The following is a 119,393-nucleotide window of genomic DNA, read 5'->3' as shown; positions in this document are numbered from 1 at the left end:
AAGTATATAAAAGTAGAAGGGCAGGATTTTAACACTACTGTGATGGATCATTGCATTTACTCAGGTTAACCAGTAACACCTTCTGTCCTGCCTCCACTGTTGCTCTTATCTTCTGTTCACTACACACACAGATATGAGGATATTGACCTTCAGCAGTGTGGTGCTGGTGTGTAGCTCTGTCAGTGCTGGGTCTATCCAGTTTCAGGGAGAATGTTACAGATAGATCTGTCTCTGGTGTTTATCAACAGAGTCAAAGTTCAGAAGAATAGCCTCCAATCTTACGGTTCATCATAGGATTTCATCAGCAGTCTTTATGTGATCTGAAGTAATGCAGATCCTCCAGCAAAGAGATATGGTGTCTTCGTTTCTACAAGTGTGTATGGATGCATATTTTCTGTGTAGGGCTATAAGCAGAAATAGCCCTGATGTTTCAAATGTCACTGAAGTGCTGATTCAGACCATAACTCCACCATAAAGGAGACCGAATACCACGTGCATGCTGAACCACAATCCTGTTCTGCACCAAAGTGAATGTAGCTCACCATGTCCACTGCCCACTTTACACCACGGTGACTGTTGAGTAGTCAAGGAACCATAGAAATACAGCCTTTGCTAATTTAGATGTTTATCATCTTTTTCCTTCTAGACAGCTTATTTTTCAGATTTTGTCTCTGTCTTCCTTTGTCCCTCTCAGATGCCACGCAGAGGCCAGATCAAAAGTTACTACCTGGTAACTAATCCAACCACTTGAGAATACACACATAAGGCACGTCTGAAATGTGTTTACTTGGTGTATATTTACAATATCACATTTCCCCTGAGTTATTCCAGCTATTCCATTTGAGATCAACCAGAGGCTCTGTTGACTGATATTTTCTCTTTGCAGCCATAACTAGTTTTCACAGGCCACGGCTGGAACTGAATGCGTCACTGTGGTCACAATGGACTAACAGTGAGGACTAAAGTGCGAAGGGTTGAACATACGTATAGAAGTCTCTTCACAGTGGGCTGGAGCTTTAACAGTTGAATAGTTGAGGACTGGGGGTGAAGCGAGCTGGGAAAAAGGCCAGATTTGAAACTGACAGGAGAAAGAGGGTTCAGAGACTTGCACCTCTACCTGTGGGGACACACATTTATGATGTGAATGACCTGGAGTGACACTGATAAAGCTGTGGTTAACTATTTACTCCCAACAAACTGATGAAATAATAGCTTTACTTACTTAACTTGTTTGATAGACATTAGCAGAAGTTAACAAGAGAAATGTTTGAGTGATGATTGCACTGCAAACATTGCAAGTTATTCTAATAGACTTTTCATAATTTGATGTTACTACATCTATTTGTAAATGTTACAACAAATCTCAAAAAGCTCTGCACATGCTTCCAGAGGTGATGAAGTTCCCTGTATATCAAAGGACCCATTAGAAAGAGAGCCATAAAATATAAACCACATGTATGAGAGCTGCAAAACCTTTGCTTCTTCAAAACCTTTTCTGTTGTCTTTATTGCTTCACTACTACACCCCCTACTACACCCCCCCCCCCCCCACCCCCATTCTCTCGTTGGGGCTCTAAAACCACCCCCTGTTTACCTCCACCCCTTCCTCTGGCCCAATCACAGCTCAAGCTGAAGACGACATTCTGCTGAAGCTGTCCATTCTTTGTGGATTTGTAGGCCACACAGCTAGATAGAGAGGGAGTAAGTGTGTGTATCTTACACAGAGCATGCTCTTTGACCTAATAAATCAGCCACAGTCTTTGTACAGTTGGTCTTACTTCTGTTTTATTAAATTATATTAAGAGAGTCAGTGGAAAAAGGTACATCACATGGTTATCTATTCCCCATGACCTCACTTTTTAGAGCGTTTGGAAATTAAAGAGACGATTTAATGTATTATCTATTTCAGCCAGTGGAGAGCATCATAGTACATCTTCTGTTGGTTTGGAGCATTATTTTAAAATTAAAAGTCAGTTGCACTTTTTTATGTATTCTGTCAGACTATTCAAAGTGAATATTGTCAATACTCCTTACTGGTAACTTTAACTCGCATGTAACAGTGTGAATAAAGTAACATGAGCCCCGAATTAAATCTTAATGCACATGTATGTATGTATATGAGATGTAAATTTATGTACATGTAGACATAATTGAAGTGTGATCTCTGATGTTTATGTAGACCTTTTATTGCAACAAGTTCAAGTTAAATTTTTGTTTCATGTTTGATTAATGTGGATTTTTTTTTCACAGTGTGAAATGGATTGGAGGAGCTGGTATATAAATACTACTACTACTACTACTACTACTACTACTACTACTACTACTACTACTACTACTACTAATAATAATAATAATAATAATTTGCAACACACATATTATAATCCATTATATCTCTCTCCTATGTGTCCTGTGTTAACAGAAAGATGACAGTATGTTCATATCCTACTATAGTACAGATATACTTTTCCACTTTGTATTTTACTAATGCCTTTTACATCTCAGAGGAAATAATACAGATTTCAAAAACAAATCCAAGAAATCTAATAATTCACCACCTATCAACCTTGTTAACCTTCAATTAAATACATAATCATTATATTTTGTATTCTAAAAATGTTTTGCTGATCCACATGGTTCTTCTCTACACAATGCATCCTACAATAAATATACTAATGATTGAGATGTACATGTCCAACCATCACAGTCACCAAAAGTCAAATTCCCTGAACACGTTTAAGAATTTCTAATGGTAGTAATTGGTGAAAAATGACATTTAGGCTTCGGAGTGCCGAGGCTGTACAGGTAACTTTGAGTGTGTTAATACCTTACCTGTACTGATTTAATCATTAATGTTTCAGGAGTGCTGGTATTCACCTGAACATGAAAACAGTCTGTCAGGGTGTTGGGTTTGTACAGTGCACAGAAGCAAAAACTACTGTCATGCTCAAATTGTGGATAAGCTTAGTACTCATTTAGTCATGAACTTGTGCACTGCTGATTCCTACTTTAACACATATGAACTGTTGTATGCTAAATAATTGTCATTAAACTCTTTTTATAAGTGGGTGGGGGCTACTAAGGTGACAAGCCCAATTTATGCTCTTGACGTGTAAATAAAACTGCAATGTTTCACATAGCCACTAGAGGGCCTCGTGAGATGAAGCTACAGGCATTTGGGACTGTTCACCAAGCATTAAAACTCAGGGAGGTGTGTTTCCTTCCCATTCATTACATACCAATATTTGTCAAAGACCATATGATTCGGGATTTTCACTTTTTAACAATCATATTATCAAAGTCTTTTTTAGAGGTGTCCAGATGTGTCCTCAAGATGAACTTGAAAACTGTACCCATGATTTTATATCACACAAATCTGTTTCCATTTATGGATTAAACTAATAATTAAATGAAATGCTGGCTTTGCTTAGACTACATATGACACTATCAGACTGGCCTTTTGGTTGTGATTAATCTATGAACATCAAATATTTCAGCTTTTATAGTGCAGTGTTTAAAATTGACCACAAGATGGGGATCTTTCCTAAAGAACAACATGTATATATGTAGACTAACATCACTTGTCATAGTAGTGATGTCTCCTCTGACTTGTCGCACTTTACCGGTTCATTATTTTCTTATCAGTTAATGTTTGTGAGTTGTCAGTGAATGATAACAAGTTAGGATCCTAAAAAACAACCACTGTGCAGCTGCTGTCAATAAAAATCCTACCACTTACTGTCTCACTATTTTTAAACACTGGGTTAACCAACATGCTTATAGAGCTCACGTAATGTTACTAAATATGAAATGTAATGAATGAATGAATAAATAATTGAATAAATGCATGGATGAAAAAAAAAAATAAACAAACAAACAAATGAAAAGTATTGCAATCAAAAATAAGAAGGTAAAGGATAATAGAAGTCATCATGTATCTTGTTTTATCTCATATAAACAGCTAGAGCAGATTTATGGAGATTAGAATTACCATTGAAAATGTCTGAAATTATCCAGAGGATACATATGAAATATTTTAAAATTATGTAGTATTCTTTAAAAGTATTTTTACAGTCTGAGGTAGACTGATGATACTTGATGAGACTTCCTGTTTTTAGAAATATCTGGCCACTATCTTGAAATCAAAGTCGGCCTTAAAAGCCAAATATGAGTCAACCTTAAAAAAACCAAAGCTGAGGGGGCTCGGTCACGTTTTTCAAGTGACGTTCTCACCGCGGATTGGCTACATTTTCGAGGTATGCAAATGAGGGGGTGGGCTCGTGTAAACGAGTACGTGACGTCAGTTCCCCCATTCGCAGTGAGCGAAACAAACATGGCGATAGACTCGAGTGGACGAGGGTTTACTCTAACTTTATTCGTATTTTCTTGTGTTTTAGCGGGCAGCCAGACTGAAGCGGTGGGTCCAGAGTCGAGGGGCGCCACTCGGATACTTGGCATGAGGCTGGAGAAGAGCGACACGCCGGCAGCCACTACCGAGAAAGGAGTTATTCAGGTGACCGAGGGCAGCGACATCCTCTTCAGGTTCTACGGGATCCACTTGCTACCGAACAGTTCGGGTCTGGTCCGGTTTATGGAACTGTACTCCAGTGATAAAGAGGATGATAACCTGGGCGCAGTCGAGGTCCACAACAGGACTTGTCCAGAACACACTAAGGATATAGTAGTTAAGGGAGACATGACCGTCAGTAACCAAAACACCACCGGGGTGGTCCAGCTCCTGATCAAACAGCTCCGTAAGAACGAGATGGTGAAGGTGTTCGGGTTGTGTGTCCGCGAGAGCCTCGAGGAGGAGAAGTGGCACCTGCTGGACGAGAAGGACGGCAAACTGCGGGTAGTGGAGGAGAAGAAGTCCCTGCTGCCCATCTGGCTGCAGGTGATCCTCATCTCCTTCCTGTTGGTGCTGTCCGGTATGTTCAGTGGGCTGAACCTGGGGCTGATGGCGCTGGATCCCATGGAGCTCCGCATCGTGCAGAGCTGCGGAACCGAGAAGGAGAAGAAATACGCGCGGAAGATTGAGCCCATCCGCAGGAAGGGTAACTATCTCCTCTGCTCCTTACTCCTCGGCAACGTCCTGGTCAACACCACCCTCACCATCCTCCTGGATGACCTCATAGGCTCAGGTCTGGGTGCTGTGGTCGCCTCCACCATCGGCATCGTCATCTTCGGTGAGATCGTCCCGCAGGCGTTGTGCTCTCGCCACGGTCTGGCAGTCGGAGCCAACACCATCCTGCTCACTAAGTTGTTTATGCTTTTAACTTTCCCTCTGTCCTGGCCCATCAGCAAGATCCTGGACTGCGTTCTGGGCCAGGAGATCGGCACAGTGTACAACCGGGAGAAGCTGGTGGAGATGCTGAAAGTTACTGAACCGTACAACGACTTAGTGAAAGAGGAGCTCAACATGATCCAAGGCGCGCTGGAGCTCAGGACCAAAACAGTAGAGGATGTCATGACACCAATCAGCAACTGCTTTATGATCCACAGCGATGCCGTGCTGGACTTTAACACCATGTCCGAGATCATGGAGAGCGGATACACCAGAATACCGGTCTACGAGGACGAGCGGTCCAACATAGTGGACATCCTGTTTGTCAAGGACCTGGCTTTTGTCGACCCGGATGACAACACCACCCTGAAGACCATCACCAAGTTCTATAACCATCCGGTCCACTTCGTCTTCCATGACACTAAGCTGGACTCCATGCTGGAGGAGTTCAAGAAAGGTTTGTGGAAATACATGTAAATAAGGCTTTGTCATGCATGAGTCAGGTGTGTTTCCTCAGGGATGCCTTGTGAGTTTAGTCATGTAGTGTCAAACTGGGGGTTACTGTTAATGGAAACTAGCAAAGCCTTTAATTTAACCACACAGATGAGGATTTTGTTTGTTGTGGCACACATCTCCCTTGTTTAACCTTTGTCACTACCCGTATTTAGACTGATCCGATTACATTACATCTGTCTGTAGTGATGATTGTGGCTGATGCTCAGGCAAATCTGGCAGTGAGTTAAGTTAAATGAAAAGCAGCCAGTCAGTTGTACTGCTGACTTTGGATTAGTGATCAGTCTATGCTTTGTTTAAAGGAGGAGGCAAGAGGTTGACCTTTGACCAATTAATGGAACAGACCAATCAATAAAACCTATATGTCATTGAAGTATGGATGTCTGTGCAATCAGATTTTCACCAGCAGGCTTTAAAAGGTCAGCCAGTTAATTAAATTCTGTTTTATTTTACTTTGCACTGAAATGCATTCGATGTGGTCTGAAAAGAACCTAACTTCATGAAGTTGCTTTTTGGTCTTGATGTTTTGTCAGGTCATGGGTTATATGGTGTTGAGTGAAATGCACATGAAGCTGCTGTAGATTTATAGATTATATATTTGATAATAATGAGACCTCACACTTCCGTTGTCAGGTTTAAGCCTGAGTTTGTCAGCTGTTGTTTCTCTGTGCAGGAAGATGTAGTTGTTCTGTATTCAGCCTGTAATACTTTTGTGTGACTCTTCAAGAGAAAGTACACAACAACGTAATAGGTAAGGAAGTAGAGCATAAAATCTATAGCTGTGTCTAAGAATGAAGTGACTTTGCTGAGAGCTGGTGCTCCTTTGTTAGAAATCCAACGTAACCTCAGTCAGGTTTGTGATATCAGAACACTTCCCCATTGAACTTCTCTCTGCTGCTTTGCTACTTTCCCTCACACAAATACACACTGTGTCTCTCAGGAGGACACACGCACACTGACGCCATCCCCCGCAGGGATATATTTTTCCTTTCTCAGGCATCTCATCTCAAGGTCACAGACAGTGGAGACACAAACACACACACCCTTTTGCTGTGTCTGTTTCCCAGTGCAGAAGGGGAAGGAGGCATTGGCTTTCTGTCTGAGTAGTAGCAACATTATCTAACTGTAAGCCTTAGCACTGACGGTAAGATGTTATGATTGAGTTTCCAGAGTAACTTCCTCAGATACACATCTCTTTCTCTGGTTGTCCTCTGAGCCGCTGTAGAGATCCGCCAGTTTCTGTGATGCTCAGCACAGTGTGACATTTGGCCAAGAAACAGCTCTGCAGCTCATCTTCATAGTGTTTGCTGGCAGGTCAGGAGGTTTTGGCAACAAACCACAGTGCTTTTGGACACACATACACACATCTACACTTGTGCATTTCCATCACTTTAGGGGAGATTACATCGTCTTGCATTAGTTTGATGGAAACTTGTCTTAACCTGTACTTTAAAACAAGTCTTAAACCTAAAAAACTGATGATGTACATTATAGGGACCTGCATTTTGTGCCTTAAAGGGTTGCATTTTTTCATAAAGTGGCTGTAAACAAGTATTTGTATCCCCATAACACAAATAGCACTTAGCTGCACACACACTGTAAGCCTAACAATGTACGCTGGCTCAAACATTGTCAGTGATTTAAGCAGTTATATTAAGTGATCTTGCTTGGTCTTGAATTTGAGTGATGTTGCTCTGCTTATACTTATGCTCAAAGTTTTAATCTGAAAATGGACCCAGCAAAAACTTTAATGAACCTTTTAAAGGCTTGCACAATGTGAGGGATATATGGGATGTACAGTGACATTGTTCAATCCTGCAATGACCACATTAATTATTATAGGTAAATATTTTAGCATGAGTGTGCGGTTGTTTAACAAGTACTGTTAACATAGACTCCATTGAATGAAGAGATGCATTAAATTATTTCACAAATACTTTTTTTTTTCAAAGACAACACAATTAAACTGAACACTCATTTAACAAAGAACTCATAACTGTCAGAAGTTAAATTTTAATTTTCCTGACACCTTGCTGCCTTACATGTTGTCTTTCCTGAATCTAAACTGTATTCTGAACCATAGAAGATAAGATATACCTTTATTAGTCCCACAAGGGGAAGTGTAGAAGTACCTTTCTTTTTACCCACATTTACCCAACTTTCTGTATCCTCAAAATTGCCACTAATTTGAATGTTACAGAATGTTACTAATTTAAATGTTACAGAAGCTTCAGAAGATGAATAATGTTACAGAAGCTAAAATTTTACTTGATTCACCAAGTGGTATGAATGCATCAGGTATATATCCAGAGTTGACAGGTATACTGAGTGTGAATTCATGGTACGTGTCAATGAAATGACTTCTCTTGCTCAGCGTATCTCAGGCTTTTACAATATGTTCATGGCACGTGGTCATATCGTGATGGTGGTGGAAGTATGGTAGATCAGGCAACAGTAGCTTAAATTAATTTTCCAAACCGAGAGAATTCAGTCCAATCATAGGGAGACCTGAGGACACCCAGACTAGGTCAGTAAGGGTTTGTGCTCCAATAAAATATGATTCTTCAAATGTAAAACCTTAAAATCTGTAAGTCAATATGTAAATAATACATGAAGAGAATACTTTTCCCAATTTAATGCACCTCATATTTGGGCAAAGCAGAGTTTAAGAAGTATCAGGTGGGGTATCTTTTGACTCTGCTGTCTATGAGTATGATGAGGAGAAAAGAGGATATGACATGACAGCAGATTTGACAGGTCACTGTAACTGGAAAGACAAAAAGCATTAGAGAACATCGACTGTGGGGTCTCAGTTGTTTTGTCACACTCTGACTGTTTGAGTGACAGGTTGACTGGCAGGCATTGCACAAGCAGAACAGTGACTACTTTCCCAAAGTTGCTAAATATTTTTTGCTACGTCAGCCTCCACGCTGTGATTCTGGTAGCTGTGGACCCAGTTGGCATGGTAACGTACAGGCTTGACTGCTTGCCGACCCCCTGCTTCCCCTCTGACCGGACTCCCCGCTTCCATCTCAAGTTCCACTCACTTGCTGCTCGGCATCCGTTTCCGTGGTGATGGCATCCAACAGCGGCAGTTTGTGTACACAGTATTGTTTAAGTTGAGCTTTGTAGCTTGAGACGCTGAAGAACAGTTGACACATTTAATGCACAAGGGACGTATAAATACAGTCGTCACATCAATATGCTGACATTTCTCCTTCCTGTGTGTGTTTTCACCATCAGCCCTGTCAGTCAACAGGATGTGACCTTTTAGGTGAATGATGAAGATAGCTTATTAGATGACATCAAATTTTAATGACACGTAGGGCTGCAAATATTAACACACAGAAAAAAGTGAACATAGGAGTAAATGATGTGACTTCTAATGGTCCTGATGTCTGTAAGTAGTTTTAGTGGATGACAATGCAGGTAGTGCCTGTTTTGTCTCTGTTATAGTCTTGATTCAGGGGAAGAAGGCTCAGTGGACACGAGGCATAATTTGAAAAACACACAAACACAAGTGAAGCATGAAGTCACTGCAGGCAGATTTCACTCTGTCAACAGACTGTCACATGTTTTACCCTCAGGTAGTCAGACCAGCCTACATAATGCTTCTCAGGACTCAGCTTCTCTGTAGAATACCAGCAGATAATGGAAAAAGGTCACTCTGACTCTTCTTTTACACTTAAAATTTTGAGGTAAACAAAATAAAAAATGCAAAACAAGCACAATGATAAAATGATTTTTAAGGAGATTATTATAATATTTTTTTAATATCTCATCTTACCCCAAAACCCTGTACAGTTTGTTAAATAACACTGATTTGAACTTAAAGCCAAAATCAAAGATAAATTTAGTTCTCAGTACACCTTTTGGAAAGTAAGCAAACATCACATGGGCACATCAGTAGGTTATTTAATCAGATTGTAGTTATTTCACCTGCAATTATGTAGTTTTAGAATATCTTTTGCTAGTATTTCAGGAACTTCAACATACTTCTGCTGTTCATGTTGCATATACAGGATAAAATATTACTTGTGAATACGAGGGCCGTTCAATAAGTTCATGGCCTCACCCAGAACAGAACAACACAGACTGATAATTTATATTTTATTTTTCAACATAATCTTCATTTACAGCAATGCACTTGGTCCATCGATGTTCAAGCATCACTATCCCATCACGAAAGAATGTAACATCCTGTATTATAACAACCAGTATTTCTGGGTGAGGCCATGAACTTATTGAACAGCCCTCGTACATGTGCCTCTGTGGGTGGGACTTAAAACGACTCTTTGTGATTCTCCAGTTGTGTTATGTTTGTGGTTGTCAGGTCTGTCTTCATTGTCTGCCATTTATCAGTGTCTCAGTTTTTATCTGAACACCCCACCCTGACGCTAAGATACTGTTAACTGTGCTGCAGCTTAATAACCGTCTGTTAGCTTGCAGCATATCTCAAAGAACCTCACAATAGATTTTAATTTACTTTAGTGCAGAATAAGGAAGCTGTTAAAAGGATTTCACAATCTCCCATCCAGAGGCCAGAACTGTAAATTAATCCATTTAACTTGGAACTCTTTATATACATAATATTAATGATATATAGTGTAGGATTTACAGTATTTTAATAGTATTGCGTTTCATGGGTAGAGGTCACAGAAATAAAACTGGAAACTTTTTTTGTATCGATCATTAAAATGTTCATTTCAGCAAAGCACCATCTCTTACACTGTTGATGTGTGTTTATGATATGTCCTTGTCAGGGATGTAGGAGGTTTCGTTAATGTTTACTAGAAATCGAAACACAAGGATGTTTTACAGCTATCTGTATCAGCAGAATTTGTATTCAGTAGCATTTTATGAGGCTTTTTAAGTGGAATGGACTTTGTTGGAAAAAACAATTGCTCAGAAATGTAAATCACACCTTGAATCTCCCAGATATTTGTAGTTTGATGTTCAGTTAAAGATTTATTGCTGAATTTATTGATGCTCAGTCAGAAACATTTATCGAGTGATTGATTGCTTCATTCATTAAGATCAGGATTTTCTAGTTTGTAATGACATCAAAATTAGTAACAATAAAAATAACAGTGTTGAATCTTGTCAGGGCAACAGTGATATCAGCCAATCCATCTGCATTTTGTTAAGTACTATATTGTCCCTTAGCAATCCACAGTCCACTGTCAGTCTACTGTCTAGTGGTCAAGTACAGTGCAGACCAATGCATCCTGGCTGTATAGACTTGTATTTAGTTCTGTTCACTTGCGACCCCATCGCCCAGGATGCATTTTAAAAAACAAATGTAAACAATCATGAAATACATGAATGAATCTGTAAATAGTCATCCATACATTACATAACACTTACATTAGCAAACGTATAGAACCAGTTGAATCATCCATCTGTTGTAAACTCACTTGAAGAATGCTTTCCATCATGTTTACCGTGCACACAACCAAGCGAAAAACAAGTCCCAAAGTCATTACGGTCTCTGTTGAACCACCTTTAGCTTTGGTTACAGGAACATGTGCTGTGGCTTCGTTTTCCTAGGGTTATGCGGTGTCACAACATGTATTTCTGTCATTTTATGGACACACAATGAAACGCTGAACCTAAACGTGACCAACCGAAGTAATCCCATATCATAACACCCACCACAGGCTTGTACTGGAGGCACTAGGCATGATGGGTAATAGATTCATCCACCTCTTTTCTCACCCTGATGCCCCATGAACTATTTGTTAAATGAAATCAAGATGGCGTCTGTTTTTGGCCAGGCTGCATAGTTTGAAAGTCTTAGCAATTTATTGATTATGCCCAATGTATCACAACTTGTTCTACATGAGATATAGTAAATTACTATCATTAATATCAAGTCGTGTTAAGTACATTTTTTAAGCCCATGGTATGAGACTTCCTTTTTCCTGTTCACATTAATTTGAAATGGACCAACACTTTCTGTGTAATACTGCACTTTACAGAGAGCGTTCCATCAGGGGATGTTTGCTGCTACAACAGTCAATCTGTCAGCACTAAAGGCCTAGTCCACACATTACAGAAGTTTGTTTAATGTTGTCTCACTGACACTGTAAAGTCAGATTTTTGGCACATCTTGTATCTAAATTAATATACAATCATAAATCCAAATCAGAATACTTCATTAATCCCAGAGGGAAATTATTGTGTGGTACAGTTGCTCCATTCAAGTATACTAAAAAGTAGAAGGAAAGAAGAAAAAAAAACGTATATAGAGAGTCTTGAGAGAGTGTATTAATATACATACCAAAACACTCTATCAAGACACAATTAGAACAACAATTTGTACAACATGTACTAGACAGTATATTATTACTGTGATTTTTAAAGAAATATACAGAAATAAGTGTACAAAAATATTTTTGTGTTATTAAAAATGATGTGGTTATAATGAGGAATTCTATAGTCTGACAGCCACAGGCAGGAATGATTTCCTGTGTTGTTCAGTGGTACATTTGGTTGGTATCAGTCTGTCACTGAATAAACAACATATATAGAGTGTATTTCTAAAATTATGTGATTGTGTTACCACCCAGCTGCAGTAGAACATACTGTACTATGGTATATATACTAAGTAGGTAGACCTGCAAGGTGACAGAGTATTTGTCTGGTTTTACTGCACTCTCCTCCCTTGTTTCTTCATTGAATACAATCATACCAGTTCACTCCATCACTTGCTCTGACAGAATGACCCATGTAACACTAAAACACACCTCAGAGTGGGTGACACTCCCCGTATACAGACACACACATAAAGTACACACTATAGAGGACCCTAATCTCATTTCTCATTTTAACCTTTAACCCATTATTGACTGTGAACAATACATGCTGTATCTGTGTATATTGTAAACTGTTAGAGGGACAGATCTTTATAACTGTGTGTAGAGAATTACTCAATCCCATGTCGATAAGGACTGTCACAGGACAGACCTGAATCTCCACTCCTCTTTATGTGTTGAGTGGGTGTGTCTCTCTCGGACTGTCCACCATTTATATTCCCCATGTGTTTCACTCCCTGTCTGTTTGTTCTGTTTTTGTTTGATTGATTGTTTGGTTTGACACATTTACAGCTGCATTTGCAAAATTATTAATAGTCTTCATCAATACATACACAGTATTTTATAAATAGTATACACCAGGTTGTGTAACAGTGACTGGAGCTGGGAGTGAGCCAGTTAAATGAAGAAGTGGGAGGACAGGCAAAACGAGAAGTTTGCTCATTGAAAATAGTGGAAACAGACACATCTCTCCTGCATTATTCAGTAAAAGCTGTTCATGAAAGTGAGAAATAGGCCATGCAGATGCAGCATTTGTTTTTATGGCTAAAAATACACACTATATTTTAGTAGCTGTTTATGGCTTTTTATGTAATGACCCAAACAACTTTGCATAGTTTGAAGTGAAGAATAAAACGCTTCTCATACTTTTTCCCTTTTGATCTAAAAATCATCAGTTTTGACATGAAAATCATTTTGAACTCTCATACTGACATTCTGCCATGCTGGGTGGGGAGGAAGTGTGTTACAGATGAAAATGTGTAGAAGTATGGCTAGTTTCTGTTAATAATTATGCATATTATTCACTTCTCAGCGCCTTCCTGCAACACTACAAATAATGAAATCTTCATTTGTATTTCATTATTTCTTTGCACATTCAGCCACTATAAATGATATTTATAGTATTCCTGCATATACCCAGGTTATTTATTAATCATCTTGAGGAAGGAGAGGTGACAACATAAAAGCTTATTTTAGGCTAAATGGAAAATAAACATAATTATTTAAAGAATGGATTTAAAAATTCACCTGTTTTAGGGTGTAGGGATAATGAACCTTACTATGCATCTTTTGGAAGATAAATAAAATTCAGTGCCATCATACAGAAAAGCAGCATGGAGTTTAATGACCCTGTAGTCTCTCAGGTCTGTGCCTTTTTAACAACTGGGCAGAAAGTATAAAAGCCTTTTTTTGCCATTGTCATCAGCTCATTTGGGTTGTGTGTCTGTCAACAGATGTTTTCACTTTTATTTTTAATACAGTCTCTCAGGTGATCTGCTGAGTCACAGCCGCTAAACACTTGGCATCATTCGTTCACACTGTTAGTGGCTGATGTCTCTGTCAGCAGCACTCAGACTTGTGGAAAATAAAGCTGGTGCGATTGATTTAGATCTGTGGGCTGCATTTATTTATTTGTGTTATGAAGACTCTAAAAATAAATCCTTAAAACTAAATACCTCAGACTGGCACTTTTTTTTTTTTTTTTTGCAAAAGAATGATTGGGAATAAGCTTCGTAAATCTATTTTTATGAAGCACATTTTTGTTTTCTTATATATTTGAATTTTTGTTTTCCATATAATGATGATTGTGTTTTGGTCATGCTGACTGTTTCAAGTGAGTCGCAAGTAATAAACATGCCATCATATAGGCAGCTCACTGATTGGACCGCTTGAATGACATCATATGGTCTGATGGTAATTAGTAAAAACGCTTTATTGAGGATTATTAGGAACTGTAGATGTAGTAAATAGTGACAGATGGACATAAAAAGCACAGAATGGCATGCTTGTTTTACATATTGCACAGTGATAGTACATGATAGTTATTTTGTCATCACTATGTTCTTGCTGAATTTGAACGACTGTCTTTTTTTGTTATGGAACTTCCAAAACAACACAGTGAAGGACATAACATCTCTAATATGTCATGAGGGAAAATCCTAAACATTTTTACAAAATGAACTTGTAAACTGTGTATCACTTATACTTAAAGGCTGTTCACAATCAGCAGAATGATGATGGGTATTTCTGGTATTTGTAGTGTAAAATTGTGTATGTGTTGTTATGTGTTTCAGTGATTGGTCTACACCAGGGGTGTCAAACTCAAATACACAGTGGCCAATATTTTAAAAATTAAAAAATGAAACTGTATTAAAAATTGAAAATGCATTAAACCTCAGTTTGCTGCTCTGTGATGCTCACTAGTCTGCGCCATATACTTGGTGTCTCATCTTGGATACAAGTTCATCAATGTTTGGGGTCAGGCTCTGTGCTGAGGAAATCCTCAGAATTGAGTGAAGGTGTTCATGAGCAAGACAACTCCTGTTTGACATTTAGTTTATTTTCATCAGAGAGAACAGTTGTTCACACAGGTATGTCGTACCAAACATAGAGAGTGTTTGCAGCATCTGCATGTCCCATGGGCACAGCTTGGTTTTAAAAGCCCTCCCTGTAGCATGCATGTCAATGGTGACAGCCCCACCCCTGAAGCTGCAGGTTGAGTGCATTAAGGTGGCTCATCATGTCTCACAAAAACACCACTTCACACAGCAGCTGTTTTTTTTTTTGTCTCGGAGCTCTGTTGTGTCTTTCCCATTTCCTTTTGTCTGGGCACATGGTGTTGCAAACTTTTATCATGCTGTTTTTGACAAATTCTCCCTCGGTAAAGGGCTGGGTTGATTTTGCAGCCTCTGCTGCCACAATACAACTGGCCTTAATAGCAGCCTCACTTTGTGATTTGGCTTTTGTAAACAAAGCCTGCTGTGACACCAGACTTTTTATAAATTCTTCTGCCTTCTGGAGCCTTTGTTTTGTGTTCAGATGCTTGTATCTGTTGTAGTGCTTTGTTTTATAGTGTCTTCTTACATTGTACTCTTTCATTAGATCCACACTGTCTCCGCACAGAAGACACACAGCTTTGCCTTTTACATCTGCGAACTCCCACCTGCCTTGAAAACCCCTGTTTTCAAAATCCAGTTTTTGTTTAGCCATTTTTTTGGGAGAGTGGTAGTTGAAAGTTGACAGGTGAGTAGCTCTGTAAGTCTGCTGATGAGGGAGTGAGGTGCAGAATCTTGCTTGTTGGGCCATGAGGGATGTGTCAACGCACTGGCAGTGCATTGTGGGACTTGTAGTATTATGGTAGTGCATACAATTTACTGGCGTTTCAGCTGTAATAGCAATGAGATATTATCATGCGGGCCAGAGATAATTAATTCATGGCCTGGAGTTTGACACGTGTGGTCTACACTTATCAGCCATAACATGACCACTGACAGGCAAAGTGGTATTAGTTCTGATTATCTCATTCCAATGGGGCCTGTCAGTGGGTGGCATATATTAGGCAGCAAGTGAACATGTAGCCCTAGAAGTTAATTTGTTGGAAATGGCAAAATTGGAAAGAGTAGGGACCTTAGTAACTTTGACAGGGGAGAAACTGTGATGGTCAGATCTCTGGGTCAGAGCATCTCCAGATGTAGTTACTCATTCCCAGTGTAAAGTAGTTTCATACCTACCAAAAGTATTTAAAGAACAACTGGATCTGAACCAACTGAGCATCTATAGGAGTGGAACATTATTACCAGCTTTCTAGTGTTGTGTAGGTTCCCCTTTTTCCACAAATAATCTCTGACCCGAGGCCTTGGTTCCTCCAGACCTCTGAAGGTGAGCTGGTATCGGAACCAAAACATTAGCAACAGATCCCTGAAGTCCTGGAAGTAGAGAGGTGGGATCTTCATGGATCAGATTTATTTGTCCAGAACCTCCCACAGATGTTTAATGGTCCTGAGCTTGGGATGTCCTTCCTTGGTGCATTTTTGGTCGATACTAGCCACTGCAGACCAGGAATACCAATTGTGGAGATGCTCTGACCCAGTCATCACCGTTACAATATCGACCTGGTCAAAGTCACTCACTTCCTTCCATTACTCAGTTTGTTGCTTCCAATACATTAGCTTCAAGGACTAAATGTTCACTTTGTGCCTAATAGTTCCAACCCAGTGAAAGGTTATAATGAAATAATGGATATTATTTCCACGTCTCCTGTGAGTGGTCAGAATGTTATGGCTGGTTGGTATATTTTACTTGAAACCAAACAACCACACAGAGGAGGTTTGTCTTGCTTCAGTCCCAAATGAAATACAGAGCAGGTAACCCCAATACCGCCCAGTTTGGAGGGTGCTAGCGAGCCGGTAAGGGAACAGGAAATAGGAAAGTGTGCTCTGCAGAAATTTGTTTTAAAACCATGCTTTTGGGCACCAGTAACTGCTAAAACATTCTCAGTGAGATGCTCTTCTACTTGATAAAAGTTGTTTTAATGTGTTTTGCAAATGGCAAGTAAACTATATAAATATAAATATAAATATACTGGGAAGACAATCACTAAAGAACCAAGTTCCTCCTTGGAAAATAGCGCTTACTCCCAGACTGACCAATATTACCCAGTTTATCCAGACAAGCAATACTTTACAGACAGGGATGGGTATGGAAGAAATATGTAGCTGCTTACAAGCCAGTTTGAGAAGAAGACAGTATGGGCAGGCATGTAGGACCTTATATGCTGTTGTTTATTTTCTTCATCCTGACCCAAAAACTTGTAACCAATGCTGTTTGATTCATTATATAAAAAAAATCAGAGCTCAGCAGTCTGCTGACCAATCTACAGATTCTGACTACATCAAACAAACTATAAAGTTACATAACTTCACTTAATATCAACAATGTTTCTCCTCTTGGAAAGAATGTTGAGCATATTTGTCCTGAAATTATAAGACATTAATTCACAAGCCTGAAATCTGTCCCAGTCATTTTTCTCTCTTTGTTCTTATCAGTCGCCTACTGCTTTTCGCTCTTTTCCTGTTCTGTCGACGTCACTTGAAGTGCTGACAGTGCGGCAATAGCCCTCTTTATTCCAACTTGGCATATGTTTTGTGTGTTTGTGCGTGTGTACCTACGTGTCACATCAGCACTTCCAAACTCCATGCCATAATGATATCAGTCAGCATGAAGAAAAGGCAGCTCAGCAGAAATGACTTGATGTCCCAAACACAGACGCACAGCTGTCGTTACTATTTCATTGAAGCTAAACATCACATTACATAATACACTGCCTGATATAAACACAGTAGTGAGATTTATGTCATGACAAAAACTCTTTGGCTCAGGCTGGAAGAAATTTAGTTTCTGCAACAGATGACTATGGATTTATTTATTGATACTAGGGCTGAGGATCAAAAATATGTGATTGTTTTTTTAATGAATCAGTATTGTAAAAACAAAAAAACCAACACATTATTGAATATAAAATTTAGCACAAGGATTATTTAGATTAGATACACTATCAACCTTGACAGGAAATTATTCTGTTACAGGAACCGTGTTCACATTCTGAGAAATAAGCATGAAACTAGAATAAATAATGAAAATGCAACAGTGAAATACAAATGGCAATAAGTGTAAAAGGTAAAATATAATGGAAATATATCATAGACAATCTGAGATTCAACAGTGCATTCCAAAATTAATCGGCAGACTAATTTGACAATTAATTAATTCTAATATAAGAAAAATATGTATAATGAAAGCGGTAAAATAGTCCAAAACCAACAAATAAATGCATCTGTGCAACTAATGAACTGAGACCTGCAGAGTTTTACCTTGTTTGCCTTGAAGAAATGCTGACATGATTAATCAATCATTGGATTTTTTTTCTGTGTAACACTTGGTATTAGACACAAACTCTCCTATATATCATATAGGATCTTAGCCTAAATGAATAATTAGAAACCTTAAATGATTTGAGTCAGACAGTATCAGATAGTCAGAGAATCAGACCCACCATTAGTGCTAATTCCCAGATCAATAATAAAGGAGTATTTCAGCCTTTTTACCTCCACTATATCTTTGTGCATACAGAAGTTCACCCTGATTTCATTATTTTTTTTTTTGTTGCTGCACAATTGTATAAAATAGAACAAAAGACAAGAACATACCTAGGTAAGGCTGTGCTAATTCTGCCTTGTAGCTTCCAAGCATTGTATGCATGTCATATATTATCATTGACCTTCAACGGCTCATCCATGGCAGTGCAGCCTCTTGAGTGCTTGTTGACACAGTCCTACAGTAAGAATAAAAACAGCCTAAAATGCCACAGGCAGTAATGTATTTTTGTTTTCCAGAACAGTAATGACCTTAAAACAACGAACAGCTTAAAATCTCAGCCTCAATGCATTTAGCCAGTATGGGGCTCCATTTTTAGGTGGACAAACAGCTTTAAAAACTTGAGCCATCCCATGTAACATGGCTTTGTGCGTGTGTGTGCATGGGCGTATTTGCAGCCGTGCATCTTTGTCTGGTCTCTTCACAGTGTGCATGTTTTGCATTTGGCGGCTGTGGTCAGTGCTGCTGATATGTGGGCGTCCGGTTGTGTTTGTGCGTGGGCGGTATGCGCGTGGCATTCCTTTCCCATACAGACTCATCACCCACCCCTTCGTCCTTTTGTCACCAATGTTTCATGTCAACAGTCAGGCCGCTGATGGGAGAGCCAGAGGGCAGAGAAATACCCCACCTGCTGTGGGCAACAACCCTCTGCATTATTGCAATAACAGTACAATATTTATTCAATATTTATTCAAACACAAATGCACTATTTTTATAGATTTGTCTATAGATATGCTGTTAATATTGTCTATTTATATTTTGTCTGTTTTTATTTTATTCTACTTTTACTTCCATTCTTATTTTGCTTTTTGTAACATTGCATATTCTATTTCCTTATTTTACTTTTTATTTTTTTGTAATTCTATATCCACTCTATTGTTATTTTTATTCATTGTTGCACTGACTGTAGTAGCACTCCTAATTTCATTGCACACACAATGACAATAAAGGCTATTCTGATTCTGATATATGAAACAAACTTAATACTGTCAAACAAATAAAACAGATAGAGCTGAACAATACATTTAATTAATTTGATTAATTGAGTTTTTGCAGTATGAACTGGTGACATGTCCAGGGTGTACCCCACCTTCACCCATTGGTAGCTGGGATAGGCTCCAACATCCCTGTGACCCTCTCAAGGCAAATAAATGGATGAATTAGTTTTTGCACCATGACAAAACAAGACAAAGACAACATTGATGGCATTGCTGAAATGTTAAATTACCCCTGGTGGTTGTATGCTGTTGTTATCTTTTCGGTTTGTGTGCATATGTGTGTGGGAGGATGCATCTGTGTGTGTGTGTGTGTGTGTGTGTGTGTGTGCAATTTTGTGTACATACGTGTCTGTATAATAGTTATTGCTTTCTGAAAATCATGAAAATTATTAATATATTCCCTGAAGAGGTATTTCTTCCTCAACAAAAATGCAAAATGTGATTTGCTTGTTACTCTGCACTCTTTGTGAGTATGTTTCTCCAGTTATATATGGCTTAGAGTAGTAAAAAAGATGTTATTGAATCATCTTTTGTCACAGAATAAAATTAATTAAAACTGAATCATCCAAGGCACTGAAACAATGAAGATTTAATATTTTGGTCATATCTCTATAGCTCTATATGGAATATACTGCCCAATGTGGAAACCACTACCTCGTGTGAAACTGACAGCAGAGATGTTTTATTGTTCCTACGTTTGTTAATGTCATATGCGTGTTCGTTTAAAGAAGCAGAAGCCACAGATCAGCAGAGTCTGGTGTTTGTGACAAAGGTCAGTGCGACTCTCTGTTCCTGTTTTGGAAAACCATTCTTCTGCGTTCTCATGTAGTTTTCTGAGGCTTTTCTTTCTTATATAACTTTTATGACTAATCAGAGCTGAGTCATCTTCTTATTACTGGGAATGTTAAGTTTCAACCTAAATATTTTGACAAACTCTCAGACTCATACTGGTTCACTCTGGTAAACAGTTAAATTCATTATTTTATTAACCACTTGTTTGTGTTGTATTGATGATAATAGAACAATATGTAACTTAAAAAAATCAAACTGGGTGAAATGCAGTAAAAATCATTTATTTTTTATCGTTTTTGGAGTTTGTATGAGTCAGAAGTGCCTGCAATTGATCATGTTTGGATTTTGATGTTCACTTGAACGTGCAGACATTGTGAAATACTTTATTGCTGAGGGAGAAAACCACTTATTGCACAGTCCATTTTTCAAGTGATTAGGGTGAGTAAATGTATTGGTCTAAATTCTTTTTGGTCTCAAAGACAAGCTTGGATCATGTTCTTTTTATTGTGTGGAAAACTCAAACAACTCTGGGATTTTATTTGGAATTGGAAATGTTTTTTCACCTTCACAGAATTTGTTCACAAGTTCAAAAAAAAAAAAACAGAACAAGAACCAAATGAATGATGAAAATACTTGAGCCCAAAATTCTACTCTTTAAGGCGAGTCGTCATAAATGACATCAGAGGTGACCAGTCTGGCTTTCTCCAAAGTCAAGCAGTGCCGAGGGCATCACTGTCACCTCAGCTCACAGCTTGTTTAAGTGAAGGCAGAGGATTTCACCAAAAAACACTCCAGTGTCATGTCACATTGGGAGTTCAAGAAGTGACAGCTGTGTATTTGTGCCTCGGGTGGTCGTGCTGCACTGATGTGGCCACATATGTCTAGTGTTTTTTGTCTGGCCTGAAAATCAGCAGCTTCACACGCACAGACAGGAGCAGGATGACTTTGTGTTGTTTTAATTGTAGTTTCAGCTGACACAGGTCAGACACTGGAAGCACCAAGCAGCCGGTACTTGGCTGAACTTCACTGAACACTGTCTGTGTGTGTGTGTGTTTTTTGTGCTTGAAATAGGAGTCAATAGACTTTCAAGTGACTCTCCAGTAACTGGGGGTAAGTATGTCCCATGGGCTTGAACTTCCTCTGAAATATTGACTCAGCACCACAGGGGGAGGTCACACACACGCACACACACACACACACACACACACACACAGAGTGCCTTTTCCATGACATGATGTCTTTATTTCCGTTGCTACAGTGATCTGGTGTGGAATGAACAGTAAGCGGCTAATAAATGTACTCAGGGGCGTTCTTACCGTGGGACCCTGTTGACTAATATCCTCCATCACACTTCAAATGGCTCATGAAAATTGGTAATCTTCTTTAATATTACATTATTACTCACCCAGCAGGACTGTGGGAGGTAGTAATGTGGTGGGCGGTTTCATTTGTGTCATGTATTGAAATCCAATGATCGCCAATGATAAGCCATAACATAATGACCACTGACCGATGAAGTGGTAATAAGGTTGATTATCTCATTACAATGTCACCTTTCATTGTCTGGGATCTATCAGATGGCAGCTTAACATTTATTCCTTAGAAGTGATGTGTTGGAAGCAGAAAAATGGACAACATAACGATCCTCAAAGGCCAATTTGTAATTTCTAAGTGACTGGGCTAGAGCATTTCTAAAACTACAGGTCTTGTTGGAAGTTCCTGGTCTAGTGGTTGGTACCTGTCTGAAGGACAATCAGATCTCAAACAACTGAGCAACTGTGAGAACATAACTTTATTACCACCTGTCTAATATTGTGTCTGTCCTTTATTTGTTGCCAAAACAGCCCTGACTTGAGGCCTAGACTCTACAGACCTCTGAAAGTGTGTTGTGGTATGTTCAAAATACGATACTTTAACTGCTGCAAGTTGCAATATGGGGCCTCCATAGATCTGATTTGTTTGCCAGTGACATCCCATAGATGTTCAATTGGACTGAGATTGGGTTGTTCTTCATTAGACCACTTTTGGTCAGTATAAACCACCACAGACCGAGAAGACCCAATAAGACTCCAAATAAGACAGTTTTGGAGATGCTCAGACCCGATTGTCTGTTTCCTACCAGCAAGATTTGATTTTGATCAGCGCCTTTCTTCATTGAGTTTGCATGGTCTTCCATGTTGCCCATATTGTCATAGTAGTATTAGGACTACCTCGCAGAAAGTCACTTAAGTTCAATCATCAAAGACCCTTCAGTTAACAGAGATTCTTCAAGTCATGCATTTGTTTTTTTTGAGTTGTTGTGCATTGCAATTACATTATGATCTAGAACGTTACAAAAATACACAGGAATTAGAGAATGAATTAAATTTTTATATCTGGGATAGTAAAAAACATGCAACGTGCAACATGATCACATGATGTATGAAGTTTAAGTGCTTTTGCCTCAGGGAAAGTAGCAGGAGTGGAGTTTGTCCTAGGTACTACACCTGTCAAACAGTAACATGAGCATCTTAAGGTGAGCTCCAAGAGAACTGAAAACTCCCACAGACCTGAAGACCTCTTAGGTGCAGCAGTACCATTAGAAGAGCATTTTATTATATGTCTATATGCATCATATATAACAGTATTTTATTCTTTTTTTGATGTCCTTAAACACAGTATGTTCACATGACTGTTACATGCAACGCTGATGGAGTGTTTTATTGCCACATAGTCTACATGGAACTATTTAAAAAGGAATGAATAGTAAAATTTCTGTATTTAACAGCCACTTCAAGTTCAGCAAAATCCCAAGTTGTTTCTAAAAAGCATACAATAAAATGTGTAAGAATCACTTTAAATAAACAAAGAGTGTCCAGTCGTTCTTGTGTCTCTCCAGACTCCTGCTCCCAGTCTAAATATCCAGTACGTCGTCCACCTGTCCTGTGTTGGTGTCATTGTACCAGCAGCAGCCACTTTGCGTGGGCCCACAGGCACACATCAAGGACACACACACAATAACAAAACCCTTCTAGGCTTCGGTCTTCATTTAATTGCTGGTCATTTGATCTCTTTGTAAATCCCATTGATCTGCTGCTCTCTTTTTGGAAACAAAGGCAGCCTGTTTATTGGTTGTCCTCGGTCCGCCTCCTCTCTCTCTCATTTCATCCTTCATTGTAACACGTTGGCTGGTGATTCGAGGAGATGTAAATGTGTCTTCGTAGTACCACAGTTGTTTTTTCAGATTCTTTTCTGCCTGACAGTGAAGACATTTTTCTCTATATTTAGGAATCAAATCATCTTACTCATCCTCGCCTGTTCTACTCAAATTCAATCTGTTAATGGTTATTTGTGTGTGAGAGAAAGAGCAGTTGGGCTCACTTGTCTGTGATCATTTAGACCAGTAGTGTATGTGTCTCCCCTCCTGTGCAGATTGTTTGTTTGACGGGGGGGGGGTTTCTCGCTGAGTGCTTCATTTTGGCAGCATCATTAATAATTCAGAGCATCACCAGAGCCAAGGCGCCACTCGCCACTGCAGCCGGCCAGTGTCCATCTGCACTTTGAAGCATGTGCCATGTGAAGAGCTTGGCCGCCTGTGTTTTTGTGTAGTACAGTTACAAAGTGGCCAAAGTCCAGACCCGGCCCTGACTGTAACAACCTGTACACATTAACAGGCTGTTTGTGGTGCGAGCAAAGGGAGTGGCCAGATGAGTTAATGTTCGGACAGGGCTGTTATCGGATATGAGTGTGGATTGTACGTTGATGTGTCCATGTCCTTTGACATGTGGTTTTGACCAAAGAACAGGGTGATTATGACAATTCAACAATCAGTACACAAACTACTATGAATCAATATATTGTGATACTGTAAGCAACTAATAAGGAGCAAGTTTTTTGTCCAGTTTTTGGAAAACTAGTGTGATTCTTCAGTTGATGTTATGAAGAGAAGCACAAAACCACTTTCTACCTCAAATCTTTGCATGCAAAATATTAATTAAATAACCAGTCCAGTGTGTTTGAGAATCAAAAGTGAATGTGTCTTGATATTGTCCATTTTCCTATATCTGTTTCAACAACATCAAATACTCATGACTAGTAACCACCAATCAGTGTTAGAGGAGTTAATCCACACTGGCCTCACAGGTCAATTTAGTTATGATTCACCATGGTGATCTTTAACATATCTCAATGAATTGTATCCTCATCTTTAAGTTATGTTACAGCACAACTACTTTTTCATCAAAAAATACAAGGAATCAGACTTTTTTAGAACATGCTTTAAAATCAGGCTACAACTATATATAATCCTTACATTTACTAGATAGGCTAACATTTCCAATACCTGTATCTGTGTGAGCCTTCACACTACATAAATATTAGGCTTGTAGTGCTTTACAAGTAATGATATAAACAGACATTAGCCTGCTGTGCATCTTTGAAATTCAAAATTTCCACTCCTCTTCAAGGTATTATTTATTAGTCGTTAAGTTTTGGAAAACATTTGCTAATGCCCCTCAGTGCTGTGTCTGTGTGGTTACCAACATTTTCATAATTGATTTAACAGTTAATATACGCTATTTGAAACATGCTCTGTTTAACTTTCCCACCTGTATCTGCTGCATGCCCTGACTTGCAGTTATCGTTTAACTTGACATTATTTCACCAAGTTTCATGCATCACATAAACCTTGTGCTCAGTGCATTCATGCACACTGCAAAGTGTTGAAACTTTGGTAGTTGTAATTTGCAGGTCCCCATAGTGTAGAACGATCAGAGCTGATTGAAAGATACCAAGGAGAAAACTGACTGATCCACTAAAATGTTGCTAATGTTGTGTTTTTGTTTCACTCAGGCAAATCCCATCTGGCCATTGTCCAGAAGGTGAACAATGAAGGGGAGGGCGACCCCTTCTACGAAGTGTTGGGTTTAGTCACCCTTGAAGACGTGATTGAAGAGATAATCAAATCAGAGATTCTGGATGAATCAGACCTTTACAGTGAGTTAAATCATGTTTTTATCCTTATCGTGTTGTTTGATGTCATTGCAGATTTCACTGTTTGCCTCATTACGTGTTATGAGTATTTTCAGGTTGACTCTGGTACATATCTAAAGATTGAGCCCTAAAAATTCTGCTGTAAATCACTGTGCACCATGCTTTCATTACAGTGACCAACTTTTTTTTACTATTTAAGTGCGCAGTTTATAATGAATACCATTGCTTTGTGTTTATTTTCAGCTGATAATCGCACCAGGAAAAAAGTGGCACCCAATAAGAATAAGAGAGACTTCTCTGCATTCAAACATGAGAGTGAATCTAAAGTCAAGATCTCTCCTCAGCTTCTTCTGGCTGCTCATCGCTTCCTGGCAACAGGTGGGAACAAATCACTCATTGCAGTATTAATAAGACTACATTACCAAAAAACTGCGTTCACCTACTAACTGAAAAACTAATGATGGCACTTTACCTAAGCATGGAAATAATTGGTTACTCAGTATTTCACTTTGGTTGCTTAGCTGAGCTTCATCTGAATCTTGCACATCTACAGGTCGCACACTGTAATACACTCAAACGTCAACCAAATGACTAAATGAGAAGTGGTTTAATGCACAATCAATCAGTTTCGGAAGAATGTTAAATGCTGATTTACTACTGGGGTAACATCAGTAGGTCAGATAAAAAGACACAGGTAGATGCTGTTTTTTAAAGTGATATCATTCCTTCCATAAACAGGGTGCTTGGACAGGTCATGAAAGTCTTAAAAGTATGGAATTTTGGAACGCTGTTTTCCAGACCTTGAAAAGTCTAGCATTTTGAGTGAAAGTCTTAAAAAGTATGGAAAACAGTTTCTCCCATTGTTGAATTTGGAGTATGGTAAAAGGCATATAATTTTACAAGATAAGAAATACACGAGGAAAGCATATAAAATATAGCAGTTTTGAAAAAGTCTGGAATTTTTTATTTGGATAAAGAGCAAGCACCCTGATAAACACTAAAACATTGCGTCACTGGTCATGAAAATACATCTGATATTACTCACATAGACATCTTTTTTACAAATGAGGTAATGTACTAAAGATGTGTTCATATTACATTTAGTGACATATATTTGAGATGTGTCACTTCCTTCCAGTGAAATAGCCTCAAATACTATTAGTAAAGATGGATATCACACCACTATCAGGTGACTACATGAAATGAGCTGTTTCACAGAGTAAACTTACATATTTCAATGATATGTGTAATGTAGCAAAGACTAGTGACTGTAATGTCCATCACTGAGAACTGTAAACACTCTCCTAATGACTGACATACTTTACAGTCAGAAGACCGTTTTATCCAGTAAACAAACTGTGCATGTGAACATATACATGGCCACAGATGAAGGGAGAAACCTGATGGAAGTAGTTTCTTCCAGAATTACAATGGGCCCCATTCATAGAGCACTAAATAGTTTGATGAAAATGATGTGAATCATATGTTATGACCTCACAGTCACTAGATCTCAACCCGACTGGATTCCTTTGGGAGATTTTCAACCAGTGTGTTAAACAGCCTCCTTCATGCAACCCCATGAGGGAATATCTTTTGGTAGAATGGTGTTCATCTCTCCACAAAGTCAAATTCAGGGAGCTGTCCAGGTGTGTGTCACATGATGATCTGACGTCTTAATGTTGTTTTTCCCTTTACTTTATCGCCCATCTGTATGTCTACATTATGCAAGCACATGATCCTCTGGGTGTGATGTCTGTCTGTCATCCCGACAGCAGAGGCAGGTTCTAGCATGCAGGCAGGATAACTTTAGTTTATATACTTAGAGAACCTATTTCAGACATAAGCAGCATATGTGCCCGTGCTTACAGACACAAGAAGACCCTGGACTATGGCCAGCTGGATGTGATACCTCAACACTGCTGCAAACGAGAACGTGTTGCAATCTGCCTGCTTAGCAAGCTGATACACCCTGCCAGAGGCAGTTAGCGAGCTGTTAGCCACTGTTAGCATGACGTAGCACTTCTGTGAATCATAGACATGCTGGAGAAGTGCATGTTTCCTGCACCACTGTAGAGGCATGTCTCTCTGCTGGTTCTGTTTTGTTTTTCAGCGATGTTTCTTTTGTTTTTCTCAGTAGATTAGATTCATCACTCAGGAGTTGTATTTCCTCTCAGATTTTAGTAAACATGCATTACAGTACAGGAGGGAACTGTTTTCCTAATGTTCAATACAGCTGATCATGGATATTTTTCAGACATTGTATATCAATAATTTACATAAAACCATAAGGGCATCATAGAGGCTTTAGCAATCACATGCATTGCAACAGCATCAGTTTTTTCTGAGCAAAAAAAAAACAGGAAGAAAAAAATGTATTCGAGTTATAAAAAGTCATTGATCATAATTTTCTCTTTTTTACATGAACCTGGTGAACTCTGCTGACATAAACTGTATAAACCACAGTGAAAAGAAATTTGTTTGACATTCAGCCCTGGTCATATATGCCTCACCTCTCACTGTGCAGTTCATAGGGGTTTGTTTGCAGTGTGGACTGTTTCTTTGTTCTCTGTTATGGGTGGGGACGAAGGCACTTAGGCTGAGCTGTGATTGCAGCAACCTGCCCCACAACAGTTGGGAAATACATGCAAACAAAGTGCATCTCAGAAGTGACATTAATGAATGATAAAACTCTTTCATTCAGCCACATCATATTCACACACATATTAATTACAGCGGTCAAACAAAAAACAGTACACAAAAAAGCCTAAGTAAGACTGCAAATATGAGTAAAATAAATACGATCCTGCAGGTTATCAAACTTCAGAGTTGAGATTTGTCTCTTTGTGTTGAGAAGCAGATACTGATGTTATATTTAGAGTGACTTTAATTCCAAGTATTGCATCTTTTCCAATTTCATGAGGAGCCATATTAAAATGTGAAGCAGTTTGTAGTTCTTGCACACTGGGGAAATAAATATTTTCAAAGCAATGTATTTGTCAGGATTAAGACTGTTTATTGTCCAGAAGGAAGGAGATTAACATTTCATAAGGTTTTGAAAAGGCTATCTGTCTAATACGTAAATAATCTGTGTGCCCCATGTTATCATTACAAATAATCATTACTGCATTAATTTTTATTTAATTATTCAGGCCTCAAGTTAGGAAAGAAGTCCAGTATTTAGTTGATTGTGATTCTAGCTTTCAGTGTTCTCTAATCCAGATCCATCCAAATAAGATGTCGAGTCTAAAAAGGTTTTCTTTTGGTATTTACAGAGTAACTAGAGATGCATAGAGGATGTTTAATACACGTGACACATTGCAGAAACAGCTGTGGCCTTTTTCACAACAGTTGACAGCTGATCAGTTCAAGATTCAGATTATGAGACACATGGAGGCTTAACTAGAAAAAGGATCATTCAGTTGAACTATAAAAACAGACAGTCCACGATCACAGAGAGGTACCTTCTTTACCTCACAGATCATGTTTAAAGTACAGGCAGCGGTGAGCACAGTGACCAGACATCAGCCAAAGCTAACTAAAAAAAACTAAAAACTGCTGATCTCATGGTGACATTTTTTAGTTTAACTCATTAAAGTGACACTTAAATGACAAGCTGATGTCCAAAGGCTTTCTTTGTTGTTCTTTGCTGGTAAAACAGAGTAATAAAAGATTTGAGGACAGATCTGTTAAACAGGTTTTTCTTAAAAGGAACCAGACCCAAAATAGAGTCATCTATCAAAACCATTCCTCCTGAGGACATAAGGTGCTTTATGTAACTGTCATTACAGCTCATGTACCAATGAACATCTGTACCTGGCACACCCAGCACGTAAATGTTTAATTTGTGTCCATAATAGCAGTACAGAAGCTGAAGTAACCCTAACCCTTTAACTCAGTGTTTTTGTCTTCATGGCTATAAAAGAATCGTACATAAACGTCTGTTTGAACTAAAATAATTGGTTCTTCTGTGTCTTCCTGCAGAAGTGAGTTTGTTCCATCCATCGCAGATCTCAGATAAGGTGCTACTCCGAATTCTGCGTCATCCCGACGTGATCCAGGAGATCAAGTTCAACGAGAGCGACAAGCGCTCGCATCACCATTACGTCTACCAGCGGGGCAAGCCTGTCGACTATTTTGTACTCATCCTGCAGGTACGCACTGATTAGTGATGGGAGGGGTAGATGGGGGGAAGGAAGACACAAGTCGTGTTTGTGCAGGTTGCTCTTGAAGATGTTTTATTGGTAAAATCTGCTTCCTCTGCTTTCTGACCTACAGAAGTGGATATAGAACAGTCTAGACTTGTATTTGTCTTCACATATAGAACATCCTCACAGATATACATCCTCCCAGCAAACAAGCAACACTTGTGCAAACAAACAAAATATCTAATTTTATCTCAAACCAGCTCTCATATATCCCCAGCATAAAGCTTTATGATTCATCTGTCCTTATTTTCCCCTCTTTTTTGTCTCCAGTGTCTGAATATTATATTATAAATAATCTCTAAACTATATCTATCTATAATCTACCATAAAATGAATTTTTAATAGACGTTCACAATAAATAATCAATAATTATTCTAAGTATTAGTCATTCTAGTCATATTCCAAGTGTGAAATGAGGCTGAGAGCCACTAATGACCTGCAGATTTTTGGATATTCTGAAAAAGAACTGCATATCGTTGGGTTTTAAACAATAACCAAACTCTTAGTTTCTGTCAGCTCAGGGAATTTTAAGGACACTTTTTCCATTTTGCTGTCAAATCTATTTATTTTATTTTATTTTATTTTATTAAATTTGAAAATGATAGACATATTCTATAATGAAATGAATCAATATTTATTGGTTTTAAGAGAACACTTTGGGGTTTTCTTTGGTCTGTACTGGCTTTAGTGTAGAGACTCATTTTTAACCACTTTTTCTCATGTCTTGCAGTAAAGATGAAGATATGAATCGGACTTAATTTTAGTTAAAGCTTTAGTATTTTAGCTCAAAAGCTAATTGTGTTTCCAGTGTGACTGACAAAAAACTGAGAAGGACTATTACTGCTACTACTATTGAATGATTAATCTCTGAAGTAACTGTCAGAAAATGAGATAACAAATAGTTTAATAATTGTTTTGTCCTTTTTAAAAGTGAGTTACGAAAATGAAATGCCTTTTTTTTTTTTTTTAGGTTTAAGCCTCTTAAGTGCAATATTTTTTTAATACCTTTATCTTTTATAGTACTGTTAGTAGTTTTCAGGTTAATAAATGAATTAAGATAATGAAATTCAAGAGATGTAGGATTTATGAAAAAGTTATGAAAAAGAGCTTTAGTGTCTGCCAGTGGTGACCTCTTTGACCTCTGTAACATTTGGTTTTATATTGAGTCACTTTAAAAAGCAGGAACATAAATAAAGCAGTGCTCTTAGTCTGTGTAATGAACACATCCCACCCCAGACTCCCTCTAAATGTCACATTCACACTGGTTCAGCCTGGATGAAATGCTGTGCAGCTTGGATTATAAGTCTGCTTTGACCTTCTACACACTCTCTACCTCTGACCCTCATCTCCATCTCCTCCTTTTTTTTCTCCACCTGTCAGGTCATTCCCAGTACATCTGGGGCTTAGAGCTGCTCAGAGGATCTGTCTTATAGATGAACGATCCTCTAAGCTGCGGTGTTTGACAGATGGCGGTAGGCATTGTACAGGAGCGCCGACCTCATGGGGATCCCAAAACTGTTTATGTTTTAATTAACGGAATTTAATCATAAGTCGAGTTGCAAAAACCACAAAACAATCAGTTTAACTTGAATTCCTTGAAGTGTCCCTAGTGTTCAAAGCTACATAGGTGATTGTGATTAACATAAAAGAAAGATTTGCTATTCTTAATGACAAACATGTCTCTTTGGGAAATGGCCCTGTTTAGATATTAATCTTTTGCATATTTTCTGCATCACATCACCGCTGTCATGTCACGGCTGTTTACAGACATTTCAGTAATGACTTTATTGTTCTAGCACTGGTGTGTAACATTTCATAGAAGAACACAGTCAAGCGTGTATATAATGACATTTACATTTGAAATTAGTTCAATAACAATAACATTGCTTTGTAACTGGATTCACTTACAAGACTCAGTAAGTATGAACACAGAAGCTGTAAAAGTTTAAAACTGGGAAACTTACGATGAATTTACTGCAATCAAGCATGAGCAAACTATCTTTCTGTACTATTAAAAGAAAATTAGTCAAACAGCAACTGGATTTAAGTCTAATTGCAAGTAAGTGAGATTTTTTTTTATTTTATCTCTTTACCATAAGGTTGGAAATTAACACTTTTTATCAATTTCATACTCATTGCAAAAGCCAAAAACTGCTTGTTATTAAGCATTTAGTGTTGGTTTTGACAAGCAAAAATAGCAAAGTAAAATCAATATCTGAAGTGAAGTCGGGCAGTCATTTCATTATGAAAGCAGCAGACATCTCGACCATTAGTAAGCACTTCCCATTGCTTAGGTGGTTTTTCATGGTGTTTAGTAACATGTCTGAATCAATTTGCTGGTGTGAACGCACACACACAGAGGATTGGTATCATCTTTAACATGTGGTTTTACAAGTGGTATCCTAGTTGCTTCTGCTTTTTGGCCAACCATTGTCAATGTCATTTTCAAGCCAGAGATTTATCATTCATTGATAGAAAGCATAGTTGGTTTAGGTTGTTAGATCCATAAGTTTAATCCAAATCATGTACCATTAAAATGACTTGCCAGGTAATAAGTATGGGCAGTACGACCAAAATGTAATACCACAGTATACCTAATTTTATCTTGAACAATTGCACAATAGTGTAATTGTTCTGTAAATTCAACTCAAGAATTATTTAAAGTAATCATACGATATGCACATTGTATATTTTAAGTGTCTTACTCAAAACTTACATAAATACAAATAAGAAACATAAAATTAACACCCTTTCAAAGTTGATGTTTTATCAATCCAGTGTGTAAACTGCAGAAATAGAACATGATAGTGTTTAAGAATTGTGGTGTTTTGGTTTGCTTTGAATGAACTAACTGTTTATATCTACAAATGGAGCTGTATAATTTTTCTGTATCTACTCAAAACGGTCTCTGAGTGGGGCAGCACTGTGTTTTCCACTGGACACAGCTCTAAAGTAGAAGAATGAAGTTTGATGCTGAAACTGCAGGATTTTCTTTACACAGTTGAAGTTGATTATGACAGTTATGAGAGTAGATTATATTATGCTATTATATTTGCTGCTGCTTGTTGATCTGTGGTTCAGACTAAATTGTGACAATTCTGTCCATCTTGTCCACGATTGCAAATAACAGGAAACAGAGGTGATTTGTGGTTTCACCATGACCGTGTTTTCAGTCTGGAAACAGAGCTAAGCTAACAGGGCTATGATGCAAACCTGCGACTGATGTAGAATATGAAGATTTTGTTACAGTGTTATTTTGACGAACTGAAATGACAGTTTAGAAATGTTAATCAAGTTCAGCTTCAATACAAATAAGACCAATATTTGCATGCGTACTAGTTTATGTGTGGTAAACGGTCCTGCTGTCCAACTCACTTTACCTTGAGTGGCAGCTGGATTAGATCATGAAACACACAAGCTAAAGTTGTGAAAATCTTTGCATTTTTGTTTAAAGCTATGCTGAACAGGCCCAGAGGATCCGGTGATTGCTAATTCTTTAACTCACCAATCAGTCATTGCAGAACCAATTTTATAATACTTGATTTCACCACTTTTTTTTTTTTTTTGAACTTCTTTTTATTTAGATTTCACATGTGTAGCCATACAGTGCATTGTAACAAATCATTATATAACAGAAATATATGTACATATATACACACATACATACATATATATATTCACATACATACATATATATATACACATACATATATATATATATATATATACACACACACACACATATCTCTCTCTCTCTCTATATATATATATATATATGTATATATATATATATATATATATATATATATATATATATATATATATATATATATATATATCAGTCTTAATGGGGGTAGTAGTCCATGGTTGTTTCAAGTCCTAGGCCACAGGGACCAGAATATTCAGGAGAGATCAACATCAGCCATTAAAATACAACATGGTAGAACCTTGACATTCTTTCAGAATCTGAGATAGAACAAAATAGAAATCCACAACAGCAACAGCAATAAAAAGCAACAACACTTACATCAAATTAAAATGTGACTTAATGTGGGTCCAATTGTTCATAAATATTTCTCTTTTCTTTTGTAACACTGCAGTGGTATATTCCATGTTGTACACATCCTGAATTCTATCCCTCCATTGGACTATTGTGGGGGGTTGTGGCTTTAACCAGGAGGTTGTTATTACTTTGTTTGCAATTAATAAAAGTATTCTAAGCAGTTTTGTTTGACTGTTTTCCTGAAGATTCTCAGGTATTATGCCCAGTATAAAATGTGATGGTTTCATTGGTAGGTCTATGGACAAACATCCTTTTATTTCTCTTTGAATATTTTTCCAATATTCTGATAATTTTGGACAATCCCAAAATATATGTGTATGGTCTCCTACCAAGCCACAGCCCCTCCAACACAAAGATGAGGTATTGCTCCATCTCGATGTTATACAAGGCGTTCTGAAGTGATTTCACTACTTTTAATCTGTATTTACTTTTTTGTCACTGTTTTCTAGTTCTGATGAACTTATAAGGAGGAATTCAAAAGAAGGAAAGCAAAAATATCAGATATGTGATCATGGACATAAAGATGGAGTTTTGAGGAACATAGTTCTGCAGGTCACTAAAGATACTCATCCGTATTGATCCTCATTATATAACACATTGATTATCTGTCAGACAGTTATCAATACACTAATCCTAAACATACACACTTCCATTGCAACTTGAAAATCACTAGTTGTGTTCTGTGTTCACACACTTTAAACATACAAACATCACTAAGTGTATCCACTCTGTGTACATGTACACGTACACTCACATCCAGAGGATGGGAAATTATGCCTCATTGTCATAATCTCACTCTTTCACACACATTTATTTCCCACACATCAGTTATGTCATCACCCTCAAACAGTCATTAGCCTGGTCCTGTAATCCGGGGATCATTTTGACTTTTCTCCTGGCTGCTCGTTACGGTGAGATCTTCCCCCTGGGAGGCCGGATATCGAGAATGTTTTTGAAGACCCCACATGTGGAATAATCTGCTGAGACCTTTTTGGAGGGGGTGGCATTTAGTGTCAGCATGCCAGGGCGGGAATTTTCCACCGGTGCTTTGTGTGGAGGTGCACAGTGCTGCTGAACTTAGTTGTGAATATTTCTGGGTAGTGAGTGTGACTGTGTGGAAAGTCTTCTGGGTTTTAGGGAGTTTTAAAAGTAGCAGGTGAAGTCATATTTCTGTCTTCTAACGTGGGCTGTTGTTTACATTTCCTTTCCTGAAATAATATTTAATTTAGGAAAGGTTTTTTTTTATACCTAGCACAGACACTGACCTTTGAAGGGATTTTTACTTTAGATATTCATGCATATTTTATCACAGTAATTACAGATACTCTGCAGACTAATCAAATATTAATGTCCAGTGTCTGTGAAGAGTCATACATCAGTCTTTGTTTGCTACTCTTTTTCAGTCTTTTGATGAAATGATCAATTGCTGTTGAAGTTGAGTTTACACTTTCTTTTTCAGTCTTTACAGAACTATTTCTGACATTTTGCTTGTGAACAGTCTCGTAGATGGTTGGTATTCATACACTGTTTTCCTTATAATTAAAACATGATCATCCTGAATCCTGACCAAACATGCTCTGATATAAAACCGCCTACAGACACTGGAGATTTAGGGAGGATAAAGGTGAACCATTCCTGTAGCAGTAGGGGTGGGTGGGTGGTACCAAAATCTATTATTTAAGATTACAGGATCACAAACATTGATACCAACACTAATAATGACATTTTTACTCATTAGAAAGGACTTTTATTTTCTGGGGGAGTTTCATATTTTCATTTATCAAACATGAAAATATAAACAGTGTTTGGTCTGAAATAGACTTTCTCTGGGCACCTAGTAGAAAGGCTGGGCTTACTAGTAAAGTGCATGCCATGAATGCTGATGATGTTTTTTGCAGATGCTTAGGTAAATTATTAGACAAAGGTTTTTGAGAACTTAATTCAAATTGTCAATGAGGTCATTCCCTCTGATCCATCAGCGTGATATGCCTCCGGCCTTATCAAATAGTTTCATTGTTTCTAGAATGTGTCACAGTTGTACATTGTAAAGCAATGACATCAAGTCCACAAATCTGCCTTGTTAGAAACTTGCAACAAGGAGTCATGTCAGAGGGGAAGAAATGGTTCAATGTGTGGCGTAATTTCTTGTGAAAACATGACAACAGTGTCACAAACAAAAATGACCATTTCAAGTAGCTGTAGCAAAACCAACAATATGCTATGTGTCAGCTTGATTAACATGATCTTGAATTCCAGGGATACTATGTATTTGGTGTTTGAGTGCCACTGCTTCCCTGTCGAGCAGCACGTCCAGTATCAAGGGCAGATGTCCTTTCTGTAATCACAGTCGCACCACACACTCAGCAGATGCTTTTTGTTTTGCATAGAAAAGCCTCTATAAGCTTCTAAGATTCTGAAAACCTACGTAGACCTTCTTTTTCTACACAGAAAACTGATCAGGAATCAACATGGGTATTAATAAAAAAAAAAAAAAAAGAAAAAAAAAAGGAAATTGATGATGACACTGGCTCCATTTGGTGCCAAGAATAATTATCATCTAGTCATCTCACATTCATCACAAGAAGAAATATACCAGAATCACTACAGCATAATGCTAGTAAATAAGACAGCAGATTCAGGTCAGCAGGAGCCACAAGTTATTGTAACTAAAACACAGTATATCCACAACAGCACGTTTATCTTTATTTTTGGCATTCTGGGTGTATTTAATATGTGTGATGTGTGGGAGATGGGTCCACACATGAGAACCAAAAACGTCACACACAGATCATTCAGCATCCTCGTTCCACTCCTTTTACAGTGCGAGTGTTTATGTGTGTGTTTTCCTGGTAATCTACACTGTCAGCAGGCAGGCAGCTTGTTTATGACCGGAGTGATTCATGCGTCTATAAAGATGCTCTGTGATTTTCACAGGACAGAGTTGGTCTGTAGACTCTGAGCCACGGAGTCTAAAGGTCACTGAAGTATTCACAGGCTTCCAGAGAAATGTAATGGAAAAAAACAGACATACTTTTCTCAGTTACAAATATCTGGACATGTCTGATTTAACAGAGGAAATGATGTTCAACTCACAACTATGTTGTTTATTTAATGTTAACATTGAGATCGGACAGAGGACTATTTTTACTGTCCTCATAAATGTCATCTTGTTGTGTGTGTTATTCTTCTATGTACAACTTATATGTGAGCATTATTATAGACATTCAACCTTGGACCTCTGTCTTATTCCTGGTCAGGGTAGGTTGTCCTAGAATGGCCCTACCACATGTCACATAGAAGTAAATTCCCAGAATCCTTTGTGAACCAAGAGAGTGTTTACAAGAAATATAAAAAAAAGTGCTCATATTTTAGAAACTGGTTTAAATACTGAAACACTTTTTTATGTATTGATCAGTTTTGTCACTGACTGAGGTGTCCAGGTGAAAGTCCAACTTCTCCCTCAGATATTTGATAATACTGCCAGTCTGAAGAATATCCTGATCATGACTGACGCCTGAAGAAAGAAGGCTAATTGAATGACTTAAAGATAATAAAAAAAGATAATAAAAAGAATTTTCATGGTCTAAGTGTGGTGGCAGATGGATACTGTGTTGAATAAAACTTGCTCTTCTCTGACAGGCAGCTCTGCTGCAGTTATGTTTAGAGACAAGATCACTGGAGGAATCATCCATGAAGTTTACTGGTACTTAATTACAGTAACTGGTCTAACTTAGCAGCATTAGCTGATATTAGCATTAACTTGTATTTAATTATGTGGTCTGTCAGCTAGCCTGCTAATTAGCTCAGGTAGCCGTTGCTAGTGTGTTTATACATTTCCTGACTTTGGCTTTACTGTTATCAAACATCTGTTTGTGTTAACATTTGTTTAATTGAAAGTACTTGATGGTGATTATTATTATGCTGTTAGTTGATGTAGTCAGTGTTTTCATTAAGTTCCTGTTTCATCCTTTGCTCTTCTTTATTTCCACTCACTTGCTTCCATAAAACAAACATGGCTTTGTAACTGTAGTTCACTAACCTATGGATGACTGAACAGAGGGTCCCTACACAATAATATAATATTCTAAGTTCAAAACAATCAAGATTTCAGAGTTTACGAGGTGCAGTGATGCCAGAACTCTACCTGTGCCCTGCTTCGTGGATGTCATTTACTTCTTCTGTATAATAGATTGTAATAGGCTAATACTTGTCACATCATTGCCTCTCTGCTACTTTTCCTTTACATCATTTGCTAAATGAACAAAATTAATATTTTGATTACTTACAAGTACTTTCTTTCATTATTCTCAGGGGCTTGTTTCTGTCTTTTATCATTTAATCCATCCGTTACTGTAAGAAGATCCATATTCTGAGGCATCTGTGACCCTTTTTTCTGTATGTTATAGTAGGTAATAACCTTGCACGCTTGAGCATAAACGTTTTCCAGTTTTATATATATGTTTTTAAACTGGAGACAAAATTAATTGTATTGCGTCAACGTCTCTGTGTTCTCTCCATCATTATGATCAGTAATAATAACACTGTTCTCAGTGGGTTATCTTTGCTGATGCTTGGGAACATACTGACATTATTAAAAAAAATTAATTTTTTGTAATTATCTGATCGTTTGGTCATGTAAACATCAGTGTTGTAGTCACATTCCAGGGTAATTACGTCAGGACATATTTGTGTGCAGCTCTTCCTGTTGTGTATGAGAGCTGGAAATGTGGAACCATATGAGAATAAGAGATATTCCACGACTTAAAAGGAGGTGTCTGTGGACTTTTATGGACCAGATTTGGTTGTAAACTATTACAGAGGGGACATTTTATGCATTGTCAGGATGTTTTAGCTGACTGTCACTACTGTTTGAGGGTTAACTCTTTGGCTTAAAATTGGATTTAATATTTGTTCTATGTGATTTAATTGTAAAGGTCAAGTTACGGTGCTGGGAAATATATTACTGTAGATCAGCGAGAGTCACGCACAAAAATAGAAACTCAGATTTGTGTGTTTGTGACACAGCATGTACTCGGACCTTTAGCTCAGTGTATGATCACACTGACTCACTGTGTTACATCCAGCTGAAGAATTTTGTGTTGAACGTGTATGTGTCATTGCTCAAGTGACTCAGTGACTTTGCAGAAACTGTTGGAGGAACTGGAGGAAACAGTTCAGTCTGACATCAACCATTAACTGAAGTCAGCTATTCATTTTTACACCAAACACAGGGTCACAAACCACTAAACACTGAGGCCAGTACAACGTAATGCACACACAATCATACAACCACAAGCAAGACGCACACAGGGTCGTGGTCATGTTGTGTGAGTGTATGTGTGTGGTTTCAGCCCATTGGTTTTGTTAACAGACCTGTGACAGTCATTTATCAGTCGTTGGCAGGAGCTCATCACAGCCTCACACACACACACACACACACACACACACACACACACACACACACACGAAGCAGACAGTTTCCTCATGTTACCTCTGAACTGGATTTTCCATCCAGCTACAACACATAGCCAGTTAAGCTTTATCTGCACTCTGGTGTAGTGAAGTGCAGTTAGTGCCACAACTAATGTCTTTTCTTAATTCATTGATTGTTTAAAAATGGAAGAAATATGCAAAAGTATCATTATTATCGTTTGCCGATGCCCAATGTTCTATTCAAATATATAGGGAGGATCTAGTAGCAGAAATTAAATCCAATTTTCATAATCATCTTTTTATTATTGTCTGGTCATGCAAAATAAGAATTACAGTCTACTGTAGCTCTGAACAGACCACATCTTCTTTTTCTGTTTTCTACCCTGTAACATCTAGTTAAATTATTCTGACATACAATATTTGATTTGAGAATTTAAAAAAAACAAAACAAAACAGAATGGACTCCCATCTAATTGATGATTTTATTTTGATTAAAATACTTAAGTCTACCTTGCTTGTTTAGTGTATTTGAGGTACAATTACAGTGATTTTTTTTTCCTCAGGTGATGCTAATGACTTTAAGATCTTCAATGCACTACTGAACTGAACTGAATGATACAGAAGATTCTTCATTCTCACTGATAGAAGAGAAACTAAACTAAAAATAGACTGAATATTCAGTAAATAATTCACTGATAACTTATTGTAATTTTTAGTTTGCTGATTTTTCTTTTCTTGAACTGATGGATGTGGAATTTTCCTCTGGGCATCAACTAAGTGTATCTGTGTCTTTAAAACTTGTCTTAACTGTCCTCAACTAGCTGATGTCTCTCACCTCAGTGTCTTCCCTCAGCGCTCTGATATAAAATCTTCACTAACTCCTACATATTCTCTGTCCTGCTCTAGTGGCTCTACATTTCTGCCATTATTGCATCACTTTCATTTGATCACTGACATAAAAAAAGTCTCCACCAGCAATGGCACATTTTTATCAACAACGTTGGGGTACAAATACTCACTTGAGGCGACTCAGAGGCTCTGGTTGAAAGCAATGTGGACTGATGTACTTTAAAACCTTACCTTGATGTATGACAGTTTGAAAGACTTCGACAGGGACACAGAGTGCTCTGTCATGTTGTTGATGAGTTATAACCACTTGAACTTTGGCAAACACCCACCCACCTTTCTGTCGAACCTTAAGCTGAAACTCAATGTTCTTCTCTTGTGCGTCTCCATTGATTATTATCATGGACATTGAATTTTGTGAGAATAAACCTGAAAGTTGTATAATTTTTCTGTGTGTTGAGAGCGCGTTTCTGTGTATATTGTTTTTTTTTTGTGTTGATTATTCTCACCCTCTTACAGTAGGTTTGAGCTTTTCGTTTACAGGGAAAGTAAAGAAAAATACAGGTAGAAAGTGAATACATTAAAATATATTCAGAGAAAGATTGTTCAATCTGCTGCAGTTAATTTCTTTTTGTTTTTTAAAGTTACACTGCTGAAGTTCTTGACCATTAACCATTTCTTTGATATAATACGACAATATGCTACTGTTCCAACATTGGTATCAACTTGGCTCACTTCAACTTGGCATGGCTCAGCTCAGTTTGAACAGCAGCACAAAGCATTTCCACTGGAAGTACTGTATAGTGGTTGTCATAGAAACCTGGTGTAAACTAGTGTGACAGAGTAACTACAGGTACAAGTGAGACAACAGTGGAGGAGGATGAAACTTAAAAGCTTAATTTAAAATTTCAGTAACTAAACATTATATAAGATTTTGTCATTCGAGAATATAGTTGTTTGTGCTTTTGTGGTCAGTTTATCTTGTAATTTAGTCTTTGTTAATTTGATCTGTTTTCTGAAATTTCCTGCTAGTATGTCCTTGTATCCCACATCTTGACATGTTGATGATGACGATGATGATGATGATCTGTGATCTACAGTACATGGTTACAGTATCACCCTAACTGATGGTGCATATATATTTGCTGGTATCTGGTGGTCCCTGCTTTCATGCAGCAGAAACACCAAAAAGCCATGCTCAGTTGAGGTGAGTCTAGCTTTTACCATCACTGGGATCATATCTTTCAGCCAGAGATAGCGTTTTTCATTAACACTACAGACCCCAAACATGTTCAGCTTACTGCCAGACATGACAAGAATAAGCATCACTTGACAAATAACTTGATAATGATCTGGAACTAATCTAATCAAACTCAGGGGTTGATGCAGAGTATTGGTTTATTGGCAGGCGGTACTGTCAGTGCAGATCTTGGAAAACAGGTCTGACCAGAGAACGGGCGAGCTTTACACCTCTCACTCCGCCTCCCTTTGTTTCTATTCTTTCTCCTTCCTCCCCCATGCCTTCTTTTACAAGAAACACCAATCATGTAACAGAGGATATGGCCTCATGTCACCTGGACTCAGCCCTCTGCATGCCTGTGAGTCCTCCTCTGAGTGTGCATGTGTTACAGGCGAAGTGTGTGACCCCAGCTAATGCACACATACAGAGTTGACCATATGTTGAAAGGTGATTAGCATCTTTCCAAATCTGATGATTTGCTTTAAATGGAGGAAAGCTGGTGACAGAGCCAAGGAGGTTTAACCTTTTCATGAAGGGTCAAATAACAAGTCACACCGGCTTAAACTATGCATACTTTGGGGTTTTATGGTTGGAGAAAGGTCAGATTATCCAAGAAATTTTGGTAACCAAATCTAACTGCTGGCAAAATTTCAGTGGTTCATTTTATGTCGGGGTTGCGTCTTAATTAAGGATGAAAGGTTTTCAAAGAATGTCCTCTCCTCTTTCAGCAGTATGTGTCCTTGAGCAAGGCATGCAACCTCTGATTGCTCAGCAGCCAAAGGTAGAAGCCTCTGGTTGTACTGAGCAGGTGTGAATGTGTGTAACTGGATGAGTTTGGACCAGAGCTGCAGCAGAGTCATACACGCTCCGTCAGTTTAACCTCTCAATGACAAAAAGTATTTCAACTCACAGGGAGTGAAGCAGTGAGGTTATTTTCATTAAAGGTACAATGTGTAACTTTTCTGCATTCAAATATCTACAGATATCTGAGCCTTCGGGTTTTACTGTATCTTGCTGATGAGTGTATATAGTTGTATCAAATGTTTCCAAGAAAAGTGTATGCAATTTTTTTTTTTTTTTTTTTTCAGTTGAACAGCCGGTTTCATTTGTTTGCCTTTCAGTGGAATCTGGTTAAAATGTTACAGACATGAATGTAAATCATAGAATGTCCCAGAATTACACTCAATGATAGTAATACAGCAGTATAATGATAACAGAGCATTTTAAAAGTGACATTTGGTTTTAGTTTGCTTTGTAAAAGAAGAAAGCCGAGTGGAGGCCAGTCAATCTAGTGTATGTTTAGCAATAAGAACATGAATAGAAATGCTAATTTTGGTAACAACGTGGTTGAAAGTATGAATTAATGCAGTAATGACCGATCACAGGTCTGTTATGTTGAGTCTGTTGGCTTCTAATGGACCCAGAATAGATGAGGATAAGTAGAAAACTTTACATTTATATCAGTGTCTTTGGGTTTATATTGTCAGCGGGACACAATGAATAAACTGAAAAGATATCCCAGGCTTTGGGGAAATTTGATTGGAAATTTATCATAGTTTCCACACATATAAAATAAACCAAATACAAGTATGTCAAAATGAGTATCAGGGAAACTCAATCAGTAAAACACTTAGTGCTACATAGTGCAACAGGAATCACCAGGTCAGCAGCATTTAGCAACAGTTACAGTTGGGAAATGGCTATGAGTGGCATGTGACGGTGTCTTCAGGGAAACATTAGATTGACAATAGCCTTGCATAACAAGCAAGAAGTGACTATGTAGGTTCTCATTTGCCTAGGTCATCATTCTTTTACTGGTTTAGCTCTAAACCAGTTCAGCTGAACCGAGAAGAACTACCAAGAAGAAGTAAGAAGGGACTTTTCTCATTGTTGTGCTGACCTGAATCATAGGTAGAAACAGATTGTTGATTACTTACTTACAGGAACACACATGGATAATTGCAAACATCACAGAGTCCCATGGGATGGCTCACAGTGATTGGCTGAACATCGTGGACAGCAATGGATGATAGAATCAACCCAATCAGCAGTTTATGTGTTAGAAAGACATGTTTTAAGGGATTTTTAATGCCATCCATGAGCTGTTGCAATGATGATATGAAACAGAATCACTAACACTGACTTCAGACAGTATTTATGCAGCAACTAAATCACGATGCATGTTCAGAGCAGTCACAGGAAGATGGGTTTTGGTCTTATCAGTGTTGACATTGGCTGTGAAGCGTTCAGTGCTGAATTTGAGTCGTTGGGTGTTGGAGCCTAATCCAACTCAGCGTTTGCAATGGGAGCGGCTTAGTATCTTCAGTCTTAGATCCAGTTGCACATCCTTCTATAAGAGAGTCTGTCATATCAATCCCACATGCATCAGTATGAATTATTAATCACAATCTGATTTGAAGGAGTTGGTACTACAGTTGAAGGTACATTTGAGGACCTTAGGATCTTAATAATCTGTATCTCTGAATGTTGATCTATGAACCAAAACAAAATGTGACGATTAAAAGTTATCTAGACTTGATTTACAGTCTCTGATTCATGTTTCACTTTGAGGATGCAGAAACAAGCTGATGATCTTATGATCACGCATACAGGTGTATTTTGTCTCTGTTTGTTGATGTACTTTTAAAGAGGATTTTATTAATGGTCTGTTTTACAGGAAACAGTTTGCAGATATTCAGCTATTAATTACTCCCAAAATAATTTTCAATCCAATGCAATATTTATATTCACAGAATAAATCCTGATTGTCTTGTCAAAGTCATGAGAAAATCAAAAAGGCAAAAAAAATACTATTAGGATTTCAAAGGATATTTATGTTTGACCATTTATTACTTACTAAACACATAATGTTGTATCCCATACACTTGTGTGTTTCTGTTGTGTGTACTTGAGTGGTTTGTTTGGGATGCTTTTGCTGGGAAAGGGTCATTGTTGACATTCACTAACTTCATTTCTTCTATCGATGGTAACAACTACAGGTTGGAGTTTCTGTGTGTATCCTAACACTTGGTCTGTTTTGGAGCTTGCCATTTTAAGTGTGTAGTTGCCCAGAAATGTATGTATTTGTTTTCTGGAGGGGATGGCTAGGGAGATTTTGAAATGTGCATCACAGATACTCAAAGAAGAACCAATGGGAGGTTGACTGATACAGACGCTATGAAAGTCAACATGTCGTGGGTTTTATAACATTTTGTGCATCATTTTGAAGCCTGGTTTATAAGGTCAGGTTGGTGGTTTTAAACTGCATTGATGTGGGTTGTACATGACCCATCAGTAGCTCTGGGAGAGTACAGTATATACTCTACAACATTTCCCAGGGAAGAGCTATATTCAGCAAAATGTCACTTGGATTTGATACTTAATTGTTGCTGTGGGACGCAACAAGCTCTCTACACTGTCTTATTTGTCCTCTCTTCATCTGCCTTTATTTTACCACCTGTTCTGTTTTCATCAGCCCACTCCCTGGGGGGTGGGGGCTAGGGTAGGGGGGGTAGGGTAGGGGTAGGAGGATGGCAGGATGGGGGGGGGGGGGGGGTGATGGTGTGGATTAACTGTGCTGTGTTGTTGCTGCAGTTCACACATTCCAGTGGGCCGATTCAGGCCAACTCTCTGAACCAACACAGAGGCCTCCTCAACCCCCTTCTGTCCTCTCACCTCCCCACCTCCCGCTACAGTACATCTCAGTTTCCTCCATCCCCCTGATACTGTACTCACTTTCAGTTTTTGATTAAACAGCCTATGCTTTGTCTCCCTCCTTCCACTTTTCATCTACAGCACATCCTGCTCCTGCGGTCATATTTTAGGAGTCTAATAGTGTCCCGCATACTCACAAATGCAGCAGACTGTGTGGAGGATAAATATTGTATCTCACCATGTTCATAACCTGTGATTACACTGCCCCTCAGAGGCCAATTATGTAAATACATTATCTCCATATTTGCTGTATCAGTCCTTAAAGTTCTTTGTTACCCATTAGTAGGCTGGTTCTGAAGTACTTTCATAGATTAAAGCAGTCAGTGCAGGTTTGGTCTAGAAAAACACGTCTAGCCTGGTCTTAAAGGACCTCTAACCTGCAGAAAAATGTTACTCATATGACTTCAAGTGGAAAGTTTTTGTGTCACATGTTGTTTCAGCAGCCTTTCATCTTCAGCAAAGTAGCAGTTAATGGGAGAAGCAACATTCTCAGTGATTCCTCGAGTATTTTATACATTAATATGACTTTGAAGAAAACATAAGTAAACATTGGCTGCATTATTATGTCAAACAGTAATCTCAACTTGTGATAAATGGCATTATACTGTACTGAAACCTGCAGTCAGTTTAGTAGCAGTTGAAAATGAATGAATGTTGCAGGTGCATTATGTTGTACTTACGGATAAATAGTTTAAATGTAAATGAATACTTTCATTCATTCATTCATGCATTTCCCACAAATACTCGATCCTTTGCTGTGGGCTAGAGCTGATCTCAGCTGATATCAAGCAAAGGCATGTACTCCCCAGACACACCATCAGGAAAATGCTTGCTATAGCTCAAATATTTGTCCCTCTCATCATGATAAAAATAAATACTTGTTTTACTTGTCATTTTATTTTGCCTTTGTCTTCATGTCAAGGAGGTCACATGAGTATGTGATGTTAACACTTTTACAGATGCAACCGATGTTACAAAGTTTCTGTTGTTGATTTCAGGGGCGAGTGGAGGTTGAGGCCGGAAATGAAAACATGAAGTTTGAGACTGGACCTTTCTCTTATTATGGCGTCATGGCTCTGAGTGCTCCTACGCTGGGTGAGTCCTCTCTTCTATTCTTCTCTTGTTAGCCTCATTTGTCCCCTTATCCTCTCTCATCTGCTCTCCTCCTTGCACCTCTACTCTCCTGGAGGTAAAGAGCTCCATCTACTGGACAGTTTAAATCATTGCTCTGAATGATGTCTCAAGCCAATGCCCATTAGTAGTTAAATCACTGTATATTATCAGATATTTCTTATGTTGTTCAAATTCAGAGAAATCTGTAGTTATATTCAGTATAACAGCCCATTTTATTTTGTCGCCGTCAGTGGCATTATGATCCCATGCTACTTCACAGTGTCATCTCATCTTCTTCTACTGTTTTGATCATGGGACCTCCTGGCAGCAGAAGTGTTTACATAATGGCTCAGGATTCATATAGCTTTTCATGATCAAAGCAGGCCTCTTATTTAGTTACATGTTTACATAGCTTTAGTCTTAGAAGCAGAGACCTGACATTTGAGAAAACCTATGTAGCAGACCAGGATGTGTTTGTGGTGTGTTTTCACATGATAAACCAGTTCTAAACTCAGTCGCCTCCTTCATATAATGTGTTTTTTTTTTTCTCTCTCTTTTTTGTAGTTTATCAGGATTCTGTCTGCGTATTTATTTCGCTTATTGAGATTATGTTCATAGAGAATAGCTTGTTTTTAGCAATTTTGGCTTAGCCAGAGGGGATGTACAAACATCACAATGAAATACAACCACAGGAAGGAACACTAAATTACAGTATGTAATGAAGACATATTATTCTACAATATTCCCACCAGGGGAATGTGTTTTTACTATATGAAATTATAGCCAGCGCTTCTCAGTTCTATTTAGGAACAGAAAACATGTAGTTTTACGCTGAGTTATGTGAGCAAGAGTTCACCGAGTGCATTGGGAGGCTTCATGTGTCGGATGGATGAGAGAAGTGGAATGCGGTAATGGTTTCTGAAATCTCCTCCTCTGATGACCTTTGAACTCCTCCCCTCCCTCCCTCCCTCCCTCCCTCCCTCCCTCCCTCATGCTCTTTTACTCCCTCAAATACAACAGTCCGTGCTTCATATCTCTGTCTGCCAGATTAAATAAGTTTTGTGTTGTTTCTTTTCGGCTGTACATTTGTGTCAGTTTGATCTTTCGTTCATGTGTGTTTTATATTTATTCTTCGGTCTTTATGTCTTTTCTTTCACAGCTCTGTCTGGATTATCTGTCAGTAATTTAATCCATTAAGACCTACGTTAAGGTACTCTCTAAAAACATTCTGGGATTGTTTGAAAACAGTGACCTAAAATGTTAGAGTTTTCTTGAAAAGTTAGGTGGAATTAGTGACATTCACAAGTCAACAGTCTGTTAAATTGTAAAAACACACAAACTTCATACCACGTCATAAAGTTGGAAATCAATGCTGAAAATAAAACCATGCAATGGATGATCTGTGTCCTGGTCTGAATGGGTTAATGGATCATCAGCTCTAAAGTGATGGCGACCTCTGGTGACAAACCACGTAGTCTAATTATTTCTGTTTTGTCTTTACTTCCTAAGACTCAGGTGAGTCTCTCTCTCTTTCAGGTACTACAGATACCAGATTTAAAACCCATCTTTTTTTTTTTTTTTTTTTTTTTTAATTTCCAGACCCTCCTCAGCTCTCACCAATGTCAAACTAATTCGGTCGTTTCATCACAGTCAAATGTTCAGTAACAGCAATGGCAGTCATACCTGAAAACTTCACCTCACCTTCCAACATCACAAGGAAGTTCCCTGGAGCTGCATATTGTCATGATTTTTTGCATGTTTGTTTTCATCTGGAAGCAGATCTGTCTGTTTGTCTCTCACTGATTGTCCCCTCCTTCATCTCCCTCCTCCTCCACCCTCTGTCCCATTGATCACCTCCTCCTCTGCCCCTACATCATTCTCTCCTCTCAGCAGCTGCTCCCCGTCATCGCCACCTCTCCTTTAAGAGGTTTTCTCTGTTCTCTCGGTTGCCAGGTAACCTCCGGCATGTCTGGGTCCTTTAACATTAAGGATGGACGGGTGGGGCTGAATTAGCGGGCCTCCCTATTGATCTGCCAGGTGTTACCTAGAAGAATTACACAGAAATCAGTTACATGTTAAATGAAAATCTGATCCCCGAGGGTGCAGAATCGTACTTCTTTTTGTCCCCTTGTTAGTCTCAATTTACCTTTTAAAGATGGTGTCAGGTGACAACAGATGCTTTTTGGCAAGTACACTGTTTGTTCAACTAGCCTCGTTTGCACAGTATTTTATTGAGTTAACAATTTACTTGCATGAACGTTGCAAAGACAGTGCTGTAGGAGGCAGTGAGGAGGTGTTGGGTTCATCTGTTTTCAGGAAAAGCGGAGGTGGAGGTCAGCTAATGTCAGTTTCAGTACAGCAGCATTCATTTGATTTTCGGTTAGAAATGCAGTGCAGGAGTTTTTGTAAATTTTGTGAAGTTGCTCTCTGCTGTTTAAAAAAAAAAAACAACTATATTCAACCCTCTCACTAAGCCCCTTCCCTGGAGCTCAGAAATAAAAATGTATATACTATGTATTTAGGCACTTAATGTGTTGGCAATGATTCATGTCTGCTATTTAGCTACTACAAACATTACACCACCATCTTTATCACAATATGAAGTCATTAATAGAATGGTAGCTACTCTTAATTACGCTAACGGTAACAAGCAATCTAGAATTGACTCTCTTAGCACACAGTTGTTACCAAACATTGAAAAATGTATATGAAACAAGTCTTAATGGTGGTTATTTTATGTCATGTATAGTATTTATTGAACCTCAAAGGATTCACAGCAACCTAACATAAATTTACAGTGAATAACCTACAAAGAATGGTTAAACACCTTTGTTTACCAAAAACTGCTAATTACACAGCATTAGTATCTTTAATATGTTGTTGATCAAATTAACTCTAAATTAATTTTGTTTTATGAACCTCTCATTGATATGAAAATTTTAATGATTTCCTTTAAAATATCTCTTCCATAATGCTGATAAAGCCATAGCATGACATGCTGAGTGCCAAGGTTTGACAGGTGTAGCAACAGTAACTAAGGGGGAGGGGCTTAATGAAGGATGACATTATGACATTTTATTTTTCTATTTTGTCACCAATTCATACATCCACCAGATATAAAGATCCTTCTGTAATGTAATCTGTATGGCGTACATTGACCTTCACTTGGAACTGAATGTGTCCCTAATGTAGATAAAGTATCTGATCACATTCTGGAACAGGTTTGGATGGAAGTATTGCTGCTAGATGAGAAAAAGAAAAATGCGTTTGTGTCATGTTATAACATGGAAGGGTTATCATTATAACATGACCTATGTGTCATTATAACAAAATATTTTCATGTAAGATTAAGGTATTTTCACATACAGTAGATACTAACAGTTTCATTTTACAGCAAGAACCTCTCACATTATAACAGCAAAAGTTATAAAATAACATGTTTTACATCAGTAAATTAGAGGAAAAAATATAAGATTTACCAGCTAACTGATTTAATTGTTTAAACTTTATGTTATTTGATAAAAATTCATTTCATGGGTTAAAAAAAAAAGGTAACATTTACTTATGAACTTAATACTAGTGAGCGGAAGGATTTTTGTGCAGTGCTTTCATAAATCAGTTTTTGATACAGATCAGATGTTGAACATTTTTAATGCCATATATAATGCTTTGTAAATGTAAATTGTATATTGTTATAATAACAAAACCTTCTGTTGTAATGTGATATGTTTGTATGAGTGATCTCGTTACAACATGGGAATCAATATGTTATCAACAAAGTGTTGATGTTGTAACAGGATACTCTATTTGGGTTGGATGTAGTTCACCTCTGTGCCTTTATTATCCTATGGTCTCATTCAAGGATTCAGCCAGGGCTCTATGTGCAGAATAATTTAAGAGTAGAGAGACAAACTAATCATGTATGAATTTAAGGAGAGAGAAGAGAAAGAAATAACATGGTAATAAGATTTTGTGGTGAGAAGTTGGTGTAATTTGACTGTGACGGAATAAAGTCTAGGCATAAAAACAGCAGAACTGTAACAGACAGGAACTGCAGAGGTGAAAAGAACCTACTGTGTTTTTGTAGAAAATTCAGTTTGATGAGAGTGTACTTGCCAAAGTCTTTTCACAACCACCTGAACTGGCAGGAGATGTAGAGACAGAAGGTATCACATGACTTGTTGGATGGAAAAGGATGCCATCATGTGATGCTCCTCGAGGGGATCAGCTGTCTTCACTTTGCAGCATCAGTCTGAGTGCACCTTAATAGTTTCAGATGGTTTCTTCCTCGTTCAGTCAAACTGACATGTCCCCTCAGATGCTAAAATGACAGGAATGAAGCCCACTGTGAGCTACTGAGATGCAGCTGCGGATTCTTACAATTTAGATCATAATTGACAAACTTGTTGTCCTATCTGTCACTTTTTTAGAGCTGTAAAACATACTTTAGGTTATTAACAGCTTGTTAAAAACAGCAAATATTAAAAAATAAACCTGCAGCCTGTATCATTCTACCATTTAATCCAAATGCCCCACTTCCAAAGTTAATCCCAGAACCTGGTCAGTCCAGAGCCTGAAGTAGTTTTACCTGTTGTGTGTGTTGTACATGAGCAGGCCTGTCTGTTAGTCAGGTAAATACAAGGTGTCAGACAGGTGAGGCTTTTATTTTGAAATGGGTTGATACATTTAACATCATCTCAGAAATACTAACACACTCTGTAGCATCAAGTCACTGCTAGAGGTGGGTTACATAAAGCCATTAGCTCATATTTTTACAAAGGATCCAGTAGGTCAGTTTTCTATAACTTTCACCACACGTCGAATCATAATTCAGGAGGAAAAAGTTAAAAACCATGAATGTTTGTTAAGTGCACGGATGGTTTTGGTCATCCATACAGAATACTGTATATTGAGAATACTGTATATTCTTGAACATTTGGTCACATATCAGAAAGTGAACTGAAATTATTTATTTAAATTAATACAGGACATTTTGCTCAGCCTGTCATGTTTAAGAAATGCCATTGTAAGGTCAGTAAATGACTAAAGATAGCTCAGAGAAGTTTAGAAAAGCTGTGTCTTATTTATTTCTAGAGCTTCTATGGCATTAACAGGATGCTAATGCGTTGTTACATTTATGCCATAAAGATCTGTTATGGCTGGGAAAACAAAACACCATTAAGTCATGTGCTTCATCTGTATTTGTTTTAGTGTGAACTTGAAGATAACAGAAAATTTCCCTACTGGATCTTAATAGTTTTTGTCTTTTATTTTAACATAATAAATAATGGTTTTCATGACTAAGTCCAGTTTTAGACTAACCACTAACTTAAACTAGACTAGCGCTAGATGACCAGGAGTAACTAGCTCCATTAATACTTGGAAAGCTAATGCAGTTGACATGTCCAGGTAAAACAGTTTCCTATGACTCACTGAGGCCCCCGGCTGGAAGACTCACACCTACTGGTAATAATACACAGCTGGTAATGAGCTTGCGTGTGGAGTGTGTGTGACACGGCCAACGGTACGATTTTGTTTTGATGAACTCCGCATGCCACAATAGAAACTTCAGTCACCAGGATGACACATATGAGGGTTAGTCACTGTGGTTTCAGAATGTACAAGCAGAGGTGGAAAATAACTACACCGTCTTTGTCTGTGAACCAAATTAGCACATTTGTTTTCCTTGAATCCCTGTTAACAGTAATTACTATGGGTGCACAGGATGACAAAGACTGAAGCCAACCTTTTGGTTTCACTAAAATATTTTAGTCCAGTGTTGTGCAATAAAAAGTGGTAAAAAGTACATGTTGATATTTTTTCTGCACTGTGATAAATATTTAGTTTTAAGACAAAATCATATTAGATGTTGTAAAACAATGACTTTACAGTGTCAGCTTTACATGTTACATAAACCCATGAAAGTTAGGACTGGATTAAGCACTGAGTCCTGTCCAACTTTTTTTTTTTGACACATTTATTCATTTATCATTTTGTCATGCATAACATAACAAACAACAATCAGCAACAGATAATAGTCACAATATAATCGGAATGATAATTTAGGTTACAGTTATGAAATGGCAATCAAGTTACACAATTAATTTAGTTTTTAGAGCAGCAGTTTATATTGCATTTCATGACTATGAGACAAACCACCCATTAACTGTATTTACAGAAACTAATCTTTTTGCCCCACCTTATGTAAAGTTCATCTTGCAGCCTCAGCATAAATGTTAATCTCTCCATTTTGTGAATTTCATCAACAATTTTTGAGTCCTGTCCAACTTTAAAGACTCAGGACAATTTAAGGGTGCACTGATTCACCTTTTCAGGTCCGATACAGATACCAATTCCATGGCAAATACCAGGTACTGATCCGATACCAGTGTTTAATTCATAAGATACACGTGTAACTGTACAGAAGAGACTAAGATTATTCTGTTATGTGTAAAACATCACTTCCTACTTTTGTGAAACAGAATGTAAATAATTATACATAAACTGGGACTTTAGTAAAGAGTTTTAATACATCATGTACCAGCAGCTTGGTAAAAACTGTTGTTACAGTGTGAAATACTCCCAAAGTTCACAACTTGGTGACATTTATTTTTCAAAAGATTTATTTTGTTCAATGTTTACATAAGTCAGTGAATTAAAAGTTGTAATTATTGACCCTTATGATTCATAAGTTGGGATATTAGTTTTTTCTATGTGTTAAATGTTTGATTACAGGGTGGGGAAGCAAAATTTACAATATTTTGAGGCAGGGATTGAAAGACAGTGTATGACCAATTAGTTTATTGAAAGTCATGAGAATTTATTTGCCACAAGAAAATTTACATAATAGAAAATGTTTTTATTCTATGTGTCCTCCTCCTTTCTCAATAACTGCCTTCACACGTTTCCTGAAACTTGCGCAAGTGTTCCTCAAATATTCGGGTGACAACTTCTCCCATTCTTCTTTAATAGTATCTTCCAGACTTTCTCGTAATAGTTTTGCTCATAGTCATTCTCTTCTTTACATTATAAACAGTCTTTATGGACACTCCAACTATTTTTAAAATCTCCTTTGGTGTGACGAGTGCATTCAGCAAATCACACACTCTTTGAGGTTTGTTTTCATGATTACTCATATGGGCAAAAGTTTCTGAAAAGTTATGGATAATAGTGTTAGGTATGATTATGACATCAATATATGTTTGGTTTCAAAACAATTGACGTAGTGCCTGCTGAGAAAAAACAACTAAATGTTCATTGTAAATTTTGCTTCCCCACCCTGTAGTATTAAACTGGCAGTGACACAGTATGAACATGTGTAATAACACAGAATTGAACTGAACAGATCAGTGGATGGATCTGAGCCACTGTCACAGAGCCCAGTATTGGATCAATACTGGTACCGGATCAGTGGATTTCTCCTACAAACTGACTTAAATACACTGATTAGCCTAGCAACATTAATGCTACATATTACTAATGATGTGATAAACTTATGTCTATGAGAGAGAGCGAGTAAAGTTTCTTTGACAGTTTGTACTGATTATTTGCGACACGATAATTTCTGACAGATTGAATCAAGATACATTAAATATACTCAATATATTCCCAGCCTGGTTTTAACCTGTACAAAGTCTTAAGTTTACCAGGACTCTGCATATATATATATATATATATGTATATATATATATATATATATATATATATATATTAAAGGTAATAATGTATTATAGAAAAGGGAATTAACCCTGAAATTCTGACTGTAATCCTGTTTATCGTACCTCGATTAAAAGGGTAGAATCTGTCAACTAGCAGACTATATGTTTCATAATAGCCCTAGTTGTGTAAAAGATTCTGATTGTACACTGTTTAAGCTCTTATTTCTACATTATGTGGCTGACATTGTAATAAGTCTTCCATTGATCTAAATACACAATCATGAGTGACATTTCTTTCCACCTCTGTTAAAGCTGTATGTCTTGTAGCTTGCACTTGCATCATCCAAAAAAATAGTTTCAGTCAATCTGAAAGTGTGGTGTGTAATGCAAACTTATGTGCAATTGTTTGGGAAATGTTGTGTGTCACTGCCTTGTGGCGGTAAAGAGCTGCCAGATTCTGCTGTGATACTGAAATCAAGGGTATGTACAGTAAAGCTGGTCATGAGTTTGTGCACTGAGTGGATAAAATAACTTTAACCCCTCTTCTAGACCTCTGTCTTTCTTGCTCTCACTGATTTTTAATGTCTTTGGTTTTTCTTTTACGTTACTGTTAGTGTTACGTGCATTCATTACATCAACTGTGTCACTAATTGCGCTTTTTATCGTGTTATTATTAACTGACATTTGACCCTACACTGCATCTTGTCTTCCATTAATGTTCTGCACCAGTAAGGGCCACCTTCATGAATGGCTTTCTGACCGTAGTTAAACCCCATGCTGCAGCTTTGACTTTAGATGCCCTTTTTTTTTTAGCTCATTCAGTCTTGTAATGGCTAATAGGAGCTCTAAATGATATCTTATTACATTTGTGTTTGCAGAGTTTCGTTCACCGTCCCACCTCAGTGGGTTGAACCGTACAGCCTCCTTAAGTGGAGCCGATAGGACCGAGTCTCTGTCCGTCAGCGGCAGCAACAGCCAGCTCAACAACAGCATCCCCTTGCAGCAGTACATACCTGACTTCTACGTCCGAGCACTCAGCGACCTGCAGTTTGTCAAGGTAAGTTTTCATCATTACAACATTAAGAACTCTTCGTAGAGCAGTATCAGTATTCCTCCCATACATACAAACATACAACCAAACACACACACACACATACATATTCACACATATGTACATACTAGAAATGTAATCATATGAAAATTTCATATCACATGGTTATTGTGACCAAAATGATCACGGTTATCATTATTATCACAGTGTTGTTGAAATGTGCTCAAAATGTTCCAAAAGTACACACACTGAAATAATTTAATCTAGTTGTATTTTGAAAACAAACAAAACAAAACATAAAATAACATGCACAATGTACTTTCTGTTGGCAGAAACATTAAAACATTGACATGTAAACATCAAACATACAAATGTGCATTAAATACGGCAACAGTCGACTTATTCTGCTTAATCACATCATCTTAAACATTCAGCATATCAGTAGATGATGTGAAGCAAATTGTAAATATTGCAAAATTCTGTACACATATGTAAATTTTGCAGACATTTAAATGCTCTTTTCAAAAACAGTTAATTTTTTAGTTGGGAAATTAATTAGATGTAGAATTTTGATCAACAAATAACATATACACTAGAAAATAATCAGAATATTCTGTTTTTCAGTTTTACAGCCTTGCTACTTATTTACAAATATGGTCATATTTGCATAGATATGTGCATGCATATAAGCAAAATAGATGCTTTGGTGTTCCATGTCGTCCACTTAGAGACATATATGTACACTTTTCCTAGTACAGTAGCAAATGACACGGATTGTTGTATTTAGCTGTACTGAAGCATATTGCAGACTATCAGATTTACTGTATTTTTATTTATGTAGCTTACTGTTGGTGTTGTCAGACCTTTCTCTTTTATTTTGCAATACACCAAGGTAAAAACACGGAGGATAAAGAGACACATATATGTATTAACCAGGACTTCAGGTTGTGTTTTAAAGGTCATTGCGCATTGACTGACTGAACATGCCTTAGTTAAAGCTCAGTGAGACACTTTTAGGTGAAATATCAAGTTGTTTCGTTTCGTTTTGTTTGTTGTTGATGTTTTCCCCGTCTTCACCCTTCAGATCACACGGGCCCAGTATCAGAACGGCCTGATGGCGTCTCGCCTCGACAGCACGCCCCAGTCCCCCGAGAGCGGCCACCACACCACCCACATGGACCAGACCACTCCCCCTGCCACTGCCAACACCACTATCACCGACCTGGGCGCGGACTCCACCCCGACGGAGAACGGGCCGGATGAGACAACGCTCCTCCTCCTCAATGAGCAGAACTCACCTCACAGCACAGCCAATCACCACAGCCAATTGGAAAACAGCATTTGACCCCTCCCTCTCGGCCCTGCTTCTTTTGCACGCATGCACTACTACGTTTGGATCTGTGTGGGAGGGAAGGAGTATATGTGTGTATCTATGTGTGTGTGTGTGTGTGTGTGTGTGTATGGGAGAGTGTGGGAATGCAGACACATGCCTTGGAGCAGCTGACAAGGCCCAAAGAGACAAAAGACAAGCCATGTGCAGACGTGTTGTGTAACATGCAACAAAACATGCACACACAAATAAACACACAGACATGCCAAAGTATATTGGACTGACCGATGTAAGACTCACCACAACCCAACACTAATCAACAGTAGATCATTCACAAGTACCCATTTGTGTATATGTGTGTATGTATGTATGTATGTATGTGTGTGTGTTTGTGTATGTGTGTGTACATGCTCCTCAATGTATTACTGACAACAAACATCCGTGGACCTGTTCGTCTGGACCAGAAAGCTCCTTTCCCTTTTGCCCCAGAAAACAGCATCCAGAGGCTTCCTTCCCCCGTGCATGTGTGTGCGCTTCCAGTTCTTTGTCCCTAATCAAAAGACTCAGGGAGACCCCCCCAACCCCACCAATACACGCCCCCCCCCCACCCTTCTTCCCTACTGTACTCTGACTTTTCGTACCAAAACCAACTTGTCGCCGCATGTGTAGCAACCTGCATCCCCCTCCACACCCATCTCATTGGCTAGAAGACAAAGACGACCTGAGCATGTCAGCGGAGTTTAAACAAAGAAATATTATAGTAATATATGTTCCGTAGAAATTTATAGTCACAGAGACTGGTATTTATTGATAAATGGTGTGTGTTAATTGAAGTCAGACACACGAGGCTCCTTGTGGGGTGGATATCTGTAATTCTTCCCTTGTTGGTTCCTGAATAGAAGCAAAGCCTTTATCCAAGCTGTAAAGAGATTTAGCACCGATAGGCAGTCAGTCTGTATTGTGATTAAGACAATCAATATGAATGTGTTGATGAAAACGTGTAGGGTACCTAAACTGTGGCTGCCCCTCCCTCAGATATCCTCCTCTTAGAAAACCTATTATTGCCCCATTGCCTCACTTATAAGACTGTACTTCAGTGTGGCAGAAAAATCCAGATCAGCGGGATGAAGCCTCAAAGGGACATGTCCTTTCCTGTGTTATAATGGAGGGTTGGGTGCCTGTGTGTGTAAGTGTGTATTTGTGTGTATGCGACCAAAATGGCCATCACCAGAATTGGTGGGAACACAAACCAAAAGAGGGAGTTTTGTTCACCTCATGACTAGAAAATACTTTAAGAAATCTGAGATGTTATTTATTGTGCGTATAGTTCTGTGTGTGTGTGTATGTGTGCATGTATATATTTCTGTCGACAGGAGGATGAGAAATGTGATTTTATTTTTCCTCACTGTGAGATTTTACATGTTATATGTTCAGTTCAGTTAATTTAAACATTTCTTGTGTCTTTTTTTTTTTTTTCAGCCAAACACACACCGCTCAACCCTGACACAAACAAGTTTTGTCAAATTTAATGAGAAGCATTGTTGCATCCTTTTATATTTCTCCAATCTAGCCATACACTCCGTTTCAGTTTTACTGTAAAACTTAAGATGTGCTTTGATTTTAGAAGAAGAATCTGCCAGGCACAAACACAGCTACAAGCAGTGTGATTTATTTTTTTCTGGGCCAAATAACCTGTACTTTTTATATCTATATTTCTTGCCGTGGTGTTAAATAGACTTTACTCTCTAATATACAGCCTGAGCACATCTCTGCATTTCCTTTAATACCATTACTTTTCTCAGACAAACCACATCAGCAACTCTGATATGTCAATGAAAGAACACTGTGAAAAATCATGAAAGTAAAACTACTGAAGCACTGTTTTGGTTTTAGTCAGTGATGAGGTCAGTTTATAATGTGTTCCATCTTCTCGCTGGCTTTAAACATTAACTACAAACTGAAAACAAACTTTCCAAAACTAAAAAGAGGATACATGAAACATCTTAATCTCCCCTTTTAGTAGCATGACAGCAGATCTTTTTTCTTTGTTGTCAGATGAACTGGAAGCTTCCTGTTCTGAATTTCAAGGAATTTAACTTAAAGACAGCTGTGGTTTCAGAGTCATCACAAGTGTCAGTGTCACAAGTGTTGGAAAATACTGAGAAAGTTTCTGTTGTGTACTGTAAGAGTATTTTTGAAGTACAGTAGCACATATCAGATTGATCCGTCGGAAATATTCCGAGTGTTCATGAACTTCATTTACTTACATTTCAGCTGATGATTCTGGCCATTCATTAGTACTGGTTGTCATGGATACTACATGTGTTTTCCTTAACTGTACATCTTTGTCATGTGTTTCAGTTTGAGACAACTTTTTGCCAAAGATAGAAGCGGTGATACTGAAAGGGTTAACCTTTGTTGTGGCATGGACTCGTGGCAGGATGGTACATCATGGGTCTGAGCTGTGCTGCTGTTTTGTCTTTAAACGGTATGCCGTGATTTTTTTTTTTTTCCGTAATTTCCATGTTGCCACTTAACACGACTTAATTTTAACATCCACTCATGGTCATTTTGTACAACCTGGAATTCATCTGACGTTTCAGACACCACGGTGCACACTATCACTCTTCAGCTCAAGTCTCATCTCTGATTTCCTCTGTAAAACTGTGGCTCTGTTGCTAGTGCTAGGACCCAATTTTCACAATTCCAACTACAATATGTCTGTGTGGAGCGCACGACACTAAAATCACAGAAGAGTGGGTTTCAGTAAATTTAGTAGTTCAGTTAAAAACATCTGCGAACTGAGACAAACTTTTAAAAAAAATGTTAGGATTTTTATCCTTAAATATTATAGGATCCCTACTTTTACATATAACGTCAGGGTATATGACTAGTTTAAGGATTGTTTATTTGTAGGTTCTCTCATACAGGATTTTTTTCATAAAAGCTAAAGCATATTGCACCACTGAAAAACTAGAGGACTGTAATTATAAGATAAGATGATTATTATGAGGCATTCCAAAAGTACATTACGTGTTATTAAACAGGCCAAAAGTTGTGTTGTGTGAAGATAAGTGACTGATGGCAAACATTTTTACATTTCAGGAAATAAACATGCATCCGTCAAATCCTATAGAAAATATGGTCCTGGACAAATGGAGGGAAAAAAAGTCATATTTTGGACACTACAGTTTAGATACCCAGTGGATAGTAATTACAGGATATACTGTCTTTAAACACTAACTACATATTTTAATCTTTGTGAAAATAAAGCTACATATTAAAGAATAGTTTTTCCAAGTCCAATGAAATTAAATAGTAAGAGAAAACTCCAGTGAGTAAACAAATGACAAAAAGAGGAAAGTGGCATTTAATAAAAATAAAACTTATTTTATAATTAAACAATTATGAGGTACACACAAGACACTGAAATGCCATTTTTTGTTTGCTTCAGTCATAGATATTCATCTTTTTAGTGTGATGGGGAAAATAAAGGGATTATAAAAAAAAAAAAGCATGAATTTGGTGCTAAAAAACTGAGGAAAGGAAATCTAGCATTGTCTAATTTGGGGAAATGAATCTTTATGACATCAAGTAAACTTTTAAATGCATGAGTGTCTTGTTATATTCAATGAAGGGATCAGTTAAGAGGAGGAAACATACTAGAAAAAAGGGGTTTAAATGTTACTGTGGGTAGCTGATTATTGTTTTGAGGGTGAGATTACTCCTGCACACACTCTGTGGGCTTGTAAGAAATATTGGTTTGGATAATTATGAAGTCATGATCTCACTGTCAATTGTGGGAATTCAGAAAATTAGAACAGCTCAGACTCTCCCGTGGTTAAAACTAAAAGCACTTTAGCAAGGAAAGCAGTATTTTTCCAAAAGCCAAACATTTGCCAAAATTTCCAGTTGTGTTGAAATACTGTTACTGACCAGGATTTCGTAATCATTGCCTCGCTGTCCTTATCATGACACTGCGTTTTTGTCCCCGTCATGTGTCCGCAGATGAAAAAGGAAACTGTCTCACCGTAATGCTGCCTTCATAATCTTTAAGTAACTGTACTGGACGACTTCTTTCATTTTTTTGTGCTCATTCCTGATTTTCCTTTTTTTTTTTTTTGACAAAACACACACACACTCCCATTTCAAATGACGTTTGTCAGTTTTTATCAAATGGATGAAATTGCTATCATCATGTTAAGTTTTTTTTTTTTTTTTTGTTCATACGTGTGCCTGTGTACATGTTGAGGTAAAATACCCTCCACTTGTGTGAAAGTACAGGGTTTGGGTTCGTTAAATGTGTGTGTTTGCGTGTGTGAATGAGTGCTTGTAAATCGAGTCTGGTTATTTTTTGTACCTCAGAACACTGTCAATAATCGTGATAAACAATCTTTTTTTTTTTTTTTTTTTTTTTTTAATTGTCATTGAATTTAATTTGGTAATAGAGTGAATGGAGCAACTGGCGTGGGGAAAAAAAATAAAGTGATTGTCCTTTATTCTCTCTGGCATGCTTTAACTTAAACAATTCAGAGAAGCAAGGTGTAAATACTGTTTTATAATTTCTGTCTTAATGAGTTTTGAAGATGAAGAAAATTATTAATAAACCTGAGATATATTTCTCTATTGAAATTGGGTGATTGTCTTGTTTGTTTGTTTTGTTGTGTTTTTTTTTTTTTAGAAACGAAATTAGAAAGTGATATTTAAGTGGACAAAATGCGCAAAATGGGAAACAGTTGAATTTTCTCATTGCTACATCTGTCATCAAATAAATACCTTTTTTCATTTAACCCATAAAGACCCAAACAGCCACCGTCGACCAAAACCATCTACTGATATAAACTGTTAAATACCTGTTGATCCACTAAATTTATCAATACGTGTGAATAATTGGTGTAAAATACAATTTGTCACCTTTTCATGGTCATCAGATATGACCCATTTGGACGTTCAGAGGCTCCATAGTGAACGTGGAAACACCACCATCTTCTACAACATTGATTCACCAGTAAAACCCATGGAGTTGGAGTTGTAAATCACTTTGTCTTTAGTTTTTTCTGTTTAGAAAAAATAAAGTTTGCATTTACTCTGAGTTTTAATGAACATCATACTCAGTAAATTAAACATAGGAAAATACTGGATATTCACAAAAAAAAAAGCAAAATGCAGAGGATAATATTGCAATAAATGATGATAAATCACCTAGGAAAGGTTAAATATAGAGAAAAAAGCATGTTGGGAACTGCCACAAAAGTCACACTGGGTCTTTATGTGTTAAAGTCTTGAACTCATCCTAATACTGTTTTATTTGCAATATTTAGTTATTATTTCCACTTACTCTGCTAGATATGGTCATGCTTTCACTCGTGTTTTTTTTCTTGTTAGGTCTTTAAACAACAGCTGTTATTCTATTATTTTCTCACCTGTGATCCAGTACATTCACATAAGATAAAAAAAAAAAAGGGCTGTAAAATGACGCTTCACCGATGAATGACAAAATATGATGCAACAGCTCGTCTTTATATATTGCTGTTTGTATAGCAGGTTTGTGGTCTGGGTGTGGACGAGGAAGTGAAATTAATTGTTTTGAGAAGTATGTTGAAGTTGCGAAATTCCGAAGCTGCGCCTGCTCCTGTTGTTTACATCACTGGGAATTTTGATTGTTAAACAGGACCTGCAAGATCATTAGTTGTTAGTTCTGATGGAAGTGGGGAGGATGAATAATGGAGATATGGTGCTTTACACACTACGTAAACTGTCAGTAAACTTGTCAATAAACTAGAGTAAGTGCAATTAAAAAGACATTAATTTACAGTATGATAAGAGCAATAAAGAGGGTGTGCTCTGTTTTACTGTAAATTACATCCGGAAACTTCTCCAAATGCCTGGACAGAGGATTTACACAGTGTTCATATGTTTCATCCCCCTACATATTTACTACAGAGGGTCCAATCTGGCCCGCAGGAGGAATTTGCAAATGCAAAAATTACACTGAAGATATTAACAGCCAAGGATGAAAAACATTTTATTTCAGGGGCCACATATAGCCCAGTGTGACCAGTCAAATAATAACGTAAAAACCTATAAATGATGATAACTCCAACATTTTTACCTCTGCCAAGGAACGGCAGAGATTATGTTTTCATCGGGTTTTGCCTGTCTGTCTGTCTGTTAGCAAGATAACTCAAAAAGTTTTGGACAGATTTGGATGAAATTTTCAGGAAATGTTGATACTGGCACAAGGAACAAATGATTACATTTTGGTGGTGATCATTGAATAATCATTTGTTCCTTGTGCCAGTATCAAAATTTCCTGAAAATTTCATCAAAATCCTTTCATAACTTTTTGAGTTATCTTGCTAACATACAGACGAACAAACACCCCCCCACCCCCGCAATCACCACCAAAATGTAATCATTTGTTCCTTGTGCCAGTATCAACTTTTCCTGAAAATTTCTTGAAAATCCATCCATAACTTTTTGAGTTATCTTGCTAACAAGCAAGCAAACAAACAAACAAACAAACAGGCAGACAGACAAACCTCGATGAAAACATAACCTCCACCGTTCCTTGGCAGAGGAAAAATAAGTGGAAATTTGGCAATATGATGCCCGATACTAAATGTTTTGTGTCTTTGTAGTTTCACTGTTATCTGTAAGTTGTGATACATATGTGTAATTGAGAAGCTGAAACATTTTTACACTTTTTTTGCGCAAAACAAAGAGAAATATTTGGAGTTATTATTTATTGGTTATGTTCTGTTATTTCACTGGTCCATTCCACTTGAGAATAAATTAGGCTGTTGGTGGCTGCTGAACCAAAATGAGTTGGACATTTCCGTTGTAACCCATCTGCACAGAAAACATTTAAGGCAGTGGACTGTTTACTGACTTCAGCTTGGCTTTTACTTGTAATTCCTCAGCCAAGACATCAGTGCACCTCTCAGTAACTGGTTCTGAGAAACCTGACATGGCAATCTGTGAACTTCTCAGTCCCCCTGACTTTAAACACTGGTGTTCCACAAGGCTGTGCCCTAAGCCCACTGCTCTTCTCCCATCCATCCATAGCACAAATATAATAATCAAATTTTAGAATGTGACACCATACTGGACCAAATATCAGTAATAATGGCCACTAACAGAAACAATCTTCTACAGAAAGAAAACAAGATAGAGTCAAAATAATTTACAATGGAACATACACCACTTTGTATCAACAGTGAGGAAGTGGGAAAGCAGAAGTAGTAGTTACCCTCAGCACTACATGTGATCTGAAGATGTCTTGTGTTCTCTTAATACCACCCACATTCTGAAGAGGACCCAACAATGCCAGTTCTTTTAACTTTTAACCAATACTGAAGCCCACCTTTCAAAACTAAATGAGAAAAAACATAATATGACAAAAAAAGAGGAAATAACGACACAGGAATTCTGGGTTATGCCATGGAGAACCACTGCTTGCCAGTACCAATCCAAATTTCATGTATTCATTGTTATAATTCCTTAAAACACACTTTAGGATTTTTACTTGTACAGTGTAATGTATTACAATTTGACAATGCTTATGAGGGTAAATTATTTAGAGGAAGGTACTCAAAAATAAATTAATGTAATGCTGATTCCAATCATTTGCCATGAAGCCGCGCAAGATGTGCAATTAATTAAAACTGGATACAATTTTTTATATACTCTGATATACCAGTCCAGCCCAAACCAAGTCTTATTACCTCCGCCAGGAGGTATTGTGATCACTTTGCTTTGTGTGCGTGCGCATGTGTTTGTTTGTTAGCAAGATAACTCAAAAAGTTATGGATAGATTTTCATGAAACTGAACTGGCACAAGGAGGAAATGATTACATTTTGGTGGTGATCGGGGGGCGGGGGGGCGTTGTTTGTCTGTCTGTTAGCAAGATAACTCAAAAAGTTATGAAAGGATTTTGATGAAATTTTCAGGAAATTTTGATACTGGCACAAGAAACAAATGATTATTCAATGATCACCGCTCTCTGAGTGCTTTTCTTGTTAATATTAAAAAGGCTACAATAGTTACTATTAACAATAAGAAGGCATTGGAAATGTCTGTCCTATGGGTTGAGGATGCTGCAGTCTACATTTTCAGTAATTCCATTATGTCACTTTTACTGTGGCACACTTCCTCTATTTCAAGTGCTGAAAAACTGGTGAATGGGATGTGAAAATGCTGCTCTGACAATGCTAATGTTGTCAAAACCTACTGAACTTCCTGGTGCAGGCAAGAGATAAAGCATTACTCCACATCAAACAAAGGGCAGTGATTCAGACAGTCAGCACGTCTACAATGCACCAACACACCCTTGGATTATATTACTGAACATACATACTCCCACAGACAGAGAGACAAACTTCCCAATAGTTCCCTGTTTTGTTGTGCTCACCAGAGTACCTCAAATAAATGTAATATATTATAATGTAATATAATGTAATGTAATATAATGTAAATTTTGGATAAATTAAATGAATTAATTCCAAAATTATTACTTAGGGATGTTATGGACGCCAAATAAGAAGCAATAAGAAACAGCAAATAGTATGTGTTTAAATCTGTTCTTAACTCTCTCTGTAACTCTCTTATCATACATGTGCAGTTGTGTCTTGTGGTTTTGTATTCATGGTGTGTACAAATTACCTCACAAAAGTCATCTGCAAATTCTTAGTTTTAGTGAAAAAATTTTTTAAAGTTTTTTTGACTGGTTTGCCAAATAAGTTTCATTTGATTCATGTATTGGTTCTGTTTGATTTTAGATTGAACAAATTATTATTATTGTCATTATTACTGTATTGATAGGTGATGTAAATATTAACACTGGGACAGTTTGGGTAAGTAACAGATTATTTTCTAAATGTAATGTTTCCTATTTGAACAGCTGATTTGTGTAATAAACAAGAACCCTAAATTCACTTTGGTGCACCCACTAACCTTGTATCATCATCTGAAATCTAGAGTCAGGACTAAAACCATGATTTGTTGAATCACAGCAACTCTGACCTTTGTCCATTAAATTCATATCAGTTCATTCTTGAATCCAAGTAGATGTTTGTCCCCAATTTTTTTGGAAATTCTCACACACTGTCCCTGACACAGTATGTATTATAAACATGTTGTAGTCAGCATTAAATAGAACATTTTGAAAATAATATGCTATTTTCAGATTCCTGTGTAACTGGATGAGATTTAAGATAATCAATCTTGATTTCAGTCTCATTTTGTAAAATAATGACTTGCCCAGGATAACCACTCCTTAACAGAGTCTGTTAATGCTGTTAATACTAAAACCTAACAATTACTCTGTCATCAGCTCAGATTACAAGGTGTTTATTTTGTTAGTCCACTTGCCATTGTTAAAAGTAGCAGAAGAATTAAAAGTACAAAAGAAAGCTGACAAACCCCCAGCTGCGAACACTTTTTTGTCCAAATACATAATATACATTCAGAGTTTTTATTGTGTTGATGGAAAAACTAACTGGTCTAAATTTGACATTAGCCTTTGTGGTCTTTAGGAGAAGGCATCCTCCACTTTTTTTTTTTTTTTTTTTTATCTTTAAACAATCTGCAAATAAATATAATAACAATAATGACACCATCAGAAAATACACCAGGAACTGACATCTGCATTCCTGACAAAATACCAAAAACTACACTCAGAGGAGTAAAGGGTCATTACATGAAACACTAATTATTTTCACAACTTTGTCTGAACCCTCATGGTTTTTCTGGTTTTTTGCTATGAAAAGAAAAATTCCGTCTGCCGTAGTATACTTCTTATTATTCAGACTTGCATAACTGTGGCTGTGTCTAACATTTCATCACATCCTTGCAACGTCACAGGTTGGATTTGCTCTGCATTCACACGGAGCTGACAGGGCTGCTGTAGTAAGAGAGATCATCTGACACACTATACTAACAGGAAGGCATATGATGTATGATATATTTATGGACTGGTGTCTGCATATGGTAGATTGTTGTTGTTGTTTTTTCACTCTAAACATTGTACAACTTTATGAGGAGCTGGACAGTGGCTGGTACAGAGTAAACTAATATCTGATACTGTCAGGCAGTGTGGAATAACATAATGTTATGGGTACAGCATAAAAACAGGAGTCTTGTAAACTTAACATGTAAAATGAGTGTGTGTGTGTGTGTGTGTGGGGGGGGGGGGGGGGTCCCCATCCTCATGTCATTAAACTGCCTGTACTGTGATTGATTTATTTACTATGATTGCTGCACACATTTATCATTGAATTGTTTTACTTATTCTATGTAATGTCCCAGCATTCATTTTAGTCTGTAGTTGCATTAATTTTGACCAATTCTTTTGCAAATTCTTATCAATCACATTCCAAAGATTCTCAATGGGGTTCAGGTCTGGACTCTGTTTTGGCCAATTCATGTATGAAAATGATGTCTCATGCTCCTAAAGCACTCTTTCATAGTTTGATCCCTGATGAATCCTGGTTTTGTTATCTTGGAATATGTCTGTATCATCAAAAGAAAAAAATCCACTGATGTTCTGACCTGGTCATTTGATATATTCAAGTTCCTCTGATCTAATATATTTCTTTTTTTTTTATCGAAGTATTTTTTATTTTCAGTTTTCAAATGTACAACAAAAACCATACAATTTGAACATGAAACTGTTGTATCCAGTTCCTATCCAACTGCCCTCCCACCCACCCCAAGTACTGGACCTTCATTAAATTTACATACAGCCTGACATAATATACTTACATATAAAAATATATAAACCCCCTTCAAACACATGTACAGACACATACACACACACATACACATCTATATATTTATGTACACATATACACACACATGCAAATTTGTAAGTTCACATACACTTAAATAAATAAGGGGAAAGAAGATTAAAAATAAATGAATTTAAAAATAAAGTAAAAAGGTACACAGACATTGGAGTTTCACAGATGTGTCGGTAGCAACCATACCTTCTACAAAGATGATAAATGGCTGCCAAGTGGCATATAATCTGGTGGAACCCCTAATGGTATATCTAATTTTTTCTAAGTGAATATGATGCATAACCTCTCTGATCCATTGTCCATATGTGTGTGGGGGGGAAGACAGCCTCCTCTGACCTAATTTTATGGACATATAACATTACTAACCCCAAACCTGACCAACTGAACCAACCCCAGATTGTAACACTGCCTCTATAGGCTTGTACCGTAGGCACTAGGCATGATGGGTAATCATCAAGGATCTGAAAGTTTTTAGTTAAATTCAGGTGGTGACTTTTTTTTTTAGCCAGGCTGTGAATATGTGTAGTAGCTCAGTGACTTTTTGTTTTTATCACCATCGTTCATGTTGTTTCTGTGTCATATCATAAACGGTTAAATGAATGTTAAATTAATACTGGTCAGAATTAATCTGTAAATAATATAAGCTTAGTTCTACTTGTAATTTTTGGTTAATTGTGTTTTTAAGGATTCTAACACAAAAATATCCTTAAAAAGACAGCCATTTCTAATATTCATGTAATAATGTAACAATGCACAAGATATCTGAGTGTTTGTGCAGCAGCAGTGGGTAAATAACAGCATTTCATCATCACATAGAATGAGGACCTACCTACTTCCTGGGAGTGAAAATTCCCTTGAGGACTCTACTGTATAAATGGTGCGTGTTTCAGCACAGACAGACAGAACAGCTACTGGGATCTTCACCTAACACCATAACACAGCCTTCTTTATCTACAGACTGCATCAGGTAAATGGGCATATTTCTATAGCTTTTTTCTCTGACACTCCTAATGTGGCTCTTTGTTTAGCTGAGAGATGGGAGATGGGTTTAAAACTGGATTTTTGACTTTTTGTAAATGAAAAGATTCAGTCTAATCTCTTTTTTGTTATGAGCATCACATAACAAAATACAGCAAATTTCACAGTGTCATTTTTAAAACTCTTAAATCAACAACAGCTCTTTTCTTCAACCTACAAAGCTTTATCAGTTTTCTCTGGATGGGTTTATGTAGCCAAAACAGCCTTTTATAACAATTGCTGTCTATGTCCTTGCAGCTCTTACTGAACAGAAAAATGGAATCTGGAATGATATGCAGCGTGAGCCAGGCCTGGAGCCCCAAACTGCCCAAGGGAATTGACTTAGAGATTTCCCAACATCCACTGAAAATGCGCAGTGTGGTCAACCTCGTAATTGCCATCGAAAGGTTAAAGCAGAGTGCCTCAGAATCAGTGCTGGACACCGATTTCAAAGATGAAAACCTGCTGAGCATCATGCTGGATAGCATTGTGGAAGGTAACTATACCATAAGATCTTTGACCAACACTATTTCATAAACTTCCAAACTGACATTATTAAAACACATACTCAAAATTAGATACTTCTCCTTTCATTTCTGCAAAAAAATATTCACACAAGACTATTTCTGACACAGAAATGCTCCCATTCAAGTTCTTTGTCTTTGACAGGATATAGAGAAATTCGCTTACTCATCAGAATGAGTCTGGATAGTGTGCAGTATCTTGAGAGTCAAGCACTTATAATTTTCTGGGGTTGTAAACCAGCTTTTTAACTGACACACTTTTGATATAAAATCTTATACATCTTCTCTCAGCTGTGAAGACAACATACACACTATATTTCATTGACATTTCCCTCATTTTCATATTTAGTCTTTTGAGTCATCTAGACCAGTGTAGACTTTTAAAACAGATCCCAACATGCAGACAGCCACTAAAAGGTACAACTTTATTTATAGGGGTATGATTTAAACAGCTTCATTTAATCCACTGTACCTCTTTTTTCCTCAGAGACACTTGTTTTGGAGAGAGGTTCGGCTCCACCACCTCAGTTCAACAGAACTCTCGAGTACCCTTGCAGTGTCACTGACCACCAGCAGAGAAGCTTGGTTCTGGTCCAAAACAGCATGGAGCTCCACGCTGTGATGCTGCAGGGAGGCAGTGACAGCCGCAAAGGTAACCACACATGACACATAATTATTCTCTGGTAGAAATTTTAACTGAAAGATAACAGTTTTGTTTCCACTCATCTGGCAACTATTAGGTTGGAATTTGAAGTTCATATGTGTTCTCTGCTTTTTCTGCAGTTCACCTGAACATGTCTACATATGTGAACCCAGCATCCAGCATTGAGGCCAGGCCTGTGGCTCTGGGCATTAAGGGCACAAACCTCTACATGTCCTGCCACAAGGAGGGTGAAGAACCAACCCTGCATTTAGAGGTAAAACTACTCACAATATAGTACTCATCAAAAAATATAGTCACTGCTTCATTTTATTTCTTAAACCTGGTACAATTTTTTAAAAAATGATAACAAAAATGAAATAAAATACTTCCCAAACCTAACCAGTTTTCTAAGATATTACGATACAAAGAGTGTACTACAGATTTTTTAGATTAAAAATTGTTTTTTGACATACAGTAAGCAAGTCATTCTGTCTAGTGTAATGGTCAAACCTTCTGACAATTACCTTTCTGATTTCAGACTGTGGAGACCAAAGACAATCTGGCAAATATCAGCACCGAAAGTGACATGGTGCGATTTATCTTCTACAAACAAGACACTGGGCTGAACATCAGCACCCTCAGATCTGCTCGCTACCCAGAATGGTACATCAGCACTGCACAGCAAGACAACAAGCCAGTGCAAATGTGCCAGGAGACCTCCAGCCGCCACCGGATCTTCAACCTCCAGCGTCAGAGTTAGGCCCTTCCATCATCTCCTGAGGCAGTGATTATGCATCTAGGGTTCACCTTTTGGCCATCTTCAGAACAAAATATATCTATTATAAGAATGTGTAATATAATACTAATTAATGTGTTTATATTCAAACAATTAACAACAAACAGACTGTGTTTAAAAAAGCACTATCGCTGTGTTTTCGAGAGACTTCTGCAAGTTTTACAGAGTGTACATTTACTGTATGTACTAAGTACAGAAAGTGAAATGCTAAGTGTATTGACATTGTCAAGTTTCACCACAAGGTGTCACCATTGTGCTGCCTAGTAAGCACACTGTGGCGTTAATATTGCTGAATGATGTAACATACTGTTAGTGCTTTCAACTATTTATTGTATTTATTTCTATTCAGTTCATTTGTTTGTTTATTTGCAAGTTGTCTTACCAACACGTATTTAATTAAATTAAAGGCAATGAATCCTAATAAAAATTGGCTAAGTTTTGTTTTATATTGGGGTCTCAAAGTGTTATGATCACTCAGAAGTTACATTAAAGCAAATTATATTGCACTGTGATAAATAATTTCCTAACAGAAATAAGCACTGGCACAATATGACATGCTTAGTTATCCTGGGCAGTGTATGTTTTACTTCAGCGCGTATTATGCACCAGACGGCCATCCTTCAGGAGTCTGGGTCTGCTCGAGGTTTCTGCCTGTTAAAGGGAAGTTTTTCCGCGCCACAATGTGTTTGCTCCTGGAGGATTCTGTTGGGTTTCTGTAATTTTGATTTTGATTTGATAAAGCACTTTGTGACTCTGTCTGTGAAAAGTGCTCTATAAATAAAATGTACCTACTTACTTACTTACAGTGTGCACAAAGAGGAAAACCGCGGCTTGTCTGAAAGACATTTTCACAAATGACAGATGAATGCCATGCTCTAAATCGTCATGATACTCGTAAATGGAAATAATCAGTATATTCATATTCTGAATCAGAATGTATGGTACTGAAGATACTTACCCGCTTTTGTTTACACTCACTGCACCAATAAGAGCTGTGCATTCGCGCATGCGCAGTAGTCCTCGAAATTTTGAACCCTCCAATCAGAGAAGAGAGGGTGCGTCCGGGAAATTTCAAAACAACCCGTGGCTGAAGCTCGTTTCTGTTGTTAAGGGTTCACTTTAACGTATCAGCAGATGCGACAAAAAGCTCGTGTCTTTATTAACTATTCTGGATAAAGATAACGGAGGAAATCTACCAGATATGGAAGCAGGAGAAGTCGTGTCGATAGTTTCCCGAAAAGGTTAGCTTGGCTTGTTTAGTCGCATAAAAGCGTCACATAGAATTTAACATCAGAGTTTGCTAAGTTTAGCTAACGTCTGGTTAGCTGGCGTGGTCTTTGCTGTTTGATGCTAATATGTCGTCAAGTAATCTACATCTTGCTAACCAGTAGTCACAGTTAAAAACAAATGAACGTTATGGTAATAATCCGCGTGTATTATCTCCACGTGACTGACGGTAAAGTGGCTTCAATAATGGATCTGTTTTGTTTAACAAGTCGCATAGTGTGATACAGGGTTAACAAGGTACCAACTTGTTCATACCGCTCTTCTCATAGTCTTACAGGGCAAAGAAGTATATTTTCAGCTATATAGTATACATACATTTGGGCAAAGAGTGCTGCTATTCCACTTCGCACTACCAACTGTCACACAAATACAGAGCTATATCAATAATGAATATATGACTTGATTTGGTGCTTAACAGCTAACATTATTTTCTTAAAAAAATGGCTTGGTCGACAAAAAAGGGTAGACTGATAAACGATAACTAACTGCTGGAACAAAAATGTATGTTTTCATATTGATTCTGATATCGTATTGGTTTGACCGTTAAACAGCCAAAAACTGGAGACAGTTATTAAAATGTCAGCCCCTTTTGTATTGAATATTAAAACTATATAGTAATTGTTTGATTTTTCTACTGGTACAATGCGAAGTGTTGGCCTGTTTTAGTCTTAAAACAACACACGAGTGTAAGAGTGTCTATTTTCAACTGCCAGATGGCACTAAATGTCTGTGGAATAAATTAGTTAGACGCATTCATATTTTTTTCAAGGAAACTAAACTGCTGCACAATACACAACTCCTTTATTTTGGTTTTTAAATTTCAGTAAAAAGTATGACATAAATACCCAACATATTATGTAACACTGAACTGATAGATTTCTTAATATACATAAGTGCTGTGAAAAAATATTTTTTCCTGATTTCTTACAATTTTGCATATTTGTCACACTTATTGTGTTGGAATGTTTCAGATAATCTAAAAAAATTATGTTAGACAACAATGACTTCAATTAATAAAAATGCAGTTTTTAAATAATGATGTCATTTATTATGGAAAAAAGGTATGTAAACCTACTTAGCCCTGTATGGAAAAGTAACCCCCCCCCCCAATATTGTTGTGTCACAAATTAACTTGGATTAACCTTTTTTATTATTATTATTATTATCATTAAATAGAGTAAAATGTCACCAGCCACATCAAGGCCTGATTACTGCCAGACCAGTTGAAATAAGAAATGATTTAAATAGAACATGTCTGACAAAGTGAACTAGGCTTAAAGGTCTCAAAAAGCAACACACCATGCTGTGATCTATAGAAATTTAAGAACAGATGAGAAACAAAGCCATTGACATCTATCATTCTGGAACAGGTTACAAAGCCATTAGCCACAAATGGAGACTACTTGGAATATTGATGAACCTTCCCAGAAGTAGCCAGTTTACCAAAAAGAGCACATCAACAACTCATATAGGAGGTCAGAAACAAACCAAGAGCAACATTTAAAGACTTTCAGGCCTAATCTGGCTCACTTAATGTCAGTGTTCAGGGCTAAACAATAAGAAAGAGACAAAAGGGCAAAGATGGCACCCATGGAAGAGTTCAAAGGTGAAAACCATTGCTAACCAAAAAAAAAAAAACACACAAAGGCTTGCCTGACATTTACCAAAAACAACCTGATGATCCACAAAACCATTGCAAAAATATTCTGTGGACTGACAAGACACAAGTTGAACTTTTTGGAAGGTGTGTGTCACATCACATCTCATGTAAAAATAACAGCATTTCATAAAAAGAACATCCTACCAACAGTCAAACACAATGATGGTATGTGATGGTCTGGGGCTGCTTTGCTGTTTCAGGACCTGGATGATTTGCTATAACTGATGGGAGTATGAATTATGCTCTCTACCAGAAAATCCTGAAGGAGACCATCTGGCCATCAATTTGTGACCTCAAGCTCAAGCACACCTGAGTTTTGCAGTGGGACAGTGATCTGAAACACACCAGCAAGTCCACGTCTGAATGGCTTAAAAAAAAAAATCAAAGGGTTTGCAGTGGCCTAGTCAAAGTCTGGACTTAAATTTGGGATGCTGTAGCCTGATCTTAAACAGGCTGTTCATGCTCAGAAACCCTCCAATGTGGCAGATTTTTTTTTTTATTCTATAAACAGTGGACCAAAATTCCTCCACAGCAATGTATAAGACTCCATGCCAGTTAATGTAAATGCTTGGTTGTAGATGTTGCTGTCAAAGGGTGGCACAACCAGTTATTAGGTTTAGGGGGCAATTACTTTATACACACACAGGTATGTTCAGTTGTCTTTTTCCCTCAACAAATGAAATCATCATTTAAAACTTTTTATTTGCTGAGTATTAATATTGTAATTTGTTTGATGATCTGAAAAATTTAAGTGACAAATATACAAAAGTCAAAGAAATCTGGAAGGGGCTAAATACTTTTTCGCAACACTGAATGTGGCTGACTGCTGAGCAAAAATTACTGTATTTCAGTTATTTAGGTGTGGGTCTTCAGTTTGAATTAACAAAATTTAAAAAGTTGTTTACTCAGGTATAATGAATTCTTTATTCATATGTTACAGAGATTCGTAGACAGAAGTTGATGGAATACCTGGCAGCAAAAGGAAAGATGAAACTGCCAAACCTCGAGTAAGAAAAACAAATTCATTGTGGTACCTCACAATCTATTTGGTTATTCTAAATACCACTGTTTATGGCATCGTTGTGTTGGCTAATATTGTAAATGTTATTTCTCAGGCCGCACAACCGTGATGATGGTCAGGGTAAAAATGTTGAGACATCTGCTCTTAAGGTAGGTGTGATATTTGCCTTCATTTGGACTGATACTACCTGATGTGGGTGATGACATGAATTATTTTTTCTATTTCATCTATATTTTTTGTTTTAGGTTGTCATGGGTAAAGAGAACAAGGCTCCTGCTGACAGGCCAAGATATGAAGGTGCAAAAGTCAAGGCTTTGCCACTTAAATCAACCCAAAACCACACCTCAAGAGTGTTAGGTGTTAACAAAGGAAATATCAAAGGCAGCACCCTGACTGGACAGAAGGATTCCAATCCTGTAACAGCTATAGGTAGCCACGCTCAGTCAAAACCCAACCTTAATAAAGTGTTCACAAGAACATACACTCTTGCGTCCTCCAAGCACCCCTTGGGTTCCTCAAACCATCTCAGAAAGAAAACAAATACAACAAAGCAGTCTTTTGCTGTGGCTACTTCAAATACTACTCGTATAGATCTGTCCAAATCACACTGCAGATCCAGCAGTACTTCATGTGCTCCCACAGGAGGCCTGACGAAGAATGTCAATGGCAGGATAATTCATGGCCCCATGGTCAAAACTAAAACAGGTCTTGTTCCTGCAGTAACCCAGCTGAGAAACAGAGGGTCAGATCCAACAAGCAACTCTGCCACAAAAGCTGGTGTCAGCACAACAATTTCATTTGCCATCAAGGCGCGATCTAGTGCCTCATCAGTACCAGTTTCAAAGAGATCTACCACGTCTCAGACGAAAACGTTACCTGCTTCTTCGCTCAGTAATCCTGTTCACAGGAGGACAACTGTTTTATTGACTGCAAGAGCTGAGGTTAAAACTCAGAACAAGTCTAATGTTAAACCAAATTTGGGTAAACATTCTCAGTCATCTTTTAGGAATGAATTTTCATATGGTGAGAAAACAATATCCACATCCTCCAAGTATCCTGCAGCATCAGCTAAACGGAACGTGAGCGATAGAGTGCCAAAATTGAATCAACGAGTTCATCCGACAGACAAGTCCACAAACCAGAAATCAGTGGCTGGAGCACAGAAGATAGACAAACAATGTAAAAGTGCAGCTCATACATCATCTGCACATTCAGTGACCATACACACTTCCAGAGTCATCAACAAAGTCCCTTTGGCTGACCTGAGAGGGAAAACCAAGACAATTAAAGAGACAGAAAACAAGAGGGTAGGCATTACCACAAAAACCTTTCATGCACAAACAGGGATGAAAAGGATGACTGCAACAGGGATACCACACACAGTGCCACGGCTTACCAGCAGCATCAGCTGCACAAACAAACCTGAAGACAAGAAAACACCCAAGGTCCCCATCAAACTCATTCCTCAGACTGAGGGAAAGAAAATGACTGCTGCCCAGGAGGAGCGAATGTAAGTAAAATTGCATGAAACATTGGGGGGGGGGGCACATCATCTGTCTGTATGTGCAAATGTGATACAGCATAAGTTTTCAACTCTGTTGGCAGTATAAACCATAGACTTCTTTAGGAATGTGTATATGTGTGTCATTTGCTATGCTTCCTTAGATTTGGTATAGAACGAGGGCCTAAGTGTATTTCACCAATTATGGAGAGATACAGTCTTTCCATCCTCTATCTTGGACCTATGACTGATTTCTGATATTTGTCTTTTAATAACTTTGTAAAATTAGGATGTGCATTCAATCTTCAATGCCCTTTAATGAGAAATCCCTGTTAAATGTCGTCATTAGTTTTATACCCGCTCACAGAAAGTTCCCTGTCAGTACTGATTTAAACCATACACACTAGGGATGTAAACAATTAATCGACTATCAAAATCTCGCTCCATCATGTCAGTGATGCAAAGTCAGAAATGCCCATTTCTTCTAAACTGCCCCTCTTCAGATCCATTTATTTTATTGAATTTCTCTGCAGAATGTATTTTGCTCTATTATGTAAATGTCATTGCCTGTAGTGTATCCAATTGTACAATAAATCAATCATTAAGGAATATGGCATGCTTTTTTCATGCAGTAAATAAACAATATTTAGCTTTTATTCTTATAGACCCTATCGAAAGAGAAATTCAGGGACTCAGGAAAATCGCTGCTTATCAATTAATCATTAATTGATCAATAAGGTCGACCAACTAATGATTAATGGACTAATTGATAATTTGCATCCCTAATACACACTATTAATCATTAATCTAGGTCGTGTCTGTGGTGTCACCCTAGTCTGACCCTGAACTTGGACTCATGTTAGTAGTTATTTGCTTTTCTTTTCCCATTGTTTCTTGTGTTTTCCTGATGTGTTTTCCAATACAAAATTGTAATTATCTGAAGTTAAAATGCTTCAGTTTAACAGTCCATTTGGCTTAATTATTTGGTTTATAGGAGAAAACTTCAGGAATGGCGGGAAGCCAAAGGCAAAACCTACAAGCGTCCACCCATGCCTGTGAAACCACAAACTAGACACACCGTGGCATTACCCCAGCCTTTCTGGACCACCATGAAGGAGGAAGACGAGGCTCATTCCCTCATCTGTGCTGTGGATCGATCCCTGGCTGACTGTATCAAATTACTTGGAGAGGTAGAAGGTGTTTTGTTTATTTTGATAGCCTGTTTGGAATGACCAAAACAGGGAAGACTCATAAGCCACTTTTACACAGAGGTCCCGGAAAAAAGGCAAGATGGTGATCCCGCCTTTTTTCTACCATTGACTGATTTCCACAGTCAAGCCAAAGGAGTAACAGAGGTGAGACAGGGTGGACTTTTACATAGCGGACCTGCGTTCCGGAATCAAAGGGACGGTGCTGCAGCGCAGTACACATATGGAGACACTGGCATGAAGCCGCCCTGGGCGCCGGTCCCACGGCTCCGTGCCACAGGTGAAAATGATAGTAGCCGGCATCCCTAGCATGAAGCCCAGGCACAAAACGTCACACCTTGGTTGCGGAACATGAGGTGTTCTTTTTACATGGAGTTCCAGAATCATGATTCCACCTTTATCACGGCTCTGTTACTACCTCCAGAGGTGTTACAAAGCTGCGATAAAGATGGGACCAAATGATCGCACCATTTCGTTCTCACAGACGTCGTTCCAGAATAAAGGCGAAATATTCCTGTAACAGAAGTGCTGTGTAAAAGGGGCTATAGAGGCACAATTGGAATTTCAATAAATGTAATGACACAAAAATTCAACAATCCTTTGCCTTTACACACATGATATTGCACTTGATTTTACAGTATATGTGATCGACAGCGGTAGTTGTGTGACAAGTGAAAACCAAAGAGAAGTTGTTATTCTGCGTAGATTCGAGATTAAAGAGAATGTCTTTTTTCTGTAAAGTTATATTTAGTTTCAGGACCGAAGCTCTATCAGTTATGACAAACACACATTATCACATATGAAGAAAGTGTGATAATGTTTGTATGAGACAAATTTTGACTGGAGAATGCTTGCATGAGTTTAATAGTAACTTGCTTTACATTTATAGGGTTGTCCTACTGACCAGGTGAAGGAGGTTCTCTCACGGCTTCCAGCTGTGTCTCAAAAGTTTGCAAAATACTGGATTTGCCAGGCCCGGCTGATGGAGCAGCAAGGAAACCTGGATGTCCTGCCCATGTTTGAAAAGGCAGTTGGTGTTGTGCTGGAGGTAAGGCATAAAATACATTAACACAAACATCAATTTTATGTACAGAAACAGCCTCTGTTACATTTCCTGAGGATGTACCACAACAATAATTGCAATGAGAAGTCAGATTTTATCAGGCATTACAAATATTGTCAAAGGAGCAATAATCGCATTTCTACTTTAAAATATACAAAAATGAGTGAGTCAGAGGTAGTTCGGATATTTTGCCACAATAGGGCGAGTCACTGCCGGTCTCTTGTGGCATCTAATTCTGAGCAGTTCCAGTAAGTAACAACTTTTAGAGTCAAAAAGGGATAAAAATGAAAATAGAAGCATTTTGATTTTTTTTCACTTCTGGACACAGCTTGTAAAATGAACAAAAAATAAAGCTTGATGCAGAAATAGTAGTGTGTCTTCTGCATTAGGCCTGAGTGGTCTGTCCAAAATATATTTTTTTGAAGTTTAACCTACTTTATTTTACCCATAGGGAAACTGCATTGTACCTATCCTAATGCAGACACAGTAACTAGCAAAAGATCACATAATTTTTTTGTGGTAGAATCACGATCCACAATCTGAATTCCAGTTTTTTCACCTTTTGTGAAATGCAAGCAAGTTACAGCCAAACTGTAAGTTTTCCTTCAGTTTTCTTTGGTTTCTGGAGACTTGGGCTCTTTGTGATGGTTTTGTTATTGTTCCTGGTTAGAAACTCACTACTACAATATTGATAATATCTTGATGAGGTAAACAGTAGTGGACACTGGAGTTTTGTAATGAATAAAAAAAAAATTTCAACAACATTTTCACCTTAATGTGACTCTAAAACATCTGTGTAAATCAGACTGACTGCACATTGGAGTTAAGAAGCTAAATAAGATTTGTAACCAAACTCACCAGTGGAGAATAAACGCTGTCAAACTTCATTCTTTTACTAAATGACAAGGATTCTGGTTTTTATCACTTTGTCACTTTCTTTGACTCTGAAAGTTGTTTCTTACTGGTTTTCATCCTCAACTTGGACGGGATGTTAATTTTCAGTACCATGGGACAACGGCAGAGTGACCCACTACACCCTCTATTAGTCATATTCACAGTAAATAAATTCAGTGCATATCTATAGTCTGATACATTTGCATCTTTGTGCATAACTACAGAGCTCTTTACTGTAAATGCTAATGAGAACTGTAGGTCATTTATAACCGGTTAAAGTAGAACTACTACAAATAGCTCCTTATTTTTGTATATTTGTGTCGGGATAAATATCCAACAGGTGCAAATGGTAACTTTTGTTTCACCTTGTCCAGTATACTACTTCTCAGAATGAGAGAATTCTTAGCATAAACCAGTTCTTTAGTGTATTGACAGATAAGCAAATTTTGATGTGACTGAAAAAAGATCCACACGTAATTATCTGTGTTACATCCATGCCACCAAAATAAAATATCCTCTCAAACTGATATTCTGGCCTCTGTTGTCCTTCCCCAGCCATTGTGTTTTAGCATATTGTGCAACCGCTGAAAAAGGATCAGACTCTGGAGCAATCCCACAAAACAGTGTGTCTCGAGTGAACGACTGAAATCAACAACATCTGTAATTCTGTTTCTTTCTAGCCAGTGGATGAGCTGAGGAGTGTGGTATTTGAGATTCTAAAGAGAAAGGACGAGCTCCAAGGTACTTCACTCACAACATCTTTTTAGTTTTACCTTAAAGGCATGTGATGCCATAATTTATCATGGTCTCAAATGTGCTCTCAGCTTTCCATTAAAGGTGGGGAAGGAGATCTAGGAAAAACGGTTTGAACAAGCTACATTTTGAAAATACACAATTCAAAAGTCCAAACCCCTTTCTTCAGACATCCCCCCCGAAGCCACGCCTCCAGAGTACTGGCACATGCAATGCTTGTTCCCGGGGGTTCAGAAGCCCTGCACAGCACCAATTCACCCAGTTCTGGCTCGCGGATCCATGTGTACCTCATTCAGTCTCCTCCAACACCTCTGCTCTTACAAAACAGCCCCAAATCATACCGAGCTGGCTAACGTTACATTCCCTAGTGATTTATGTTAGTGACAAAACGGTTTACCAGTGAACTTTACATCCTAATATAGCTAGCCAAGCTGTGGCTGTGGCTCTGGCACAATTTATGCACGAAGAGAGGTACGCACAGAGGGGGGAGGGACAAATGGCAGTTGAGTTTGGTAGACATATCACCATTCAATCATTTCGATGGGCCGGTTAAAATGTTTGGATAGTGTTTTTTCAGTCCTGTCCGTTCCACAGATGACTAAATTTTTTGTTTTTGTGTTAGAGCATTTAATTAATTGGTTTTAATCAGGGTGTGAAGGGGATTTTAAGCAATGTAGTAAAAATGCTCCAGGAAAACATCTCCTACCCTACCTTTAATTGATGTTCAGCCACCCCATATTATCATGATAGCTGTAACTCCTCACTCCCATGCTTCAGTGTGATACTTTTTTGACATCACTGGGCAGCAATTTTATTACAGTTATGATTTTTTATTATTACCTTGGCAAAATCACATGTGTTCACTTTTCCATAGCCACATGAAATTGTGTTCTATCTATCTATCTATCTATCTATCTATCTATCTATCTATCTATCTATCTGTCTGTCTGTCTGTCTGTCTGTCTGTCTGTCTGTCTGTCTGTCTGTCTGTCTGTCTGTCTGTCTGTCTGTCTGTCTGTCTGTCTCTCTCTCTCTCTCTTTTTTTAATTTTGAACCGAGAGCAGAGCTGCAGAAGGAACACGTGCAATTTCAGTAAAAGTTAATAAAACATAAAAAAAAATTGGTATGATTTAGTAGAGCTACAAAATTATTCCAATCACCGTCACAATGTTGCAAAGACTGAGCAGTTTTCTAAGTGGAAAAAGGCAGCAATTTAATTGAATTAAAAAAAAACTGCATGTATGATAATGATCTAGTCTCTTTCAACACGCAGTCTGCTTATTATCTACACCTATAATAATGAAATGAAGCAGAGCTTGTGCAGTGTGTGGTGACATGACTGTGTGACAAGGAGACCAGATGAGAAAAAAGGATATGCTTTTTCATTTATTTTGAGCAGACAATAAGATACAATTTGTTCCAACCAGTGTCACATAGTCTCTCCAGTTGGTACATATACTCAAACACACTGTAGGTCATACTAATGTAGAGCTGCTAAAACAGGGATGTCAAACATATGGCCCATGGGCCAAAACCAGCCAAAGGGTCTAATCCAGCCTGTGGGATGAATGTATGAAAGGCAAAAATTACACCGAAGATATTAACAATCAAGGGTGTCAAACTCATTTTAGTTCAGGGGCCACATACAGCCCTATTTGTTCTCAGACCAGTCAGACCAGTAAAATACTATGATAATAACCTAGAAATAATGGCAACTCCAAAATTTTCTTTGTTGTCATGTAAAAAAGTATAATTAAATGAAAATGTTTACATTTACAAACTGTACTTTCACAAAAAAAATGGTAACAACCTGGACAAACAAGAATAATGTGAAATGTCTTAAAGAAGTAGGTGCAATTTTAACATTATTAAGCCTGTTACTTTTTTATTTTGCCGTTGTAGATCCACTGCGATCTATAAGTTATAATGCACACATCATATTTTTTCAAATGCAATCTCTCACATTGGCAAGGTCTGGTTCAAGTTTAATTTCTAAAACTCGAGATTTCTATGTTTTTAAGCACCTGAGGAGAATGCCATAGAGCAGCAAACTCCAGAAAAAGTGGAAACGACTCCAGAGGGCAGCAATAACTCAATGATGACCCCTAAACCTGTCCGAGCTCTGATTTGCGGTGAGAGAGGAAATTCATCTGTTGTCAAGTACAAGATCACGGCCACCCCAGGGTATGTATGTATGTGTGTGTGTGTGTTTGTTTGTTTGTATGTCTGTATCTGAGTCAATCATTTATTTTCACATGAAACAGTTTACAAGTTCAGCCAATTCGGATGAATAGGTTAGAGAGTAGTAAAACATATTTGACAGGTATTGAGAGTTGATTATTTCAGATTTACATGGAGCAACACAAATCTCTATCACTATCTCTACTTTCAAGTTATAAAAGCCAAAACAAATATGCAAGATTTTTATTTTTTTATGCACTCCAGATCTTAATGCCAATAAAAGTCTATTTAACTTTATCATGTGTGTTGCTTAGGCTCATACTATACTACTTTCTATAACTTACTACTTTTTTTTACATATCATAGACTTTTCTTGGTAGCATCTTTAATGTTGCAGTGTTGGCTTTGTAACTATAATCAATGTTTTTATGGCCTGCAGGGGGTGTCAACATATAAAACAGCCAGCAGATGGTGTTAATACAGGTCAAAGGACTTACAAAAAAACTCACCTTTACAAATATTTACATATATATGTTGTGCCTATATTCTGAATCCCTTTTCCAAAGAGCACCTCAAACAAACTCTTTTTTTGAGTCCTAGGAGCATTCTTTCCCATGATTTTTTTTATTTATTTATTTATTTATTTTTTTAAGATTAATGCTATTTGTTGACAACTTCCTCCGAGTTGTTATATAATCTTGAAGAAAACATCATATTTGCTTGGCAGAAACAGTGGCGGCTGTTTGTCTTTCAGACAGGGGAAGCTCATTGTCGGCTTACATTAAAAAAAAAATTGTCAAGTTATTTAAACATACATTCGGCCCTCTGTTCCTTTTTAAGAAAATGGTCAGTGACCTTATCGTACCAAGTAGGCGTCTTTTCCAGGGACTGGACCAGTGTCCTCTCAATGTCCAGCAGAGCTAGGCTGCTTAGATTGCCTTGGCCCATTGTGTTGCGAGTGTAAGACTCCAGCCTTTTTAAACAAGAGATGCTCCTTTCACTCCGACCTAGCCGACAGTATGATTGATTTAACTATCTACAAAACAATATTAACTCGAACAAGAAATGATTAAATTATGTAACTGAAACAAGACAACACTGAAATTATGTTAAATTGAAACAAGGAAGTACAATGGGTGTGTTTTATTTACAGTGCAAGAAATGAACGAGTAATTTCGTAGTGGTTTCTCTCTCGATTTTACAGTAGAATCCGCGGCGGTATTAAACTGAACTGTGTCAAGTGAAGGAGTAGATCTCAAAATAGCTGTCAATCAAACAGGATTCATCCTTTCGACTGATCCTCCAATCAGCATGTGGGATTCTGGCGCCCAGCCGAGCTCTGCCCACAGCTCCATTCACCCCCAGAGACGCCCGGTGTCCGGGGGCGGGACATCGTGGCATTTATCCAATTACCGTCCAGTTTTGAGGCAATGAAAAAAACTGTTCCACTCAGTCCCATTGAAGCCCATAGACGCCCGGCGTCTATGGAGAAATGCGCTGAGCAGAGATCGAATGAGAAAACAGCGCAACGGGAATGTATGAGAAGTGAACAACATCACGTCCATTGATTTGTGATAAAGCTGATTCTGAACGAACTCGTCTGTGAGATGAACACATTTTCTATGTTTCACATGTTCTAACACATTTGTAGTCAATGAAATGTCAACACAACCGTACATATTTAACCATTAATTTTCGTAATTTTAGGGGAAGCCGGGCTTCCCTTGCAGTCTTTGAGAAATCGCCACTGGGCAGAATCTGGTTTGGTAACTCTTAACTGTCAGCAGATAACATCAGCTCTGCAGTGTTATATACTCATGGCTGAGGCCCCCATTTCTTCATACAATGAGAAAACAGACACTTATCTGAGTACCAAAGGTTCAGTTACTATGCAGTGACAATGGCTGCAGCTGTGAGATCAATGCAGAAGAACAACCAGACCATTTAGATGATTTTTGTTTTTTGAGCAAAACTTAACAGACGTTTACCAATAAAAGGCTATTTAACTTCAACATGTGTATTGTTTAGGCTCATACTATCCTACTACTGTGCTATAGTGTATAGACACTTAAACAGTTACATTAATTACAGCTGTTTTAGTATTCATTTGTGTTTTTATTTACAGCTATATTTTACTTAATGCTGAGTGATTTTGATTATCTGTAGTAGATTGGTTGAAAAGGTCTGGTTTTCTGTAACTTACTACTTTTTTTTTTTTACAGATCATAGATTTTTCTTGGCAGAATTTTTAGTGTTACAGTGTTGGCTTTGTAACTATAATCAGTGTGTTTTTATAAAGGTTAGGAGCTGCTTGGGTTCCAACATTGTCCTCTGGGTAAGAGTCAGATCCATGGGTGTAGCAAGAAAAGAGCAGAGCAAATTGACTCAATTTTCAAATAGGCCACAAGGAAACAGCTGTAGTCCAGCAATGACTGTAGCTTGTTTTACAGCTCCTGTCAAAAGTTTGGACAAACTCAGAGAAATGTGCATGTTCCTGTTCTTTATATCTACAAACTAGGTAATGCCACTGTCTGAATATATATTTTGACCAAACACATGTAATAATGGTTAATATTATTATACTTCATATTCTCCAAATGGTCACATTAGGTAATAACAGTAGAATTCAATAGAAATACATGAAGCTATGTCATGTTCCACTTAACAACTTTCTATTTCCAAGAAGTTTGGAGAACATGCTACTCATTATATACACGTAGGTTGAATACCTGATCAACCACAATTGAGAGCATTGATGGATGAAAAACAATGAAAACAGTTTGATGGTTCAGCGTTGACGTAGTTCAGAATATAAGGCCTTTTCCATTCATCAACACCAACTTCACCTGCAACAAGACACTGACCTGAAATATACGTCTAAGCTCTCTGAGGATTATCTAGAGAGAAAACAGTCGGCTGGACAGTGTATCTGTTATGCAGTGTCCTTCTCAGTCACCTGACCTAGTTTCTACTGAACTGCTCTTGGATGTCAGAAGGAAATGAGTCTGGCAATTCTTCCAAGAGCCATTCCAAAGTATTTCAGCTGAGTTTTTGGAGAAACTAACTACAGATGCTGGTTAGAGTGTAAAACTGTCAGAGCTGCTAAGGGACACTATTTGATGAAAATACATTTTTTGTACCAATATTTGTATATTTGCATATTTGGTTAAAATAGATCTTCAGACAATTGAATTAGTTTAATACAAGAAACAGGAACACACATGTCTCTCCAAAAATGCTAAAATGCTACAGTAGGTGTTTCCACACTTTTGACAAGCATTATAGATGTTGGCCAAGCCTGTTTGGGTGCAGCACCTAAGACTGATCATGGCAGAGAATACGCTGGATCATACATTGTAAACATAAATGTCCTTGATAGAGAGAGTAGACATGCAGCTGGACAGAATAGTTTTGTTAAATGTAAGATTAATGCTAGATAACGAACAGGAAGGAAACTCCAAGGCACTCTCTTTATGCTTTGAAATTCCTTTATTCTCATGGCATGGCCATGTGTAGACCTTAAAAAAATCACTTCAACGTGTTTCAGCTTCAAGCGTTCATCAGGAATTCAAACAAAACAGAAGCCTGGAAAACTGTAGGTTCTTTTAAAGTGGTCCTGACCAATACAAACCAGCCCACTGGGAGTAAAGGTAATGGCCTGCAGAGGGTGTCAACATATAAAACGGCCAGCAGATGGTGTTAATACAGGTCAAAGGACATACAAAAAAACCCCTCACCTATACAAATATTTACGTATAGACATTGTGTCTACATTCTGAATCCCTTTTCCAAAGAGCACCTCAAACAAACTCTTTTTCTTTTTTTGAGTCCTACGAGGGGGGCTGAAAAGTTCATAGCCTGTCTAAGGAGTTATTCCACAGCAATGAAACTTGGCGTATATTAAATTCAACCTCTCCTGATACTAATTGCATGGTTTCCTTCCAGATAAACCCACATTGGATAAATAATTTAGGACTTTGAAAAGTAGTACCAGAGACATTTCATGAACCATCCGTGGCACCGTGGTCTTATCAACTGTCTGCAGAAAAAGGGGTTAGCCCCCAAGAACATTCATGCTGACGTGGTTGCTATAGGGGATGATGCTCCAGCTTTATCAACTGTGCAAAACTCGGAAGCTGAATTCAAGAGGGGGAGGGAAAACGAGGGAGGGGTAAAAAGCAAGCATTTTCATGAGATGTCTTTAGTACTACTTTTCAAAGTCCTAAATTATTTACTCAGTGGGTTTATCTGGAAGGACACCATGCCGTTAGTATTAGGAAACATTGAATTTAATGTATGCCGAGTTTCATTGCTGTGCAATAACTCCTTCTTAGTCAGGCTATGAACTTTTCAGCCCCCTCCCCCTCGTAGAAGCATTCTTTCCTATGATTTATTTATTTATTTATTTATTTTACTTTTTTTAAGATTAATGCAATTTGACAACTTCCTCAGAGTTGTTATATGATCTTGAAGAAAACATCATATTTTCTTGTCACACACTGGTTTGGTAACTCTTAACTGTCAGCAGATAACATCAGCTCTGCAGTGTTATATACTCATGGCTGAGGCCCCCATTTCTTCATACAATGAGAAAACAGACACTTATCTGAGTATCAAAGGTTTAGTTACTATGCAATGACAATGGTTGCAGCTGTGAGATCAGTGCAGAAGAACAACCAGACCATTTAGATGATTTTTGTTTTTGAGCAAAACTTAACAGACATTTACCTCTCAAATCTGACCATAGGCTTTTTTTCATGTTTTGTTGTACAGTCAGTGAAACACCTCTAGGTTTTGAGTTGTTAGATGGTGTCCCATCAGGCTATAGGAGACTGTCAGCCAAGTCATGCCTTAAGACTAACATATCACACGAGTATTCTCAGTAGATTTAACTTTTTACAGATTCATTAATAAAGATTCAAATGATTAATCCATATTCAGAATGTAGTCCTCAGTTGTCTTTACCTATTTTTAATGCATTGTGTTGTTGTCATTCACATTGTGATGATATCCCGGGTACCTGAGAATCAACTTAAAAGGTTAAAAGAGTTTCTCATGAAAACAAGACAACCCCTGGGTTTATCTATAATTGATTTGATCTTTTCCTGCTTTCAGTGGCCCTCCAAGCCAACAAACAGAACCAACACGGGTCAACGGCCAGGAGGTTCGCTTCTTTACCCCCGTGAGACGCTCCGTTCGTATTGAGCGAGCATCGCTTCAATACCCTGCATCCCTCCAGGATCACGATGTCTGTGTTGCCTCCTACAATGACCTGATCGCTGAAGATGATAGAGAGACGTCGGCTGAAGTCAGTCCATCCGTTATCAACACACCCATGTACATTTACCGAGAGAATGAGGCACTTAAGGATAAGATGTGTGTTCAGTTACTTTGTGATGAAGTGTGAAGAGCTAGGGTATAATTTTCCGCGTCTGCATTTGAGAGTGCAGCATTTGTCATTGTTTATATGTCAGGGCAGAATGTGGTTGGTGTAGTTAATTGAAAAACTGATGTTATTTCCTCATACTTTCTATAAAAAGATAGATCCTGACATTCTAGCAGTTTTTAAAGACTTACTTTTTTAACTCTAATGAGGATGACTCAAAAGATGCAGTTTATTCTTTGGTTCACTTATTGTTTTATCCAGTAAACAATGTTTTGTAAATATAAATCTAAATAAATGGCCTATTTTGTTCAAATTTATTTTGCTTGTGAACTCCTTAAATGTACACATTACACTTTGATCTTTGTATATATGCTTTTTTCATCTCTCACTCCAAGACTGGACAGATACAGCCTGACACTGGAAGATCTGTTTTTTGTTACCTCCGTTATAGAGGTTATGTTTTCATTGGGGTTTGTCTGTTTGTTTGTTAGCAAGATAACTTAAAAAATTATGGACTGATTTGGATGAAATTTTCAGGAAATGTTGATACTGGCACAAGGAACAAATGATTACATTTTAGTGGTATTCGGAGGGGTGGGGGTCACTGATCTGCCTTGACGGAGGTCTGGGCTCTCCGAGGGCCTTTCTAGTTATTATTTTGATGATGATGATGATGGATACCCCTCAGAGTTTGCATTGGCAGCTTTAGCACTCACTTCAGATTTCTTGCTCACATGTACGTTGTTTGATAGGCTGTTGACGCTGTTTTTTTTAATGTATCTAATGTCAGCGTCCAGTGTGACCTGGACATGGTCCAAAGTGAGACACAGGCACAAAACCTGTTTCCAGATCATTCTGTTCCCTAAAAGTAGTAATACACATTGAAAATACTCCACTGCAAGTAAACTTTAGAAGCTTATTTTACCTTACTTTAAAATGAACAACATATATGTATTATACACAGGGTTCCCACACATCCTGGTAAACCTGGAACATGACTGACCAATTTTCCAGTGATGGAAAACATGGAAAATGAGGTTAAAGGTCAAATGTCCTGGAAATGGTTACATTATCCTGGAAAATTATTTATCCTCCTCCTGTCTTGTGACCTTTTGTGCCTAAACTGAGATGAAGTGAAGGAAATTGTTTTTCAGTGATTTATTGAGAGGGGTCTGACACGAAGCCTGCAGCTAGACCCTCTTGGATTAATTGAAAATATACAAATATTTTTAGAGGAAGTGCAGGAGAAAAAGAAAGAGGAGAAAGTTTAGTTGGGAGTTGCCCTGTCGAACATTGTAACTCCAGTTTCTCATGCTATTGAAATGCTACGCTGTAATCTGTGGGTGTGTTTGTATTATTCTGTGATACATTTGTCTTCATTATTTTTCATCGGTAAATTATCACCATAGACTGCACATCAAATGCCTGAATAAAAAACATACAAACAATTTGGGTAAATGCAAGTTGCAGCTGTAGAAAACAACACTTCCAAAGAATGAGGGGGACAGAGGAATGTATCAGTGTATGATGTGATAATTTGTCTCTGTAGCGGCTGAAAGTATCCAGGAAAAGTCCTGTAAAATAATTTCAGGGAAAGAACGGGAACCCATATAAAGTAGTCACTGAGCAGTAAATGTTAGTTTACAGGTTGCAAAAGACCAGATCTGTATCTAATTAAGAACCACATGTTCATTTGACTCAGACTTAAACTAAATGAAGAAAAAAAAACAGATCTAAGTAAAAAAAGATCAGATTTGGGCCACTTTGACAAACTGACTGATACCTGCCAGAGGAGGAAAAGCAAAGCAGCTCTGAAGACTAATGTGTCAGAGGTGACACCATCATACAGTCATTTCTGTGTTTTTTAACGTAAGGCACACACCACCATTATGAAAAGTTATAACAGCTGTGAGTAGGGATGGGAATTGATAAGAATTTAATGATTCCGATTCCATTATCGATTTTGCTTATCGTTCCGATTCTTTGTTGATTCTCAAACGGGTTTGTTTGCATTAACTATCTTTTATATATCCATCTCTGCACAGAAAATATAATGTATACAGTATGCACAAATAATAACACAACGTCGGGTCCGGTTGGGGGGTTCAAACCATACAACTGTACAAAGTGAAAGTGAATCTTTAGACACTTGGCACCACCACACTTGGTAGTGCCAAGATGCTTCAAGACTGCTACCATCATACCTGTTCCAAAGTGCTCCACAGTATCATGCCTGAATGACTACCGCCCTGTGGCTCTAACTTCAACCATCATGAAATGCTTTGAAAGACTGGTAATGGCAGAAATAAAGAAGTACATAGATGTGGCTGTGGATCAGTACGCCTAGCGGAAAAATCGCTCCACCGCTGATGCCATATCCATACTGGTCCACATGGCCCTCACCCATTGAGAAAAAAAGGATTCTTATGTTCCTGTTCCTGGATTTTAGCTCCGCCTTTAACACAATAACCCCACAGACACTAATAGACAAACTCACTCTTCTTGGTTTAAGCAGGACACTGTGGAACTGGATTTTGGATTTTCTCACCGACAGGCCATAAATGGTGAAGATCAACAACACTACATCTTCCTCCATCTGCCTCAATACTGGTTCGCCCCAGGGTTGTGTGTTAAGCCCCCTTTTGTACACTCTGGTCACTCATGACTGTGTTGCTCACTATTCATCAAACCATACAGAAAAATTTGCAGACAACACTGCAGTGGTAGGGCTCATCACCAACAGCGATGAGTCCGCTTACAGGAGGGAGGTGAGCCAACTGGAGGCTTGGTGCAGAATTAACAATCTGTGCATCAGTGTGAAGAAGACAAAGGAGATGATTGTGGATTTTCGAAGGAAAACCTGTGCCCCTACTCCTCTCCACATCAATGGAGATCCAGTTGAAATGGTCTCTTGCTTTAAATACCTGGGAGTACACATCTCGAATAATCATAGAAAGTGTCAGAGAAAGTGTCAGCAACCATCTGGAATCTCTTACTCAAAAAGCTAAACATCAGGGCACATATTCCTGAAGATTCTTAGCGCAAAGAGTTGCTCCTAGTGGCCGAATTCTAAGAAAATTCTTAGAATCATGATGTATTCTTAGAATTTCCCCTAAAAATGAAGAGTAGATCCTAGTAAAGATAAAAGCTATTCCTAAAGAGTCCTAGCCCTTAAGAGAGCTCCTAAGGTGAGATCTGTTAAGAGCAGGGAAGAGGACTTTTAAGGGGCTTAGGAGTTCCCTAAGCAGAGGACAAAATGGCCGACGGAAGAGGCAGGAGGGATATTGTCCAAACACTGGATGACAGTGAATTAATTAAACACTACAGATTGGATCGTGCAGGAATCATGTTTGTGGTTGATCTCATTAGAGATGCACTTACTTCTCCAACCCGACGCCTCAATGGAATACCACCCCAAATGAAAATCATCACAACACTTAGGTATTTGGCAACAGGGAAAATGCAACAATGCAGCAGTGATGACTTGGGTCTGTCACAACCCTCCATCAGCAGGGTCATCAGCCAAACACTGACAGCATTGTCACAACCTCATATTGTGAGACAATTTGTTTCATTTCCACTGGATGCCCACACTTTACAAGCTCACAAACGGGCATTTATTGACATCGCAGGATTCCCTGGTGTTGTGGGTGTAATCAATGGCCCCAGTACTGAAATTGAGTCGAAATGTTGAAAGTTAAAAGTGCAAAAATTAACAGCATGCCAATTAATATGAGCAAATAAATAACTATCACTATGTGAATACTGTGCAAAAAGGCCTGAGTTTTTTCACACATTTTGTAGGATCATTTTGAAGTATAGCTTACTATTCATTTAACAGATATTTTCTTTTATATGAAATATTATTTACAATTACAGTCTTCATAAGATTAGATTCTATGATTAAGTTTATCGATTTAAGGGTCCATCCCTTGCCCATTTTCACCAAAAGTATATTTTTTTCTAGCTTTTAGGATCAACCAATCACAGCTTTTGAAATGACGACTCATACCTAGCAATGGGGTCAACCACACCTCCTCACTAAGATAAGAATTTCTGTCCATTCCTTTCTCAGAGTTCTCTGAGAGTGTTCTGGAATCACTCCTAAGCTAAGACTCCTTGCTAGGAGTTTTTAGGTTAAGTTCAGAGCTCTTTGAGAGGATTCTCAGAATCTTTAGGAATACAGACCCAGGTTCGAAATCTAGGGGTATTAATGGACTCAGATCTAAACTTTAACAGCCGCATTAAATCAATTACATCATCAGCCTTTTACCATCTCAAAAACATTGCAAGAATCAAAGGTTTACTGTCTAAACCAGACTTAGACAGACTTATCCACGCATTTCTCTCTAGCAGGTTAGACTACTGTAACGGCCTTCTCACTGGACTCTCTAAACCAGCTCTAAGACAGCTGCAGTACATCCAGAATGCTGCTGCTCGAGTCCTGACTAGAACCAGGAAGTACGACTATATTAGTCCTGTGCTCAGATCTCTGCACTGGCTTCCTGTGGCTCAGAGAATAGACTTTAAAACAGCTCTGCTCGTTTATAAGTCTCTCCATGGTCTAGCACCAAAGTACATCTGTGACATGTTGGTCCCATATGAACCATCTCGGACCCTGAGAACCTCAGGAACTAGTCTTCTGCTGGTGCCCAGAGTCAGGACTAAACACAGTGAAGCTGTGTTTCAGATCTATGCAGCTAAACTCTGTAACAGTCTTCCTGATGATGTGAGACAGGCCTCTACTGTGACCATGTTTAAGTCCAGGCTGAAAACGGCTCTGTTCAACTGTGCATAGAACAACTGAAAGGGTTCTATCTGCACTCTGACCTTTTACTTTGTTTTAATTGATTATTATTTATGTTTGATTGATTAAGTTTTCCTGAATTGAAGCTTCTACGTGTGTCACAATAAGCGTCTGTGAGAAACACAACAGTGGAGCCAATGTTTAACAGCAGAGACATGAAGGAAACAAAGCTTTGATTCAGGGAAATTGTGGTTGAATGATTTTTTTGGATCACTTTGAGTCGATTAATTGGTTGCAGCTCTAGTCAATAATGTAAAGCACTTTGAGTGTCCAAAAAAGAGCTATAGAAATCTAATCCATTATTATTATTATCAAACACGTGACATTCCTGCAAGCTGTGTGGACAAATGTTAGAGCATATTGGAGGGATTTCCCCCTTTGAAGAAATGGAAACTTTGCAAATGTTACGAGTGGCCCTGGTGTCATCTTTTCGTGTGAAATATAGTCATACTTTGGAGTGTTTCTGCCTTGATGCCATGATGGCTATTTTCTAAACCAATACAATGCAGCGTACGTGTGATGTCATTATGCATGTGCAACGAAGGCGGAGCTACTGGTAACCGGTTCTCAATTCCAGTCCCTACCTGTGAGTAGAGCTCCTTAGAAATGGAACGGAATGTCCGGGAAGTCGGCAGATCAGGTTTTTTTTACTATGACTCAATCAAAAGATAAGAGATATGTCACCTGGGTTTATCGCCTGATACCATTTTTGAGGCTGAAAAGCACTAGAGGGACTCTTCCTTTTACACTTACACCCAAGCCAATGATTCTTTTTGTGAATTGCTTAAAATATTGAATATACATATTAAAATTGTTCTCGATGGATGTCTGCGGACACACGCAGTAAAAAATGCAATGACATGATCCTGTGGTTACTGTGGTAACAAAGTGACAATGATTAGACTAAAAATCCAAAACAAGAGCTAGGTACATAAGTTAATTAAATGAGCCTTAAAATGTTTTCGATTACTAAATATTTCACAAAAATGTATTTCCATTGACCAAATTGCTGAACATTTCTATTTAATTTAAATGTTTTTCTGGGATTCACTTTAACATTTATTTTTCAACATCTGTTGAAATAAAACCATATGAGAAGTTTAGAGGGAGCTGTTCTAAACTCACACTTTTTCATTTTTGATTTTATTATATCATTATTTTTCAAGTGAAACTCCAAAATTGAGTCAGTAACGATTCCCATAAATCAGCTTAATATTTACCTGCAGGTAAAGGTACAACGTGTCACATCATGTAAAAACTGCAAAACCTTCCCAGCCAAGATGAGTTTCGAAATGTCATGAAATGTAATTATGTCATTTTGTGTTTTGTTGTCATATTTAGAAAATGACAATGAAGAGGTTTATTTAAAACAGTGAAAGAGCAGACATGGTGTAGAAGCTGTGATGGTTCAATGTTTGACTGCTTTATGTTGTGGATGAGAGATGAATGAGCCATTAACTTTTATCTGATATAAAGAGCCTGAAAACTTAGAGGAAGGAATATGAGTATTTCAGCTGAAACAGGATCAAAGTCTTTCCCTTGGCATGAGTGACCAGAGAAATGAAACAATAAGGTTTTATTCTATTTATCCTCTTTCTCCTTCCAGTCCTGGGACCTTCATGTGGTCTGCCTCATTCTCAGCATTTAACTAAATCCAGGAGGTGTAATTTCAGACAAACACATTGTTTCTCTGTTATGAAATGAACAGGTTACATCAAAACAGGATAAAGTAGGTGGAGTGCAACCTCCTCAGGGGGCAGGTCCTGGCCACGAATGCTCTCAAAGCTTGGGCTAATAACTTGGGGCTTGTGGACATGTGGAGATTAATCAGCCCTTCCATCAAAGACTACACTTTTTTCTCTGGTCGTCATAAATCTTTTTCTAGAATAGACTTCTTTTTTTGCTTCTCTCAAGCTCTTTTACCATATTAATACTGTAGTTTTACTCCTGATAGCTCTGTCAGACCACAATGGAGTCTTTTGTTCTGCTAATTTGGGCAGTATCTAAACTTAATGCAGCCAGATGGTGTTTTAATACTTTGTTATTAAAGAATGAAGCATATATTAATCAGTTTTTTACAGGATTTAAGGAATTTGTTGGTTTTAACCCTAATTGTGAGAACCTTAGTCAAGATTTTTTTCTTCCGTGTTTTTATTCCTCCTTAGGCATGAAAAAAACAATGCGATCGAGTTTTTTATTCCTATGGAGTTACAAAAATATCCATGCATTTAATTTTTGAAGTAAAGAAATGTATGTTTAAAACCCAATATCAGAAAGTGATATGAAAACAATGAAATAAAAACATTTTTAATGCTGCTAATCTGATGTCTTCACACATTTTAACATATTCTAACGCTAGTAATTACTCACTTCATGGAGATGATATGCAAAAAAAAAAACTTCTTGTCTAACAAATAACAATTGATTTACACTTAAACATGTTAGTGCAGATCAGGTTTATCAAGAACAGCAAAGTTACAGTAATGGTATGAATGTCAGTGTATGGGATGGTGTGTAAGTGTCTACTGTGTTGGCTTATATGGAACTAAAACATCAAAACCCATGAATATACAAAAAAACAGCTGGAGAATAACTGTCCACTGGAGTGGCCTATGCATGAAAGGGTTAATGTTGGTTCTGTGGTGGACCCCAGAATTCTTTGGGATGCTATAAAAGGCTTCATTAGGACTAACACAGAATTATTTAACTCTAATGCACACAAATCCAAATCCCGTCAGTTACAAAATTTTGAGGCAGAATTTACCAAGTTAGATTCTATTTTGCAATCTAATTTTACAGAGCAAATTGCTCTGAAGTGGACATTAGTTGAGAAGGAAATTAACAACATTTCGAAATAACAATCAGAATTTCAAATTCACAGGACCAGACAAAGGTATTACTTTCATGGTGCCAGACCCAGCCATCTTCTGGCCATGAGAATTAGGGCCAGTGACCACTCTGCAGACATCCCAGCTATCAAGTCAGCAAATGGCAATATTAGCACTGACCCTAAACAGATAAATGGAATATTTCAAAGGTTTAACTCCGAATTATATAAGTCAGAGGTGTCCTAAGACAAAAATCGATGTGATAAATTTTTAAGTCAATTACATTTGCCTGTCGGACGATTCTGGGACAATGTCGCATCCAAATTGTCTGAGTTGATACATGAAACAGTGCCTGTAACTATATTTGTGTGTTGATGCTTAATGATTCGTCAGTCTTTAATATTTCTAAACTAAAAAAGTGAGTCATCATTGCTGGACTGACAGCAGCCAAGAAAAGGACTGCAACTCGCTGGAAGCCACCTCATTCTCTAACTATCCAATCTTGGATTCTCTCCTTTTTGGATCTCATAATACTACATGGCGCTTGCAATGGCTCGAATTAATGGTGCCAGTAAAAGCACTTTAAACATCTGGCGTAGCACTGCTGGCTCTTTGAAAAACATGCTGTCAGTTGATTTTGCCACTGGCTCTCTCACCTTAGTACCTCCAGATGTCAAGTCCCTTTTGTCTTGTCTATATATGTTTGTGTGTCTGTATGTTTTGTGTATGTCGTGTGTATTCTTGTAGGTTGTGTATTCATTTTTAATTTTTGTATGTGTAATTAACCTTACTTTTCCTTTTTTTTTATCTTTATGCTATCACTGTGTTCTTTGGTATCCCATGACTCATTCTTATGTCTTGGGCTCACTGTTGGTATTCTTGCTTTGAGAATCCATTCCAGTAATATTGTATAACCTGAAATGCCTCTGTTCGATTTAATTAGTTAAATGACAATGAAAATAAAAATTCGACTGCAAAAAAAAAAAAATGATGAAGTATTGAGTTACAGAGTCAAAGTGTCAACACTATGATTATCTGAACATACTTTTGCATCTATCAGTGTCACCAATTGCACACTTGTTCTTGTATTTATCATTATTATTATTATTACTACTATTTTTTGTCATCTTTAGTCACTAAGAAATTTTTATATTTTTTTCGATTTTTTAATTTTTCTATTGTATTTGATACATATTGTCTTATACTGCTGTACATTTGAATTTCATCCTTTGGGGATCAAAAAAGTATATCTTATCTTATCTAAAACATGACTTGGTGGTCCTTTATTTTGCTATTTCTGACCGGGATCAAGGACATGTGTGGAACTGCTCATCATTTCCTCTTTTTGCATATTTCTGCATCCATCGTGCACAACCTGCTATTATACAAATTGAAACTGACTTCACAAGAAAGCTATATTACTGACTTTTTTTTTAAATTCACCACAGCATGTTTGAGCAGTAATTAAAGCATTTTTAGGTTACCAGCTGACAGGCCATAATAAGCTATTGTCGTCATGTGGCATCAGTCATCGTCGTCGTCTGGCGTCCGTTACAAAAATTTCAATCGTCTTCTTTTCCAAAACTATAATTCCGATTGACTTCAAACATGGTATACAGCTTCTTTATGATAATGTCAACAAAAGTTAGTGAAATTATTTGGATCCGGATCTGATTCTGGATTTGGTGCGACTTTGAAAAATTTCCCCATTATAAGCGATAGGAAGTGGATCAATGCAATAACTCAGTAAATATGTTTATGTTTATGTTTATGTTTACGCATTTGGCAGACGCTTTTTTCCAAAGCGACTTACAGGGGAAAACCAATTAAATCACTCAATCAATCAAATTTTATTTATATAGCGCCAGATCACAAAAAAGTTATCTCTTGACATTTTATATATAGAGTTGGTCAAAACCAGACTCTAAGTCAATTCTACAGAAACCCAACAGAATCCTCCTGGAGCAAACACTTGTGACTGGTGACAGTGGCGAGGAAAAACTTCCCTTTAACAGGCAGAAACCTCGAGCAGACCCAGACTCCTGGAGGATGGCCGTCTGCCTTGACCAGTTGGGGTTAAAGAGAGAGAGTAGAGAAGGGGAAAAAGAGAGAGCGATAGAGATAGGGACTGGGGGAGAGGGGGAGAAGGGGGGAGTAGGGGGAGACACATGGAGGCGGTTGAGGATAAGTGAGTGGTGATGATGAGGGCAGGGAAGAGGCCGGACCACCGCAGCAGGTCCAGAGATAATCGTGAAAGAATCTGTGGTTGTCCTGGGAAAAACCTTATTAGAATATTTAAAATGGAATGTTTGAAAGTGCTAGGACAGGAGGTGCTCTCGGAAGAGCTGGGTCTTCAGGAGCTTCTTGAAGATAGGCAGGGATGACTCTGTTCTTGTAGCACTTGGTAGAGCGTTCCACCAACGTGGAACGACCCATGAAAAGAGCCTGGATTGTCTTGTACAAGGTCTGGGGACCACCAGACTACGTTCCCCAGATGAGCGGAGTGGTCGTGTGGCGACATAAGCTTTTATTAGTGCACCTAAGTAGACAGGAGCAGACCCACGGAGAATTTTGTAGGCTAGGATTAAAGATTTGAATTTGATGCGGGCAGCTATGGGTAGCCAGTGTAACTCAATGAGTAAGGGGGTGACATGTGCCCTTTTAGGCTGATTGAAGACCAGACGCGCTGCTGCATTCTGGACCATCTGTAGTGGTTTGACAACACAAGCTGGGAGGCCCGTTAGAAGAGCATTGCAGTAGTCAAGACGGGAGATAACCATAGTCTGCACCAGGAGCTGGGTGGCCTGTTCGGTTAGGTATGGCCTGATCTTTCTTAGGTTGAACAGAGTGAAACGGCATGATCGGGTGACAGAGGCAACGTGATCCGTGAAGGTCAACTGATTATCAATCATGACTCCCAAGTTACGTACTACACTGGTAGGAGCCAGAGGTATGGAGTCAATAGTGATGGAGATGTCCTGCTGTATGGTTGGCTTAGCTGGGAAGACCAGCAGTTCAGTTTTGGACAGGTTCAGCTGAAGGTGATGGGCTTTCATCCATGCAGATATGTCAGAGAGACAATCTGAGATCCGCACTGAGACTGTGGAGTCATCATGTGGGAATGACAGATAGAGCTGGGTATCATCAGCATAGCAATGATATGAGAAGCCGTGTGAGTGGATGATCTGACCGAGTGAGGTGGTGTATATGGCAAAAAGGAGGGGGCCCAACACAGAGCCTTGGGGGACCCCCGTGGTGAGGCGGTGAACTGCTGATGTGTGCCCTAGCCAGGACACACTGAAGGACCGACCAGTAAGGTAAGATTGAAACCAGGAGTGTGCGTGGCCTGTGATGCCCATGTTCCAGAGTATGGATAACAGGATATCATGACTGACAGTGTCAAATGCTGCTGATAAGTCCAGTAGAATGAGTACTGAAGACTTGGCTGCTGCTCTAGCCTCTTTCAAGGCTTCTGTCACAGACAACAGAGCCGTTTCAGTGGAGTGGCCGATTTTGAAGCCAGATTGGTTGATGTCAAGGAGGTTATTTTGGGAGAGAAATTCTGTGACCTGTTTGAAAACAGCCCTTTCGATGATCTTAGAAAGGTATGGGAGGAGTGAGACTGGTCGATAATTCTCCACTTGAGTGGGGGTGAGGGAAGGTTTTTTGAGTAGTGGTGTTACCTGCGCTTGTTTAAATACTGTAGGAAATGTTCCTGAAGTCAGTGAAGCATTAATCACATGTGTGATTGGTGCTGTGATAGTAGGGGCTACAGACTGTAAGAGGTTGGATGGAATAGGGTCCAACAGGCATGTTGTAGGACGGCTAGAGGAAAGGAGTTTAGACACCTCGTTCTCTGTGAGGGGAGTAAATGAGGGGAATGACGCAGTTGGGCTTTTATCAGTTGAGTTAGTAGTAGCCATAGTCAGGGGAGAAGAAGCAGTGTGTTAGGAAATATAAATGATATCAAGTTGAAATTTCTACAGTACAGACCTGATGGGGAGATGACCAAAACATAATGGCCACATGCTGATCAGGATCTTCTTCTGGATCTGGGAACTTACAGAAAATTTAACATGGGCTCTTATGGGGAAAAAAATTTCAATCGTCTTCTTCTCCGAAACTACAGTTCTGATTGACTTCAAACTTGGTGTACAGCTTCTGTATGATGCTGTCAACACGAGGTACTGAAATTATTTCAATCCAGATCTGATTCTGGATTTGGTGCCACTTTGAAAAATTTCCCCATTATAAGAGATAGGAAGTGGATTGATACAATAAATCAGTATCAATGATATCAAGTTGGAATTTGAATTTTTTACAGATCTGATTGGAATATGACCAAAACATGGGCTATTTCTGTAATATAGTAAATACACATAACTGGGTGATAATAAATGGCACCTGGATACATTTCCCAAAGCTTTTAATTTGGCTGGTAAACTACAGGGCCATTGGTCCTATTTTTAACTTGATATTATGGTGTTAAGTCAGTTTCAGACTGAGGCCTACAATTGCCTAAATGCCTTTAAAATGCCATAAATCTTAAACACTAATTAAAGTAGGAAATTGATTTAACTTTGATAAAGTTCCACCTACATTCACTATAGTTTCATTTAACTTTTTTTGGAGGTGGACGGAGAGTATTTTCGATGTGAATAAATTCATTCATGGCAAAATGGTGGTGCAGTGGACGTAGGGTGGACCCTGCCATCACCTGAAATGTAGCTGGGATGGGTTCTAATACCTCTGTAACCCTATTCAAAGATAAAAGTCCTAAAAGCAAATAGCTGAAAGTTCTGTAAAGTTGTTTCTGTAATGGATGGAAAAATTTGAAGTGATCTTGAAAATAACCATTCTGTAGAAGTACACTTGCATGATTGACTGTGGAAATTATATTATTTGTTCTGGAAAGGTCATGAAAATTTGCAAATGACTGTGAAATTCCTATTACATGGAACATGTTGATGCTACAGAGATGCTCTGGCTTAGGATTTCTGTTATAACACACACAACGCTATTGCATGATGTGTCACAATGGAAGTTTTTTTTTCCCCCCCCAACTTTGGCTCATGAACCATCATATCATATAGTGTCATATTTCAGAAAACAATGGAAGTTTTTTTTTTTCCCCCAACTTTGGCTCATGAACCATCATATCATATAGTGTCATATTTCAGAAATAATATGAGCTATGGTTCACTGTTTGAATTATGTCATCATTTACACATGATGAGCCAAAAAAGACAAAATTTATGGAAAGGACAGTAATGATGCATCTAGTTTTATGTTCAATAGGTCAGTGGACTGCATCTCTTGATGCATGTGATACACGTCACCCACACTGAAACGGCCTCTGCATCTGTACAGATGATCTCAATCTTCAAGTGTGAGGTAAAAAAAACATTAAAAGAGGTGAAAATCATTACAAATGTAGTCATGTTGTAGCTGCAGTTGTGTTAATTAATGACTTAATCTTAACCAATAAGCTCTGACTATCCGGACTTGTTAAATTCATTGTGTAAAAGGACAAACATCATATGTTTATGTGATGGTATAATTTGAAGGGGATCAAAGAATTAATCATATCCCAGCATTGACAACAATATGTTTTTTGTTTGTTTTGTTTTTGAGTCAGATCCCATGGGGTGCACCAGAAGGGGTTGGACTTCAGCTCTCTATAGCTTTTATAGACCTGGAAGTGACCGTATTTAGACAACACATGGCATAAATTTAGGAGTGTGAGGGGTTGGAGGCGTCTGTATGAGTCATAGTTGAGTTAATTTGCCCTATCGGCCCACCCGCGGGCTGAAAAAATTATATTAATATTCATCAACTATAAAAATATAATAAATCAGGACAATGGATGTTTTTTTCAACTTTTGCTCAAAGTATAGACCCTAATGGTAATAAAAGTACATCAAAAGTGTATTTTAGTGCAAACTTTAATGTTCAAACATGATTTTTAATCTTTGTGGGGTGAAATATATGCTATTAAAAATCTCCGACACCAACAATTAATTTATGCATATCATCGTCAATCCAGCCGAAAAAAAAAAACAGGTGAGGATAAAAAATTCTAATTTCTCTTTTAGTTTGTTACAGTTTACTCAGGCATAGTAATAGATACAATATTTTAGACAATGGGAATAGATTCTGTGAGGTCTCTAAATGTCCACAGACACCAAGAACATCCATATGAAACTTATTGTGAAGTAATTCTTCATTTACTTTGGGTATGTCTTTTTAGGCGTTTTTCCTCTGAAAATATGGTAAGGGTTAAACAGGTTAAGGCTAGACACAGGCTTACTAACTTGGCAAAGCTGTAACTGTAATGAAGCATTGCCTAACACATTACCGGTAATTCTTGTTAATGTAATTTAAAGACAGCTACAGTGGAAGTGTCTGTCAGTAAAAAAATTTCAGAGGTCAGACTCAGCAGTTGAGCTGTCAGTCAGGTATGTGACAGTTCGACATGGTCTACTTCAAAGCCTTGTATTTGCTCTAAGGTGATAATTATGAAGCAATCATTTAAAGAAGTAGAATACTTACTAGACAGTCAAAATAAAACAAAGAACCACTGGAAAAAAGTTACTGACTTTTCTTGGAAAGAAGTTCAACATAAATCAATGGGGGCCAGGTTGTTTTGAAGCAGTGTCTGGTACTTACCAGTATTACACTTTAAGATATACAACATCTGCAATGCCTTTATTTTTTCCTGTAATGAGGCGATTTTTGGGAAGGATCGTGATGACGCTGTGTTTCATTTGAAACACAGCGTCATCACAATCTTTCCCAAAAAATATCTCATTACAGGTCTGGTTTGTCTTCCTGAAATAAAGACCTTGATTCCAAAAAAAAAAAAAAAGTCATTTTTTTATTTCGAAGCTTCATCACAGTTACAGATATGAAATCCCCCGATTGGCACACCATCAGGCCCGGACTGGCTAATCGGGAGGACCAGGACAATTCCCGGTGGGCCGGTATAAATATTTAGGCCGCGAGGGCCGGAGTTCACTGTAAATATATATTTAATATTTTATTTATCTTTTTTTTTTTTTTTTTTTTGCGGGGGGTGGGGTGTTCAGTCATAGCACTGGGTTGATCACGTAAGCTGCTGCTGCTGTTCCTGGGCCACCACCCTCTCTACTAGCAAACTATTTTTTTTTTTTTCTTCCTCTTGTTTGCCTGATGTAACATGTCCTTGCATACGGTTAGTAGCTCTATACTGTAGCTGTGGAGCATATACGATCTGTGCTCTGTAGGCTGTGGATGGTCAGCTGTGTTTACTGTTTGAAACATGGATAATAGAAAGAACAAGGATGGTGTGGAGAAGGCAAGAATTAAAAAGAGGAAAGCTCTGGAAGCAAACGCAGCCAAATGTGACAAAATCTGCAACTTTTTCACAAAAACGACCTCCCGTTTGGAAACTAATAAGGACGACGAACCGGGTAAACCACCTTTCAAGCTAGTTAATTATCGAGTCAATGAATTGTGTGGCATTGTGGCGTGGAACATAACGTTATGCATTTTAAATAATAGTATGATGCGACGCCACATAACTGGGAAACTTTGTCTTTTAGCTCCTCAGAGTCAGAAAGCAGATCCAGCAGCAGACACCAGCCATGAGCCCACAAGTCCAGAGTGGGCAGATAGGACTGCTCAGAGAGGGAAGAGGATTAGAATAAATAGGCTCCAATGAAGAGTATGGTGTAGGCCTGTTCAGTATGAAAGGTGCTCTGAGATGCTCCAGGATTCAGCACTACATGAATGAAACTGACACCAAGGCTTTGAAAAATAGAAGATTTGTGCTGAGAATTCTGACCATTTTTAAAATGTGCTTTAGTGTCAGAAGCAGAGCCAGGAGCCAGTAGTGATGAGGGGATTGTTCCTGTCAGGACGGAAGGAAAAGGTGAGCTGTTGGAACAGACTGTGTGAACAAGCATTAGTTCCACTAAAACCACTTTCTAGACCCAAACGATAGTCCTGACCTATTTTATTTTTTATCATTAAAAGTGAGACAGTAAATACACAAAGCCTATAACTGAAAGGCAATAGCATAAAGTAATATTAAATAAGCCTGCATATTTTGCCAATGTAAATATCTGAATTGGTTAAGTAAGTCCAAATGTCTGTAGATATTATTTTTTATTGTGATCCAGGTGCAGGCGAGTCTAGGGAAACTGGAGGAAGTGTGAAAGGGAGAGCAGAGTCTACTGATGACAGAGGAGCAGCTCAGCAGCACAACCCTGAACCACTAGGCACAAATGAGACAGATGAAGATGAGTCTGTTGTTAGCTTTGATTACTTTGCTCACCCTCAGTCACAGGACATACATACATTTTTTTCTTATCATCCTTGTCAAACCCCTAATGTCACTATACCAAAAGTTTTTTAATAGCAAAGCTGGAACAAACCGCAAGTGGCTGACTTACTGTGAAAAAAATCAGCCTCTCTACTGCTCTGTTTGTCTCAGGCTTTGCAGAACAGTGTGTAGACCTAACATGTAAGGTTATACTTACATGATTTTAATAATAATTGGTCGTGATCTAAAGTGGGCCGGTCTGAGGTATGAAACTCCAGGGCTGAAAATGAGTCTCAGTCCGGCCCTGGTGCCGGAAGATTCTGCCTTCTGTAGATGTCTTTGCAACTCATCACGGTGAATTCAATCTTGCTGTTTTTGGCTCATCTCTGTATCTGTCCACTTGTATTTCCTCCAGACCTCCTCACCACCTGTGTTTCTTGGTTCTTTTGTATGCACAATAAATCCTAAAGTGAACTCTGCTTTCATCCTTTCATCCTTCATGGGTCGTTCCATGTTGGTGGAACGTTCTACTGAGTACTACGAGAACAGAGGCGTCCCTGCCTATCTTCAAGAAGCTCCTGAAGACCCAGCTCTTCCGAGAGCACCTCCTGTCCTAGCACTGTCATACATTCCATTTTAAATATTTCAATGAGGTTTTTCCCAGGATTATTGCAGATTTTCCCAGGATCATCTCTGACCCTGCTGCGGTGGTCCTGCCTCTCTCCTGCCTTCATCATCATCACTCACTTATCCTCAATTGCCTCCATGTGTCTCCCCCTACTCCCCCCTTCTCCTCCTCTCCCCCAGTCTCTGTCTCTATTGCTCTCTCTTCATCTCTTTCTTTACCCTCACTCTTTAACCCCAGCTGGTCAAGGCAGACGGCCATCCTTCAGGAGTCTGGGTCTGCTCCAGGTTGCTGCTGTTAAAGGGAAGTTTTTCCTCGCCACTGTCACCAGTCACTAGTGTTTGCTCCTGGAGGATTCTGTTGGGTTTCTGTAAATTGGCTTAGAGTCTGGTTTTGACCAACTCTATATATAAAGTGTCATGAGATAACTTTTTTGATGTGATCTGGCACTATGTAAATAAAATTTGATTGATTGAGTGATTTGATTGGTTTTCCCCTGTAAGTCGCTTTGGAAAAAAGCATCTGCCAAATGCATAAATGTAAACGTAAACATCCTCGGTTTTTTTGGGTCTTTAGGACTTTTTTTCCCCAGTTGCCCTCAGTAATGTGTTGTTTTCTAAAGGCTACACATCTGTTTTCTCTTTAAATGGTGCATGTGGAAATGCTCTTTGATCTGAGTTCTAATGTTATTTTTTCTTGTCTGATTTGTAAGCCAACGTCAGTAGTTTCCACAGTATAATTTTCTTTTTTTTTTTTTTTTTTTTGGCATGATGCAGGTCAATTATTTGATCCCTTGAGTCAAATAATTTCCTGTGACCAAAGCTTTTGAATGTAAAACGTATTGATCTTTGTTTTTTTTTGTATATTGCTCAAACCTGAATGGTGCTCACTGTCTGGGTGGGAGGTGTGTGTGTGGGTGTGTGTTGGTGATGCTGAACTAGTGTTAATTTCGTCAGACGAGATGAGACAAAATATGTTCGTCAACAACCCTTTTTTCCATGACGAAGACGAGACGATGACAAGACTGCCCGCGATGTTCTAAAAACACTGGCAAGGCAAGGCAGCTTTATTTATATAGCACATTTCATGTACAAGACGATTCAAAGTGCTTTACATAAAACATTAAAAGCATTACAGCAGAAGGCTTGAGAAAAACAAACAAACAAAAATCAGATAAATAGGAAAAACAGATAAAAGAGACAAGCAGATAAAACATATAAAAACTTTTAGCTTAAAAGGAATAGTGCAGATCTGAACTGATGAATAAAAACTCTATTCAAATGCAGCTGAGAACAGGTGAGTCTTTAACCTGGATTTAAATAAACTGAGTGTTTCAGCTGATCTGAGGTTTTCTGAAAGTTTGTTCCAGACATGTGGAACATAGAAGCTGAATGCAGCTTCTCCATGTCTGGTTCTGACTCTGGGAACTGACAACAGACCGAATCCAGATGACCTGAGGGGTCTGGTGGGTTCATACTGGGTCAGGAGGTCACTGATGTATTTTGGTCCTAAACCATTCAGAGCTTTTATAGACCAGCAACAGAACTTTAAAGTCTATCCTCTGACAGGCAGCCAGTGGAAGGACCTCAGAGTTGGACTAATGTGGTCCACTTTTCTGGTCTTTGTGAGGACTCTAGCAGCAGAGTTCTGAATGAGCTGCAGTCGTCTAATGGATTTTTTAGGTAGACCTGTGAAGACACTGTTACAATAATCGAGCCGACTGAAGATGAACGTATGGACTAGTTTTTCCAGGTTCTGCTGAGACATCAGATCTTTTATCGTTGAGATGTTCTTAAGGTGATAGTAGGCTGATTTTGTGACTGCCTTGATGTGTTTTCAAAATTTAGGTCTGACTCCATCACTACACCCAGATTTCTGGCCTGGTTGGTGGTTTTTAGGTCTATACACTGTTGAAATTTCACTGTACAATAAACTCACCTCTGCCTGATGTTCAAACCCGGTCATAAATATATTTCCACAATGCACTTTACTGTCCATATCACTGAACAATTCCATTTTACTTTGCACATTACAGCTGATTGTTGCACCTTACTGTGTTTCTATCATTTTTGTTTTTATGCTACTAATTTATTATGTATAGTGTGTTTGTGCTTTATTCTATCTATCTATCTATCTATCTATCTATCTATCTATCTATCTATCTATCTATCTATCTATCTATCTATCTATCTATCTATCTATCTATCTATCTATCTATCTATCTATCTATCTATCTATCTACCTACCTACCTACCTACCTACCTACCTACCTACTAGGAAGGTTATTATTGTTATTAATTATATAAGGAGAAGGGGTGGGAGTTTATAAGTTGTACTTCTTCTCACTCCTTTTCAAATATGTATTATATGTCTTCTGTTTAAATGTTTTGTTTATTTATTTTCTTCTGTTTGACATTAATATTCAAAATAAATCTATCTATCTATCTATCTATCTATCTATCTATCTATCTATCTATCTGTCTGTCTGTCTGTCTGTCTGTCTGTCTGTCTGTCTGTCTGTCTGTCTGTCTGTCTGTCTGTCTATCACTGTGTTGGCCTTTTTTTACATTTACATTATGTAAATGAATAAATATGTATGATGTTGGATAAATGGTGGATATCTTTGTTGTTTACATTGTATATCATAGTTACGACTCACTTCTTGAATCAAAATTGAACATTGTTGGATAAATGAAGTTATCTATCTATCTATCTATCTATCTATCTATCTATCTATCTATCTATCTATCTATCTATCTATCTATCTATCTATCTATCTTACTGTTTTTCTACTATTTTTGTTTTTTATACTTGTAATTTATGTATAGTGTGTTTGTGCTTTCTTCTATGTTGATTTTATATTGTATTTCTGCTGTCTGTCATGCTGCTGCTCTTTGTCTGTCTGTCTGTCTGTCTGTCTGTGGCCACATGGCTTAAATTTTTTAAAGATTTTGTGCAAACCTAAATGGTGCTTATTATGTGGGTGGGAGGTGTGTGTATGAGTGTGTTAATGATAGTCAAATAAGAATCTTGCATCCTGTTTATTCCCTCTCCTCCTGGGTGTGTACAACCACGTGTCTGACGGCTGGAGATCTGGTATTGAAAAGCTTTCCTGTCTGCGCGCAAACAAATTCACTGCCAGCACTTCATTCCACTTACGGTAAGTGAGTCTTATTTGGGGGTTGGGTTGACGCATGCGTTATATTCTCCAAGTATTTAATAACACGACTTGCTGCATAGATTTCAGTGTGATCCCTGTCCCTCCAGGTAGACCAAAGGGGCACTTTGGTGCACCGTTATCATTAATGTGTTTTAGGAATTTAATATGCAGACTGTTCTTTTTGACTAATATTTTTATTTTATCCTCTCTCCACGTGTAACGCAGTACTAAGGACGCATAATAATGGGTGACAGTGCTACGCAGATCGTCTCTTTGGCTCTGCAGCTGAAAGAAGGAGCTTACACCAGAGTTGAATATGATTTAGCACAGAAACCCAGGCTGTATGCTGTTGACCAACAAGGTGCACCAAAGAAAGGTTTGATTTTGATACTCATTTAATACAGTGGTGTGCAAAAATATTACAACACTTGTCAAATCTTAAGAAACTGGTGGCTTATTTTTTTTCCACAGAGCCTGAATTTCACTTTTTTGCCATTGCAAAAGGTAAAGGCAAAGGTACTGAGAATATTTCACCGACAAATGTATCAGTCCAGTCCTTTTTTTTTTTTTTTTGTACATTTTACTCGAATATTTAGTGTAGCCCCCACCTTGGCAACAATCACAGCAGCGCAGCTGTCTGGCATTGTGTTGATGCATTTTCTGAGAGTTTCAACCCCAGTGTCATTCCATGCTCCCAGAAGCTCATTCCAGAGAGTTTCCTTAAGGGGGGGATTTAAAAAAAAAAGGACTGGACTGATAAATTTGTCGGTGAAATATTCTCAGTACCTTTGCCTTTACCTTTTGCAATGACAAAAAAGTGAAATTCAGGCTCTGGGAACAAATAAACCACCAGTTTCCTAAGATTTGACAAGTGTTCTAATATCTTTGCACACCACTGTATTTTTTTTTCTTTTTGTGTCTGACTTATTCCATTGTGAGTGATTATATTCTCTGCATTCTTCCTCTTTAGAAAATAAGGTGAAAATGTGGAAGCGCAAAGAGCGCAGAATCTCTGCGCAGCATCTCTGCGTAGAGATGGTTTTCTCTGTCAAAGGTGGAAAGCAGAATTATTTGCTGAAGGTGGATGAAAATGAACTTAAGGTAAATATGAGTCTTTGGCAGTTATAAGACGAAAAAGGATGAAAACTCACCAAATATAGCAGTTAACTTATTGCAAACTAAGTCAAATCATGTGCATATGTAGGTGTCTTTTTTTCCTCAAATTCTGATGTTAGAATGTGTTTGTAATAGTCATTCATGCTTTTTCCCCCCTTCTTTTTGAAGTTAAAGAAATAGAGGATGGAAAACCTGCTGTACAGGGGCATACTTGTGCAAACTTCTGCAATCAGTGTAATGCAATACTTGTCATTGTGTTTTGTGCGTCTACAGTTGGAGGAGACCCGCGATAAACCAGACATAGCCAGTTTGACAGACAGTTATTGGTTTTGCGTGAAAAGGGCAACAGTAAGTGAGCAGTACAAGATCCACAGCAAGCCCTTTCCCACGCTGTGTCTCATCATTAAAGAAGAAGTGGAAAAGCAATGGCTGTTTGACCTCGGTGATTCAACAACGGTAAGGTTGCATGAAAAATGCTTAAAAAAAAAAAAAAAAAAAAAAAGATAATAATACATCACACTTATATAGCGCTGTTTTGGACACTCAAAAACGCTTCACAAACACTGAAAAATGTTGTCTCCCATTTTATAAAGAAAATTATACGTGTGGATTTGAAAAAATGTACAGACCATAGGTAGCAACAGGTAGAAATCATTTTCCATGCATGCACTGAAGCTCTTTAGAGATGTGTTTCAACCTGACATGAAACTCAAAGAAATATTAAAAATTTACACAAAAAAGCAAAGCTGCATATCTGAAGCTGTTGTGCAGCTGTATTTGCTACACTGCAAAAAGGGTGTCTAAAAACAAGACAGAAAACATTAAATCTGAGGGAAAAGTACGACTGCTTATTAGGGCCACATAAGAAAATAAAAAATGCTTGTCACTATGAGAATGAAGTCATAATATTAAGTCATTATTTAATGAGAATAAAGTCGTACTTTTATGAGATTAAAGTTGTAATATTTTGAAAATTTGACAGAGTTTCCAATTTTACAGTGACCGTAACAAGCGAAGCAACAACTTTCACTTCTGCTGGACTCCAAAATTCAGGGTAGAGTCCTCACAGTTTCCTCAGAAACAACAAACCCTCTCTTATAGCTCTCTGGTGTAACACTGATAGCCCTGCAGCCAACCACTTTGTCAGTTTCCTCTCCACAAAAGAGGCAATTTGCTGCAAATCAGTTCAATTCTTAGGACAAAACAAACCCAAATGTGAGTGAACTGGCTTCAAAGTCCTTAGACTAATGATAATGTGTTGGGGGGGGGTGTAGGCACAGTATTTGGCCTTTGTGCGTAAACCCCAAATGAAAGTATAACGTCACAAAATGTTCCAAGCTCTCCATTATTCGATGAGTGGGTACGACTTTATTCTCATGATATTATGACTTTATTCTTGTTAAATAATGAGGTTCTTTTTTTTTAAAACTGTGACTTTATTGTCATTATATTACGACTTCATTCTCCTTAAATATTGAGTTCTATTTTTAAACTGCGACTTTGTTTTAATATTATGACTTTATTCTCAAAATATTACGACTTTATTCTTGTCGTGGCAGTCGTTTTATTTTCTTATATGGCCTAATACACCGTCTTCGAAAAGGTACTCTAAACAAGTGAAATATCTGTCCATGCAGCAAGATAATTTCACTTAAGATTTCTTGAATTAAGATTGTTAAATCTAGAAATAAGCATGATGTATGAACACTTAAAGAAATTAACTCTTAAAACAAGGTAAACTATCCAACAACACTCCTTAATCTAAGTTGTTGTTGTTGTTGTTGTTTTTTATCTTGGTAAGAGCCAAATAATTTACAGTGTCACTTGTCTGTAGAGCTGAGTCAAAAGATATCAGAAAAGAAAACTTTATTGATCTCACAAAAGGGAAAGCCACTGATAAGGCAGCAACAGGATGAAGTGCAAGAGAATGTGTATGCATAAAGACAGTGCAAATGCTGTAATGCTAACAATACCACACAGCAAAATGTCATGTGATGTTTGTGTTTATCAAAAACACATTCTCATACTCACTTTCTTGTTCCTCCCAGACATCCTCCATCGCCGTCTTAATTCCACCAGAAAAGATTTCCTGGTAGACCCTACAATCAGTCACATGTAATCCAGAACATCAACAAGGGTTCTGCATGTTCTCCTGTATTAAATGAGAATGAACAAGTGTTGTTGGAAGAAGCTGATCAAAAAACAGATACAAAGAATAGTCACTGTTTTACAGACTGGTCTCCCTGTTCTGTCTCTTTATTAGCCTTCAAAGCTGAATTGCCCTTTACTGTGAAATATTTTGTAAAAGCTGTTTTTTCTTGTCATGATATTGTATTATGCATATATTATGTGTTTAATTCCCTGAGTTTGTGCTATTTTCTGAAAAAGCTGTTTGTTTTTGTACCATAACATTATGCAGTACTTCTCAGACCTGGACATCCATTCTTCCCTGATCACCAGGAATTCAGTCACCATTTTTACACTAGTTCCTATCAAACTTTGTTCAATACAGGAATGCTATACCTTGTTAGAAAGCTTAGGTCCTCAGCAGTTGAGTTGCTAAGCACCCAGATATAATTGGTGAAAAACCTGGATACTGATCAAAGCTAATGGGAGTTTCTACCTGTCTAGTGGTCATGAGGTCAAAAAAAAAAAAAAAAAAAAGGAAATAAAACTCTTTCAGCTAGATTTGACATTATGTTGTTCAGGTTGCATTTTAGCTACATACTAAAAAAGGCAATGTTCTGAAACTAGAGGCTGTTATCTTTCAAATGAGGTGTCACTGATTAATTCTGGTTCTTTTAGTTTGTCAGTTATGATCTTTGTAACTTGGTGAATAGTAAATAGGCAACAATGAACACAAACGAGGTGGGAACAGGTTAAGTTCTTCTAGAATGAATTAACGTGCTAATCTTAATAGTTATTATCATTTACTATTGCTATGTTAAGTTCCACACTCTACCAGTTGAACCAATGGGACATCACAATGCAAAAATATTTGTGTTCTGTATACTTGTATTTCGATGTTTTTGCACACTAACTATTTTTTTAATAAATATTTATACCTTCTAAATTGTGTCAGAAATGTGATTTATGAGAATCATTGCGTTGCACTGGAACTAGAAATGATTTTTATTTCTTTTTTCAGTTACGTCAATTTCTGTCTTCATTCATAGTCATATTCTTGCACAACTACCAGTGAATTTGTTGTTACTGCATTTGTGACAGCTTGACAATAAATTACTGGTGTTCAGCACATTCTTGCCTTGTTAAATGTTTCAATGGTTTGAATGTTTGGCTGAACTTTTGCACCAGATAGCAAGCTGGCAGGAGTGGCTGATATTTCTTCCTTCCTCCATCTGTTATGATCAGGCTTAGAGAAGTCAGACTGTGGACAAAGAAGCACTGTTCAAGGCCAGTAAAACACTGTGTGTCCCACTTCAGCTCAGGAAAATGCAGATCATCAAAGAGAGGCTTTTCAGCTGATAACAGTGGAGTCAGTGGGCTGATGATGAAAACAGATTAAGCACTGGTGTTGTGCAAGGTTTGTTTATTTCCTTTGATCCCTTTTATTTTTTATCTGCACTTTCAGAGAACAGCTGTATTAAAATGGTCAGCGGGTCTATCAGAATGGTGGTGTTTATGGTTATTCAACAGTTTTTGTTTTTTGTCAAACTGATAGAGAACATTGCACTGATTTGTGACAGTTCTGGAATTCTTCTGGATATAAATGATCTATTTTCTATTATATGCGGTGATTTGGTCTGCCATGGCATCTGCTGGTGTTGGTCCACTGTGTTTTCTGAAGTCCACAGTCCGCACCCCCATCTACCAGGACATTTTAGAGCACTTCATGCTTCCTTCTGCTAAGAAGCTTTATGCAGATGCTGATTTATTTTCCAGCAGGACTTGGCACCTGCCCGCACTGCCAAAGGTGCCAAAAGCTGGTTCAGTGACCATGGTGTTACTTTGCTTGATTGGCCAGAAAACTCACCTGACCTGAACCCCATAGAGAATCTATGGCGTATTGTCAAGAGGAAGATGAGAGACACCTGATCCAACAATGCAGATGACCTGAAGGCTGCTATCAAAGCAACCTGGGCTTCCATTCCACCTGAGCAGTACCACAGACTGATCACCTCCATGACATGACGCACTGATGCAGTAATTCATGTCAAAGTAGAACCAATCAAGTCTTGAGTTCACAGAAATGAACATACTTTTCAGAAGCCTGACATTTCTGTTTAAAATATCCTTTTTTAATTGATTTTATACAGTATTTTCTGAGACACAGAATTTTGGGTTTTCATTATCTGTAAGTCATAATCATCAAAATTTCCAGAAATAATGCTTGAAATATTTTACTCTATGTCTAATGAGTCATACAATATATGGGTTTCACTTTCTGAAATGAGTGACAAAAATATTGAACTTTTTCATGATATTCTAATTTTTTGACCTGCACCTGTATATATCCTAAGTTACTTGTCTTTGTTTTAGCCATGGTCTTAATCTATGGTCGTCCAAAAATGTGGCAGAGTCTGGGGCAGTGAGTGGTGAACACAATGGACAAGCCGTCGATTGAAATTTTACACGCCTATTCATATCTAATCTTGCAATTTCCCTTTCTAATTTCCCCTACAGTTGTGTGTTGTACCTTGCCTTTGTCCCTCTTCCATTAGATTTCAGTTTCCCCTCATCTCACAACAGGACACAGCAGACACAGATACCCAGCAGTACATAGTGTTACAGATAAGCGGTGCATATGTGCAGCAGTGTTCCCCTATTATCACCCCTGTTAGTGCAGTGGACACACCTACACAGTGGTCCATAATGCTGAGGGCCACAGCAGTGAACCCGGGCACCACACACTGTAATACAGTAACACTAGAGGCTACAACAGTGTACAGCTCCAATTCTTCAGTCTGGCCCCATGTTTAAGTGCAGTAAACATAGTACCACAGCAGTACATCATGTCCAATGGCTTCACCAGTGTACAGCTTTAATGTGTCAGTATGACCCTCCAGTGACCCCTGCATGTGCAGCAAACACGGCGCTACAGCAGTGTTGTTAGAAGGCCGCGACAGAGTACAGTTTTAATGTTTCAATGTGACCCAAAAATCACCCCTATTGTACTCTCTACACTTAAATGTTGTTTTAGTGCTGATTACTACTTTTAAAAGATACATTGTAAATACATAATAAGTATCTAAGCATAATGAACATACCATAATCCATGATATTTCAGTCTATGCTTGCTAAAAAAATAACTTTTTGTGACGAAATTTTTTTTACATTAAACTTCCCTTAGTGATTTATTGCCAGTTGTTATTATACTATCGCGTTGACCTGCGGGGAACTACAAATCATATTAATACCATTATGGAGGAACTGAAGTTAGTAAATGCATCATTCCTGCTTTTAACTTCATTTCCCATCATGCATTGCGGTAATGCACTTCCGGTCAACATTTCCTGCCATGTAGCATGGTTGTTACATGCCTAGGGCATGAATATGGATATGTGTGTGTGTTTCTCCTCCCCTTTTGTTTCAGGTCAGGGATGGCCTGGTTGTCGGGGTGTGACCATTAGCTCTGGGTCCTCCTCCGGGGCTGTGCCTGGGGGGGCCGGCTCGGGTGAAGGAAGGAGGAACAGACCAATCCTGATCAGCCGCAGCAACTATAAATTCACCCCTGCCTCTCTGTCTGGTGCTGCTCTTGTCTGTCCATGCTTGGTCAGAGCCATTTTGTTTTTGTGTTCTACCTGTGTTCTCCTGTGGTGAGTTGAGTTGGGTTTAGTTAAGTTGGGGTACCCTATACACTGCACTAAGTCTTGTTTTATGTTATATACACTAGATTAGTTGGTTGGTGCCACCCTCTGTATTTTTATTTTGGGACTAGAAAGGAGATAGATGTTTTTTTTGTCCCACCAGTTTCTTTTGGTAGTGCAGGGGTCACCAGGTAGTTTGGTTTTGTTTTACTGAGTTTTGATTTACTTTGGTACCACCTTGTCCAACTGCACTCACCCGGATTACTTTGTTCATTTTTGTAAACACCTTGTTTAAAGAGAGCAGCCTTGAATAAACTGGCTTTATTTTAAATCTTTTTCGTTGTATGCTTTTGGAGACTGAAGAGGTGTGACACCCCTCCCTCTCCTGGACACCTTTATATTGGGGGGGGGTGTAACAATGGTACTGCGCTTCCCATCAACCGAGCAACGTGACTGTAACGCTATTGTATTCCAAAATGACTAATTTCTCCTAAAATGTAGGTCTTATCAACTTGCAGAGATATTTAATGTGGAGATGGGACTATTCCTCAACTGTAGGTACCAAATTTGCCAGGTAAAAATGTCTCAGTTTCTCAGAACTGTGCAGATACACACACACACACACACATACACACACACACACGCTCTGAGACCTTCCAGCATTATGAAATAGATTGTCTGTCTTTTGCAAAATTAGATTTTTTCCTATATTTAAAGTTCTAATCATTGAACTATTCATAAAAGCTCAGTGTAAATTCAAAGGTAAATGATAAAAAGTGACTTTTTCTGCAAAATACATTATTGATAGAATGTAAAAACAAGGGTCTACAGCAATGGTAATTTGTCAAACTACATGGTGAATACTGATGAATCATCCACCCATCTTTTCGTCCGTCCGTCCGTCCGTCCATCCATCCACCCAGCCAGCCAGCCAGCCAGCATCCGTTCATCTGTCTGCCCGCCTGTCCGTCCATCCATCCATCCACCCAGCCAGCCAGCATCTGTTCATCCGTTCGCCCGCCTGTCCATCCGTCTGTCCGTCCGTCCGTCCGTCCGTCTGTCCGTCCGTCCATCCATTTTCTTAACCACTTAGTCCAGAGGGTTGTAGGGTATACTCTAGATGTGTTGTTAGTTCATCGCAGGGCTGACATGCAAAAAAACCAATCACTTCCATATTCACATCTATGAGTGATTTATACTGACCGTTTAAACTTTTGTGCATGTCTTTGAATGATGGGAGGAAGCTGAAATATCCAGAAAGACACAAGGAGAACATTCCACTCCACTCAGAAACTCCAGTCTTTTCCACACTGGTGCTGGAACTGAACCCAGTAATGGTGCTAACCACTGCACCACCGTGTTACCCACCTAATCCCTCTGAGAAGATGAGAATTGAATTTTAGCTGAATTAATAGCATGTGTTAATAGGATTAGTGGTTCCAAAGTGATTAAACATTTTCAGTAGATACTTTTAGTTGCTGGCAGCTTTTTATCCCTTTGAGGGTTAACTTGTACTTTGTCTGACTCACTGAGAAAACGGGTGTGGTATACTCTTATCTAAAACACAATTAAACTGACTCAACACCTCTGCCTAGGAGCATTTTCTTAATTGTTATTTATCTGTCAGTTGGTATGATTCAGTGGCGGCTGCTTGTCCTTCAGACAGGGGAAGCACATTGTCGGCTTTCATCAAAAAAAATTGTCAAGTTATTTAAACATACATTAGGCCCTCCGTTCCTTTTTAAGAAAATGGTCAGTGACCTTATCGTACCAAGTAGGCGACTTTTCCAGGGACTGGACCAGTGTCCTCTCTGCTTAGATTGCTTTGGCCCATTGTGTTACAGGTGTAAGACCTCAGCCTTTTTAAACAAGAGATGCTCCTTTCACTCCGACCTAGCCGACAGTTTGATTGATTTAACTATCTACAAAACGATATTAAACTCGAACAAGAAATGATTAAATTACGTAACTGAAACAAGAAAACGCTGAAATTATGTTAAATTGAAACAAGGAAGTCCAATGAGTGTGTTTTATTTACAGTGCAAGAAATGAACAAGTAATTTCGTAGTGGTTTCTCTGATTTCACAGCAGAATGTGTGACGGTATTAAACTGAACTGTGTCAGTGAAAGAGTAGATCTGAAAATAGCTGTCAATCAAACGGGATTCAGCCTTTCGACTGATCCTCCAATCAGCATGTGGGATTCTGGCGTCCAGCCTGGCTGAGCTCCGCCCACAGCTCCATTCACCCCGAGAGACTCCCAGCGTCCGGGGGCAGGACAGCATCGTGGCATTTATCCAATTACCATCCAGTTTTGAGGCAATGAAAAAAACTGTTCCACTCAGTCCCATTGAAGCCCATAGACGCCCGGCGTCTACGGACAAAAGCACTGAGCAGAGATCGAATGAGAAAACAGCGCAACGGGAATGTATGAGAAGTGAACAACATCGCGTTTGTTGATTTGTGATAAAGCTGATTCTGAACGAACTCGTCTTTGAGATGAATGTGTTCTAACACATTTTTAGTCAATAAAATGTCAACACAACCGAACATATTTAAACATTTAATTTTCGTAATTTTAGGGGAAGCCGGGCTTCCCTTGCAGTCTATGAGAAATCGCCACTGGTATGATTATGAAAACACTACCAGGCCCATATATGTTGGAATGCGCAGACCACTATATTTTAGGTCAGAGATTTAGGAAAACAAATAAATCATAGACTGTCTTTTCACTTTTTCACATATATTGCCGGGGCCATGTTCACCAACAGTATATCCTTCTAGTTTCTTGTGGACCGGATGTGAAGTCTGCAGATAAAACAGGAAGCATCTGTACAATGTGCATGAATTTGGACTGACTTTTCAATGTCTTATATCAACACCATGACTGGAAAACCAAACCCTCATATAAAACAAGTTTATTCTAAAGAATTAACTGAGGTCGATATATTATGGGTAAATATTGCACTATATTTTTCCGCTTCCAGCTACATTTAGTTTCTTGTAAGAAAAGGTGTACAAGTATGTCTTGAATGAATAAAAATACACATGGTAAAGTACACATGAACACATCTTTAACATTAGTATACATCAATAGTGTATTTCACACAGACTTCTACGCTGTAAACCCGGACTTTGTATTTACTAAAATGCTTTAATTACAATGTACTTAAATGATTTAAGTTTTATTACATTACTATAAAATGTTAAGTATATTCTGCTAATTTGTAGACATGGTCGAAAGTACGAAAAAGTTTAAGTTGAATGGATTTAAATCACTAAGTTTTCGTCATGACCACACCTTTTTATCTCTGCATTGCATTGTGGGTATTGGGCATGTTGTTGAAAATGTTTTATTTCTATGTGCAGGGGTTCAGCGGGGTTGTAGTGTTAGTGTTAATGTTGACTTAATGTGTGTATGGCAATGTTTGTTGGCCTTTTTGTGTTTGTTTTTGTATTTTTGTAGCACTGCACCATGACAGAGAGCCATAGGCTGAACAATGGCTTTGCTGCTCATCACAACTTTATATTGCATAAATGATAATTTTTGTACTCTGCCAAATTAATAGTACTTCCTGATCTGGCAAATTACATTGAACCAACTTCCTGTCTAACTTCCATCCACATTACAATATAGTAATTTGAATATTATTTTAATTATACAAAGCAATTTATAATGCAAATGATTTTAATTTCAATCAACTTGAAATTGAGTGAAATGAACTGAGGATATTAAGTCTAATGATTATACAAAGCAATTGACATTGCAACAAATTTTAAGTTAAATTAACTTGGCATTTAGTGTGTTGTACTTAAAATAGCAATTCCATTCAAATCAAACATTTAAGTTTAATACACTCAAGTTTTCATTACTCATTACTTACATTTTTTAAAGCAACCGGTTTCCTCAAATTTTTTAAGTAAACTCAACTTATTTGGTCTTACAGTGCAGGTCTACGCATTATTTAATGGTAGTGGGGATGTTGGGGAAAAAAGACCGCAATAGAAAAAGTTAAAACTCGTAATGAGGCTTCAGATGTGGGGTTTAGCATTGGCAGTTTTGATGTAAGGAAGATGTTTTAAATTTCATTTGATTTCAGCAGTGGAGAGAAAACATGATATCTAAATGTTCTCATGCACATGTGAGGAAACAGCAACTCTATAGTAGCTGAGTCAGTCAAGTGTATGACGCTGCAGACAGGAGTGTGTGACGAATGAAAAGATTTTACGAATTTATATCTTTATTTGAGTGTACTTTACAATCTGCTGCCAGTACACATTAACCCATCATAAACTTAAATGAACCCATCACGGACCACTTTCACCTATTTACACTCCCAGTTACACTCCCACTTCCTCCACTTGTATTTTCATGCATGAGTTCTGAGTTCTTAACACGGTACGTGCTGTATCTGAAAATGCTGATGTTTTTTATGCAGCACAGTATGACAAAATATTCTTAAATTGGTGTGAATTTTTAAGAACTATAATTAGAATAAATAGCTGGGCCATCCATATTAATCCGTAAAGACCCAAACAGCCACTGGTGACCAAAACCATCCACTGATCTAAACTGTTTAATACCTGTTGATCCACTAATCCAATCAATACATGCAAATAATTGGTGTAAAATACAGTTCGTCATCTTTTCTTGGTCATCAGATATGATCCATTTGGACATTCAGAGGCACCATAGTGAATGTGGAAACACTCTTGATTCACCAGTAAAACCCATGGAGTTGGATCAATGACAGTGGATAGAGGCACTGGCTTTATATTCAATTAATGATAGATTTTACAGAAAAAGTCACTATTTCCTCTAGTTTGTTTTTGGTATAATAACGATCAAATATAATCTCAGCATGATGATTAAAGTACATGATCAGTTAAATAAATATAGGAAAATACCTGATTTTTACTGAAAAAATGCAAAACAGAGAGGATAATATCATAATAAATGGTAATGAATCATGTAAGAAAGGTTAAATAGAGAGAAGAATTAATTTGGGAATTGACACAAAAGTAGCTCTGGGTCTTTATGGGTTAATGTAAACTCCAACAGCATTATTATGATTATTACCCCCGCCAAGGAGGTTATGTTTTTGCCGGCGTTGATTTGTCTGTCTGTCTGTCTGTCTGTCCGTGTGCAAGCTAACTCAAAAAGTTATGGATGGATTTGGATGAAAATTTTAGGAAATGTTGATACTGGCACAAGGAACAAGTGATTAAATTGTGGTGGTGACTGGGGCGGAGGGCACTGATCTGCAGAGGTCTGTGCTCTCCGAGTGCTTTTCTATTTACAAACATGTTTCAGGATATAGATGGATCCGACATAATTCAGACATTGAACTGCACCATAATCTGGCGCATAACAATAACTGAGCCAACATGAAAATCTAGAATCATGCATGTAAAGAATAGTAACCCCTGAAAATCCTCTCTGAATCTGTAACTCTCTTCCATGTCCTGTTCAAGTCAAAGGTTTTCAGTCTAATCTAATCTTTCTTAAAAACCTCTACCGCTGTTATGCAATACTGCTGTTGTGTAGTTATCTATTAAACTCTTAAACAAGCACTTCAGCTACAAGTAGGTATTACTAAGAGCTGAAAGATCAGTCAGTTTTTCATGTTTAATGCTTTATGAAAAGTAGCTCATCGGCATCATCTGCCACTATCTGTTGCCTCAGTTTTTTTTTTTTTCAAATGATTGAAATTGGTCAATAGCTCCATTTATGGACATCCTGTAAAAACAGCAATGACATGGACTGACAATGACAGAACATGCAGTGAGAAAACAAAGAACATGTAGAATGTGTTCTATGTTTCTTTATTGACGGGTTATCTTTCTTGTGCATTCTCTATTTCCTTGTCATGCTCTTGTGTCACATCGTGTCACCCTGTACTACACTGAGCAGAACACAGACGTAATGCACTGTGATGATAGTGGTATGAAGGGTAGAAAATGTGTATTGCAGTCAGTGGTGACAGACAAGTTATGTTTGATCCCCCTTGGATTATGCCATCATTTTCACATATGGTGTTTGTCACTTTAACTGACAAGCTTCAGTTTGCCAAAGATACCCAGAGGTACAG

The 119,393-nt window shown here is 38.0% G+C and overlaps 3 protein-coding genes across 3 annotated transcripts; all 3 read left to right on the top strand.

Moving 5' to 3' along the window:
* Nucleotides 1-4,295: 4,295 nt before the first annotated feature.
* Nucleotides 4,296-60,588, top strand: LOC115425995 (metal transporter CNNM4). Its single transcript, XM_030143904.1, has 7 exons — nt 4,296-5,737; nt 25,163-25,306; nt 25,547-25,681; nt 29,285-29,454; nt 45,803-45,899; nt 54,454-54,632; nt 55,711-60,588. The coding sequence occupies exons 1-7, from the start codon at nt 4,330-4,332 to the stop codon at nt 55,969-55,971; spliced, it is 2,394 nt and encodes a 797-aa protein (XP_029999764.1). The 5' UTR covers nt 4,296-4,329; the 3' UTR covers nt 55,972-60,588.
* A 7,054-nt stretch (nt 60,589-67,642) lies between these two features.
* Nucleotides 67,643-70,180, top strand: LOC115426502 (interleukin-1 beta-like). Its single transcript, XM_030144643.1, has 5 exons — nt 67,643-67,726; nt 68,035-68,272; nt 68,788-68,952; nt 69,084-69,217; nt 69,482-70,180. The coding sequence occupies exons 2-5, from the start codon at nt 68,053-68,055 to the stop codon at nt 69,701-69,703; spliced, it is 741 nt and encodes a 246-aa protein (XP_030000503.1). The 5' UTR covers nt 67,643-67,726; nt 68,035-68,052; the 3' UTR covers nt 69,704-70,180.
* Nucleotides 70,181-70,851: 671 nt separating this feature from the next.
* On the top strand, nt 70,852-87,001 carry ckap2l (cytoskeleton associated protein 2-like). The gene is made up of 9 exons (XM_030142474.1): nt 70,852-70,980; nt 73,627-73,693; nt 73,802-73,856; nt 73,953-75,217; nt 76,203-76,398; nt 77,306-77,464; nt 79,054-79,114; nt 81,148-81,310; nt 86,423-87,001. Exons 1-9 carry the CDS (start codon nt 70,941-70,943, stop codon nt 86,712-86,714), a joined length of 2,298 nt encoding a protein of 765 aa, XP_029998334.1. The 5' UTR covers nt 70,852-70,940; the 3' UTR covers nt 86,715-87,001.
* Nucleotides 87,002-119,393: the final 32,392 nt, after the last annotated feature.

Source organism: Sphaeramia orbicularis, chromosome 9 (assembly GCF_902148855.1).
Source record: "Sphaeramia orbicularis chromosome 9, fSphaOr1.1, whole genome shotgun sequence".
In the NCBI taxonomy this organism is placed as follows: Eukaryota; Metazoa; Chordata; class Actinopteri; order Kurtiformes; family Apogonidae; genus Sphaeramia; species Sphaeramia orbicularis.
The sequence above is the reverse complement of the archived record's forward strand: the minus strand, read 5'-3'. Positions and strand labels throughout refer to the sequence as shown.

Bases quoted from the DNA above. Each gene is read 5' to 3' on its own strand.
- LOC115425995 (XM_030143904.1), top strand. From the start codon at position 4,330: ATGGCGATAGACTCGAGTGGACGAGGGTTTACTCTAACTTTATTCGTA. The intron at 25,682-29,284 runs GTGGGAACAAAT...GTCTTCCTGCAG, and splicing joins TCATCGCTTCCTGGCAACAG to AAGTGAGTTTGTTCCATCCA. The intron at 29,455-45,802 runs GTACGCACTGAT...TGTTGATTTCAG, and splicing joins ATTTTGTACTCATCCTGCAG to GGGCGAGTGGAGGTTGAGGC.
- ckap2l (XM_030142474.1), top strand. From the start codon at position 70,941: ATGGAAGCAGGAGAAGTCGTGTCGATAGTTTCCCGAAAAG. The intron at 73,694-73,801 runs GTAAGAAAAACA...GTTATTTCTCAG, and splicing joins ATGAAACTGCCAAACCTCGA to GCCGCACAACCGTGATGATG. The intron at 77,465-79,053 runs GTAAGGCATAAA...GTTTCTTTCTAG, and splicing joins CAGTTGGTGTTGTGCTGGAG to CCAGTGGATGAGCTGAGGAG.
- LOC115426502 (XM_030144643.1), top strand. From the start codon at position 68,053: ATGGAATCTGGAATGATATGCAGCGTGAGCCAGGCCTGGAGCCCCAAA. The intron at 68,953-69,083 runs GTAACCACACAT...CTTTTTCTGCAG, and splicing joins AGGCAGTGACAGCCGCAAAG to TTCACCTGAACATGTCTACA. The intron at 69,218-69,481 runs GTAAAACTACTC...TTCTGATTTCAG, and splicing joins AACCAACCCTGCATTTAGAG to ACTGTGGAGACCAAAGACAA.